Source organism: Aplidium turbinatum, chromosome 4 (genome assembly GCF_918807975.1).
Source record: "Aplidium turbinatum chromosome 4, kaAplTurb1.1, whole genome shotgun sequence".
In the NCBI taxonomy this organism is placed as follows: domain Eukaryota; kingdom Metazoa; phylum Chordata; class Ascidiacea; order Aplousobranchia; family Polyclinidae; genus Aplidium; species Aplidium turbinatum.
Window position 1 is genome coordinate 34,784,216 of NC_137475.1, and position 135,101 is coordinate 34,919,316.

Genomic DNA, 135,101 nt, shown 5'->3' on the forward strand with positions numbered 1-135,101 from the left:
GAATGCACTAAATTCAAAGTAATTTCTCAAGATTTTCCGGACGAGGCCCCCCAGACCCCATTCCGCTTGGTGTCGCCTTCGGCAAACACGCCGTCAGGCTTCGCCCGCCGGCCGTCAACCCCCCCTCCCCTTTCAAAATACTTAGCTACGCTACTGAATTGGATCATTGTCATTGGGGCCCGCAAAGCACATTCCGCACAGGGCCTGAAATACCCTAAAACCGGCACTGCACTGTGGCACTGACACAAGGCGGTTACTGGTTGACAGAGCGAAGTTTCCGCTTGTTGAAATGATGCAGTTTACATTATGGCTTTTGATGCAGCATAATTTGCCCAAATATTTGTAGGCTATATTTTTGCCCGAATGTGCGACGTTTTTTAGTGGGTGGCTGCCTCCTTTGTCCCTTGCTCGTACGACTTTGAGTGGACCATACAGTTTGCATTGCAGTGCCTTTTCGAAAATAAATGCTTTTAAAACATGTAGTGGTTCATTTGCTCAACGTCATTATTGTATAGCTAAATTTATGAGAAAATTAGCCTACTGTGAAAATTCCTATTTTGTAAACGCTGTCATATTTTGATGAATTAAAATCTAGAGATAACAATTGTTCCGTATTATTGTTCACTTGGCAGGTTACAGTAGGCTACGTAGCCTATTGCGAGATTATGGTAGGCTAGTTTTTATGACTTTAAACATATTAGGACTATTCACGAGCTAAATTTGCGAATTTTTATGATTAGTTGGTAGAAAGATTATGAATTTTACAACCACACGTAAAGTGCAGGTGACTACGGTGCAGTTAGCTACAGTAGCGCACCCAGAATAGGGGGGAGCTCATTCAAAAATGTCGGCCGAGTGATTTACGACAATAGTGACAGTGACAATAGGGCCCTTTGATTAATATATAAATGCACTCACGGCTCACAACCCACCGGTTGCCGATACATTAGGATTTGTTCTCTCAATCAGAGTAGAAGTTCGCCTAGTGAACCCAGTGCTACTAGCTAGCACAATCAGCATCCTTATTCCTCATCCCTACAATCACTCTCGCAATCTTCTATTGATCTCGACTTTTTCGTCATGTATGACAAAATAGAACTAGCTTTCTGTTTGCCAACACAAACAAGTGCGAAAACAACAACTAGCACGAAAACAGTTTGAAACAAAACACTAATTTTGCAAACAGTAAATTTGATGTGGACGTTTTTCCTACTTACAAGTAACAACGGCCCTGGTTGCTAACAACAAAACATTCAGTTCCAATTTTCCACTAAAGTCCCAGACGCCTTTGTCCTCTGCCCAAATGTTGTACGGTATACAGTTTACATACGTCCGTGTGATTCAGCATTGACCTACGGCAGTGTTTCTTAAACTTTTTTAGTTTTGTTCACCCCTAGCATCTATCTCCAGATTGCATTTACCCTTGTCTCATGATATCATAAAACTATCTCGTCTATATATAACAGCACTTAAAATGGCTTAGGTTGTTTCGATTTTTGTTAAGATCAACTCAAGCTAAGTTTTACCATTGCAAATCTACAATTTCTCAAATCGAGAGATATAAAGCTACAGAAGCACAAAACACAGTCACCAAATTTTTGTACTTATACAAACCAACTTCACTATTACAACAAACAAACAAAAAACAACAGTTCAGTAGTCGATTTACTGCAGAAAATTGGTTACTAGTGACTAGGATGCTCCTGAACTTTCGCAACTAGTTTTTCAAATCGTGGATGAATCAGTCCTTCTAATGCCACTCTCATCGATGAGTCCACACATTTCAGTGCATTTCTCTTTCTAGTTTTCAGTTCCACCAAAATCCTTTTTCTGACAAGTAAGTAGTAGGCATGAGTACCAATTTCTGCAAGGTTTTTAAAGCAATCGTCTTATACTCAGGGGATTCGAGCAAGCTGACCCAATAATCGCCATAACAGAGATGTGTTTTGAAGAACAATTTTTGAGAAAAATCATTCTGTAACTCCAACATTGTTTCCATCATGTCTCCAAGGTTTGCTCGGGACAAGTGATCAGTATGTCTAAGAAATTTATAAAAGAATCAAACAATAAAAAATATTAAAATTTATAAAAAATAACAATTAGTTTTAATTAAAAAATGAAAAACTTAGAATTGATTTTGTTTTTGAAAATGCTCACCTGTTCACTGAACAGGTTAAACACCCGGAATATCCGCCCTGCTCGCAAGCTATCATCCATTTCTGACGGTTCACCCTTATTCACCCCTTTTGGTTGCTTCACACCTGCAAAGTTTTTATTCACCCTGGGGTGAGCCATTTACCTGATTAAGAAGCACTGACCTACGGTATATCCACCAGACATTTGATCACGAGAGTACGGGAGCATTTGAACTTTAAGGAGTTAAAGAAAAGTGCCATCAAAGACCCTATCATGGAGTGTTCTTTTTGCACAGATCAAAAATTCTCTGCTGACTTATTTAAAATTTTACGCAAAGGCACCAATTTGACACCAAAATTCAGGAAGCAGTGTTAATCAAACGCTACAACCCAAATTTAAACAAACAATTACTTGCTGGAAGCGCGTCCATTCTCCTCAATTGCAATTTTTTTGTACCGTAGTTATTTATGTAGTTGCCTTTTCCTAATGTAATTTTATTATTATTGTAACTGTCTCCGCCGCCAGTGTGGCCAAATCGTTTGGCATCCGCTGGCTTCGATCAGTCTTTCAACAAGGTTGATAGGATCTCCATTCTGTTTTGTCCTTTGCGATGTTTTGCAATCGATGGAGATGTGGTGTGCTGAGCAAGGATCCCAGGCCAGCTTTTCTGATGTCAGATCTCAGCAGTTGTAATAAATTGGTACGGTGACGTCCGGTTCGGCCTTGGTACTTTTTGCTGCCAATTATTGCAAATTCAAGGGCTTTCTGAGGAGGTGAGTCCTGGTGAAGTCTCAGAATGTGTCCAAACATGTTCCATCTCATGGTGGAGATCTTGCAAGACAATGGTTCACTGTTGCATATTTTGTAGAGATTTTTGTTCGAGATAAGACTGTTTGGCCAAGTATGACCAGTTATGACACGTAAATGTCTTCGATGACAGGCATCCAATCTTTCAAGACTTGCTTTGGTAACAGACCAGCTATTACAGTTGTAGATCATAATTGGGATGCAGTACGCGTTGTACAATCTTAGTCGCAACTGTAATGGGATTCTCGATCTCTTGCTCCATAGTTTCCAGTGTGATCTGAAAGCGACATTGCCTAAATTGCAGCGGGATTTGACATCGGCAGTGCTGCACAATAATGATCCCAAAAGTTTGTGTGTACGCCATGTTTCGTTTCCTCGAATCGGTAGGCTATCAGTATCAGTTTCATTTGTGTCTGCAAGAAATATGTGGGTGAATTCAGTTTTAGTCTCATTCATGAAAAGATTGTAGTTTTTCAGGTTCTTTGTAGCAATAGATTGTAGCATATCAAGTGGCTGTCTTTCCTCATCCAGAAACTCAACATCGTCTGCATACTCCATTTCCAAAGGCATGCATGTGTCAGATATAGGGGGGTTTGGTCTGGAGGACTGCTCTCGCACTGAGCTCAATGCTGCAGATAGGTAGCAGGTGAAGAGTATTGGGGAGAGGCTGTCTCCTTGAGGGGAACCGATGGTAGTCTCAAAGTTTGCGGACATTTCGTTGTTAATGCGCACATACAGTTTCGTGCCAGCTAGCAGGGCGCGGGTTAGTCGCAGTTCATCTTCATCACAGCCAGCTTGGTCTAAAATTTGAAGGATTTTTTTGCGTTTGATGGTGTCAAAGGCTTTGGACATATCTATTCCCATTTTGTGGAAGTCCCATTTTCTAGCCATTACCACTGAAACGAGCATACGTTGTGCCCAGACAATGTCAGCACAGCTTCTGCCACGTTTGAAACCGCTTTGGAAGGGTCCAGTGAAGCTGTCAATTTTGTCTCTAATCCGATGCAAAATGATGATGGAGAGGATTTTTCTGATGCTATTGAGGAGCACAATGGGTCGAAGATTAGCTGGTGGTCCTTTTGGTTTCTTGGGTTTTGGTATAGCAATTAGTATGCCTTCGCCGATGGTGTCTACTGGTTTGTGTTGTTTGAAAGATTCATTAATAGTCTGTGATATTAAACCGGAGGTTATGTCTTTGGAGAATTTGAAGAGTTCGTTGTTGACGTTATCAGGGCCAGCAGCACGACGGTTTTTCAAAGAAGAAATTGCTGCAGACACTTCCTCAGTGGTTATTGGTGTTTGCAAGGGTCTTGCTTCTCCGGTGAATGGTTGTATTGGTTCATCATCTGAATCTGTAAATTGTTGCTGAAACCATTTTCTTACAATCTCTACTTTGCTTTTGTCTGAGAGCACAAAACTGCCATTGACATCTTGAATCATGATGGGGGTAGGAGGCTTTCTCGCTTTAAGTAGTTTTGCTGCTTGGAACATTTTACTGCTGTCTTCAGATGCGGATATTTCTTCTGCCAAAGAGTTGGCTTTTTCTATTGCAACCTCCTTTAATCTTTTAGATATGCTGTGTAGGATGTTTGTACGTTTCTTTCGGAGGTTAGAGCGTTCCATGTTGTTTGTGCTTTGATAAATTTGTAGCCTTAAGGCTTTTTGTTGTTTGGACAGATCTGCTACTTGTTGATCAAACGTATGTTGTGGTGGGTTGCTTCTTGTGATGCCGGCAGCTTTTATGGCTGAAACTTTCATGCAGTCAAGTAGATGGTTTATAGTTGTGTTTGGATCATTGTTGCGGTCTAATTCGCTCAACATATTCTTCAGAATTTTCCTATATGATTGCTGGGTCTTTCGATCATCTCTCAGACGATGGATGTTGATTCTCTGTTGCTTGGATTTCTTTGGATGGCGTTTGTGAATTAAATGAATTTTATCAATTCTTAGTTTCGTGGAAACAAGCTTGTGGTCAGAGTTTAGGTCCGTGCCTGCAAAAGACCTTGCGTTTTGTAGTAGAGGGCGTGCTTTCTGTTGACAGATGACGTAGTCAATTTGGTTGTAAATAGGCTTACTTAAGTTGGGGTTGTTTGGATCTTTAATAAATCCCGTCCAGGTAGTGCGGTGTCTGCTTGGGTGTTGAAAGGCAGTGTTGCTAGCAAAGTAACCATTGGCAGAAAGGAAATCCATGAGTGCATTACCGTTCAGATTGCGTTGGCCAGTGCCGTAACTGCCCAGGCATGCGTTTAGGCCCGTGTCAATGTCATCTTGGGTAAGCTTTCCGAGTTTGGAGTTCATGTCGCCACATATAAAAGTAAGCCAGTTAGCGGGGGTGGAGCTAGCAGTGTGAAGTTCTGCATAGAAATTTTCAAGATTTTCTGGTGTTTCTGCTGCTCTTTCAGAGGTTGGTCCATAGGCGTTGATCAGTCGCATTTTTGTTAGACTACCATTTCGAGTTGGAATAGCGAGGTCCATAGTTGCAATTCTATCGCTAACGTACTTATAGTTCACAACGTGGTTGATCAGTCTTTGGCCAATAATAAATCCCAAGCCATAATGAACTGATTTGTTTTGTTGCAGCAGGACAAGTTTGTGCCCTGTTTGTAAGTTGACTTCTTGGTGGTCCTTGATTTTGGTTTCTTGAATGCATAAGAGGTCAATATTGTAGCTTTGGCAGTCTTTGCCCAGAGTTTGCTTTTTGGTTTCAGCATTAAGGCCTCGTACATTCCATGTGCCGATGGTGATTTCCCATGGTATAGTGTTGGGCCTTGAAGGTGCTTGTTGAAAGTTAGACATCTTTCCGAGGTTGGGCCGAGGGTTTATCCTTTTACCACCCACTCGGTGTTTATGCGGCTGTCAGCCCGCAAGCCTAGACGATGATTAGCTTCCTGAAAAATCAGTACTGACAGGGTGAACCGCGAGAAGGTTATCGTCTTTCCCACCCTGATGTCCAATGTAATTTTACCTTCAAGAAGTTGAAGTTCATTGCATTTTTATAAATATTTTCAGGTTCCTGATGAGGACTTAAGTTAAGCCGAAAACGTTCGACTGTTAAAACTATTTGCAAATAATAAATATGTAAAATATATTGTTATAATGCTCAGCCCTGTTGTATTATTATGTCTTATCCATATCTAACCTGTATGCAAAAAGTATAAATAGAGAACATACAAAAACTTCACTTTTGGTGGCTAGTTTGGGGGGGGGGTGATCCTCCTTAGCCCCATGCTGGGTGCGCTACAGAGTACAGGTTGGCTAAACTCTTAGATTTCGAAGTCATTAGGAGTGTTACGTCCAACGACTTGGTTGCAAAAAACGTTTAGACAAACTTATTGTGCCAGCCAACACTCATGCGTTTTCAGTTGAATAAGGACAGCGGAAATCTATCATTTCATATCTCAAATCTGTGACATATAGGTTAGGTTTTCTTTTATGCTTTATTTCCAAACTGAAAAGACGATTGACACCACAATTATATCGCAATCTAACTTGAATTACTTAAATTGCACGACTCGATTTCCTGCTTCCTTCTAAACAACCAACATTTGGATAAAGGTGTATTCAAAAACATAATTTATTTACCTTCTCCTTTACTAATAGTCGTGCATAGGCTATGTCTGTGATTATAATATTGAGTCATGGCCTCATAGATAAGTCGCAGGTTTATCTTTTTAGAGGAGCTGAAAATTTAATACGCAAACTGGAGCTGGAAATTTAAAAGGTCTATCAATATCTATCAACTAGAATATGTGTGATTCGCCGGGATAACTTTCAGGAGCAACTTTTGAGAAATATTTCTCAGTTTCATAAATCAAAAACGTATTGTTGAATCCATTTTTCGCATTTCGGTTAATTTTTTGGTATCAACTTATAATGAAGTAGTTTGTCCCGTTAGCTCAGTGGTTACGCGCTTGATTCAAGGTCGAGCGGCGCTGGTTCGATTCGGCGTTTGAGCAACGCATTTTAGAACTGCTCTCCATTCAGCGGCAACTAGTGGATGAAATAATTTTCCACTAACAACACTTCAACAATCGGAAAACTTCACTTTGTCAATCTCAGTAACTAGCCCTGCGTCAAAAGTCTCTACAAGTATGCGAAACTACCAGAAATAACCTATCAACGCTTTGTCAGTCCGAGGATAACGATTCAAAACCAACCAACCGATGCACTACTGAACAGTAAACGCCTGAAAAATTCATTCCAAAAGGCCCATCAGCTCACAAATCCTGCAAAATTTTGTCAAGCGTGAGTAGGCTAGGTGCCTCATAGACATAAGAATACAATGAATTAATGGGTTCAATGCTTTGTCTAATAACTTAAATACAGTCGGCAGCCGTGGCCGAGTGGTTAGCGCCTTGGGCTCGCAGTCGAGAGCCGGCATGTTCGACTCCAGCCACCCGCACTTGCTGTTGTTTCTCTGGGCAAGAAACTTTACGATAATTGCCTCTACCTAGTGATCGATTTCGAGTAATGGGTAGTACCAAATTTAAGTCATAAGTAAAGTAGACAACCGGAAACAGACGTTGCAGTCGGCTGCAGCGTGGGTCAGGTGTATGTCGGAAGGCGTACACCGATGCATAGCGCTCAAGTCCGCTTTCCCGCAATGCAGGATAAAGATAAACAAACAAACAAACAAACTTCAACACCTTGCAAAACTGATAATATTCGTTTCAGTTCAATAATATAAGAAGTAGAAAATGTTCAGACAAGGTATACCACTTGATTTATATAGCTACATTTCATGGTCTTCATTGAATTATCATGTTTGATAATTTCGTAACACAAAAGCAGTTAACAGAATGGTTAAAGTTCATTATAAAACGTTTCTCTGAAATAAACAATTTATAATTTCGTAATTAGTTAAGTTTATTAGTAATATTTTCATCATTGAAGTTTATGTACAAAACTTTTTTATACTTGACTTTGGACCACGAAGCAAATAGAAAAGAGATTCAACCAGCCGAGTATGCTACCATAGCTTCAGTGTAGAGGCACAGTATTTCATTGACTTGCATATTATTTGTATTTGGTTATATGTAGGTAGTTTAATAAGGTCCTTCTGATGATCCTTGTTTAGATGAAACAGGCTGTTAAGGGTTCAGATAGTATAACAACTATAATTTATTCGCAATGCTTTGCTTTTTTGCTTAGCATTGAACACTTTTTGTAGTATTAATAGTTTTTATTGTTTTAGGTAGTTTATGATTATATTTTTTGGAATAAATTTAAATACAAAAAATTTAGGTAGCCTGCTGACACAATGAGGTTTAACGTCGGTGTTACAGTTTTGGTTGTTATCGCCATTGCGATATGCTTAGAGGCATGCCATCACAGGGGTCGTTGGTGGGGAAGGAGGAGACGAAGATGGTAAGTCAAGATACTTCTACTTAAGTCGTAAAAACATTTGGAATTGTTTTGCATTGTATCCGATATTTGTGTTTACTGTGTTTCGAAATACAACTTTTATTGGAGAAACTCTTTTTGTTTTAAGATTTTTCGTTAAAAGATATTTTGTTTCATTAAGCGTTTGAAACCAAACAAACATAGATGCCCTAAAAACATTTAAACTGAACAAATGTGGTGGCTTAAAAGTCACAAAATAATGGTAACCCGACGGAGAACTCCGCATTCAGACTGTAAATTTCTGATCGGTTCTTTTTGCTACTTCTGAAGCAATTGCTCTTGCGTTTTTAAATAGCTGGCTTGCTCAAAAATGTACTTACTGATTAGTTATGAAACATCACCTGAGATTGATAAACGCACTTTAGCTGTTGAATTGCTTAAACATTTGGCTACCTAAAGCAATGTAAAAGTGGTAACATTTATTTGCTGGGTAATCACCCCGATTATGTCATTTTCATTGACAACTGTTTGCACATTACAGGCACCACGATTCTTCAAGAGAAGTCGCTGCCGACACTGCGCGATTCAAAGAGTGGACACACAGACATGATGAACAGAAAGAAAACGACGTAAAAAATTTGGTAGAAAAGGTATAGCACAACGTTTATTAGGCAAAGGTAGCCGAAAACAAGCAATTAAAAAAATTACAAAAAACTAATAGTGCAAATGCAGTGGATTTCTTTAGCTAGTTGCAGTAATTATAAATTCCTTACCTAACCAAGCCACAAAAGTAGACAAAATAGTTTTATCTTGTAACTTATTAACGTTTATGTAGCCTAATCTTTTATGTAGACTATGAAAAACCGCACAGTCAAACAATTGTCATGCAAATGAAAAATTTGAAACCAAAATATTGTTTTGTTTATTAGTCTACATATCGAAGGAAAGGCGTATAGCCTATGTTTGTAGGCCTATTAGCCTACATACTCCAATACACATCATAGCACCTTGAAATACCCCATGACTAGCATTTACACTACAGTGTCATTATAATGTCTGAGATTAAAGTATCAAAGAAAGAAAGTTGGAGGAGATATAAATACGAAAGAGCTTTGTTTGTTGCAGGGTTCGGATAACATTAACGTCGCAAAGAACACCATTACTGAAGATTTTGATTTCATCCAAGATGCAATATCCCAAGCAAAAGCAGATGGTAATTGAATTATTAGAGCAATGCAATCGGTTGGCAATAATGCAAAATGATACAAAGCTTCGAAAAAGTTTAGACTTTTGTATTTGGGAATTAATTCACTAAGTCGCTAAGTGCCATTGTAAGTTGATGTGAACAATGAAAAAAAAAATGACTCTGCAGGAATGGAAGCAGCATGCAAGAAAAAAGGAACTAGGCTGGCTATACTAAGTTTTGCTACTTTTAAATTCATATTGTTATAGTAAAAATTAAATGTTCATTTTTTCCTCCGGTTTCAGAAATATTACAAAAAAACATCATGTACACTAAAGTTGGTAGTAGCCTACTTGTGCCCCTGCGTTGAGGCGTGCGAAGACAAGCGAAACCTATTAAAGGGGTTGTTGCATTTGAACAAAATTAATGCTTTGAATCTGATGTAAAACGCTTGATTGTGATGATTTTAATTGAATGCTTAAATAAAACACACAAAACAAATAAATGCAAATGCTACATTGAAACAATTGATTGAAAATTTAAGACTTTATTATGACAAGTGAATAAAAAAAATATCAGTAGGCTAATCTCTCAAGTACATCTAGCTCAACACAAAATGAAAATTATATGACTTTTAACTCTTTTTTTTATTTCTAAAGATATTGCCTGAAAAGACGTTGTTAACTGCGGACAGTTTGCAATGTTTCGATCTTCCAGATCTCTTCAGCGCAGTGAAATGAAAGTAGAGAATTGTCTTGAAATGTCGGATGAGATGATGTTTTGCGCTGTCCGCAGTTAACAATGTCTTTTTAGACATGGTGTTTAAAGAAATAAAAAAAACGTCAAAAGTCATGAAAATTTCACTTTGTGTGGAGCTACGTGTACTTAAGAGGTTAGGCCTAGTGTTATTTTTTCATTCACTTGTTGATTTATGCGCATCAATTTGTATCCACTGTGGATCATTTCCTTGTGTCATGGGGCAATCCTATAGATATTTACTAGTACACCCCCTTCATTTCCCTAAATTTTATTATGACTCCCTGCAAAGCGTGCTTTGCAAAGATTAATTAAATTTGACAAATAACAACAATTTGTTATGAAACAGAACTTTTAGAAAAAAAAATCGATGAAAGAAAATCCGAAGAATTTCTTGATGTTTAATTGGATCAAGCAGACAGCAAAGAATAAATGAAACTACTCGATACTATTGCTGAGTTACATTTCGGCAAACAATCACTGCCTGTTGCTTGCAAATTGTAATGTTGTCATTTTTGGATTTTTGTGTAAGCCTATCAACTCTTAGCCTATACTGCCTGTGTTATAACTATGAGACCACAGTAGTTGCCTTTGTTGCAAAAATATATTAATTATCGAAAAAGTGCATCTACAAGAAAACTTGTTTAAAACATTTGTGCCAATTCTTTTCCAAGGTTATCTTTCGATTGAGAAAAACACTTTTCGTATTTTGCTTCTACTGCCTACTAAGGTTTACAATTAAAATTTTGAAAAAACGCAATATTGTTTCGCCTGTTGAAAAGTAGTTTCGAGTTGAACTACTGTCCGAAGAAATAGCAGATTAACAGTCGAGTTGAGCTACTGTCCGAAGAAATAGCAGATTAACATAAATACATTTTGTGAACTAAATTTCATGCAAAAGCTATCTTTGTATTTCGTGATTTGGTAGTAGGCTACAAAGCAGTTTAAGTTATCAATCACCTTATTTACCCGAGGTTACAATGTTCATTTTCAGAATAAAATCTTGTGGTAAATATAAATCAAATTATATAAACGACGGATTAGTGACCCCATCTGAAACTACAGATGCTGATAGAGGTCGGTTGTCTAACGCTTGTCCTGGTAGTAGCACCAACTGTTGATTGTCGTGGGATGTTGATGGTGTCGCAGACGCTGGTTCAGTGAATCCATCTGGATTGGTCGTTGCGATTGAGTTGATGGGTTTGTTCGTTTGCAGTTGGTCGTAAGAAGGAGGTAAATCTTCAAAATTGGACAAACAGTTCTGAAAAAATGCAATTTGATTGCTTTTGGTGACTAAATAGCTTATAGTTTAAAATTCGTACCGTGCTGGGTTTTTTACATTACGCATGGTACCTCGTTAAAATACAAAGTTACAAAGTGGGAAGAACGCTGTTGATAACACGAGTCACGACACATAGGTCGTGAAAGATTTTAACTAGGCCTAGTACAGTTTACAAGGGAAGAGGGGCGTTCGGGGGTAGCTTTCTTTTGATCCGGGTCCAACGTAATATTAGGGTTCGTAACTTTAAAGCCATGAAAACGAAGAAACCACTGTAGTGTATAATGCCTGTTTTTTTAGAAGTGTATTGATTTGGGGATCGAGAATATCATTGGTACTGGGCCCAAATTATCCTCTCAACGACCTTGGTCTTAACCTTGTAGGTTTCCAGCGAAAAGCTAGTGGCTAATAAGGATGACCACAAGCGAACCGGATTCAGAGGTGAATTTTCAGTGTTTTTCCAAAAAAATGAAAGCCGAAGTTTGAATTTTTGCAGAAACAGAAGCGCGCCGGATTCGAAGTTTTTTTTGGGGATAGAGGTTGATACGCAAAAGTAAGTTGAAGACAGCTGTATACGCAATTGATATTTGTTACTTTTACAAACTCACAGGCTATAATATAGATCTTAATAATAAATTTTCAAATTTAGATTTGCAATTTTATTTTCTGAATCTTTTGAATTTATAAAACTGTGGTCCCAAATTTGAAATGTTGTTCAAAATTGAGGACATTTTACTCAAAAAATTTGGTAGTTTTGCTTTTTCTGCAGGCACTACGTAGATTAGATGTTATTGTGTTGAAACAATTTATTCAAATGGGTAGAATTGCCTCTAAGTCTACGCAAAGCTGTCTAGTTCTAGCATACATTGCTTCGTATTGTGCGATATGCTTATTATGTCGTGGTTGCTGTTCATTAACTTCAGGAAGGTAAACAAGTTTAATTATGATTCTTTTTTTTCTTAAACGCGTAAATTTTGTAGCCTACTTGAAAGCATAACAGGATTCGGGGTTGCATTTTGTGAAAATTTTGGTGTCGGATCGAAATCGAAGTCTATTGCTGGTAGGCTAAACAGGATTAAAGTTGGAGACAAAAATATATGATTTCGCTCATCCCTGCTAGCTAACTCTTTACAGTGGACAGTCTAATATATTCTTTTTTTACCTCAATGTCGGACATGCGAACTGCACCATCTGTTCCAGTAACTGAGACGTTGGGGTTTTGTGAAGAGCTCCTGTTTCGTTGTTTGTTCTTGTAAAAACTTATACAAAGGCTAATTCCACTCACTAGCAAGCAAAACCCAATAATAATTCCCAGCCAAAAATCTGCATGAAGTACAATTCAAAAATTAATAAAATGTTTCAGAAGAAAACAGTTTTCAAGACGGCCAGTAGCCTACCTAGCGCAAACAACTTTAAGCCTACAATCTTTTCACAAACAAAAGCTGAAAATCCCACATGATCAACAGATATGTTTTAAATGTGATATGGAAACATTTATCCACACATATCATCGGGTTAAAATACAAAGAATAGATTGACTGGAATTAATAACCATTCCCTAAATATCCACTTAATCTTGTGCAGATCTTTCCCAGATAAAGTGGTTTCCAGGGAAGGCTGAACACAGTTTGAGAGAAGTGATGCTATACTATTACTATTGTGAAAAGTAGATGAAGGAAACTCTTCTGGTGCAGTAAAAATCTAATAGTTCAATCATGATGTTTTTTTTCTTGTAGGCTATAAGCGGAAGTTTTAGAATAAAAAAGCTTGGCGCTGTTTACTTTTTAAGCCTAAATTAGAACTTGAAAACTTCATATTTTACCAAACCCAATATTGAAATAAGTTGAAGAAAAATCTTGCAAATATGCTATTTTGTGAATGCGCATAAAAATCGATCAAAGTATATAGAAACCTCATCATCACCTCCTTCAGTAGGCTACTTCGAATGTTAAAGGAAATAATGGGTAAACTGAAACATGTTTGTGTTCCTGACTGAGTTGTACCAAATATGAATACATAAACATATACGATAATTCATAGAACGTGATTAAAATGGCACGGAATAGCAAATGGTAGCCAATGGAAAGTTCTTTTCAGAATGCAAAACATGCCCAATAACTTGTGGTTGGAATGCCAGGTCAATGTTTGAAATATCAACGATGACGCAGGTCGCAAATGACGATTGAATGTAACTTACACCATAGCACCCATACTTGTGTGTAGTAACAGCATGTCAAACATTCCATGACGTCTTCTTGAGGATGACACCCTAGTTTGCTACAGCAATATGCAATAGTTCCATACGTATCTGTAAAACATCTTAGAATAAACTTTGAAGCATGGTTTTGTCTTAAGAAAATAAAAACGTTTAGCCTGAAATCGGGGATCATATCGAGTACTTCTTTAATTAAATGAATCATTAGAGTTATCGCTTTCGGGACAGGGATTTGAAGCATCTGATTCTGACAATACAATTAGTATTCTTCCCCATACAGTGAGCAATAATTTCACTTTGTGTTTATAGAATGATAGCAGTCTGGTGTAGCAGTTTCCACAAAAATGGTGTTGTTTTATTTTATGAAGTCTTAAACAGCTATGAAAACGTTTAGCAGCTTTATCAAAAAAAAATACGGAAAATACCATTAATTAAAACTCTAAATTTAGGCCAAAATAAAGTAAATTTCTTTACATATTTCTTACAACCATTTGTACGTGAATTTCTGTCATTAATTCATGTGTTGTTTTTATTTCGTCCACAAAATTAATTGAATAGAAACTGGACCATTGCTAGTTTTCATCGGTTATAGGTGAATTCTTCGTAAACAGTTGTTCGTAAACAATTGTTCGTAAAATCAATTGTTCGTAAAGCAATTCTTCGTAAAGCAATTCTTCGTATACATCAATTCTTCGTATAGGTGAATTGTTCGTAAATAGGTGATAGGTGAATTGTTCGTGAACAATTTTTCGCAACAGCAAGGTTTGTCTTGCAATTTCCGATGAAGGTGCATAATGCAAATTTTCCTGAATAACCAAGTTACGACGACACAAAGAAATAAGCACAATGAAAAAGCGCATTTTTTGTTATTTATTGGAATACAACAATTGTCTGTGTTTAGCAATTCTTTGCTTGCACTACCAATACTACTTTGAGTAACTTCGTACAAATTGTCCACGAGCCCAGTTTAGTATGAAGTATTGTATGCAATTCCACGCAAGTAATCACAAATTTCATCATCTTGAAAGTCTTGACGCCAAGTTCGGACGACTCTAGTTAGCCTTTCTGCACTGTCCTTGTACTTCTTCTTTGGAGGGGGTCCTGCCTGGCCACAGACATTTCTGTTCAATGCGAACCTCATTTAGGTTTTGCTCTCGCTTGATTGCAGATATGAACTTCCAAATATCTGGATGATTTGCAGATACCTGGAACATGAACCCTCTGTGCCATCCTTTAATGCTATTATTAGTTTTGGGAAGGCCACTGAGGACGCCATCATAGCAGTTCCACATTTGAATTGCCAACATTGGAGGACGGCGCCCTTGACGACGATCTGGGCGCCCAACCCAAGTGTCTTCAAAGTAGTCAATTACTGGCTGAGCAACACCTGGTAATACATTCCCATCAATGAGAATGTCAAAGGCCCGGCTGACTTCATCAATAGGCACAAAGGCCAGAGACGACAACATGCGCAGCCTCAGAGCAAACTCTGCACTTGTGTCGCACTGCTTCTTCAGGCCACTTGATTTCGTCTTTCTCCAAATGCACTGGCACAAATGGAAGAAACAGCCACGGTGAGTTGAAAGTGGGTACTCTCTGCTTACTGCATTAACCCATGGCCATCTCAAAGTCAGTCATGATTGTCTCTGGAACAGCAACAGCAGGTAACAACTCCTTGATCTTTTGCAGCAGATGAATGTATGTCCCTCTCCTTTTGTCCCCCAGCAGGGCATACACCAGAGGCGCTGAAGTGTTTTCCTTCAGTCCGTGTATTGTGTAAAGCTGTTCAAGCAGTGAAGGCACTGTCTTGAAGGTGCCGTCAGCATACCAGTGCTTTGAATGGGCAAGGAGCTGCAGATTTCTTTCAGTGGCAAAGAGGACCATACGGTTATCTCCAGGCCCAGAATCATTGCCAAGAATGTTACACCAGCAAACGTTTGCTTGTACTCTACTGGAAGCACAATGTCACGGAGAGAATGTGGGATTGCCGGGCCTGCATTTTCCTTCAATCGCACTTGGGTGACTGCCGTTTTCATGCTCTGCACACTTGGCAGTTTTGCTGCCGTGGCTTGACTGAGTCCAATAGTTTTTGCTGAAACGAGGTAACTTGGGGCATCACGACTGTCTTTTGCTGCACAACGAATATTTTCCATAACCTTTGCTGCTTCGACATGACCAGCATCTCCGGCATGATTGTGCTCACCTCTGGATTGTACAATGGCTGCCATAGCAGTTGTTACTCGTGCAGGACATTTCTTATGAAAATGCTCACATTTCCAATAAGTAGTTTCTTGCCCTTGTGCGTTAAGTGCACTATAATCTTTGTAATAAAGCTGGCCACTATACAAAAGTTTTGGCTTTCCTTTTTCGCTGCTCACAAACTGTAATGCCATTCTGAATCAGGGACTCTACACTCTGTCTGCTCGTCTACACTCTACACTCTACAGGTACAGCACGTCTTTAAGCACAATTAGCACATCTCTAGCATATAGGCTACCCTAATTGATTGTTCGTAAACAATTGTAACCGTTTTTTTTTTTAAAAGCTGTAGCTTAACTTTTATGAACATTTGTTTACGAACAATTAGTATGAGTACGGTCAATTGCATGCCCGAAGAATTGCTTTACGAAGAATTGCTTTACGAAGAATTGATTTTACGAACAATTGTTTTACGAAAAACTGTTTACGAAAAAAACGTCGGACACCTTTTCATCTATATCGTTTTATGCGCCACTATGTTTCTGCTTCACAACTGCAAGTTATAAATGACATTAACACTTTGTCAACGAATTTTGTTCTTAATGTTTATGAATGAATTTTTTCAAACTAATTTGGGATATTCTGATTTTTTTAAATTGCTACATTCTAAAAGCAAATCAAAATGAACACGTGTAAAATGTCTTTGTTTAAATATCACTTCGCATTCCAAACATTTTTTGATAAAGCAAGATTAAGTTAGGTCTCAATAAAAAAATCGCATCGAACAACCCTGCTATGAAACATTAACAAAAAATAATACCAACTTAAGTGCAGGCAGTGACGTACGCGCATACAAAAAATATTCACGTCGTCAGCGTAAACGCAAACGTTCGAAAAACCATACGCCGTATGCGTCAATAAAACTTGTAAAAAAAGTTGGCGGCGTCAGCGCCAGCGCATACACTAGCGTAAACTCATTTTGTTTGCTAGTTGCCAAACATTAACACGGTATAAACCACTCGAAACAAACAAGTTTTGTTTTGAATTTCCACGAAGAAACACAAGCATCTGAAAGTGTTCATCTGACACTTTGCTGTGTTTTGCTTCCAATATGTCTTTGCCCATTGAAAACATTCTTTCAACTGCAGTGCTGGAAGGTATTGGCGTGTTGTAGCGAAAAAAAGTACATTAAAAAGTATGCGTTGACGCTATGCGCTAAAAACGCGAAAACTTTACGGCGTAGCCTCAAGCGACAACTATCCAAAAAAATGTGGCCGTAAGCGTTAGCGTAAACAAAAAGTCTACGCCGCAAGTGTGCGGCGTAGAATTTGCGGCGTATACGTACATCTCTGAGTGCAGGTTGGCTTACTCAAGATCTATTGTTCTCATGGAAACATCACAACTAATATCACAAAACGACCAAACGTAAATTATTAATTTTTTTTAAATATTTGACAAGTCTAACATATTTTAAACGATGCGTTTATCTACAAATACCAAACATTTGCAATAACTTTATACTTTGTAACTTTTGTAACCAAAGCAAACGTCTCACCTGCATAGCAATGGTATGAGCCATATGGAGTGTTGCAGATCTGGTTAGCCTGGAACGACCAAACTAGATTACATCAACTATAGGCTACGTTGATTGTTAAAGGAATGTGAAAGGACAGAGATGCAAGGGAGGAATGAGAAAAACTTGAGGAGATAGTGTACAACAGTGGTTCTCAAACTTTTTTTTGTTGCGACGCCTCTGGAAAAGTTTTCTGGACTTGCGACGCACCAGCAAATAAAAGTTAATGAGGAAACTTATTATTAAAGTTTTGCTTGGTGATACAACAACAAAAAGCAATGCATATTATTTAATGTGACGTGTGGGCTTGGTTGTTTTTACAAAGTTCATTAAATCTTGGGAGAATTTTTGAAATTGCCACCCGCATTTTTCTTTCAGTGTTTATTGGTGATCGAAATTTGCTTTTTATCACCGCCAAGGCAGAAAATCCTGCTTCACATAAATATGACGTGACAAATGGGATAATAATTCGTAGTGCTTTCTTCACCAAAGCTGGATAATCGCCATTCATTGAAATCCAGAAATTTGCCGGATTTCCTGAATTAAACATCCTTTTCAGGGAATTGTCACAAGAAAGGTTAATGTAGGCTTCTTTTTCTTGTGCAGTAAAAGACAGTGGAGTAGGTTGGACGAAAGGATCACGAATCCATTCGTAGTTTGATAAATTTTTCGGAAAGTATTTTGCAAATTTCGACTCGAGCTTGGACAAATGTTGCCCAAATATGCTTCACAAATTTGAAGGCAGCGTCATACTTTTCTTTTCAAGCAAATTGGACAAGAAAGTGAAGTATCGAGAGCTTCCATACAGGTTTGTTATATCTTCCTTCCACAATAGCAGCTTTTTAACGAATGCTGCAATTTTATCTGAAATGTCATTTTTATTCGGCCCTTGCATAGAAATGTTCAGTTTGGCGAAGATATCACACAAGTAAAGTAAGCCAATTTCAATAAAAAATTGTTCTGAGCTAAACAATCTGCAAGTGGATTATTTTCTTGCTGCAAAAAAGCCTGAAGTTCATCCACCAATTCGTAAAAGCGTTCAAAGAATTTTCTAAGCGAAAGCCACCTGGATGAAAATTAAAAGAGCAAACTCCGATGCGCTGCATTCATTTCTCCACAAAGTTTTTTGAAAACTCTTGACTTCAGTGGGCGTGTTTTAATGAAGTTAACAACTTTGATGACAACTGAAACTGCTAATCAAAGGATTAACCTCATCTTTATAAGATAAACTGAATTCAGCTACGAAACGAAACTCTTCTGCGACGCCCTTGGAAAATTGCAACGACGCACCAGGGCGTCGCGACGCACAGTTTGAGAACTACTGGTGTACAACAACGGGCTGATTCGTGAACTATCGGAGAAACAATGGAGGCAAAGATTGTGATTTATGAAAACAGTTAGCATACCTACAGTCTTGTATGCTAACTGTGGGCTTTACGACCCAATATGTGGGCTTTACGACCTGAAACCATTGGTTTTTATACTGTTTATGTATTCCAAATTCCAATGTTCTATATGAATTGGCAATTCCAGAAACTTCCCAAGACAAGAAAACTGCACCATTTACCTCAACGTAGACCTAACTTAACTTTAGCAGTCGAAAACACTAAAGTTTGAGCTCTTAAAGTACGTTTTTAATTATACAGGTGTTTTGTCAGTCGAACTTTTCTTACCTGCAAAAGTGAAAAATATCCAAACAGAATCAGCAAGAAAACATATAATGAATAACAGCAGGTCATAGTTTTATCTAGCGTTCAACTATTTGTTTTAATAAATCGATGTTAAAGTTACTAATTACAATTTACTCCAAACCTGTTGAAAATATCAATAATAGTTTCGAGATTTTTGAAGGATGCAAATCATGAAATATCAGAAACCAGCGCTTGATTAAAGGGACATGGTCTACATATCACTTTTGACAGAAAAACATAAAACATTGCCACGTTGTTGAAAAAAGAAGGTGGAGGAAAATAGGCCTATGAAGCATTCTCAAATTAGAGATTGGCATGCAGTGGAGGGTCTACACCCAGTGGGAGGTTTTGAAGACCTCCTTCAGACAAATTTCAAAACCAAATTTTACTTTGCTTTACCAAACCTTCCATTTCCATTATTTTGCTTCCTAATCTCATAATTTCACATTCAGTTACTTCTTGATCAATTTTATTGGTATGCCTTAAGTTCTGTTTTACTTTGTTTAAAAACTGCATAGAGTACAATCGTTAAGCAGACGCTCTATGTAGAATAGACCTTTGCAGTAAGCAAATCATTGGAAATACTGTGGAATTTGTCTAATTCGTCAGTTCGCATTATTAGTCACATTTTTGTAGGTCCCAGGAGATTTTATTTTTTGTCTGTACATTTTAGTTTCTTTAATTCTTCATTGTGAAATTCGTAAATTTGCTCAATTCGCCACCTCTTTACATTCCTGAGAAACATTTTGTTTGGCTATTGCGTCATTCACAAATTCGATTTATGCGTTCAAGTATGTGCGATTGTGCATGCTTAGATTGTTTGTTTGACATTACTCTTTGCTTTGGTAACTTCGCTTTTGACAGTAAACCTGAATGAAACGCAGAAAACGCAACTCCAATTTGTACTGTCAACTGGGGAAGCTTTTTTAAAACTAAAATTGATTTCTTATTCTTTATGTTGTTCTATTTAAATTAACACTTCTAAAATCTATAGTGACATTACACATTTTCTTCTGTCTCACAGTAGGAATTTAGAACGCATTTCGTCCTTCTATGCATCCGAGTCGTTATAGTTTTGACCTGTTTGCATAATTCGTCACTTATTGGAATCTTGCAGTTCAAAACGGTATCTGTTTGTATTGCATCTTTGAATAAGACTTGTCATGCTTTTACTTGTTTATACAAAACAATCTCTCCTAACGAACGTCGCGCTTGAGAATCTCACGCAATTTGAAAACGACCTATTGACCGCACAGGCTTTACGTTACACTAGCTAAGAACATCTTGCTTTATCCATCCAGTTTTTTTTTCTGTACGGAAAATTTCTATACAATGTTCTGATTGCATGTAGGCTACGGATTGAATTGAGTCAAATTTTTATTAGTTTTCAAACGGAATATTGAACTTTGAATTGATCACGACTCTTTGAACACATAGAACTTATCCTTACTTCGGCATTAAGTCTTTTTAATCATACTCGCATCGATGATCTAACTCTTGGAGATTTATAATACTCGATTGCAGACTTTCAGAACAATGTCATCAAATGCGACTATGCCTGAGAACATCAGTTAATCGTTCAATAAATTTATGTTTGAAACTCAACCTCAAGACTAGCGGGAACATGTTTGCTTGCTCTTATCAAGCAATGTGAGTTTTGAAATTAATAGACTAGACTCTATGTATTTTGATCATGTGATAGATAGCCTATAGCCTAATTGACTGTTTGTAAATATAGGAAAATGTCCTACGTTAAAATCTATACTTGGTGTAATTTTAATGTCACTAAACGTTTGATCGATAGAAGTACATTAGATGCTCAGCAAGATGCTAGATGTCGGGCAACAGCACAGCTAGTTGAGCAATTTCTTGTCAGGAAGCCCTCATCTCATTGCTTGGAAACGTAATGTTCAAGATACTTCTTACACTGTTTACTTATTGTAAATAATCCACGCTCAGCCATTGATTTTTTTTATTGATTTTACACTTGACAACGTTAAAGTGACACAAGCTAAATGCTGTTCTCTGTTTCTAGCCAAGCAACGGTATCAGTCCTGGGTGACCGATTTTCAAATTGTGACGTCGTTCATTATATCAGATAAAACTGTATTTGTGTACATGGACAACAACATATGGAAACATAACATAGCATTTAGTTTGGCTAAAAACATTTTCATTACTTTATTAATACATTCTTGAAAACATTAATTTTGTGCATGGTATTTTTCTATCTCTTGTTATCTTTGTTATCCTAAAAAATAGTTTTAAAAGTACCTTGAGAATCAAATGAAGTTTACTGAAAGTAATATCTTTCTTCTGACAAGACATCATGATTTCATAAAACTTCAACTATCAAAAAAAATGTTTTACGGCAATTGAATAGTGAATTCAAACACCAACATTTTTATCTCGTTTTACAATATACATTATAGACGTTTATACGATAAGATTCGGTTTGCATTTTCCCAGTGACGCAGAAGTGATTAGAGTAGGCCAGTAGGGTATGTATACTGCTGAGTAAACTACAGTAGATAATGCTGTAAGTGTGTAAACTTTTACATACACTTTGACGTTGCACACTGTAAACTTGAGACCAACATGGTTGAAAATCAAATTTTAAGTGTAACAGTTGTAGGCAACAGCGTTGAAAGAGGAGCCCATGAGTACTTTTGACCCCGGGCCCAGGGCGATTTTATAGACTAGTAATCTTTTCAAGGGGCTCGAGAACAAATAGTTTTATTGGATTAGTGACTTTTTCTAAGAAATGTCTTGATTTGGGAGCCTGAAAATCTCATTGTTACCGGGTCCAGGCTATCATACTGATAAGCTACAAACGGATGTCACTTTGACCCTTTGAGAAATGTTGCATTTGGAAATCCTTAAGTGGCAGATTTTGCCAGGAAGTTTTCAAAGTAAATATCGTCGTATTCTTTGTGTATGAAAAATAAGACAAGTCTAGCTCGTGATTCTAATATGTAGTCCACGAAACTTTCAGCACCTATTCAAGTGTATAGAAGAATTACTAATATATTTTACAGTATATCAGAAACCAGCTCTCAGTAAAATGTATTGTATATGAGCAGTCGATTGCCAAAAAAATGTGATGAGAAAAATCTTTTTTGGCAGAGAAAATCTTATCTGTAAAACGCTAATTTCGAGCATAAGATTTGTGTAGCGGATAGGCCTACCAATACTAGCCTACAATGGTAAGTGATATCAATGAAATTAAAGTAACACAATACAGATTAATTGTAAATTTTGTAGCAACGGAACATATTGCGTGGGCCATAACGAAGTGCTTTGCCTTTTTTCAAGATGAGATTTAAGGTGACGTCATAGCTGTTGAATTTGTTGTGGGAGTCACTTGTGGTTGCTCTCCTGGACAAGAAGATGAATTATTATTAGTGCTGCCAAACATCGAGTACTCTGCAAATTGCGATGTGATTCCTTGTGCTTCCACTTGATCATATGAAGGAGGAGCATTTTCCAGTTTAGTTTGAAAAGAATCCTAAAAAAATAAAATTGAAATAAATTTAATTTAAAAAAAAATTATATCTACTTAACTCAAGTCTTTCAATCATGATCGTGGATGAGTTGCCGCATCCAGGTAGAAACTACCGTTGGGTTGTCAGTCCGATACTTTTGAAAGTTTTGCTTAGAAAGTAATTTTGTGACCAAACCTTAAACCAGTGGTTCTCAACCTCTTTGTCTTGGCGGACCCATTTTGGTGCTTTCGAAACAGTCGCCGACCCCTAAAAACTTGTATCTGGATTTTTTGGTACAGCCTATCTCGCCTTCTGATGGAAACAAATGTTTCAAATTGAGCTAATTTAATGTTTTTCTTGAATTTATAAAAAAAAATTAATGGAATGTTTGCGACCTTTACGAAGAAACTTTCCTTTTTTTATAATCATTATTTCGTTGTAATCGCTGTCATAGCAAAACTGTGAGTGCTGATAGACCAATGCTACTCAAACGCCGGTACGCGTACCGGCGCCGGTACGCGAGCACTTGGTTGCTGGTACGCGGTCAGTTAGGAGTAATTGTAAATTGAGTAGATTAATTTGTTTTATGTTGATCAGAACGTCTATATAATAATTTTTAGGCAACGATAATGTTCAATCTGCTTTCCCAGCTATAGACTGTTTGGTGGCCCGCTACTACGACGACTTCCAGTTTTCCACCTTCTACCTTCAAATTTAAAGAGACACTTACATTCAAAACATAAAGATTATAGTTCTAAGCCGAAAGAGTTTTTGAAAGGAAACGAAATGAATTAAAAAGTGCACAAAAACAGATGTACGGCGTGACTCATGTAAATACTAAAGCGTTACGTGCATCTTATAAAGTGGCGCTAAGAATTGCAAAAGCTCAAAAACCGTACAGTGTTAGTGAGACATTAGTACAAGGCTGCATTCAAGACGTTTGTTTACAAGTACTTGGTGAGGCAGCAGCTGCAAAGGCTGCAAAAGTTCCTCTTTCAAACGACACTATTGCTCGACGAACTGCTGATTTGGCTGATAATATGGAAATTCAACTAGTTGATCAAATTAAACTGGCCAAGTATTATTCTTTACAGCTAGATGAAAGCACAGACATTGGAAACATGGCAATTTTGATAGTGTATGTACGTTATGAATATGAAGGCAAATTAAAAGAAGAGTTTTTTTTCTCTACCGCTCTTCCACGTAGAACAACTGGTGCAGAAATATCAAAGACTATTATTGATTACATTGAAAACAAAGGATTAGATATGAAGAATTGCGTTGGAGTATGTTCCGATGGTGCTGCTGCAATGATAGGAGAAAAATCGGGAGTAATTACACGAATTAAGCAGTTGGCTCCAGAATGTGCTTCAACGCATTGCTTTATTCATAGGGAAAGTCTTGTAACCAACAAATTGTCAACGAAGTTAAATGATGTGCTTTGCGAGGTCGTAAAAATTGTTAATTATATCAAAGGAAGTGGAGTTAATTCAAGACTATTTGCCCTTTAATGCGACGATATGCAAGCAGATCACAGGCAACTATTATTTCATTCTAGTGTGCGTTGGCTGTCGAAGGGAAAAGTTTTATCACGCGTATATGAGCTCCGAAACGAACTGGCAGTATTTTTGCGTGACAGAAAGCCAGATTGGGCGAAGCTATTTCTAGATGAACAATGGCTTGCTTTGCTAGCTTACATAACTGACATTTTCGTTATTATGAATGGCCTTAACACTTCAATGCAAGGAAAAAAATGCTTCACTTTTTGCAACAGCAGATAAAATTGACGGCATGCAACGAAAGCTGAAAGCATGGAAGATTCGAGTCTCGCACAATTGTTACGACATGTTTCCTAAAGTTAGCTACTGTTATTGACGATGCTGGAGACAATTTGGACGTAAATGTGTTCAAGATACTGCCACAGAACATTTGTCAAATTTGGTGGAACGTATTCAACATTATTTTCCGGAACAAAAAGATCCACGAAGAGGAAATGAATGGATTCGAAACCCATTTGCACCAACTGTAAACGTTGAAGAGTTAAATATAAGTGTCGATTTAAAAGATAAGTTATTGGATCTATCTGTTGACGAAAGTTTGCGAAAATTTTTTGAATCAAACTCCCTTGCAAGCTTCTGGGTCAAAATGAAAGCAGAATATCCGAGACGTGTACCATGGCTATTAAAACACTGCTTCCATTTCCTTCTACATATCTATGTGAAGCCAGCTTTTCTACCATGAGCTGTTTAAAGGGAAAACACAGAAACGCGTTGGATATCCATGCTCCTCTTCGAGTAGCATTGTCTTCCATTGAACCGCAATTGGATAAGCTGGTTGCAAATAAGCAAGCGCACACTTCGCATCAAAATTCGAAAGACCATTAATAAAAGTGTTTTTTTACTTGTTTTTTTTGTGTATTTGTTACAAAACTAATAATGATATTGCTCTTGTCTTTTTTCGCAAATTGACCGGGACGCCAAGTGATAAGAAGGTGCTCTGCCGGTACACGGCATAAAAAAGTTTGAGTAGCACTGTGATAGACTGCTGATTAACGTTTGTATTTCTAAGTTAAGCATTGATCTACAATTTGCTGTTTAAAAAGAAGTAGAACATAGTATAGCCTGATCAACGATGTAATCAGGGGCGCCGGAAGCGGGGGGCAGGGGGGCGGCCGCCCCCCCTGCCCTCAATTTTTCTGCAGATGGAGGGGCAGGGGGGGCAATGGTGCCCTTTCAAATTTATGTAAGCTACTGCACATTTTGCAATATAGCAATTTCTGCTATTCGCTTTTAGCCTAATTATAATCTTTCATTTTTGCCTCAAAATAATATATAGGCAGCTAGGCCTACGGCACAAATTTTTGCAACACAGTACAGGCCTTAAAACTCGTTTTTTTTTCCGCAACTATCGTGGCCTACCGGGAGCTGCTTCTCGGCGGTCAAATCTGCGTGCTTGGAGGCCAAAATACAAAATAACGATAGCACAAGTAAATAGAATTAAACTTGAAACAATGCAAAAATGATCACTTAGCGTTGTTGAAGTCTGGGCCTGGGCGACGTCCTACAATAGAATCGTTGCACCACGCAATAACTGCTTTATCGAGATTGTAATCCAGTACTGCGGGACCATCTAACGACACTCGCACGAGTGTCTCCAATGTGGCTGATTTTAAAGAAGTACGCCACTCCCCTAGAATTCTGTTTAGCAACGAAAAATAACGTTCGACATGTGTTGACGATGACGGCAAGGTAATAAAATAAGTATTTCAATGATGTGAAGGACATTACTAAAAGAAGCATAAATTTTGCAAAATATGATCAAAAAATGTTTTCCCCTCGGATGTCAACTAACCTAGTTCTCCTTTTTAATGTCCGACATCGAATGGACATAAAAACGACAATATTGCCAGCTGATGTGATTAGCAGTTAGGATTAAGACTTTGTTAAAATAAACGTCGGGAATTACAAACAAGACTTACAGCGCTGGTGATCGCAGATGGATATATTCCATCAATAACAAATATTCCCGCACAATGCAACAGTGGCGATTATGACGCGCTGACCTAATTTTGAGTCACTCTTTGATACTACATATTTTCGACAGTTAATCCACGATCATTCTGTTGCGAAATTAAATAATTGACTAGAAGAGACCGGCGGCCAAACTTGGCCGATTGAGGAGGTAGCACCGGCGGTCATTCAAGCACTACTTAGCGGCCATGGCCGCCGGCTGCTTTAAGGCTTGACAGTAGGTTACATCATTACAACATAGCATGATGCCCTTCTTTGTATACCGGACACTTGTAGGCTATCATTACTCAATACATAGTGAGCTGATAGATTAGGATTGTCGCTATATCTTATCTTAAAACTTGAAAAAAAATTGGCCTTTTAGTAAACAAAAGTGCCCTTTTTTCGTAATCTTGCCCCCCCCCCAGTCAAAAATCGTTCCGGCGCCCCTGGATGTAACTCTTCTGTATGAAATTTATTTTAGTTAGGAAACCGAATCTTAGTAGCCTACATTAGTACAATGTTCTTTCAAATTTTAAACGATGCGCCGTGGTGTTGCGACGCACAATTTGAGAATCACTGTAATACACAAATTAATAAACCACAACCAATTTTTATATGACGTAATGTATCAATCATGCCACAAACTAGGAAACTTCAACGTACCGCTTAAAACGCTTTGAGACCCCCGGTTGAAAACCGCGGCCTTAAACTTTGCAGTTAGCAATGACTGTAAAATCAAAAATGAAAACGTATTCGTGTTCATGATCAAAACATAGTTCTTGTCAAACCCTTTGATCTTAAACAGCAGCTGCACACCGAACATACAAAAACGTCGCACTGAAATGGCGCATGTTTGTTTCCTTTTACCATTCATACCAGAAATTGTATTCCTGCTGGTGTGAATGCTAAAAGGAAACAAACACGCGCCATTTTTCGTGCGACGTTTTTGTATGCTGAAGACAGTTTGTATGTTCCATGTGAATCTCGCATAAGTTATAAATAAGTCGCGTAAACTAAAAAGGCTTAAAGAAAGTGTAATATCACCACTACTCACTTTAAAGGATGGACCGCAAATTGCACTTAAAGATGGATCAAAGATAAATGAAAAGTTGTGTTACAGTACAATTAAAAAAATTTCTAACAAGAAAATCCTATTTCGTGGATTGGATTTGTTTTACCTGCTGTTGCAAGTCACTAGCAGCAAGATTATCCATGCCGAGTTCAGGGTTTCTTGGGGCCTGCCGAACAGCTCTTGATGTTCTTCTTGAATTATTATGCATCCGATGACAGGCCCCAACAAGTGCAGAAACTATTATTAGGAAAACCACAATGGCAACCCAGAAATCTGTTTGTTCAAAAGTAATAAATCAGATTATCAGTCACATCAGTAACATACGCTAGTACCTTTGATATTTCACTACTAATGCAGGCCTGGTCACCCTAGTTGATAATGGAAACTTTTTCTTGCTGTTGAACTTAATGTAGTTGCCTGTTCCACCCAATAAGTGCTAATAAATGGAGAGTTGATGTGTCTTTGAAATGCTTTCGTCATGCGAACGCCAACTGAGTTTAACAATCGTTGCTGGATTCTGACTTTTTTGGTGATGTTACTAGAGGCCTACCTGCGTTTGAATTAGATTGCTGTCATTATATTTTCTTACCAACAGTGGATATTGAAAAAGTTTAATTTTAGTAACGAAGTTAAATTAGCAATTACATTACTGTTTCATATTTGGTTTGTTGAACCATAGGCATACGAAGCAGAGCAACGTTATCAAGTTTAACATATTAAAGTTTATTATATTTACAGAAACACAAAAAGTACCGTACGCAACAAATTAAATATCAAACGTTTTCGACATCACAAGATGTCCTCTTCAGAAATAACAGATATATACAATTTTACTACATCTGAACTATAAACAGGAAAAAACAAAAACTGCACAACACTTCTGACTAGCTCAAACTCAACGATATAGGCTCTGCGAGAATCAAAGGTATATTTATACATTTAGTTTGCTCTACTTTGAAAACTTACACCATAGCGCCCAGACCTGAGTGTAGTGACAGCAATTATAGCAAATTCTTCCGACACAATTGCAACAAAATCCGACACTGCTGTACGTATCTGAAATTCAATTGGTAAAACGTTTATCGAAGATCTCAAGCACTCCGCTTCAGAGAATGACACCTTGTCATGCAATCTGGAGAAAATTAATCTGCAGTATTGGTGGTAATTTGTATTGAAAAAACTAAAACCAAGTTTAGAAGGTGGAAACTTTGAAAAATAAAGGCCGTTAAGTGGTCTATGTAATTTGCCATTATTTTATTCCAGAAAAGACCGGCAGAAGACCCAGATCTTTAATCAGGCCGTTACATCAGAGAGCGAGGGCCTATCAATTTACATTGGACTACCAAGAATATGAAGTATAAGCATAACACACACTCCTCAATTTCATTAACATGAGTTTTACTAAGCAGTAAAAAATATCAAAAAGGGCTTCACCCCCTAGCTCCAAGTTGTTTACGACCCTTAGAAAGTGTAGACTCATACAATTTTATATTCTAATCGGGAAGTCAAGGTTTTTAAGAGATAATTAGCAGTTTTATCTACCTATCATATAAATACTGCTGAAAAAATTACCATCTTCCAAAGAGGTTTAAAAAGCAAAATAGCTGCACGAATAGACCTGCTCGTGTTATGATGTTGGTATAAGTAGTTATTCAACTAACCTTTGCAATCAGTGCGGTTGCCGTTCGTTTCCAAACATATATCATAAGCCTATAGAAAATAAAGTCACGATTGTAAAAAACGTAATGAAACAAAACGTTGAGTTATCTAAACTGTGTCCATGATTAGATATTCATTTATTACTTCACAATGTTGGACTCATGTTGTCAACTTCCTCGTTGTAAGTCCCGGTAACTGAAAATATCAAGATGACAACAAACAGAAACGCATCAGGAGATATCTGAGGTGGCAACAGGATAAACTCTCGGCCCCCGAGAACGAAGAAAGAAGCCAGTTCAGTTCAGTTTATTGTTTTGCTGGCGATAAACAAACAAAAAGTACATACAAATTGAGCGTCTATCAGTACAACAGGATGGCAACGAAAGACCTATAAGGTCATCTATGTCAGTGCCACCCTAGCCTGTTGCAGGTAACACAGTAATAAAAAAAATCAAAAAAAAAAATCATCACACTAAAAAAAAAAAAACGGACATATGAACACCAATACGGAAAAAAGAAAAGAAATATCAACAATCAACATTAAAGCAAATATGAATTAATTACCATATTGACCAAGAAAAAAACACTTGTACTTAGCTATGTAGACATTATATGTATTTTCTTTCAGCTCATTAGAAATGTCACTCCATAACTTCACACCAGTAAAACATAACATTTTTTCCCACTATTTGATTTAACAGGCGGTAAAAACAACGTACATTTTTTGTGATGGCGAGTGTTGTAACTATGGATATTATCTAAATTGGTGAAGTAAGCATCATACAATTTTGGCAACATATCATGTACAATTTTAAACATAAATTTTCCATATTCAAGTTTAATTAAGTCTTCAATCTTTAAAACGTTAAAAGCACGATAGAGCTCAGTTGTATGGGTTGTTTTTGGTAAAAATAAGCATGAACGAATAAATTTATTTTGAAGTACTTGAATTGAAGAAATAAGTGTTTGGTTAGACCTCCCCCAGTTCAAAACGGAATATTGAACCTTAGATTGAAAAAGAGCAAAGTACACAATTTTTAATACAGGTAATGGAGCACAGTATCGAAGCCTGTATGCAATACAGCACCCAGAAGCCCTAGCCCCAGGCCAGAAGCCCCAACATCCTACAACTTAACGTTGAAGCTCTTACGCAGCTAATATCGACATCGTACAAAGAATAGCTTAACAACAAAAGGCCCCCATCATTATCCTCCAGAAGACCCACTGCTACAGCGCAGATAGACTAGTGATCCCAAATTACTCACTATAGCTAGATCAATCCTAAGCAGGACACAAGGCCTAGCTACATTAGTCTATGAGAAGTTGAATTAGAGTCTGGTCGAACAAATCCCGCCAGACTCGGAGATGGAATAGCTAAGCGTGGACGTCATCGGCTACAAAATCGTAACATCTACAAGCCACTTCTTTTGCCATTCACTCCAATGTTCTTTCCAGTGTACCTCTACTCCTGCCTCTAAGCCTTCTATCCTGGTGATTTTAATTGCCCGCACGTCGACTGAGGCTACTGCATCACCAGCCTTGCTTGTGCATGTCTTGCTAACTGGGCAACAACAACTAATGCCCTATTGTACAACTCAAAGACGTAGCCAGCTTTACATCTGAGCAATGGGACAATGGAATAAATCCATTTATGGTCTTTACGAGCGCTGGTCACGATAATCAGCTTCTGCACAGACGTGTGCTACAGGCGACGTTCCCTTGGCCCCAACACCGACCTTCTCTCATTACTTCGATACCGCTCAAGACACCAATTCCAAGTAAACCAGTCAGCTGGGGGTTTCGTAAAGCCGACTGGAATCGCTTTAGCCTCCTTATTAACAAGTCCACAAACGAGTTACCTCCGCCTAACTCTCACAATATGGACGAGGCTTACCAGGACTTTTGCAACAATTATCTAATATGTACCAAACAAGCCATCCCTCGCTGTCGTAGAAACAGCTATACTTCATGTTGGGATGCAGAATGCAAGCGCTTCTACCAATCTTTTCTTAGCTTTACAGATGGTCAAACAACATCCTCAACTGCCAGGGCTCTTCTGGAAAGACTCGATACAATAAGAAAAGATCGCTAGGCAGAGACCGTCCTATCTATCGATCTCTCGCAATCAAGTCTTACAGCGTGGAGCACACTCAATAATCTCACGGGAGTCTAGAGTCTAGAGTAGACAATCACCACGACAATGTCTTATTCCTGCTAATACGATCGCATCGCAGATAATAAAACGGGACATATGAGCCATGTGATCGTGCCTCTGACAGGTTTGTGATCAAAGAAGCGTCAAAACTCCGGAAGATCAACACAACTGACGGAGAGTATTTCTAGCTCACTCTCACGGAGCGAATTCAACGCTGCCCTCAAGCACCTAAAGCCTGGGAAGGTTCCCGGTCCAGATAGAGTATGTCCAGAACTTATCACACACGGTGGTTATGCTTTAAAGTTCTGGATATGCGATTTCCTGTCGTCCTCAAGATTTCCAAAGTATTGAGAAGATCTCTAGTTGTCGCGATCCCCAAGCCGAATAAACCGTTAGATCAGTGGTTCTCAACCAGGGGTCCGCGGACCCCAAGAGGTCCGTGAAGCAATTTCAAGGGGTCCTTAAAAGTTGCCGAGTTTTCAGCATGATCAATAAATTGCGAAATTTAAAAATTGTTTGTAATTTGTTTATGTATTAGCCTACAGTGATTCTGAAACTGCATTTCGCAACTCACTGGTGCGTTGTTTGAAATTGCAAAGGACATAGCACAAAGGTTTGGTTTCTTAACTAAAAAATATCATATCAATGACTTAAACCTTTTACTAAGGCTATGTTGGCTATGTTCAACTTATTTCTTATGATTTACTTGGAAATACACACGTTAGTCAGCTGATTACAAATGAAAAAAGGGAGAAGTTCTTTGTAACGGTCGAAAAATTTCCACCGTATTTACTTATGATAAAACTTATAGAAAAACATCAAATGAGCATATAGATTACTGATGTTTGATTCTTAGTGCCAACATATAGCTCAGAACATAATTTCGTCAATGTCATCAATCGTCCAGTGCGTTGCGAATTTAGCAAATTCCTCTTAGTGTGCTGTTGCTTCGAAACTTATGTAACATATGATTTTATAAGGAGACGCGATATACCAACATTTCAACTATAAATTTTTAAGGGTCCGCGACCGCTTTGAAGGCACCAAAAGGGGTCCACAAGACAAAAAGGTTGAGAACCACTGTATTAGACGATCCAAAGAGCTATCGCTCCATCTCTTTGCTCTGCATCTCTTTTAAGGTCCTTAGAAACCGATCTACACTCGTGTCGAACCAATAATTGACCCGTTGCTTCCTAAAGAACCAGCTGGATTCCGACACGGGAGGTCAACCGTAGATCAAGTCACACTACTAACTCAGGACATGAAGGAGAGATTTTTGGCAAAAAAGAAAACGGGGGCTGTGTTTGTTGACCTAACAGCCGTTTGACACCGTTTGGCACCGTGGTCTACTTGCAGCCTACAAACTACTCCGCCTACTTCCTGACAATTTTGCACTTTTGAAAATATATACGCACAGAAAAAATTTGAGCAAATTTTGTTCGCCCCCCAAAATGTTTTACTCGCCTACGGCTATGCTGCACAATTTTAGTTTATTACTGCACAAAATGGTTATCACTGCACCTTAGAATTAACTATGGTGTACGACATGGGTTATCACAACGAAACTGACTGAAACATTATTTAGTGCAAAACATGTATCTACAGGTCGTTATTCCATAACGACTGTAGGCCACATATTACAAAATAGTGCTAATACAATAAAGTACTCACAAATCCTCCCGTCATCAAACACTCCAGAACGAAAGTCATAAGTGGCAAAATTTTCAAACATCCAGCTATGTCCTGATGCAAACCGGCCATTGTTCTTTCTTTTCTCTTTTTTAAAACGATTTAGTGGTGTTAGTAAAGTTAGAGCTGTGATGCAAAAAAAATTCAATTAATATCGCACTTTCGAAATTAAATTACTTTAAAATCAAAGAAAAATGAAAACCTTCTCTGAAGTAAGTTACAAAAGTAAGTTAAAAAAGTGAGAAAAGCGAGTTTCTGTTTCAAAACTTTTCTCCTAGTGGCAGCCTAACAGCAATTGTAGCCTTTTCATTTTAGTTTTTTTCTTGTGTTTCTTGGCAATTGGACCTCAGATGAAACTTCATCTCGAAATGTTTTTAACATTATCATCATTCCACCAATGGCTACCTAAAGATACGGCCTGATTTGTCACATTTTGCAGAAATTCTCAGATTTTGCTAACTTTTGGCGAATGTTCAAATAAATTGTTCTAAAAATTATATTTTTACGCTTTCTTTACTGTTTTCCCCAGATAACACAGTAAGTTTTAACATCCTCACATGTTAAAAACAAAGAAAATTTGATTTCGAAGTTTTAAGTCAGACTGTTAATTTTTGAATAACAGTCTGATTCAGCGTGTTTCAACTTACTTTTCTCATTTGCTAAGGCTTCCCCAAGGCAACAAAAAGCTGTTACATCATTAGGAGACAGCAAAAAGTAAAACAATCTCAAAAAATGTCAGTCAAAAACTAGCAGTAGCTGTAATCAAAATCTGCAAAATGTGACAAATCTGGCCGCATCTCCAAGTGGCCATGTTCCACCTTATTTGAAACTTCACCTGAGCGAGAAGTTTTTTTTGTAGAACTAAATGGCCATGTTATAATTCAACTTCTTATAAACGTCTGAAAACTGCTGAAAAATGAAAACTCAGCAACTGTAGCTTTCAGTGGCTTGTAACTTACATAGACTGAGAATCTGAGATGATTGTTTAGGCCGCTTTGAAATGTTAACTAACGTTAAAGACGAACTGTTTGAGTCAGAGCAAAGTAGCTTTCAGTTTAGAATATTTGTTAAATAGCAACGAGACCCTGGTAAACGTTTACCTCGACGCTTTCTTAACTTTCTTTTGTTTGTTTATGAACCGGTTTTATTTAAATTTTGTATCAAAAATAGTCTTGACCACTTTCACAACAGATTACCGGAACACAAGGAGTAATTATTACAGTTTTTGCTTGTATATCACATTTGAGAAACTTTTCTCAAGTTTAGCTTAATGTTGACTTTGATTTTCTAAACGTATACATAAATCAAATCAATTCTGTGGATCATGTAAGCCAGAATATAAGTGTTTAACTTCTAAACATTTATAAAGTTCTTTACGAAATAGCCGAAAAAGGATTTTGCTGAAAAAGAACCTGTTTGAGCTGATTGACACTTTAAGTTCGCCGCGAAAGCTCAGTTTGGTAAGCTCTCAATTTTGTGAACAAAAAAAGTCAAGATCAAGCGGCTCTGGTAGCTGGTAATGTAGCTCCCTGTTCAGTTCAATGCACAATAGCGTTTCACCCATTGTTAACGGCTAACGTACCCCGGGAAGAGGGACACGATTGTTTAGTGGCCCATTAATTTTAGTCTGTTTAAAGTTTTTTGGGTATTTATAAAGATAAAGGTACGGTATGGAAATTAGAGATACTGTAGCAGAAGCTCGATATTCAATAGCTTAGATCACGCAAGGCAGTATTTATCGCTCCCCACAACCCCGGTCAGAAGTCCACTTCCCTCTAGGTCAGTGTCAACATTTTTTACCACAGGGCGCACATGCAAACCTCCGAAAATGTGGTCGCTCACAAGGCGAGCAAAGCGAACGGGAATTTTGTAGGTGCACGAGTATTTCTCTTGAGTTGCTATCCTAGCAAGCTTTTGCTACATAGGTCTCACAAGTGTATTATTATCTTTAAAGTAAGTTACTGTGTGCTCAGTGAGATAAGCCAAAAAGAAAAAAAAAACATTATAAGAAGTAAGAGTTTAATATTGTAATAATTTCTAATTATAAAAAACACAACACACTTTGATTAAAAAAAAAAGGTTTTGATCAACAAAATATCACACCTTTTAATAAACTGGACTACCCAGTTCATCGCCTCAGATTCACAGAAAACGTACTTTCTTGGCTGTTTCTAATTCTAAAAGTAATGCACATGATTTTTGAATAATTTTTAAACTTTTCTGCAATGCACCTATAGCGACCTTTCATAGCGCATACCGGTTAAGAAGCGCTGGTCTATGGGTTCACCTACAGTATATTTAGTTGCATCAACGTTGTTTGGCTGTTTGAAGTAAAAAAGTGAAAGTAGGCTAAAACTGCTACAAAACTCGACATTTAATAGCTTAAATCAATTTGATTTTATATTTTAGGCTATACTGTCGGTCATCATTTGGTATATCCAATTGACTACTTGAAATCAGTAAATCAATGCTAGTTTGTTAAAGTTTATAGAAGAAGAATTAATACTAGGCTACCCTTCCTCTATTTTGAAAAAATATTCTTCAATAGTTGATATTACCGGACTTGTCGAACATTAAACACTTTCAAAATGATTAAGATATTGGATGCTGGCAGCCAGTAGCGTTGACAGGAAATGTGAACGATATGCAGTAAGTTGGTAGCCACTTTAACATGCAGATATCCAATCCAGCCACTAACCAATCAGATCAGATGCTACGTTGTCTGTTCAATTGTGACCATTCCAGCATTCAACCAGAGAATTAATTATCACTTCGAACTTTGTTTGGTAATTACAGAAGAAAAAAGAGTTATAGCAGGGGTGGAAGTCAAACCCACGTCAATGAAATGACTACCATCGCCCTAACCCTCTGCGCCAAGTCAACCGACGGCAAAGCGATGATTTGATTTAGCTAGAATTTGCGTTTTTCCTTGGTTCTTCCTTAACGCAACCTTGATGACGTCATGAACAGCGTAGCTTCTGATTGGTTAATAGTTCGTGGTTGGTTCGTGAAAAATTAGAAATCTGCTTGTTAAAGTGGCTACCCAGTAAGTTACTATACTGGACATGAAACAATTATTGACTCAAAATCTTTTTAGGGACGCCTGCATTTGAAAGGAAACTCTAGAACACCGACGTTCAGAGAACAATTTGTTATTTTAAAGTACTTTACATTCACCTCAGCGTTTCGTGATTTTTTTAAAATTTAAACGCAGCGTCATTTTTGTTTTCCCAGTTTTTAGCTTGTGCATTTCAAAAGTGATGCAATCGCAAGTTTTGGAGAAGGCTTCTTTCGTTGGTACCAGACCCAAATTATCTTCTAAAAACGCCCTGTTGACAACACCCTGCTGAAACCAAACGTAGAAGAAAAATAACTAATGAAGAAGGTAAAAGCACTACAAGGTATAGTCATATTTCTGAAGTGAGGAAATTTATGACAAAAGTTTTTTGCTGATTAGCCTACACACGTTAACAAAGCATAGTATAGACTTTGTAGCTAACATTTTTAAATGCCTTTTCCATTAATAAAACCGTTCTGAAGGTCAGAAAACATGATGTTTCAATAACCTGTCCGCCCCGTTAGCTCAGTGGTTACGCGCCCGGCTCAAGATCACGCGGCGCTGGTTTGACTCTCGGGGTGTGCGCTTGAGCAACGCATTTCAGGACAGCTCTCCATTCAGAGGGCATCAAGTGGATGGAATAATTCCCTGGCAACAACACTTCAACAATCGGAAAACTTCACTCTGCAAATCTCGGTAACCGGCCCTGTGTGAAGAGCCTCTACAAGTATGCGAAACTACCAGAAATAACCTATCAATAGGCTTTGTCAGTCCGAGAATAAAAGTTCAAAACCAACCAACCAACCTACCCGCTAAAAGCTCTGAGAAGATATTGAGAAAGGTAAGTCTGATATTTTTTACGGTATTTCTATGTTTCCAATCTCTAATTTCACAACTGAAGAAAATTTTACCTCTAGTAGATTAACGTTTTTTTAAAGTCATCTCCATAGCCGTTTGTACTGTTGTGGAGTCAAAGATTAGATGGACTTAAAGATTGTGGAGTCGAAGTCAAATGTTTTCGATCCGAATCCTCAACCCATGTTTCAAAGCACAACATAAGTGCCATGAATAAACCAAATCAATTTGAAGTATAAGCACTAACCACGAGAGCAAAGCAGATTATATGGTTGGCAGACTTTATTGCAAGTTACTGCATTTGCTCGCTCGTCTCGCTTTAAGTGAGCAAATGCAGTGACTCAGCTTATTTGGATGATCGAATTTCTGCAAGAAAGGTTAATTGTCAGAAAAATTAATTTTAACTCACATCGCTGACTAATCGTTCGATGTCACATGCCAGTATTTACAATGGATTTATTTTAGTAAATTTTTATAGTATGTTTCTTCCTATATAACTTTTCTTTAAAATTTAGGAGAAGTGCTGCTGTTGTCGTGGCCTTTATGCATCTCCGTCGATAACACATTAAAGTGTAATTTATGCGATGTCGTGTTTTAAGTTATCAACATTTTGCTTCTTTTTATACAAATAAATGTTTTAACGTAATTTTACTGCAATATTTCATAGTAGACGCCCAAACGTTTGTCAGTAGAAGTTTGGCGCAAGCTGAGTAACAAAGGGTTGATTGATTGCGGAAATCTTTATTCTCGGACTTAAACAGCATCTTTGAGAGCTTAATCCTGGCAGTTTCGCAAACTTGTAGAGGTTTGTATTGTCTACTTTTGTTTTCGAAGAGAAACTTTTTCTTTTGCCGTTGCAAAGTTAACAGTGGTAAAACTTTCTATGGTAAGTTGACCGGAAATAGATTATTAGTCGTGGGCTTAGGCTTATTTTCGTTGGTTGTTAATGCTGAGAAACCGCGTTCTTTCGAAAAATATAAACACATTCACCGAACTCGATGGCCTTATATTTCATCGAACAGCGTTTCAGGTTAGACGTTTACATTGCAGTTTATTCTTTTTCTTACAAGACATACAATTTTCTAACAAGCATTCGAAGTTTAAAAATACTTAATCAGCACTAGTCTTATATACGTAACCCACAACTTGTACATAGCCTATCATAGTCTCAAACAGAAAACATTGATACTGTCGAATTTTCTAAACTTGTTCTGTCCAATGTGACGTACAGCATGTTATTAAAAATCGTTCATCTGTCATGTTTCTGTCATGATGCTTGTTTCATATTTTTTCTTATTGCACGCTGTCTTTAGCAGTTCAAATTTCAAAATGCAGTGATATAATAAGTAATTTTAACTCGTAAATATAAACACAACGATTTTCATAACACACCGCTTAACAATTCGAAACGTTTATATCTTTTTTCAGGTTGCAGGGCGTTTTAATCAGACACGAGATAATCACTCAAGGGGAGGTTTATCGATAGAAGTCCCATATTTTGCATACTCCGTTTGCTGCGAACCCACCGCCTGAGTTTCCACTTGTTGGTAAGATGGAGGGGCGTCTATTGTCTGCACAACCTAAAATGGATATACTTTGAAGAGAACGAACGTGAAAAAGTTAAGAGACTAATGTTTCTTTTGATCATTTTGCACTCTTTGTTGGTTTTGTCACTGTACCGACTTAAGCCGAGCGGTTGTCAAAACCCGTCCCTAGTCAAACCATGTTTTGAAGGGGAGAAAATCACGTGGAGAAAAGCTGATTCTGCCCACCTTGTGGTCTTTCTTTTCCATCTCAGCGTTAGTAGTCAGAACCATTCTCAGCATAATGTTGTAATCTGTGTTATTTACGTGACTAGTGGGTTACTGTTGTTGCAATCGCCTCCACTCATTCAATAAATCGACTTATTTTAACTATTGTACAGAAAGCAGAGAAGCATGGTCAAAAGAAAGACAATCCGTTTAACCTCACCTGCCAACCTTAATTTCACAAACAGTTTATTAAAATATCTTTATCGTAAACAATAAAACAATTGCCACCTGCGCTGGAGGAGGCTGCTGTTGTTGTGTGACAAAGACAACTTGCTCTACTTCTGAAGTATGACTGCTTCCGTCATTGTTATTTCGATTTCGTATCTTCATGAAGCATCCCACACACCCTCCAATGACACACAGAAAAAGAAAGATCCCGGTCCAAAAATCTTTATAACAAAATAACAAAAACAAAACTACGTTGATTTTTTAAAATTAATTTTTGTATCAATAGCTTAGCTATGGGTTCATCTTTCAATTAATTATATTATCATTGTTTACGATTTTTATGAAAAACATCCTTTATCAGTCAAGTTATTAAATAGAGTAGCTTAAGCTTGCATTTCACTTACACCACAAGGCCCACACTTTGTCGTATAGGCAGCAATGCGTGTAATACCCATCTTCAAAATCACAGCAGTATCCAACTTTGTAGTAGGTATCTGCACAAGGGAAATAGGTTTTAGAACAACTTTACATGTCTCCAGTGATTTTCACATTTCTTTGGCCAAACGAGTTGCTGGTTTACGATTAATTTAATATAAAACGTCAGTAGCCAATGTCACAATGCTGTAGAAGTGCCAAGTTTTATGAAACAGCTTGTCTTATAAATTACAATAAACTAAAGTATTTAAATAATTTACAGCTTTTTTTTCTGTTTAAAAACATTCTGCCAAACTCAAAGCATTCAGTTCATAAAGTACCTAAACAGTAAACGCAATGCCAAGATATTTGTACCTGAAAAAGTGAACATGATATCTAAATACCTAAGTATTCAAAGGTACTTTTTCTGGAGTAGATATATTGCCAATGTGACCCTTTTAAGTACACTGGTACATGTAGGTACCACAAGTTAATTTTGCTCTTGCGCAAGCAGTATTTTACCTATCAAGTCAGTCCAAAGTTTTAAATCTAGCCCAAAGTGCGCACTTTAAAGTTAAATAAAAGTTCGGAAACTCTGCGCACGTGTTCGCTAGATTTTTTGTCAGCTGGTTGGCTTAGGGGTTAGGGTTAGGGCTAGAAAGTAGTCATTTCATTGACGCGGGTTCGATTCCCACCACTGCTATTGCTCTTTTTCTTCTGTAATTACCAAATAAAGTTCAAAACAAGCATTAACTCTCTGGATGAGTGCTAGAAAGGTCGCAATTCGACTTGTTAAAGTGGCTACCTCGCTAGATACCGGTGTCTGAGTTTTTGCTTTTTTAGCAGGTTGAAGTAACAGGCTTTTAGGCTATGCTGTGAAAAGGTTTGAGTGTTTTTGTTTACTAAAGTTGAACTAATCATCTTGCAAGGGTATCGAGATGATATTTCTAACTTACAAAAACGTTTTTTTGACATAGTCAGCAGTGAGAACGTTTTTTTTTGCTTGGTACCTATAGGTACCACTGTGCCTCAAGGGTAGCAATGGCCGTATTATGGTTGTTCAATTGAATGGCTGTTATATTTTTTAGTAATTGTTTCATAATGTAACTAGAAAGTATTTCTTTACACAAAGAGTGTCATTATTGTTGTTTATGGTGAATTAAGCGTTCTTTTCAGTTTTAGGAATTTATTTCAGGATGAAAATTAGGACTCAAATTGAACTCAGGCTATATTTTTGAGGGATTTGTTATGCCACAGTCAAGAGAGCAAAACAAAATGCTTAATTATTGCTTGTTTTGTTGTAGGCTATTTACCCTTTGTATTTGCATAATAGTAGGCTACATATATTTTCTATTACATTGTATGATGTCGTCACAAAGTAAAGTGTTCTATTTGAAAGAGGCAGAAATAGACAGAATAGGCTAATGTTTTGTGATGAAAGCGGCAACGAAGATGGTCTTGTTCTCGATGAAGAAGATTTAGAATTTTTGGAAAATGATGTCGTACAAGTTGAAAGCACTGGCTGTATTGACGAGCCGATTGAAGTTATTATTGACCCACCAGATGCACCACAACTAGAGGATGATGTACCATCTAACAGTCGAACAGAAGATGTGCCAATTACATCAAATAAAAATATTTTTCTCTGGAAAAAAAGTACCTCTGAACGAAGCAGCTGGCCTCTCCAGAGATGATGACCTATCTGATTATCAATATGGACAAGTTCTTGACAATGTGATGAATAATAATTCAACTCCATATGAAATTTTTGACTCCATTGCAAATTTTGAACAGTTTTAACAGAAATTGTAATCCCTCAGACTATGTTGTATAGTCAGCTGAAAGGCCATGTTCTTTCTGTAGGCTTGGAAGAAATGAAAGCGTTCTTTGGAATGCACATAGTCATGGGTTACCACGTTCATTCCTGTTTGCGAGACTATTGGTGCAGTGACGCTGACCTTGCTGTTCCCTATATTGCAAACATAATGCCACTGAGAAGATTTGAAGAGCTTCATGCGTATCTTCACTTCAATGACAATCAATTTATGACAAGTCGTGATGACCCCAAACATGACAGAGCTTATAAGCTAAGGCCTGTTTTAGATCACTTTAATTGTTCCTTTTTGGCAGCTCTATCACCAAGTGAGCATCAAGCAATCGATGAGCACATGATTAAATTCAAAGGGCACAATATCTTACGCCAATATGTGAAAGGAAAGCCTATAAAATGGGGCTTCAAAATGTGGTGTCGGTGCGATTCAAAATCAGGATATCTGTATGAATTTGACTTGTACACTGGCAAAAAGAAAGGCCAAGTTGAACATGGTCTGGGTAAAGGAGTTTTCTTGCAGCTCACTGAAAAAATCCGGGATCTTGGTTGTCAAGTCTATATAGACAACTTTTTTAATTCACCAGCTCTTCAACAGGAGTTGTTGAAACGAAAAATATATAGTGCAGGTACAGTACGAGTAAATCGTAAAAACCTGCCCAAAACCTTGGTTCCTACCAACAAAGAAATGACAAAAGGAAACATTGCTTGTTTTTCTAGTGGAAGTGTCAATTTTTTAAAATAGATGGATATAACAAAGGTGTGTTTTTGTTGTCCAAGTTTTTGTTTGCCCTGCCTTTGCATGTAGCCAACCACAAGAAGAAAGGTTCTAGTGACAGAGTTGCTATCTCTTGTCCTGCTGTTCGGAAAAGATACAATGAGTATATGGGAGGTGTAGACATTATGAATCAGAAAAAAGTGACCTACCAATTTGACCACCGCTCGAAAATCAAATACTACCTTCGCGTGGTATTTGATATGTTGGACATTGCTGTAAACAATGCTTTCATTGTTTACACCAAGTTGCAAAACGACAGCAGTGACCAACTTAATTTGAAGACATTTAGAAGGGTTGTTGCTAGAACTTTGATTGGGTACTATTCCAACAGAAAACGAGCATTTCCAGACAGTGCTATTCTTACTCAAAGAAAGGTCAAATACAGCAAGACCTCAAATGGCCCTGTCAAGCATGCCATGCAGAAAGGGGAGAAAAATAAGCAACGTTGCAAGCATTGTCGCAACGGCCGCACGAACAACATGTGTCTAGAATGTGGAATTTATTTGTGTTACGTGAATGGCCGCAACTGCTTCCAAGCTTTCCACCAGCAGTTGTAATGAACTTGTGTATTCTATGTCGATTTTCTGCATTTGTAACACGCATTCTAGTGTTTTTATACTTGAACGTGCTTTGTCAAGTTTGTTATTCAACTGCGATATTTCAAGTTGCTAAGTAGCAGTAGTTGCTTGTGATAGCGCATTTTGTCTGGTAATCCATCTTTGACAACCTAAATTGCGTGTTTTCAATTTTGATGCTGAATTAGCAACATTCTTGTGCTCAGTACAAACGGAACCACTGCAATTGTGCTTCGTTCTATTCGTTTCTACACGAGACTTAGAAAAACTCAAAATATAAATCGAAAATAAAAATTTACCTTTGAAGCACCGTGGTACCTCTAGGTACCACGTCATATTTCAACGATTAGGCCTACACCTGTTTCATGAAAAAATAATAAAAAATCCCTTTAAGTAACCTCAATGGACCCTAAAAATGTAAGATTTATGCAAAAAATCATCCCCCAACTGTAATGTGCAATAAAGGGTTAAGATTCATTGTACTGCTGTTTACAGTGCTCTGAAATTTTTTTTTTGTTCAATGTGACTTCAGTAGGTGCTTATCAAAATCAAATCTTCATTTTATCATTAAAAAACAAAAAAATGTCATTAAAAATAGATAGCCTGGTTCTGAAGAAAGCGTTGTCATCCACAAGTTTACCGATGCAAAGAAACGTATCTCCATCTTCTTGAGCGCACCATTGTTTTGCCTAAAAAAAGCGTAAACATAAGACCTTAGTTGAGGTACAAGTTGGACACGAGAGTAGTCTAGTTGGACCTAGTTAGTAGTTACAGGACCTAATAGTCGTTACAGTATATAACCTTTTTAAAAGCCATACATGCAGGTTACAAAAGATTATTAGTTAGCTGCAGTAACAGCTTGTTGTTTTTTACTGTTCGTAGACTGTTTGTCAATATTGCTATTTAAAAAGCTTTATTGATTAATATATTACGTCCAGTAATGTACTTAATTAAACATTTTCATGTAATTAGGACTTTTTGTAATTTTATTTGTAATTTCAAAAAAATATGGTCCAAATTACAAATACAATTCTACTTGTCTTTGATAAAATCAAACTGTAAAAATTATCAATGAACCAAAATACTGAAACGTTTAATTTTAGTAATTGAAACGTGTAATTAATTACATTTGGAAGTAACTGTAGTCATAAATATAATTTGAAAATTTCAGAGTAACGTAATTGTAACATAATTAAAATTTTTGATGGTGTAATTAAAATGTAATTGAACTGAAAAACATGTAATTAATCTAACTCTGGTGTAGTGAAAGTTAACTTACCGCTATAAGGGAAACTAACGTGCAGCATACAAATCCAAAAAAGGTAAGCCGAACATTGCTTTGCATTTCGCAAAAGTACAAAAAAACTATACCAACATAAACACTGTACGCCATGAAAAATATTGCAATAGTGTTAAAGTCACAGTAGATGTTGTAAATGCAGTGCATATGAAAAATGATCCTAGCATGTTTCAATTTATTTCTACGGCATCTTCCTTTGACAACAGGAAGTTTTTGTGTGGGGTGTAAGAAGAGACGTGTATGAAAATTGCCTTCTTGTTCTCTTTCGCTTCGGAGGGATCAGCGGCTAGGAACATTTTTCCTTTACACTTTCAAGATTTCTCTAAATCTTTTCTTTTCCTTTTTAAACACTTTCTCTTTGGTTTTCCTCTTTTTTGCTTCTACATTTCCAAACTAAGAATACATATTCCATCAATAAGACACATCAATGCTAAACTTTGCATCGAAGTAATGCCAATTTTCGAGCTACTCACGATATTGAGTGGCCCAAAAAAAAATTTTCGGTCCTCATGGTGATCGCTACCCAGACAACAAAATCTGTAATTTTTACAATAATTTGACGTCCGCAGACGTTGAATCAATGTAGAAATGACAGATTTTTCTGTCAGGAAAGTAAACAGCCATTGACGTCAATCATGAATTGCCGATAGCGGTAAGAGGTTGGAACTTTGGAAAAGGGGTGATTTCAAAATGTTTGCATAAGTTGGAATTTAGAAAATTTTGGATTTAGGAAAACCGAGAATAATAACAATAATAATTATGTTTTATTTTGCGCCTATTGCAGCAATATACTGTATAGTAACCTACCCTGCAATCACAGATGCAAAGCAGCAAAATGCAGGAAAGAGGCATTATAGTCTTCGAGTCAGCTGCTCCCCTTATTTTGACATACCATTAAGTGTCTTTGCCGAGATACAGCCGCGTGCACTGAAGCGGTGTCGAACCGGAGTCCTTTAAAAAGTCGTGTAGAGATTAGGAGGCAATGAAACTTTGAGTCATCTAATTGGTGAGTTGAGTAATTAAAGATTTTGAAAATTGGAATTTGAAAAAGTAAATAATAATTTACATCATTCATTGCCCAAGATTCCCTTCTCCCACCAACTTCTTCCAATCTCCCAAACATGTTTACTTTCCCAAATTGCAACCTCTTAAATCTCTAATTGTTCAAACTTCTATTCCTTCAACGATTACTCCAATCACTCAACTCCTCAAAGTTCTTCACTACCTCAATTCCAGGTCTCTAATGGTCTTAAAATTTCATTCCTACACTAAAATCTGTGATTCACTCCATTTACCAAAACTCTCCACTATCCTCAAACCCTAATTGGAATGTAAAAGCTTATACACGAGACTATATATTAATTAAAATGAAACGCGTTTTTCGATTGTATCGGTTAGTTTTTGCTGCTAAATAGAATGGGCAAATGCCATCAAGTTTAAAATAGCAATAAAAACACACTTGACTTCACTTTTTATGATTTGACGAAAACTTTGTGATCAACATCAAAAGCATTCAATTGGATATTTGAAATATCTCTCAGCTTCTTCGTCAGAGACGAACTCACCAACAAGTAGACAAGTCTTGGCTATCTCTGGCTAATACAAACATTAATCACCAGCATAGTTGGTTTACTGACATAGGGTTGACTTGCTTGTCGTATACAAGAACAGTAAAAATGTAGCTGACCTGCTTTTCTGAATGTATATAGTTTCTGAGCGCATCCTTTTTGCCTGCTTACCCTTTAATGGTTTCTCCTTGCTCAGGCTGTAGGAAACAAAAACGTTTCCAAAACATTTCGAAACAAAGGCAAGTTTATTTCGTTGAGAATTCGAAACGAAACTATTGCCTGATAATTACAATTGTTCAGCAGGAGATGTTTGGAAATATAGGCTAGCCTACTGCATTACAATTTAAAATGTTTCGTTTCGACACCACATTTATCGTCAAATCTTATTTCGAGAAAAATATTCGCTTTGAACAGCTCTACTTCTTACAGCGAAGAAGCAGAACAGATTGCAAATGCTTGAAAGAATACCTTAATCCAGTTTCTCATTGTCAACAACGCACAACTAATTTTATTGAATTCATTTAACTCGATTGCCACTGCTTCCTGAATAGTTATACTTCTAAATTAGGGCTATTTGAAATACGGTACAGCATGGCCATGGGTACAGCAACTATTTGATGATGATGAAAGATGTTGTTCACAAAACCCCACGCCCTATCGTCATAAAAAACATATTCTAGATACACAGTAAGTGAGCTAAGTCATTAAATATTAACTAACATGCTGTGTATCAGCATATACTGTAGTTGTAGGCAGTGGTGTAAGCAGTATTTTCGCCAAGGTGCGCTATTATATTCTTTTTCATTTTTTTTTTACAAATGTATATTTGTTAACATTGGCTGGTACAGAATTGCCATAACCTCTCCAGCCTACATTAACCATTCAATATTCGAAATTGAAACAGCTAAGCCACTTCGGATTGCTCTTAAATTGAATATTTTAAATATGATAACACATTGAGTAGAAAAACTCGGTAACTTTTTAACCGAGCGATTCTTATCTGCCACCAGCACACCGCAGAGAGTAGGCTACCAATCCTCACTTATGCATGGCGAAAGTTGGTGCAACAAACCTTTGGTAGTAAATAGTGCTGGAACTCAAAAGAACTGAGTAGCCTAAACCTTGAAGGCTTGATAGTGTACAGGTCGTCGTCGTTGTTGACGTGACAAGAGAAAGATACTGTAAACTATGAGGTCACAAAATGTGCTATTACTGTTACATCAATGCCCATTCTATAAGTGAGCGATCATTTGTTTTCTTGCATCACTAGAACGAAGGACTGGTGGATGAGTGTAGTAACGCAGTTGAATCTTAGATGGTACAAATAGGTGTCTTGATATTAGTTGAGGATAGTTAATGAGATAATGGGATACTTAGTTGTTAAAGGGATACCTAATTGTTAAATGAGGTGCGAAAATCTTTTTTTTTATAAGTATTGTTTCTAAAATTTTTAGTTCTACTCTATCTAAGACTTCCGTTTATTCAAAGTTGATCTTGTGGTCGGCATTGGTGCGTAGAAGGTCTGCAACTTCAAAGTTCTTAATATCTTGATTGGTGATTGTTGGGTTGGCGCCTCAATCTTCTTGTGCATAAATTGCGTTTGGTTTCACTTTGAAAGATCTGCGTAGTTTAACTTGCACCCGGCGTTTGTACCATTTTATTTATCTAATGATTAAACTGATATGCTGGAGAACTTATCATGCCTGTCTCGTCAAATCAGTGGATTGCGTGACACCTGTATGACACATGTATGACACCAACAGCTCAGCCACAGCTCTGCTGGCAAGGCTGGACTCAAAGAGAAAGGAGCGCTGGACAGAAGCCGTTGAATCAATCGACTTCACGCACTCCAGCCGCATAGCATGGAGTACACTGAACAACCTAACTGGCAGATCACGTGCCTCTCTTCAACAATGTCCCGTTTCAGCAAATTCCATCGCCTCACAACTTGTGGAGAACGGGAAATACAAATCGAGAGACCGTGAATCAGATAGATTCGTCTTGCAAGAAATGACGGACCTCTGGAGGGTAACAACCCCAGATGGGGACAACATCTCGGGTGAGTTCACCCCGGAAGAACTTTCCGCCGCCCTTCAGCACACAAAGCCAGGTAAAGCACCGGGCCCTGACCACCTTTGCCCGGAGCTGATACTCCATGCTGATGTCTCCTTAAAGTCCTGGTTAAAAAACTGCCTTTCCTGCTGTTTGTGCCACCTGAGAATTCCCAGAATCTGGAGAAGAGCCCTTGCGGTTGCAGTTCCTAAGCCGAATAAGCCTCCAGGGGACCCGAAGAGCTACCTTCCAATCTCACTGCTCTGCATCCCCTTCAAGATCCTCGAGAGACTCATCTACGCCCGTGTCGAACCAATAATAGATCCGCAGCTCCCCCGTGAACAAGCTGGTTTCCGACACGGACGATCAACCGTAGATCAGGTCACACTTTTGACCCAAGACATTGACGACAGCTTCTCGGCTAAGAAGAAGGCTGGCGCCGTGTTTGTTGATCTCACGGCTGCCTATGATACCGTATGGCATAGCGGCCTTACCTGCAAGTTACTCCGTCTGCTCCCTGACAGACACATAGTCCATATGATGATGGAACTTGTGCAAAACCGCAGTTTTACCCTCACAACCGGTAGCGGTCGTCAAAGCAGACTACGCCGACTTAAAAACGGCGTCCCACAGGGCTCAGTCTTGGCTCCTCTCCTGTTTAACATATACATCTACGACTTGCCCCCCCACCATCTCCAGGAAATATGCTTACGCAGACGACCTGGCACTCCTGCACTCAGCAGGAAACTGGCAGTCAGTGGAGAGGAACCTCAGCCAAGACATGCAAACACTATCAGCATACCTCCAGAAATGGAAGCTACAGCTCAGCAAGTCAAAGACAGTGTCGGCGGCCTTCCACCTTAACAATCGGGAGGCACAGCGTGAGATAAACATCAACATTGATGGGGAACGCCTACCATACTGTGCCGAACCTACATACCTCGGCATAACCCTGGACAGGTCACTCACGTACCGCCGGAACTTGAAGTCACTGCGCAAAAAACTATCTACACTCGTCGCACTTTTGAGGCGATTGGCGTGTTCCGGCTGGGGAGCTGGTGCTAAAACTCTTCGTACAGCTACCCTAGCCCTTGTGTCATTCCACCGCTGAGTACTGCTCGCCGGTCTGGTGTCGTAGTTCTCACACCCAGTGCCGGTCTTAGGGTATTTCGGGCCCTGTGCGGAATATGATTTGCGGGCCCCAATGACAATGATTCAACTCAGTAGCGTGGCTGGGGAGGCCTATTTTGAAAGGGGAGGGGGTGGTTTGACGGTCTGACACCCAGCAGCGGGGGGTCTGGGGGGCCTCCCCCAGAAAATTTTGAAATATTACTTTGAATTTGGGGCATTTTGAGAGCATGTTCAAAATTTGGGTATGAATATTATCCTACTGTAAAATGGTGCTGTCCAGTGGCATAGCAAAAGAATAAGATCATGCATTCTTGGGCGTTTTTTGGAAATAAAGCTATGTTGAGTCTAGATGCAACCTATTTCGTTCCCTGAAAAATTCGTACCCCGATTTCGTACCCTGAAATCGGAGTTAACAAAATCAAATTTCGTCCCCTGAAAAGATCGAGAGAAATTTGAAATGTTTGCGGCAACTCCGATCAGCAACTTCGGCCATGTTGTTTTTTTTTCTCGATCTTTTCAGGGGACGAAATAGGTTGCACCCATTGAGTCTTTCTTGTTGCTAATTCCTTTGTTGAATTCACTTGTTGAATTTTTCCATTGGAAATGACAAAATTACTGCATTTTCTGAGTAAATTGCGGGCCCCCTAATTTGCGGGCCCTGTGCGATCGCACGGTTTGCACACCTCAAAGACCGGCACTGCTCACACCCACCAGATTGATACCGCCATCAACGACGCACTGCGTACTGTGACTGGATGCCTGCGTCCCACTCCAACGGACTGCCTACCCATCCTAGCAAGCATCCAACCCGCTGAGCTACGTCGTAAAGGAGCCACGATTTCTCTCGCTCGCCGCGCTTTGGACCCCGACCATCTTCTCTATGCAACATTCAAGAGACCACCACCTATAAAGCAGCGGCTGAAATCAAGACGCCCCTTTGTGCCTGCCGCACAACAACTACTTAAGAACGCAGAAGAACTTGGTTTAAGTGCGGCACACTGGACGAACCATATGTGGAACACGGAGTGGCAAAATCACACGTCCACGCTCCGTGACTTCATACCCGACGCCGATCCCCGTCCACCAAGGATGTCTTTCGCAAGGCTTGCGTGGGTCAGGCTTAACCGCATGCGAACTGGCGTCGGCCGCTTTCGTTCGGACATGCACAAGTGGGGCCTGGCTTCTTCATCAGAATGCGAGTGTGGTGCCACTGAACAGACCGCAGACCATGTCATCCACCACTGCCTAACCCACCGGCCTCCACACGGTGCGCATGCTCTGAGGGTCCTGGACGACGAGACTGCTGAGTGGCTGAAGATTTCCTGCCCTCCAATCTAGCCTGGCAAGATCGCTCATACGCCATCATCATTGGATTGTAATTTTACTTTTCGTAAAATAAAGGATCTTTGCGAGGCGCTGAAGATTGTTTTAACATATGTTTTGATTCAAACGGAGTGAAACTGTTCACCAGGCATTTGATAAATAACTGACGAAACGTCGGTAATAAAAGCTAGGTATATCATCATCAGGAGGTAACCTAGTAGCCTATAGTCACCAGAACAACGCAAGTCACTTAATCTTTTTTAATTTCCAATCAGTTGCAACTTTCTGTAATTTCATTCTTCTGCATCACTATTGATTTAGACTCGTGTATGAATACTTTCAGGAGGAAGGGATAATTATAGGTTTCGTTTTTGCTTCAATAAATTGTTTCAAAAAATGTAAACAGCTTGCTTTCAATAACCTTACTATTGTTCACTGCCATTTTGATTTAAGTGCCAAATATCAAGTTGAAAAACTGCAAATTTCGACTTTTAATACATAGTTTATGTTATAATAAGCTGGTTGATTAACCCTTGCGAGGTCAGCGGTAATTGAATTTAAAACCTGGCGACATCAAGGATTGCTTTCATTCAATAGCACTGAAGATGAAAATAGTCTAGCTTTTTAAATGTTTGCTGAACATGAGTTTATTACCATCACTTCGGGTCTATTTTTCAAAATAGTCTTACGAGCTAACCAAACATGATAATGCTTCCCTCAGTATCAACTTGAAAACAAACCCCAATAACTAAAAGCCTATTAGGCCGTACTATAGTAAAAATTTTCCTGATCTTATCAAGTTCCTTCATCGTTGAAAACCATTGTCTTAAGTGGTAAAAAAACAAGAGTCTTATTTTGTCTGGAAATTGTTTGTATAAAATCTTTGAGGAATGTTAAAAGTAATAACGTAATCGCGTTGACTTTTTTCGAATAAAAGTTTAGCCACACTGGTGATTTGTAAGCTGCAATATCAAACGAGCCAATCTTCACCTCACCAACCTACTAAGTCTTGACCACTCTTCCATGCAAATAAATTCAAATGATTCCTAAGCTCATATTGTTATTCTGTTTCCGGTTTTTGCAAATTTAATAGATTTAATTCCAGTTTAGGCTACGTCATTTGGAAAAGCTGAAAACAATTTAATTGGCCAAGCAAGTGTAGGCTAAGTCTTTGCACAATAATCAATCGAGTCTTCAGAATTTTATTGGTAGTCATAAGCTTACTTATTCTTCCGTAACAGAGTTGTAAACTGAAATGTCGCGCTTGAGGCACTGAGTAAAATCGAAGCTAAATGAATTGGGTGCCTCAAAAAGTTGGTCCATTATTTGGGGATCAATCCCACACAAATATGTAATTGGGCCTGTCGAATTGAGCCTGGGGTTATCAAATGTACAAACATCACCCGGTTTTATCACTGCTAAGTTAAAAGTTAAAAAACATTACCAACGACTTAAGAAACAGTAGGCTACAAACAATGTTCTCATCTGGCTCCGACACTGGCGTGTCAACCTATGAATGAACGGTGATTTGACAAATAAGTGAGGCTTAAACTGTCAAGAACAGGACTTCTCAAAATTCTCGCGACCCCTTTTAATCTACTATAATTTTTCGAGGCCCCTTTCTAATGATAAGCAGTGCAAAATATACATTTGTGATATTTATTGAAAGGCTTAATTCGAACGAAAACTAAAAACAAGCTGCCAGTACTCGAAGCCTATTACTTTACGCCTAGCCTATTGGAAACAACACAAAAAAGCAAACACATTCATTCAGTATGATAGGTGCGACTTCTTTCTGCCATCACAAAGCTAGTCCAGCCGTGGCTTAATATTTATTAATGCTGGTCTCAAGGCGGTTACACTGTTGCTTAGGCTAAAACGGTGAGTTTATTTTGATTTGATTGCCGTCAATGTTGAAACCGCTGACTCGCACAGACAGCCTACATCGACACAAACGGCAGGAGTTACTGCTGAATCAGATCTTCGTCTACGTTTGAACCTTCTTCGCCACTCAAAGGATCGAGGGGCTCTTCCTTTTAGCACTCTTGAGCAGCGGCGGCGACTCGGTCTAGATATTTGGGCAGGTGTCCATAGCAGCCACTGAATTGATTCGTCATCCAGTTCACGCAGACCACGCACACCATTTGGCGCAGTTGCAGATGGTATAGTCTGCGATTTGTTTCTCCTTGTCACACTCACAGATCGCAGATGGAGCCATTTCCCTTTTGTGCGTGTTGGAGCGGAATGGTACCAGAAAGCCACTTTATCTGGCCCAGATGTGGTAAGGATCTAGTCAGATCCGTACTCGATCTGGTAAAGATCTGGACCAGAGAAAGTGGCTGTCTGGGGTCCGATCCCAGTGTGCAAGCGGTTAAGCCACACTCAAGCCTTCCTTGGTGAAAACATTCAGGTTGGGTGGGGGCCGGTGTCGGAGATAAAACTATGGAGTCTTGAAGAGTTCTTCCTGCTCCGAACTTCATTGGTGGTCCGCCCAGGTAGCCGCACTGATGGATTGGTCTTCAGCAGTTTCCATCAAGAGTTGTGCGGGGGCCTGTACAAATGCGTGTCTAGATTTTAGTCGCCGGGATTGCTCGCCTACAGACTCGTTGAGACTATCGGGTGGAGCAAGTGGCTAATGATAGATATTCAACTTTAATATTCAGTCAAAAAGCGTAAAACCTTTTTCCTAAAAATTTAAGCCGTAACTTATAGTGTTGCGGCTTGAAGTTGCAACGATGATAGATCTGCAAGTTTTTCCTGAAATTTAAGAAAAAGGTGCTTGGTAGGCTTACTTTGTTTTTGCATTGCAAATAAGTTTTGGATCCAATCTAATTTGATCTTGTTCCATTCTGGAAAAAAAATAGGCCTACTTCTGAAACTGTTTCAACAGATTTGACAGTGATGAATAGGCCAACCAGAGGGTTAATAACATTTCATTTCACATCATTATTAGCCGAAAACTTTTCAGTAAATGAGGACATTTTAAATAAATCATTTTAAACCTTTTGTTTCCAGATGTTTAATTTTTTGATGAACGCATTATTTTTAGATTTTAATGCAAAACATTGATGTTTTTTCCTAGGAGGGACAAACTAAACTCATCCAGTTTTTCAAGCAAATCTGACATTTGACATAATTTCAAAAGCCAGATGTCATTGTAAAAATTGTAGACTAAGTCTGAATTTTATTCCATTGGGAAAGTTACGACTTCATTTTTCAACATTGATGAGCTAACCTTTTTAAAGCTTTGACTTTAGAAAGCCACCTCACTTTACTATGCAATGAAAGGGATTTAAACTCAGATTCCACTTTACCACATAAATTTGTAAAAATACAGGCAGTCTATTGAGTAGGTAAAGGTGAGTCCCATACTTGATCCAAGCATCGGGGGATGAGAAGATAAGGTTCTCATTATACTAAGCCTTCGGCACTAACGAGAGTAGGGTGGCCAGTTCCTTACTCTCGCCGCCTTTACTTCAGCAACTACGCCCACCCAATTTATTACACCCTGGGTAGAGGTGAGCGGTGTTTGTCAACAACCAGCTTAAGCTGGGAGTCGAACCAGGATTGCATAATTGGAAAGCGAGCGCCTTATCCGCTGCGCCAGCCCACCGTCTATTGACTGCGCGACTCTTAATAAAGTTAATAACTTTCACAGCACCTTGCACAGAAGTGTTAATATGCAGTACTTTATGTAAAATTAGCATACTATCTGCGACTCCTGAAGTTCGTTATGCGACCCCTTGCGGGGTTGAGACCCCCCAGTTTGGAAAGCCCTGATCAAGAAGACACAGTAATGTGTTGAGTTTTACCGCACAAGCGCAACGATGGACGATCGCAAGTAGCCAACGGTTAACCCGATGTAGCTTTATGCTAACCATGTCCGCATATAGCTTCTTGATTGTGGCGTTTAGTAGTCAATCCATGCTGTATAATTGCTACACTGTATGCATATTTATTAGCAAAGCTGAAAGCTGGCGAAAAAAGATTTTTTGTTTAATTAATTTCAAATAGGTGTCTCATTCGATTTTGCACTCCTCATAATTTTCACTTTCTAGGCATTATTGACTGTAAAAATATTTACTAAACTATGCTACTCGTTTGAATCCAAACGAGTTATTGCTATTGCGCATGTGCGTTATTTTCTTCTGCTTCAAGATTCACTTTCTTTTTGATAGATTTATTTGTTGGCTGATCAAGAACGCATCGCATTGAAATCGCGTCATGTCACTGCAAACAATTCTCCTTGCAACGTCTTCACTTCCTTCTTCCTATTCTCGATGCTAAGTTTGTTTTCTGATATTTATATTATTTTTATGCTTTCTAAAATTTCTTCTGTTGCTTTTGTCATCGACAAACATGTCTACATGAAGCTTAGGTCTACTTTCCTTTTGTATGGGATACATATCCGATGGTGCAATGTTGCATTCACATACAAAAACACTTAGGCCCTATAATCAGGAACACGTTCACAAATAATATCTTTGGCAACTGTGCTTGAAAGAAAGACATTTTGAAAGAAATCAAAATTTTATTTTGGTTTCTTTGGCTTAGTTTTTGTTTTGTTTTAAATGAAGTTTTTTTGTTTTTTTTTGAAGAATTTTGCTTCATCTACAAAAAGTTCATTTTGAACACTTTTATTTTTTTAACAACGCAATTGGTAAGAAAACATCTTCATATCAGCAATAAATTAAACAAGTAAAAATACAAAGTTACAAAAAAAATTACTGCGTATACTTGCGGAAGCTATATAATAAAATGTTGCAAAATGCAATTTTGTATAAAAAAGAAAATACAAAAAACGAAAAAGTCATTTTTCAATCAAAAAAAAAAAAAAAATTACACTTGACGTATAGGCCTACAGTAGTATAAAACAAAAAGGGAGCCACTAGTTGTATTTAATAACAGCTTCCACGGTAGCTGCAGCCAGCCCAGAATGAATGACGGTCATTCTCGATGAAGATTCTCTGGGTGATGCTTCGTGCATGTCTTCACGGTTAATCTTTAACAAAATAAAAGTAAAGTTATAGGCTAATTGTGTTGGAAATGCCATCAGCAATTGTGCTAAATTTTATGCAAAGTCAAATCTACTAAATAGGTTTTTGTTCTTGCATTATTGGCATTACTAGATAAATATTTGTTGTTGCCACGGAAGATTCGTGTTTGAAATTCACACGTTTTTCTACAACTAACAAAGGGACAATTTGAAAACCTTGGTAACATCTGCAAATTATTGTGCGATAGGTTACATTTGCAGGCTACAAGCCATAATGCTTTATTTCTAACAAACCGTAGCTACAGAGAATGTGAGTAAATCGTTATAAGTTTCTAATCAGCCCTGTCAAATTCAAGGCTTGATAAGGAGAGTTGTTAACAGCAAGAAAATGTTTGGTCAGTACTTGTGTGAAAGTAGTGTATACAGTATTTAGCATCTACCACGAGATGTCAATTTGTTTTAATCTCATGAACGCTTCACATTCAGCACTTGGAAGCCAACATGCACTCATATTATATATCATGCCACTTTTAGTCGACCGTGGTCTTGCGCGATTAAAAAACATAGTAACAACTCACCATCAAACTCGTCCGATCTTCGTTCATTCTTCGAAGAGAGTTGGAAACATGTTTCACTTTCCTATGTCTGTAGCGGTAGATGATCCATACCGCAAGCAAGAAATGCAAAACGACAACTCCAACCCATATACCGGCATCTAAATATACAGGCCTGATTTAGGATAGCTCAGTTTAAAAGCAATTTTCTAACACATTTCCTTTATCACAAAATTACATAGCATTATACAGATAATATACTCACCACAGCCGCAGCAAATGTATATTTCAATGTGGCATAGTTGTAATTTAGCATTGAATACCATTACCGAACGAGGTTTTGAGTCAAAAAAATAAGGAAAAACAACTTGTGGACTCCGCACTTACACCATATTTTATATGATGACGATGATGATTTTTCAAGAGAGCAGCAGCTGTAAGCTTCTTTATTCGACTTCTTGCAGCAACGCAACCCTTCTAAAATAAAAAATATTTTTTTTAATGCGATAAAACTACTAGTATTTGCGGTAGACCTTTCAACGGTAAGTTTCACTGCTATTTCAAAAACTTTAAAAATAAATTAAAACTTACAGAGTTTACAGAAATCATGCTAAACTTGAAAACAAAACAGAAGAAAAAAATAATTTAACACTTTGCTAAGAGCCTGCTGGACTTGCCGTAAAAGCAACAAAACTTTTTAAATAAAAGCTTTATTCAATTTTTATAATGCTTAAAGGGCGAGGAAACCCAAATTAACTTTGCGAGTTTTTTGTTTCAGCGTGATGTCATTGTGTACAACATGCGTTTTAGCAATAAAAAAATCCAAATTCTGTTGCCCTCGTCTCGCTTAAGGCCGCTTTTGTTTGATATCCGTTTGCGAGGTCTCGTTGCGCATCAAGCTGTGATGCTGTTCGCTGTGACGTCACAAAATACATATAGTTGTGGCCAAAAGTTTAAGATTAGACTTGATTTATGACGGTTTTTGCATTACTTCAAAATACTGCATCAGATATAAGATGATGCATAAAGATGATGCAACTGAAACAATATCTGATGCATTATTTTGAGGTAATGCAAAAATGGTCATAAATCAAGTCTGGTCTTAAAATTTTGGCCACAACTATATGTACCTTGTGACGTCACAGCGAACAGCGTCACAGCTTGATGCGCAACGAGACCTCGCAAACGGGTATCAAACAAAAGCGGCCTTAGCGAGACAAGGGCAACAAAATTTGGATTTTTTTTTTGCTAAAACGCATGTTGTACACAATGACATCACGCTGAAACAAAAAACTCGCAAAAAGTTAATTTGGGTTTCTCCACCCTTTAAGTTCTCAGAATGTGCAAATGCACCTCAAGGACAGCTCTCCATTAACTGGCACCTATAGTGGATGAATTAACACTTCAAAAACAAGCGAAACTTCACTCTGTCAAACTCGGTGACCGGGCTTGGGTCAGTGGTTCAAAGCCTCTACAAGTATCCAAACGACAAGGATTAAACTCTCAAAAAAGCTTTTTCAGCCCAAGGATAAAGATTTCCACAATCACAAGGAGACTTTTATTTTTATTTTAAAAAGTTTAGTTAAATTGTGGAAGATGTTGGCCTATACCTACAATATATGAACAAAATCGCTTTTTACAACAACTTTTAAATTTATAAACATTTGAATACAAGTTTTAGTTTGGAAACTTTAAATGTATCTAAAGGTAAGAAACACCCAATTGTATTCTTACATAGCGATAAAATTGCAACCACGTTAGCTGCAACAAGTCTACCATCACTGCTAACATTTTTGTGACAGTTGCGACTATGCTCATGGCCCGTCTAGTTCGCTATGGTAATGCAAGAACGACATTGGCGAGTCGTGAAGGACCTTGAGATACACTTTTCAAAGTTTTGTTTTCGTTTTCCGAGTTTGTTATTTATCACACATAAAGGCAGATCTCAATTCATCATGTGTAGGTATGTTAACCACAATTTTTTCTAAAGAAAGACTTTTCAGAATCCAAAGCACTATTTTTTTTAGTGTTCTATATTCAGTTGCGTTTTTTAATAAAAATAATAAAATGAGATAAAAAAAAAAGATAAATAAAAGATTTAAAAGCGCTGTATGATTTTTGAAATTTTGTATGTTGAATTTTCGTTTCGAATTTATTGCAAAAAGAACTTGCTTAGATTAAAAATGTAGCGAGGAAATATTGAATAATAATAATTAATTAAAATAAATATATAAATAAATAACAAAGGAATTATTTGTGTTCTTGATCGCTCTATCGCTTACCAGCATACAATAAATGGATAAATAAATAAATTTAGTTCAAAAGTATATCTAGCCGATTCTTTTTTCGTTAACCTTGAAACCTTTAAAGTACAACTACTAGTTATTTGTAAATAGGCTATAGTGTAGGCCTATAGTCTATACAGACTTTGTATGTTTTACAACTTTTAGCCATAGTAGTCGATTGTATGGACTATGAGTTAAAACTTAAACTAATAGGCCTACTTAATTTCTGATTTGTAACTCACCTCCACAAGTATACGTTTTGAACAACAGCTTGCCGCAGATCTCTTGCGAAGTCTGTAACATTTTTATATAAACTTTGTAAGTTGAATAGTTTAGTGCAGCCGTCCCAGAAAAAAGAGCTCTATACGAACTTAGATTTTTAAAAAATATGTTAAACATAAAAGTTTTTAAACAAAATAATGTTTCTCGATATTAAACGATCTACGTAAGACATTATGCATTGCTACGATTTACATTAGCATATTTACACAAAATCAAATTGACTTTAAATCAATTTCACAACTTGGGTTGTCCTGACTAACCCGAATCAAAAACGGGTCCTAGACTAATCGAACCCTCTTCAGTCAATAACCTCGGTTCAAAGTTAAAAAAAAAACCAACACTGTTGAGGATATAAAACATATTTCAAATATTACTCAACACAATCTTGCTAAAAGTTGAGCCTATTTCACGGGAAGACATCCACCTATCTCAAAAAAGCGATGTGTTATTGGTAGGCTATTCAAAACATGCTTGCACAAGAACCACTGAGGATATCCAACCGAGTATCAATAAAAAGTAAAGACTCAAATTCATGCTATTCATGTCCTAATCCGTTTGATGAACTTTTGCCTAGGCCTACAGCTTTTCTAGATATTTTGACAAGGCTAATATCTGAGCAATAAAAAGTGCATTTCTGAATATCTAAAGGCAAACAAAATGTTACAAGTGAAATAGGCTAGCTCAAAAAGATAGTTTAAGAGTGACAAAAACTTTGTTATTTTCTAAATACGCAACTTTCAGGCGTGCATTTTGACTAATTTGTGACAACTCGCTTTAGAACAACTTTTTTCAAGGTCGTTTCTGTCATTTAAAAGCAAAAATATCTGCTTACTTTTACTTTAACATTATAGTAGCAGAGTAGCTTATGGTTTTGCATATTTTTTTTCATCAATGCTTGAAAAATGATCACTCTTATTTAAATAATCTAAGCCTTCTAAGGGATGATAGAACCGTTAAACTACAATTTTTCCTGGTTTGTTTGGTTTTGAAAACTGGTGTAAAATAGATTTCACACTGACAACAGATCTGCATTTTATAGTTTCAAAAATATTCGACTACCCACTTTATAACATTGCTATTGCATAAATAAAAAAAGAAAAAGCATTAAAACTTTAGGTGTTAGGGTAAAATCCCCGACTTGCTGCCGCTATTTAAAAACTTAAAACACATTCATACAGGAAGTAGCCGTAGAATCCCGATGGAATATTGACTGACGTACCAGAATTATTTTGCTGTATCTAAATACTCAATTAAATTTATGCACATCTAATCTATGCCCATTTAAATTATGCTAATTTAATTTCATGGTCATTTAATTTTTGACAACTGCTCTGGTATTTTTCCAATCTCAATGAATAGGAAAAGCTATTGCATAAACATTAAAACGTGTTACCAGATACTTCCGGCCATGATATTTGCAGAAAGCAAACTTGCCAAAACGGTCATAAAATAAAAAATTTCTAAAAAAAATGGAAATTTTAGTTTAAAAAATCGATTCATTATGCAAACTAAACGCGAAAAAAATCCACCAGAAAGTGAAATCGTATGCTAAAGTGCCGCAACGCAACCTGCAGAAATGACGTCAGGATTTTAGCTTTCATTGCAATATTAGCCCGCAGCCTAAGACCAAGTAAAGCCTCAAACACCACAACACAAAACCGAAAAAAAAAATTAGCAAATGTTTCAGTCATATGATGCAATACAACTAAAAATTTTAATTTTCTGTCTATTTTGAGTTCCATTTAACCGTGATTGTGATGAATTTTTCAACATGTTACAACATAGCCTACTTTCATCAGCAGACTAAAAGCTAGTCATATTTTCCTATGTATTTACAATTGTAAGAAGGACTTTGGTTGCAGCTTTCCCATCGCATAAAAGTATTTGTTACCATCATTGGTTAACTAGTAAGCCACCACTTAAAATTTCTCCAAATCATCCGATTATAGAACTTGTCAAAAGCCAATCCTATATCACTTTTTTAAAGTTTATATCAGAAATATTATGCGTAAATACATTTTAGAATATGGTTAGTAGAATTTTAAGATTGTACGTCTAATAAATAACCGAAAATATTCTGTTACAATTGAAACGCAAATTCATCCACAACCACTGAGAAGTTATTATTTAATTGAAAATAAACAATGTCAATGACTGCGCTAGTGCAAACCGAACGTCAAATTATGACTAAGTGAGAAAAAAAATATTGTTTAAATATAAGTTGGTGATCACTAAGGCAATGGAAACTGTGGGAGTGTGAATGGAGTGTGGCAACGATTTAAATGTTTTCTTTCATACATCACTTTATTCATATCTATATATATGCAAAAACAAAAAAAAAACAATGAGAGTCAGTCTTCACTTCTGAAAAGTTGAATTCGTGGCTACCTGGTATTTTAAGTTTGCAGAAACGTAAAGCGGGAGACTTTCGTGTCCATCTTCAAGCATGCTACCAAAGCGTTTTCCCAAGACACCGTCGCTTGTTTCCAATGAGTGTAAAGCCGTCGTTTTTTCAAGCATCAAACAAACTCTATCGCTACTCATCTCCTTCAAACATCTGATAAAAGTTTTGCCTGTTGTAGCATTAAACGCAGCCTACTATGGTACCAACACTACATTCTGACATAGGTCATATCATGGCTACCTAAAGATACGGCCTGATTTGTCACATTTTGCAAAAATTTCCAAATTTGACTAACTTTAGGCAAATGTTTAAATAAATTTTTCTAAAAATTATATTTTTACGGTTTTTTTAGTGTTTTCCCCAGATGACACAATAGGTTTTAACATCCTCAGTCTCACATGTTGAAAAACAAAGAAAATTTGATTTCGAAGATTTTAGTCAGATTGTTAATTTTTCAATGACAGTCTGATTCCGCGTTTTTCAACTTTCTTTTTCTCATTTGCTATTGCTTCCCCAAGGCAACAAAACGCTTTTATATCATTTGGAGCCAGCAAAAAGAAAAAAAATATCAGTCAAACATTAGCAGTAGCTGTAATCAAAATCTGCAAAATGTGACAAATCAGGCCACATCTCCAGATGGCCAAGCCATTTCTACAAACAACTTTGGATAAACATTAAATAACTCAGTCGATTGCATTGCTTGGTAATGTGAGCCCTCAGAAAGTACGTAGGACTGATGTAAACGCAGTGACGTTCGGTGGCTTAAACCATTGGGAAAGCAACTTGGAAATATGTTGCAGCAAGGTAGTAGGCACGAGGGGCGTAACCGTCGGGCGAAGCCCGAAGGCAACACTTCCAGCGGGGGGTCTGGGGGGCCTCCCCCAGAAAATTTTGAAAAACACTTCCAATTTGGTGCGCTCTGAGAGCATTTCCAAAACAAAATCTTCGGACTTTCCCAGTCCGAGGATAAAGATTCATTCAATCAATCAAACTGGGACTAGTCTAGAATGTTGGCTGCTTTTTTAGACTGAGCACAAAAACTTATTGTCAATGTCATCTGTAAGCATTTACAACATGCATTGGACTGGTGCATTAGTAAAGAGCAAATAATTAGCCTATAAATTAAGCTAGTCCATTCTTGAAGAACACAAGTATGTTTGCTCTGAACTTGTGATGTCAGTCTATTGACCCAAAGAATTTAAAAAACACTTGTGCTGTTTCAGTACTGGTTGGTTAATGTACCCTTTGGAATTGCATGTCTTATTGTAGAATCTATGTTTTTTTTGGTAAGAGAACCAGCTTTATTTTCAGCGTACTCAGTAGCCTATAGTTACAAGCCCGAAAATCACTCATGCGTAGAGGCTGTATTCCTTTCGCCTGAAACCTAAAGCAGCCGCTATGAGATGGTAAGCACTTTAATAGCAAAGTTTCAGTAATTGTCAAGAAAACCTGGAGCCAATCAGAAGCTACGTTGTCTGTGACGTAAGAACGTAAAAAACGACAAAATTTCAGTACCCTGTCGAGAGGTATGCAAATACAGACATATTATTGTAACTGTCTCCGCCGCCAGTGTAGCCAAATCGTTTGGCATCCGCTGGCTTCGATCAGTCTTTCAACAAGGTTGATAGGATCTCCATTCTGTTTTGTCCTTTGCGATGTTTTGCAATCGATGGAGATGTGGTGTGCTGAGCAAGGATCCCAGGCCAGCTTTTCTGATGTCAGATCTCAGCAGTTGTAATAAATTGGTACGGTGACGTCCGGTTCGGCCTTGGTACTTTTTGCTGCCAATTATTGCAAATTCAAGGGCTTTCTGAGGAAGTGAGTCTTGGTGAAGTCTCAGAATGTGTCCAAACATGTTCCATCTCATGGTGGAGATCTTGCAAGACAATGGTTCACTGTTGCATATTTTGTAGAGATTTTTGTTCGAGATAAGACTGTTTGGCCAAGTATGACCAGTTATGACACGTAAATGTCTTCGATGACAGGCATCCAATCTTTCAAGACTTGCTTTGGTAACAGACCAGCTATTACAGTTGTAGATCATAATTGGGATGCAGTACGCGTTGTACAATCTTAGTCGCAACTGTAATGGGATTCTCGATCTCTTGCTCCATAGTTTCCAGTGTGATCTGAAAGCGACATTGCCTAAATTGCAGCGGGATTTGACATCGGCAGTGCTGCACAATAATGATCCCAAAAGTTTGTGTGTACGCCATTTTTCGTTTCCTCGAATCGGTAGGCTATCAGTATCAGTTTCATTTGTGTCTGCAAGAAATATGTGGGTGAATTCAGTTTTAGTCTCATTCATGAAAAGATTGTAGTTTTTCAGGTTCTTTGTAGCAATAGATTGTAGCATATCAAGTGGCTGTCTTTCCTCATCCAGAAACTCAACATCGTCTGCATACTCCATTTCCAAAGGCATGCATGTGTCAGATATAGGGGGGTTTGGTCTGGAGGACTGCTCTCGCACTGAGCTCAATGCTGCAGATAGGTAGCAGGTGAAGAGTATTGGGGAGAGGCTGTCTCCTTGAGGGGAACCGATGGTAGTCTCAAAGTTTGCGGATATTTCGTTGTTAATGCGCACATACAGTTTCGTGCCAGCTAGCAGGGCGCGGGTTAGTCGCAGTTCATCTTCATCACAGCCAGCTTGGTCTAAAATTTGAAGGATTTTTTTGCGTTTGATGGTGTCAAAGGCTTTGGACATATCTATTCCCATTTTGTGGAAGTCCCATTTTCTAGCCATTACCACTGAAACGAGCATACGTTGTGCCCAGACAATGTCAGCACAGCTTCTGCCACGTTTAAAACCGCTTTGGAAGGGTCCAGTGAAGCTGTCAATTTTGTCTCTAATCCGATGCAAAATGATGATGGAGAGGATTTTTCTGATGCTATTGAGGAGCACAATGGGTCGAAGATTAGCTGGTGGTCCTTTTGGTTTCTTGGGTTTTGGTATAGCAATTAGTATGCCTTCGCCGATGGTGTCTACTGGTTTGTGTTGTTTGAAAGATTCATTAATAGTCTGTGATATTAAACCGGAGGTTATGTCTTTGGAGAATTTGAAGAGTTCGTTGTTGACGTTATCAGGGCCAGCAGCACGACGGTTTTTCAAAGAAGAAATTGCTGCAGACACTTCCTCAGTGGTTATTGGTGTTTGCAAGGGTCTTGCTTCTCCGGTGAATGGTTGTATTGGTTCATCATCTGAATCTGTAAATTGTTGCTGAAACCATTTTCTTACAATCTCTACTTTGCTTTTGTCTGAGAGCACAAAACTGCCATTGACATCTTGAATCATGATGGGGGTAGGAGGCTTTCTCGCTTTAAGTAGTTTTGCTGCTTGGAACATTTTACTGCTGTCTTCAGATGCGGATATTTCTTCTGCCAAAGAGTTGGCTTTTTCTATTGCAACCTCCTTTAATCTTTTAGATATGCTGTGTAGGATGTTTGTACGTTTCTTTCGGAGGTTAGAGCGTTCCATGTTGTTTGTGCTTTGATAAATTTGTAGCCTTAAGGCTTTTTGTTGTTTGGACAGATCTGCTACTTGTTGATCAAACGTATGTTGTGGTGGGTTGCTTCTTGTGATGCCGGCAGCTTTTATGGCTGAAACTTTCATGCAGTCAAGTAGATGGTTTATAGTTGTGTTTGGATCATCGTTGCGGTCTAATTCGCTCAACATATTCTTCAGAATTTTCCTATATGATTGCTGGGTCTTTCGATCATCTCTCAGACGATGGATGTTGATTCTCTGTTGCTTGGATTTCTTTGGATGGCGTTTGTGAATTAAATGAATTTTATCAATTCTTAGTTTCGTGGAAACAAGCTTGTGGTCAGAGTTTAGGTCCGTGCCTGCAAAAGACCTTGCGTTTTGTAGTAGAGGGCGTGCTTTCTGTTGACAGATGACGTAGTCAATTTGGTTGTAAATAGGCTTACTTAAGTTGGGGTTGTTTGGATCTTTAATAAATCCCGTCCAGGTAGTGCGGTGTCTGCTTGGGTGTTGAAAGGCAGTGTTGCTAGCAAAGTAACCATTGGCAGAAAGGAAATCCATGAGTGCATTACCGTTTAGATTGCGTTGGCCAGTGCCGTAACTGCCCAGGCATGCGTTTAGGCCCGTGTCAATGTCATCTTGGGTAAGCTTTCCGAGTTTGGAGTTCATGTCGCCACATATAAAAGTAAGCCAGTTAGCGGGGGTGGAGCTAGCAGTGTGAAGTTCTGCATAGAAATTTTCAAGATTTTCTGGTGTTTCTGCTGCTCTTTCAGAGGTTGGTCCATAGGCGTTGATCAGTCGCATTTTTGTTAGACTACCATTTCGAGTTGGAATAGCGAGGTCCATAGTTGCAATTCTGTCGCTAACGTACTTATAGTTCACAACGTGGTTGATCAGTCTTTGGCCAATAATAAATCCCAAGCCATAATGAACTGATTTGTTTTGTTGCAGCAGGACAAGTTTGTGCCCTGTTTGTAAGTTGACTTCTTGGTGGTCCTTGATTTTGGTTTCTTGAATGCATAAGAGGTCAATATTGTAGCTTTGGCAGTCTTTGCCCAGAATTTGCTTTTTGGTTTCAGCATTAAGGCCTCGTACATTCCATGTGCCGATGGTGATTTCCCATGGTATAGTGTTGGGCCTTGAAGGTGCTTGTTGAAAGTTAGACATCTTTCCGAGGTTGGGCCGAGGGTTTATCCTTTTACCACCCACTCGGTGTTTATGCGGCTGTCAGCCCGCAAGCCTAGACGATGATTAGCTTCCTGAAAAATCAGTACTGACAGGGTGAACCGCGAGAAGGTTATCGTCTTTCCCACCCCAGACATATACTGTACTGTATTACACCGACATATTGCGCAATGAAATCAACAACCTTAATCTGCCTGATGCATATCGTGACTATTGTGAAGAAAGCTTATTGCCGGACTTGGACTGTGCAGGGTATACAGCAATCCATTAACTGGAAACTCTCTACGAAGGCGCTTTTGAAGAACTTTTCTAGACCCTTGCTATGTTGACATGTATTGTTTTCGCTGTAATGGTCAGAAAAAAAAAATGAACTTATAAAAAAAGTGCTGGAGATGCGAATGAGGAGGTTATATTTTTTGCCACTACAAGACTTCTTACATGTTAGAAACAAAACAGCTAAACAATCGCATAAGCCGAAGAGTGCACTGTAGCACTGTGAAAAGTATAAACAATTCTAAAAGCAAACATTGAAGTAGGATTCCTGTTGTATTTTGTTATGCGTTTTTGATTTGTACAATAAACATCATAGCATACTTTCATCGTATGCTTTTCAAGCCGATTTCATAGCACATTACTTTGAAGAATAAAATAGGCTTTCTATTAACACCGTAACTTAAATAAAGCGCAGTATGCCGGAGTAGTTAGTCTAATGTTCACTCTCGACATTAGATCCCTTCACTGCAGAGTACTTCACCATATCTAAAGTTTTGGCGGTAGTGCTAAACATTCGAACTGTAGGCGCGGTATCCCGAGACTACAAAGAAGGGGACTTCTGACTCAAAAACGGCATGGGCCTTATGAAGGATACCACTCAAACGAAAATCAACAAAACATAACATCTAAACGTCTCTGTGTTTCATGTAACAACTTTTAAGTGTACTCAGCACAACATTGAGTACGCTGTGGCTATATTTACACTATATAGTGTAATAATTACCTCAATAATGTTGCCAGATAAGGAATTCTGGTCTAATTTGAGAAAAGTTTAAAGCTGTTGAAAACAAAAACATGAATTTTGTAAATTTTTTAGTCCTGGGCAAAAATGAAAACGCTAATCTTATTCCTAACTCTTACCTTAACCCTTCCTTACTTTAATCCTAACTCTTGAAACACCTGATTGTAACCACGGCATTAAGTGTGGAAAAATAGCCACTTCCAATTGAGTATATGGTGAGGAAAAATATGCAAACACTGATAAAATGTAACTTTAGTATTATAAACATTTCACTATAACATTTAAAATCATAAGGCTACATGGAATCGCCAATACTATAAGACCGTATATATTCATTTTTTTGGAAAATTAAACAAACATAATGAATACTGCTGCAACGCCAACATTGTTAGGCCTATGTGTTTCCGGTGGCTCCAGGTCCCCTGCTGCCATGGGCAAGCATATTAACCCTTGAAAGGGGGGTGTCACGACTGCCACGTCGCTCATTGTTGCCTGGTTTCGGAGGATGTTTGAAGTTCCTTGATTGGGGTAGGATCTCTACACAAACATATAGAAAATAATGTAGTGCAGTCGAGCATCTGTAGGAGCAGACAAACCTCCACGATCAGCTAACTCAAACAACTGGGCATATTCCTCTGGTACACAGTCTTGGATTTTATGTACATTTATAATCTCACACATGCAAAAGTACTCTACCACCACTTGAGGCGCTGTCTCAAATGCCAAGACACGGTAAGCACTTTAACAACAAAATCTCAGTACACTGTCGAGAAAACCTGGAGCCAATCAGAAGCTATGTTGTACATTTATATCTTGCACAAGCAGAGCACTTTATAGATACACTATATAGTGTAATGTGCAGATACACTATATAGTGTAAATATAGCCACAGCCTAATTATAAAGTGTAAAGACAGCATAACCTATTTAACCCACCTGTGTAAAATTCCTGTATCCAGTCTGTTAATAGGAACGAGACAAACAACATCCTTATAACTGCCATGTGCAGACTGGGACTGAGATCATGACATTCTGCTCTTTTGGTTGCCTTGCTGAGATGTTTAGACATACTCTTAGCCATGTGCCAAATATCATACTGCGATATCTGTGATATCTGCGGATATTCCTCTTTCATGATTTTGGTTATCTGAGGATGTCTGTCAGTTGCCAAGGTAGTGATGTCTATATTTGATTCTACAAATACACAAGAAGGAACTCATACAATGGTAAATTTTTACATACAAGTGCATAGGCTATTCCCTTTTGTTGTCCAAAGCAATAAATAAATTACATTTTAAATTATATAAATTAAAAAAAAAAAAATTGTAAAGTTCAAACATTCCCCAATGGAGATTTTTGAAGTGACCACTCAATGGATATCAAACGTACCAACTTTTTTTGGTTGTTGTTGTTGTGTGGCTGTGGCCTAAATACTGTTTATAACTGTGTAGAGGGTGGAGGCTGCTAGGAAAACATTTACCAGTGGGGTTTGATTCAAATTTCCAGTCAATAACATAACCAAAAGATTATATGTCACAAACCAGGTTCTCCAAATATGGAACAAGTTACGGTATCTGATTCTGCTGTATCTTCCTTCAGCCTAACTAGTTTTAAGTTAAATCTCAGGACTTAACCTTTGTGACATTGTTGCTTTAAATTACTGAACCTACATACTTACCGGTACTCAAATTTGTCTTGCTAATAATTATGCTCTTTGTTTATAAATTATTTTTGGGAGTGGCTATTTTGAGTATCACAGATTGAAACCTATCACCGTTTTGTTGTATCACTAAATAAAACAACTTTATAGACTTTTTTTTAAATAACTGTCAACTGAATTAGTCGATCAATCAATGTTTTTGGAAATGATGCTGGCTAAGTAGCATCTGCCAATTACGGTACTAATTTCAAGCCTACTTCAGCTTAAAGCTTCCACAAATATTTAGTAATTAAACCCTTCAATTATTAAGCTGCTGTAGCCTATATACTTGGTACATTGAAACTTATGAACTTTAAAGACCACTACTTCAAACTATAAACTAATCAAATCCTTAGTAATTTGAAAACTCACATCTTCTTTTAACTCCTTGTAGTCATGCTAACCTAAGCCTCAGAAATTTGTAGATCAAACTAACTGTAACTAACATCCTACATTAGTGAAAAACAGTCTGCAACCACAATAATATCATGCACAGTTTCACCGTTGATAGTAGACAATATGAATATGTCTGTATTTGCATACCTCTCGACAGGGTACTGAAATTTTGTCGTTTTTTACGTTCTTACGTCACAGACAACGTAGCTTCTGATTGGCTCCAGGTTTTCTTGACAATTACTGAAACTTTGCTATTAAAGTGCTTACCCTATGAGATACGCATTGACGTCACTGGGAAAGCAAGTTTAACCATAACACCAGATAACACATCTGATTGGCTAAGCAGCTGGTGTCGTTTTGCAAAACGATTGAGGATTGGATAAAACGAAGGCGTTTTTCAATGTAAGGTAAGCACTTTTGAAAGTTGATTTCCCTGGAGCTTCAGTGATGGTTTCTGACAAAAGCGTTTGCGTTAATTGGCATTTATAGGCAAGAAATGCGGTTTGGTGAGGACTTAGATACTCACAAGAGTTACGAGTAATTCTAGTCACGAACACAGTAATTCTCAAGTTAAAATAGACTTGATAAAAATAATAAGAAGTTAAACCTAGAATTCAGTCATTATATTTTGCATAGTTTTCGCTCAGGTAAGCACTGCTTTCCCTCACCGATCGTCACTGTGTAAACGTAATCTCGTGACGTGGTGATAAGCAATTTGTCATTACTCTACGTCATAATTAAAGAATAAAAGAATTATTGTTACTAATTAGTAATTACTAAACGTATTACACAGAATGAGGAGATTGAGTAATGAACAACTTTTTTTTATCCAAGATTTACGATTGCTACAGGGTACGAAATCATTCAAAGGACGAATCACTGTGGCACTTATCTTTGATAGCGTACTGTACGTAATGCATGCTACACTTTATATTTGATTTTGTTTACTTTTTGTCATACCGTCACAGACCACCAGTGGTACACAGACCACAATCTTGGAAACCCTTTATTAGGTAAAAGCATGTTACTGTTCCAAGAACGTGTTGTGCGTATGACGTTATCAACTTAGCCGGTTTTAGTAAATTCCAATAATAAAAATATCTATTTCCGAAAAGTGACAAACGTTATTTTAAAAAAATTGACTAATCGATTATATTTAAAAAATTCTGGTCACATTTTTGATCTCACAGCATTGCTTTTATGTTGTGAAAAGGATGTAACAAGTTTCTAATTTTAAATTTAATTTTTTTTTAAATAAAGAAATTGCTTGAGTCATCGATTGCATAACAAAAATGAAAATTCCACTGTTTCACCAGTCAAGTAATGTTGTTCACTTAAAAGCATTACAAAAGGCATGAAAATGCTCTGAAATGTCTTTTGGTCTATGCAAATTAATCATCGTTTACAAAAAATAATTTTTCAACAACTAATGAGACAGTAACGGAAATAGAAAAAAATTTGTGGGTTACCAGAATTTCAACAACGAAAACATTCTAACAAATTAAACAATATAAATATTGAGATTTAAAAAATAAACATGATAGAGGGAAGAGCTTGCTCCATCCCCAGAAAAGTTTGGCAATTTTTACGTTGTTTAAACCGCTTTTTCCGTGCTTTGTGCTCCTATATCAGGCTCATGTTTCTTCACTTTAAATGCAACTTTGTAATCGACTAAATTCATCCAATAAAAACTAGACTTCCATAGAAGTTACAGCTACAAGGTTTTGTTTAAATTCGAAAATCCTTCTGCGACATCTCCACCTTACCGTATGCGTACTTGAGCAGATGAGGTTTTATTATCCAATCCGAAAGCAAGGCTTAACCCTATTCGGACCAAGCTATTTTTGGCAGCTAATGGCCTGACGTGCAGACTTATTCCATCCACACTTTCATTTTCTAATAACTTTTGATATAACAACGTTACGAGGTTGCTTTTTCGCAAAGTTAGAGAAAAATTATTGACAAACTGGTTAAAATTTTAATTGGACACACATACTCCACCAGTTTTTTGCTATTGCTTTATTTCTAAAAGTAGCCAATTTTTTTAAAATTTGCCTGATGTCTCCCCCATAATCTCCTTGAAATCGCTAATCTCTTCGTTAAAGGCACGCACGGTCCAGTCATACTTTCTTGACATGACCTACTTTCATCCAACAACTGCTGACGCAAAATCAAGCGGTGGAGTTAATCCCTCAATCCCTATTTAATTTCACGCTGATTAATGTTTTACTAGTGTTTCAGACATTTTTTGGGAGTAAAATGTCAAAAACTGCTGATAACTAAAAAACTATACTACACAAAAATTTCATTTTATTACTAAACCAAAGATGAATAATTTTTAGGAAAAGTCATAAACTTCAGTTAATTTGAGCCTGTAGTTTTTATGTAATTGATGAAAGTTTTAGATATGGACGGAGCCCGTCCACCCACCAGTCCGAATAAGGTTAAATCAGTTGATTGCAGTAATACGTCCCAATCGTCCCATGGTATGGTTAGAAAGTAAATTAATTGAATGTTTCCTCGTCGTTAGCGTTGCCAAGAGGATTAGGGCTAGAGAAGAGTTATTTTGATGGCATGAGTTTGATTCCCACCTTTGCTATTACTTTTTTTTCTTCTGTAACTGTAAAACAACATTCAAAGCAAGAATTAACTCTCTGGCTTAGTGCTAGAAGGGTCACAATGACTGCAGTTACCTGGTTCATAGGGAAAACTGTTCTATGTTAAAGTGTCTACCGGTCAAAATACACCATGTGCTCCAGCGACCTACAGATTACAAATACGCTTACCGTATAGTAGGACGTAGGTGTACAGGGCACACTACAGCTCATACTTCCATTAAAACTACAATAGGTTATTTAAATTGTTGATTGATTAGTAGAGTGAGCAATGTTCTCTACTTTGTAATTTTGCAATATTATTTTTTCAGTTATTAAAAGGCACAATAATTTCCACCCAGTATATCCACTTCTGAAAGCACGCGTTTCCTATGTCTTAATTAAATCAATGAAATGTGATTGATCAATGAAAACTACACAAAAACAGAGAAAACCTTTTAAGTTTGATCATCTGTTTCAAAACAAGCAGATTGTCAAACTTTCAAGTGCAATTTCCAACTAACCAACTTCCATTTAGTTTTTTTTTTTCAGAAATAGAAAGAAATTTCAAGTTGCTTTTTTAAGATTCAAAGAAAATGAAGGGGTGTACCAGCAAACTTCTATAGGATTGGCCCATGATACAAGAGAAGGATCCACAGAGGATACAAACTGATATGCATGAATCAACAAGTGAATAAAAAGAAAAAATGTATCATGGGCCAATCCTATAGATGTTTGCTGGTACACCCCTTCATTTTCTTTGAATCTTAATAGTTATACGTGCCGCTAGTATCTAATAATTTCTTGTATTTTAGATTCATTTTATTCTGAGAAGATTGTTATATCCTAGCTTAGTGACAAATTCCTGTCTTTTTCTCAAGTTTTTTATTTTAACAAATTTCATTCATCACTTAGCACAACTTTTCCCAAATAAAATCACACTTTCTAATTGGCGGTAAAATTACTTTTCGCTGGAGTCCGAAATTAAAAATTAAATCAGTTCTCATTGGCTTTTTAAAATCACTCTAAGAAACCATCATCTCAAAACTTCAAAACAACGTTCCACTTTGATTTTACTACGCTGAAGAGATCGGAAGATCGAAACACTAGCCACTGTACGTATAATTACTTTTAATAATGTCTTTTTAGACATTCCTTTTAAAGAAATAAAAAAGAGTCAAAAGCGTGGCCGGTCAAAAGTCATGCAAATTTCACTTTGTGTGGAGCTACATGTAGTTGAGAGGTTACTGTTATCCTTTAAGATTTGAATGTGGTAACTGAGACTTTGTTCTGCTCGAACTTTGCGTGCTAGCTTTTCAAGTAAGAACTCCCATGGCATGATTTTTGAAATTGATTAACATAAACACAACATGAACATTCAAAAACTACTAAAAATATGATAGTAGGATGGACAGAGATCAATGTGAAAAGTGGTTCATAAAGTTATACAGAGTCGGGTTCGGTTATAAACAGGGTCTGAGTACAGAAGCCGATCCAGGGAGAAGACTTGCTCAGGGGCCTATCCAAATGCGAAAAAAGATGAGGTTTTGTCAGCCGTATCTTTATAATGGTTATAGGCAAATTGTTCGTAAACAGTTGTTCGTAAAACAATTGTTCGTAAACAGTTGTTCGTAAAACAATTGTTCGTAAACTGTTGTTCGTAAAACAATTGTTCGTAAACAGTTGTTCGTAAAACAATTGTTCGTAAACAGTTGTTCGTAAAATGAAATCCGTAAAACAATTCTTCGTAAAGCATTTCTTCGTATACATTGAATCTCAACTGCATGCACGAAGAAATGCTTTAGAAAGAATTGTTTTACGAAGAATTAATTTTACGAATAATTATTTATGAACAATTGTTTACGAACAATTGTTTTACGAACAACTGTTTACGAAAAAAACGTCGGACACCCTTTATAATGACCTGAAAGATTAAATTTCTTCATTGCTGTCAACGTCTGTATAGGTAATTACAAATAATGGATTCCGAACAATTTAAAAAAATGTCATATCCCTTTTTTTTTGCAACAACAGTAACATCATATTTTTGCGACTTATGATAATTTTTTCAAGTAAAATATCTTAGTTGACGACCTTTATTCATAAATTGTATAAAAGCCTGTTTATGGTTAAAAATAAATATTCAATAAAATAAACACGCTTTGTTTAGTTTTTATGTACAGCATAGACTTTTATTGTTTTGTTATTGCCAAAAGCTTGATGGACATCGGAAAAATTGTAGTTTCAAGATGTATGGTCAAGTCCGGAAATTTAAACCTTTAAACCTTTTAAGATTTAAAACCAACAAACCAACAATTGCGAGGCGTAAAGTGACATACAAAATGAGCGAAACAAAAAATTAACCGTTGAATTATATTGAACACTTGTGACATCACGATTTTAAAATTTTTCGTTTATTGGCAATGCATTCAAGTGAGCACACTTGCTGTAAAATATCCAGTTCATCAGACAAAGTGTTATGTATGTAAACACCAAAGTATTTAACCGACACATTTCGATGCGAATGATAAATTTACAAAAAGGTTATTTTTCTTGAAAAGAAGTTATATTGGTCGCGAAAAAACACCACCAGCGTAACCTGACAAAATGACGAACTTGATTACCAGTGATCCGAAAAGCAAAGTCACTGAACTAGAACGACACATCTAAAATAAAGTCATATGCAGTACAATGTTTTGGTGATTCCAGGCATCATTCCGTGACTTCTTAATTTTATTTTGCAAATTGCGTCAATTGAAAAAAATACCGGACCAGCTTAGACTTTAGAACAGTGGTTCCCAACCTGGGGTTCGCGGACCCCTTGGGGGTCCGTGAGAAAGCATTTGGGGGTCCGTGATTACCTTGATGAATTTTGGAAAAAAAAAACTTTGTTTTATATGCACGGATTGAGCACCAGCTATGCTCGGGAACAAATCCGGATTTGCTGCTTTAGTAAAAAACGAAGTTCCTCGCGTGGTTTGTTACCCATTGCTTCTTGCACAGGTACGCCTTAGCAGCAAAAACTTTACTAGCGATTCTCAAAGAAATTCTGACGAATTGCGTAAAACTAAAAGTTGTTAATTTCATCAATAGCAGAGCTGTAAACCACCGTACTTTTAAAGCGCTCTGTCAAGAAGTAGGGTTAGATGACGGAGTAGGCCTTGTATCATTCTGAGGTACGTTGGTTATCTAGAGAAGTTTTAAAACGACTGCAGCAGCTAAAACATGAGGTATCAACTCTTTTGAAAGCAAAAGGAAGTCCCCTCTTAAAATTGTTCGAGAGTCAAAGTTTTCTATACGCATGGCCTACTTATCTGATATTTTCGGTCATATTAACAATGTTAATCGTGGCATTCAAGGACCAGGTGTGACAAAAATTGATGCAGCTGAAAAACTGAAAGCGTTTTTAGCCAAGTTGCCGGTTTAGAAACGCAAATTGGAAGCAGGTAATTACGCTTACTTTCCAATGTTAGAAGATCTTATCTTGATGGATGAAACTCAAAGAGAATGTACTCATTTGATCTCTATGAGAGAAAAATATTGCGCACACTTGAAACCCTGCAAATCTCATTTCAACGTTATTTTAATTTATAACACCTGCCGAACGAATTTGAAAAATGGATTCGAAATATTTTTATTTTTGACGTGAACAACATTAGCGATGACGATCTCAGTAAAGATGACCTAATTGATTTGAGATCAAAAGAGTTATTACGCATTGAATTTCATTCAAAAACTGTGGAAGAATTTTGGTGCTCACAACTGCAAACCTACCCATTCTTGGCAAAGCAAGCGATTATTGTTTTGTTACCATTCATGGCCACTTAACCTTTGTGGGGCAGGATTCTCAGCTCTTGTTACAATAAAAACAACACCGAAATCGCCTGGACAGTGGAAGTTGAAGATGACATGCGTGTTGCATTGTCAAAAACTCAACCGCAGTTCAGTCGTTTAGTTCAGGAAAGGCAACAACAACCATCTCATTAAATTTGCTTACGTTGAAAAAGTTTCGGCATGACACTTTGGATCACCTTAATATTCAAATAGGCTACTGCTGACATTTCTTGAACAATTCATTCATTTTCTTATTTGAGCAACTGTTTAACCGGATATTTGCCGCAGGAGTCATAACGGCAATGCAATATGACACAGTACAGTAGTTGAGTAGCATAATTATTACAATAGTCAATAGTAGCCTACTGTGATTGAACTGACTCGTGTGAAAATAAATTTCTTTGCAATAGTCAGTAGTATGTTAATTGAGTTTTAGGCAAAATGTAGGTAGGGGTCCGCAGAATTAATAATTTGTCTAAAGGGGTCTGTGACAACAAAAAGGTTGGGAACCACTGCTTTAGAGTGTTTCTCAATGGCAAAGCCATCCAGCAGATTTGTAGATGGAAAAACTTGAGTCACAATTTCAACAAAACAGCCACAGGGTCTACACTTGAATAGAAACGAGCAAACAATTTAATTTTAAAGAGTTTACAAAAACATTCACTGTCCAAAAACATCGCTTTCTAAGTGTTTCACAGGTCGAAGCTCCTGTAACAGTTGTGAAACATTACATGATGTTGAAACGATAAAAACTTACATCGATTGTGCAGTGAGTTGTAAAATTGGCACTGTTCAGCAGTAGCCTAACGTTTGAAAATTGGAATATGGGGATTTTTGTTCATTTTTGACGCTTCCAATTGGGTTAAATTACCTTCGGAAACAGCCACAGACTATTGAATTACTGCCAGTTCTTGTAGTGATCCATGATTAAAGCACCCATCCTGATTGATTGTCAGTGTACACATTTGGCACGGACAGTGAAGCGTGGGCAAGGCTGGACAGTAAATAAAGATAAGTTTGCACGATTATCAAAACTACTATAATAATTGCTGCTTCTAACTTTTGACAAAATTTTGACAATGTGGATTCAGTTTGACAATTTTAACAATTTAATGCACTGGCATCTTAAACTTACCGGTAACGCGAGAATAACCCAAGTCAAAAATTTAAGTAATCTACTTTAAACACTACACAATCCAACGCCATGGTTGCAAATTGTCATCAGGAAATCAGAGTTGTAAAATCGTGACGTACAAAGTAATGAAGTGCCAGATATTGTCAAAACTCTTTCTTGTGTGACGCACGTGGCATACGCTTTTGAATTTCATTTAGATTTAAATAAGCTTTAATGAAATCATCAGTGATCAAACCAAAACGATTTTTTATGACATTTAATTGATGCAAGAACTTTAAAAACAGAGGCAGGGGTAGGTATCAATGTTCTTCTGCATGATAGTTGTCAAAGTGCAGTTCTTCATAATGACAGTTGCAGCAACTTAAGGTTTCCAACAGGTAGCCCACTTATCAAGAAAATAATACAAGAAAATACTGGTTGAACTTGAAACACCAAAAAGACGCATGCGAAATATGCACACCATACGATTCTACTCCACTGCTACAAATCAACCTGTGCCCCGATATATAGGAAAAACGTGAGTTTTCATACAGCGTTGTATCATTGTAAGTTTGCTTTGCTCACAGCTCTTCATAAGGTAGTCGCTTAATGGACAATAGGAAAGTTGCTTATTTATTTAACTTATTAGCCGTAAACAGGTGTCATTTGTAAATTTCAAGAAAGAAGTTTTTTACACTCAAGGAAATATTTTTGTTTTCCTTTTCAAAATTTTCTTGTGTTACAGTTTAAACTTTAAAGACTTTCTTTTTAGCACATTTAAAACCTTTTAAAATCCAACGTCAAAAACCGTTACATGATTGCAACGTACTGAGTGTGAAAAATATTTTCAAGAAATATTTACATACAACACTGTATACCAAGAGTGTTGTTGATCAAAAATATCTATAAACTTGAATGAGATCGAATTTCATGTGCCTTCTTTTCTGGTAAGAGAGTACATGCATTTTCTCCTTACGTTTTCAAGAAACACTTCATTGAATTTATCTTTAGTGAGACCAAGTTCAGAAAGGGATCAGGGAATGAAAAGTCATTCAGGCATAAGAAATAAGGTTATAATGTCAGCACTGTCAGCACTGTCAGCATTAACTTTCTTGATTTCTGTATTTAACGCAGATAAAGATGTAAGCAAGCCTGTATTTAAAAACTTTTGATGAAGTTACAAAGTTTCTTATTGTTCAAGCAACGACGTGTGTTGAAGAAGTTGAGAGAAGAAGAATCTAGAAGATTATACAATGTCACTATGTCTTGTTCCTTGACTCCGAGAAATGTAAGATTTATATGATGTAGGATTGTTTACGATTTCTGTATCGTATTTACATTTTTTTAGTGTTTTGGAACTGGCAAATTGCATGCTGAGTAACAGGGCTTGAATTCGAATTTTTTACCAGAGATGTTTCTACCCGTTGCTTGATTAAATTATCACCTTTAGATAAAAGGTGTTTATTTGAACTCGGGACTTTAGTAAAAGTCCCGGATTCGAACTCACAAAATGCAAGCCTTCGCTCATGTGATGTCATTATGCTTGGCAAGTAAAACTTGATTTGATAAATTAATTGTGTGAAGCTTTAGCTTGGAACAAAGAAAGCTTCTTTGAAAGCTAGGGGAGAGGGGATTTTAATTTCAACATTAGCTCTGATTTTAGGATGCAACAGTGTCTTTTATCTAAGACCTCTAGTATAATTTCTTTAAAGTCTTCGTCCCTCGGCTACTATCGGATCGTAAATAATTTTTCGTACAGCAACGCCGGATTTTGTATAGAAATATTTACCTGGAAATTTCTTTAAAAGCAACAGCCGTTTAATCATGTTATATGCTGTATCATAAAATTAATTTTTAGAGATTGTGAAAAGTTTAATAACAAAATCCGTTGTAAGCTATGTCCAGGAGTAGGCCTAACGTATGTAAATTAGTGATGATTGCTATTATTGCTAAAACAGTTAGTGATGGAAATCGCCTACTTGTAATTATAAAACAAGTCAAATGTGTATCTGTGGATATAGGGTCAAGGTAGTCCATATCCATTGCTGGCCTGGTTATAAATATAGGGTCAAGCTGGCTGGTCTTTCACCGGTGTAGTCTACAGGTCAGCCAAAAACCGTGGTGCCAATGCTCGCCATGCTTGGCTTGTGGGTCAAAAACCAATCGGAGGAATACAGCAGTTTTCAAGAAAAAACAGTTCATTCATTAATGTTGCCTTATTTCTTACCTGGAGTGCAATACGGTACCTTGTAAGGGAATTTAAGAAAGGGCCTTCTGAAAATTTACTTCACAGTATCACCGCATTGTTTTGTGTCCTTTCGGTGGAGTTTTCTCAACAACTATCCATTACAACAACTTGCTGTTGAAAAAAATCGTGAGGAGTAATTGTTAGCCTGAGGTTTTCAATTTGGTTGTTTCAGCAGAAGCATACCAAAGGCAAGTTAATCTACGTCACGCTTTTGCGCATGCGCATAGTAATGGGCACAAGTTGAAATGACCACTTTTTCGTGTTTTACGATGACACCAAAACTAGAAAAATGTTTACGGCAATCTTGCAACATTTTCGATGTGTTTTAGTCATTTAGTACAGTAGCAAATAATAGTTAAACTTTAAATGACTTAACCAAAAAGTAACGTTCTTGCAATGTAAAGCAATTCTATGCAAAAAGTAATTCTCAGCGGAGGGGGGTTTTTGAACGGAAATTTCATTTTTTTATCAGTGGTCTTAAAATGTACTGTTGTATCCTCTGGGCTAAAATTGGATTCGAAAAAAAACCGATTAACCCCTTCCCCCTATTTAATCCTGCCATTATTTTTAGCCACAAGCTGGGTGTGGTGCGCATTTCACACTCGTATGCTTTTGAACAAAAGCAGGCTGACGCTTGTTACAAATGCATCGTTTTTTCACTTTAATATTTTCAAATGTTTCTGTTCGAAAAAGCACCTGTGATTTTCATATTACAAAGTTTTTGTTTACATACAGTAAATTTTCTATTATAACCATCCATTGGCCAGCGTAGAGAACAGCTTTTGCGTAGCCTAGAGAATAAAGACAATGCTCTAACAGTTTATTTTAAAATCTAGATCAGGGGTCACCAAATGGCGGCCCGCGGGCCGCATGCGGCCCGCCACGCTGTATCGCTGCGGCCCGCGGAAGGTATCAGCGTACAAGTATAACCAAAATATACTTTTCTTGAGGAGTTAAAGAACACGAAGGCAAAAAATACTTTCCAGGGAGCATATTTTCGCTTTGCATACGATTCCACAAGCCGACCAATCAGATTATAGTTCTAGGTGGGGGAGTGTTTAAAGTTATTCCAATGCGATGTCCAGCCACATTGTCCCAGTGGTTGATTAAAACGTCTGTTTTCGAATTTCGAAATTGTCTGTGAGCATAGGGTTACTTATTTTAAGTTTGCAAATGTCATGTTATCACTAGTGTGCGTTTCACCATTATTGGATTTCACGAGCAGTGTTCCTTTATGCAAGTTTGTGTTGGCAAAATAGGTCGGTGTGCCAACTCAATTTATAATAAATTGGCAAAATATTATATATATATAAATTTAAAGACTTTTTCTGATTGTAGCCTATTATGAAAATATTTAGCTTAGTACTGCAAAATGTTTTTTTTTTAAAAGAAATATGGAACGCTTCACGATTTTGCGTGTCATTCTTGTGCAGGGGTCATGCTAATTTTCTTTGTATCGTTTCAATTTTAGTGTATGTACTGCCGAAGCAAGTACTGCAAAATGTTGTTAATCAACAAATTCTTGCCACGCTAATAAGCACCGCAAGTGACAGTTGTGTATAATAAAAGAAAGACGGTTTTATAGACTCTCACAAAAAGGATGAAAAACCAACTCATTGCTTATTTAGAGGGAAGACTGTTCATGAATTAGGCTACGATAGAATTACGATTTTTTCGGTGATTTCCACAAGCGTTTGTTTCATGGTGCCTGGTTTCTTTTTCCCTGTCATTGGAGCCTATTTTTCGCTGATAGGCCTATGTTTGCAGGTCACTATTGTTGCCTGTATTGCAATGTGTCAAACATTTCCTTGTTTACTGAAACTGTTAATTGCAAGATATCTTTTGTGAAGCGAAGTGACAACGCCACTCTTGCTTGGCGATGAATATTCTGATGAAACCGCTCGCCTCGCTATAAGTGCGCAAAACAAGTGGCCTCGTTTATTAGGCATTGTTAAAAAAGTCAAAAGTGTTGTAAAAGGAGCTTGGCCTGGCAGTAGCGTTGTTCGATTAATTTTGTTGCTGCGGTATTCTAACATAAATATGAACAACATGTAACGTTGGATACTGGGTACGAAATGCGTTCTTTTCTAGCATAAGAGTCAACCTACCTAACATTTTATTAGTGCGGCCCGCCACAGCTCTCCTTAGTGTCAAAGTGGCTCGCATGCAAAAAAGGTTGGTGACCCCTGATCTAGATGTTTATCATTCGATTTTTTGTTTATCATTTATCAGCCGATTTGGTGCGACAGGCTACTGATGAGCCCAGCTTAATGGGCGAAACATGTGTTCACTGTTCAGCCTATCTCTGTCAATTGTTGCTATGATCGGCTGCCCAGAAACATATTGTTGATTGGGTGGTCTTAATGACAACCGTGGAGGTCCCACCGAATCGCAATTGCTCGCTGTTTTGGTGAGTATACCCAGTCTTGTGCTGACTGCTTGTAAATACTACTTCTTTCTACATGCAGTAGCTTATTTTTAATGTAATCAGCACAAAACTGAGTGTTTATAAACATCAATGTGTCCAAACTTATCTTGTTTCACGCGATTTAGGCTCGTCTCAACAACAAAGCGATGTTTGCTTCTTTACCGCAAGCGACACAGAATGAAGATGAAAATAGACCAAGAAAACCATCTTTATCCTACAACGATGAACCTCCGGACTATTACTCCCTATTTGGAGAACCACTTGATAAAGACAAAGAGGAAGAAGAAGAATCAATGATTAATCTGCCTAATTCCGACTCACTAAAAAACAACAAACCTAGTGATCAGATTTTATAACAAAACTTAGAAGGGAACTGTCGTTTCTAGTTAGCGCATACTCAAACAGAACTTATAACTGTTTCTATTTTTTTATATATATTGCCGATAGAATCATTATAAAGCTATTCCTGATGAAGACACAACAATGAGTTGGAAATGTTTAAAAGTTGTTTACTCGTTTAGTTATGTTATATCCGTATATTTTTTCGCGTGAAACAAACTAAAAAAAAATGCAATAAACCCATTGATGTTGCTCGGTTTCATACGTCTGTGGTACAATAAAGTGAAATCTCCGCCAAAACTCTAAACTTTAATATGTTGGTGATGAAATCATTCTTTATTCAAATCCATAGGAGCGGATCTAAAAACTATTGGGAGGCAACACAGCTTGAGTTTCCGAATAAGAATTGTTAGAAAACAAAAGAAGGCAAAGAGAGTCTGAGAAATAAAGGTTTGAACTTAGGCGGTTTGAAGAACGAGCCTTCCATAAATTTTGACACGTTTTTCTTATTCATAGATTCAGTAGAGAATTTGTTGTGTACCACAAGCACACTACCGAGCAACGTAGTAGATGTTAGTCGGTTTTTCTTATTTTGTCGCAAACTTTTCATTTTTTCTAAACTTTAAAAAGCAATTATTTCTGAATTTTCATTACATCGTGATCACATTTGAGCAACCAGGTACAAAAAAATAGCTTCTGCCGAACCGCGATAAAAACTGCTACAAAAACAAAAAAACATTTTGAATTAGAAAACACTTCTCCGCCAGGTGGCGTATAAAAGTAAAAAAATAAACATCCGATTATCTTCTTCGTCCCATAAAGCATTCTTTCATCGAGTGCTAGGAATGTAGTTAAAGGTTTGAACAGTCTGTTAGTCCGTTTGCCCTTGTCAGTGAATAAACAAACGGCTTTGTTAATTGCAAAGCTTTCGGTTTTGCAATCACATCTGCGTTTCTGGCTGCTTACGGTGGACATAACTTCATACTTAGGATACTGGAGGTACAAGCAAAAAAACAAAAATCTTTTGACCTCCTAACAAATTCAAAAACAAAAGACATATTGAAAGACAAAATAGTTGTTTTGAGCCTGTCACTTTGGTAAACAATTTTCTTCAACAATTACATAATATATTTCAAAGAAAAAGTTTCTGTGGAACAGACTATTGTATTTAAAATGATTTCAACAAAGTGAAAAAATGACTTGAATCAAACAATATAAAGGGTAAATTCAATGTGAATCTAAATGTCGCAAGAAAACTAACGGTAGTTTTAGGCTGCTATTGTAAAGATTTAATAAATATTTCTGCATTTAAGAATCAATACAACACATCACAGTAACTGTATTTTAGCCTAAAAACAATGACTGGTGACATTTTTCATCGTCGGCGCCATGTTGAAATCACCAAGTAGCCTAGTTCTTGTGCTTCTTTATCGAAAAGGTGAACAGTAATTATCACTTCTTATGCAGAATGTGACTTCGAAGCCCAGTAAACAAGTAACAGCTCATAATTTTATATCCAACCCGAATGATTCAACGTACGTGTATCCCTTAAGGATGAGCAGTCCCGAGCCCTTAAATAAAAACTACGGGCTTAAAAGAACGCGAAAGAAAACAGTGAAAAGCTTTTGCAAACAAAACAAACTGTTGATTTCGATTCCCGGATGCCATGAAAGCTACGAACAAAAACACACGTGACTCGCGTGACCAATGGAGCAGGAATATTAAGTACACATATCGCAAATTTCGTTCTTCAGACCTTTTCTGAATAGGCAAGAAATGTCATTACAGAGCCTATATTATAAGAATATTATAGGCTATCCTATTCAATTCTTTACAGTCATCGAGTGAACTCTTTTTGCCAACTCATGCTTTACATTCTAAAACTACGTCACGCCTTTTTTTCTATTCTTAGCTGTTCACATGACTACAGTGTCACAAACGAGAAACTATGTCATAAAATATAGATGAAACATTTAATGTCCATAGAAAACAGAAGTATACAATAGGCTACGTACAGGGCAGATAGGTAATAAACCACAACTTAGGCCTACTGCTTACGACACGATATAGTCAAACAAAATGAGATTCTGAAGGGGTTGAGTAATCATAAAAATAGAGTATGTTTGTTGCATTGCATGTGTATGACTGTAACAGAGTAAGCTGCAGAGAAACAAGCTAAAACCTCTTGTATGTTGACCATTGTTTTCGCTGTGATGGTCAGAAATAAAAACAACTGAACTGAAATAAGAAAGCATATGAATGAAACAAAACCTTATCTTATGCACGTTATGCTGCAGCGTTATCGCTTGACATTACAAAGTAAAAAAAAAAACTACAAGTAGATAAAGTCAAGAAAGTTACTATTTACCGCATACACAGGACGAAAACATAACAAGACACTAGAGTTAGAGTTAGACCCACGGTGGGCAAACTGTGGCTCGCATGACGTATGCGGCTCGCCAACATATTTTTGTGGCTCTTCTAACTGAATAGCAATATCCTAACTTGAGAAACTGTTACATCATAACTCAAAAGTTAATATCTGACTCAGCTCCAAAACAAAGTCAAAGGTTTTCAAAGTAACATAATGTTGAAAACATTCTATTGTCTTCTCTATGACAGAATGAGAACTAACGCTCTCCTAAAGAGGCAAGTTCAAACTACAAATTAAAAGAATATAAAATAAATTTCAAGGAGTTCTAAGCCAGATTTGCAGGAGCTAAAATCATGTTTTATCCTTATAAACCCATTTAATGTTATTGTCGTCAGTGATATGCTTCGCCAACCGTTTGTTACAAACATGTCTTCTGTGGAAACGAAACTGATTGAGATGCAAGACATGGCTCTGAAAAATTTTAGTTGATGTCACTCTACAATTGAGTTTTGGAGAAAGGTTCCAGAGAGTATGTTGTGCTACATTTGTGGTCCAACATATTGTCCGTTTGGTACCTGGATGGACCTCAGCTGTCTTTGCTGGCTGGGCAGTGTACGACATTTTTGTATTCAACAGAAAATATTGTTGTAAATCGTAATTTTCTAAAATGAAGATTGTAAAATCAAAACATCGTGCAATCCTAACAAATGAACACTTGAGGGAATTAATTCGTTCAGCTTTTACAACACATCGTCCTCAATCCTCGTTGTCAAAGACCCGTAAATCAAACAAAACCTAATACTGTGTTTTTTGTTTTTGTTTCTGTTAAGTTTTTTCTTGTAAAGCTTGCATTGACATTATATTTTACTGACGCTATACAATTTTAAGCTCGCGGGTGTTTGTAATTTTCGGTAAGTGGCTCGTTTATTGAAGAAGTTTGTCCACCCCTGCACTAGACAGTAGGCCTGCACGCAAAAGGTGTATCTGTATTACAGTTTTGTTGTTACTGCTTTTTTCAGTGGTGATAAAATACGGCTAAATGTAAAATTTACGCTTCTGAAGCAGTTGCGTTGCGTAGGTCTTTGTCTATGGCTAACAAGTTGTCACTTAACAAAGTCGAGCTTATTGTAAACTGTAACCTTTGTAGGCTGCTGGTGTGATGTGTTGTGAATATACTGTATCTACAATCGAACTGTCCAATCTAATTTTGCGGAAGTGCTTTACAACCTTTTGTAAGAGCGTGCCTTTTTGCGTTTTTGCAACGATACAAGTAAGTTACAACATGGAGTACATTAGTTCAAGCTAGTTCAAGTTTAGGCCTTTTGTAGTGTATACAGTACTTTGCTCACGCACGCTACTTTACACCAACACTACTGTTATATACTGTAATATTTTGAAAATGTGAGGCATAATTGTGTTGGAATAATATTCTTGTGGTTGAAGTCCAACTTTCAATCACAAAATTCTACCTCATGGTCAAAAAACTGATGATCAACGTTGTACATATGGGTTGCTGGTTGCGGCATTCACGTCTGTTAGTTTAGTCTGCTCGAAAATTAAATGTGTGATAAGCTAACCGCAGCAGCAGATGTGGGAGACACTTCGACATGTGTCTGGTTCCTTTAACATGAGAAAATAGTAGGCTACCTTTTGTCCAATTGTTATTTTTCTGCTTGCTTCTTCTGCTTTAACCTGACCGATGGTTTAAAAACAAGTGTCCTTACGTGGAGTTGTAAGTGTATGTCCGCTCCGAAAGCTCAGTTAGTTATCGCGTGACTTCGTGAAGGAAGAAGCTTTAAGATCAAGCGGAGCTGGTTCGACTCTCGAGGTGTGTGCTTGAGAAACGCGCGTTAAGACTGCTCTCCATTCAGCGGTACCTAATGGATGTAATAATTTTCGGCAACAAGCTTCAACAATTGGAAACTTCATTCTGTCAAACTCGGTGACCTGGCCTGCGTCAGTGGTTCAAAGCCTACTACAACTATGCGAAACTGCCAAGATTAAGCTCTCAAAGAAGCTTTCCCAGTCTGAGGATAAAGATTCAATGAATCAAGTGAATAATACAATTAAAGAGATAGAAAGGAGCCGAGTCATGTAACCTTCAAAGACAGAGAAAAATATGTCATTCAAAAACATTAGATACCTTAGCAGTGAATTTCACATATTCTGGAGAGATTTAAAAGACATGAGACTATGGATGTCTTGCAAACTATTATTGGCAAGAAAGTTATTCAGAACCAGGGATACATGGTCTATACCAGAACTTTGTCAAAAAAACAACTCGTTATGAATAGTTTGGGTGTTGCAACTTGTGTTGTGCACTGTGTTGCAACTTGACGCAGAACTTGCAGAAGAGCCCACAGGCCTACTTGCCTTGTCGACGTGTCAATTTACAATTGTTGGCAAACTGTCACAGGTTGCCTTCAACCAACTCTGATTACTGTTGTTTATCTGTCGTTGCAGACATTAAGTCAGCTGACGTAGGTCCGGTCACAGCGTATGATAGTGAAGTTTCCGATTGTTGCTGAAGCCATGTTGTCTGTATTATTCCACCTCCAGCGGAGTGCTGTACCATTCCACTGAACCGCTGCGCCACTCAATGTGATTTGACTTTTCAAAGAACTAAACCAGCGATTGAAGTTGAAGTTCTTTTATTTTATTTGCATCAACAGCACATGTGGAAAAAACAATACAAGATTACAATGTGAACTAGGTTGTTTTAATGTTTGCTGACGATGATGGGAGTGGCAGAAGGACCGAACTGGTCATCAAGTCTGCCACACCCGTGTGGTGTCATAGCTTATTTGACATGAAACGGTGTCGGAGTTGAACGCAAATATATATTGTATACATTACAAAATAAAAAACAATACACACACGAAATTTAACAGTACAATATAAAACAGGAATACAAGAAGCGATGCAGAAATACAAAATGGCATAGGCTATACATACAACACAGCATAGGCTACTGGTAAGGAAAAAGCGAATATACAGTAATTAGCGAGATACGGTGAGAATAAGTAAAAACAGTTTGATGGCACTATATCAGTTACTTAATTTATACCTTAGTCTCAGTACCTTAGATTATAAGCTTAGTCTCAAACATGGAAGCCTATTCTACTCTAGACCAGCAAGTATAAATTGTAAAACTTGAATGAAGATCAAGTATTCTAAAATGACACAAGTTACATTACTTGATTTATGCGGAAGTTACAGCTTGCCTGCCACTGACCGCTCTAAACCGTCGGAAGAAACCATAAAAGGGCAGTCGTTCATAAAGATTTTAGCCAACTTCATTATTTGAGAGAACTGAAACTTTTCTCTCGGCACGTTCATAACTTTCAGCTTAAAAACTTACAGTTTTTTTAAACTTTGATTTGTTCTTGTGTAGAGGTCGTTGGCCTGGACAATGTAGCTTAAAGCAATCTTGTGAAATGTCACGTGCAGTTGAAACGTGGCCACAGGCACCTACAGTATGTTGATCTTTTTTTAACAAAACAAAGAAGCTTGCTTTTGTTATCAAGCGGCGTAGTATGTGTTTAAGTTTGTCGCGAATCATGAAATTCCTTAATGCAACAACACTCGCGTGATGGTTAAGCAAACCAATAAGCTAGAAATACAAAGAGAACAATATAAATTTTTAGCACATGAAAGAAAACCGATTGAAAATTAATTGCATCAAGCAAAGCTATCTATCTCTAGGATTGAAAAACTACGTTATAGAATAGATGACAGACAGGGTTACTGGTGTTTGTGCTTTGTCATGACTTGTCTAAACTACTCTGCTTAAAATTAGCTTGAGAGAATGAAAACCAATGGATGCAAAGCTGCCAGGCAAAATAATGCATAGCCTAAACTTTACAAGCTTACATAATAAAAGTCAGCAGACAATAAAAGAGGCAGAGGCGATTTAGCCGTCTTTTCAAGCACAATAAGAGGCACGTAACAACTGCTTATATAATTTGGTGGACAATTTAGCATGGATGCGAGTGTGGAGCTTAAACATTTAGTGTAAAATCATAAGTATTTTGTATTGTTTTTGGGCGTGTCAGCATTTAAACTTGTTTTTCTTTTATGCAATTTGTAATTTCAATAACAATAACCTTACTAATAGCAATAGGCTACTGAGTACTGATGCACAGCACTCATTTGAGTTTCCAATTCCAAAGTTGTAGATATTCCTTGATATATTAGTAAATTTATGTGCAAAAAACCTTCTAGCTTAACAATTAGTGTCATAGCCAATAAAGGAGTTCCGAGTGGACTATGTTAAAAAGGAAGTCAGATAGCTACGTAATAAAGGCAAGCGTGTTGGTTCTTCCAACTTCAGCAGAATATTTACAAGCCCGCGCGTCTGCTTAGTCAATACTTATTACGACTTCGTGACTTAAAGAGGTTGCTTTCAAAATATTGAGTTATTACTAAGTATCAACTGAACGTAGCAACTAACGCAAAGACGGAAGTAACTGAAACTAGAAGTATAGGCCTAATTCTAAACACTTGAGAAAACTTACATAGGGTTTAAACAAAACAAGTCTGTTCAAAGATTTAACAATTAACTTGAAAGGTAAGTTGGCTTGAAAAACCAAAACCAAAAGACATGTACGGTCAGGGCCCGATTAACCATGAGGCACACGAGGCACAGGCCTCAGGCCCCCTGGTTTTGGGGGCCCCCAATGTTTTTACATTAGTATCGTAGGCGTAGGTGGTGAAAGTTGTTGTGCCAATGTGTGTACAGTTGTTATTTTTGAGTAACGATTTCAAATTGTGTAACGATTGCCAAATAGAATAACGATTCCAAATCGTCACGCTTCAGCGAATTTCGCTATGCTTCAGTTGAGCATTGCTGCTCTGCATCGAAAGCGATTGCCAATAGGGGCCTCTAAACTTTGCTGTGCCTCGGGCCTCCGTGAGCCTTAATCAGGCCCTGTGTACGGTAGAATAGCCACATACGTAAGTCAGTTCAACATTTTCAAACGGCGTTCTTGGAATGACAATAGGAATATCAATTATCTTAGACCACAATGTTGGAATGATGGCAGTGAATATGTTAATGTTTGGTAAAGTAAAGACTCGTAAGTAAAGAACTTAAGAAAGTAAGGAAAGGTAAAGGTGTCATAGCACATGACTAGGAAACTGTGTTCCGAAAGCTAGTACAATCCGTTATTACCACAGCGAACTCGCAGCATCAAGCTAAAACAGGTCGTTAAAATCTGCATTGTGTAGAAAGTAAAGGCTAATGTCCAATTAGATGTGAAAGCTATGTAGATAGCCTAAAGACCGCACGTCGTCAGTAAGGATATTCGATGACACGTCGAAATCAACCGTAATCTTACAATTTTAGAAACAGTTGTTAAAATTGCATAAAATATAGAGCAGTACTTTTCAGCATGGAAGGGCCGTAAAAAGCTTTAAAGAAACAGATTTCAGAGTTGTACAATTTTTCAAAAAGTTGTTCGGTGACTATAAAAAAAAGTTAAAAATCATTGAATCAAAAAAAAAGCGCAGAGAACACACTGTTTGTAGCTTCTTAAACAAATTTTTTCAAAAAGGGAACAGCTGCAAAAAAATAATTCTAAGAATGTTTGAATAACCAAAATCAAAAACCTTTTTTTGGCACATGCCACGCAAAACAGTTGCTTTCTGGACAAAAAATGTAAAAATAAAATTTGCTATATATTGTTAGCTGTTATCATTTTTTAATAAGCTGAGAGAATGTAGGGACGTTTCGTCACATAGTTTCTTGCTTGTTCTTGCAACAAAGCCTGCCTTCTGCATACGATGGTAAAAAACATGAAAAGTGACGCAAACATGTTATCCCATTTTCACGTCACAATGACTCATGCATCACGCGCCACGAGAAGTGCTATTATTAAGTCACATGATTCCAATGATGGTTCAAGCGCCTAAAGCGCGATTATTGAATATTGCAGTCTTTAGCCTGATAGCATCACTAGCCTACAGAACGTGCAGAAGAAGAAAAAAAACTATCGGTTGGAAGGTTTGACTTAGAAAAAGTTTATACACTTCGTGTAAGCATGGTGGTGATACTTGAAATAACTTAGCGTCCAATTCAAGTTTTTACAGAGATGGTAGTTTCGACTATTTTAGACCACCAGTGACAAGTTTACTGCTACGGTACCTCTCTTATACGAGTGGCAACTTCAGCATGTGAGTTAGTGTGTAATTCGTTAAGAGATTTTTTAATGCAGTACTAGAATAACTTAGCATGGCAATTGCTGGCAGTGGGGCTTCTGGCTGACGGTAGCAATTGGTCCAGAGTCTTCCTCTTAAATTAAGCCTAGTGTAGTCAAATCCTATAAAAACTGCAAAACTGGCGGACCCTTGCTAATGACCACTAGGGGAGTTTGCAGTGTCACGTTTTGTTAATTGGATATCTGTCTCTAAGTAAAACCGATGCTGCAAAATCTAATAGAAGATAGTTGCAATGACTTGTGGAAATGCGTAAGTCCGTGAAGAAGCAATTGCGATACTGTAGCCTTTCATAAATAACAATCAGAGCCGCCACTGCACCCCATACATATTGATCCATACGAAATAATTCAAAATATCAATAAATTTCTTGTATATTGATGACATATTTGCTTTAATCATTGGCATTGCTATTTCAGCGACAATAATTTTCTAGTTTGACAAAATCTTGCTTCATACAGCAACGATACCCACGTGCCCATAATATTGCAATTACAATTTCTTCTTAAAAGAAAACAAGGTCTCACATTAATTCCGAGGTAAATATGTGAAATAACGGTAGATAAATACTTCAGAAATGGTTTTAAATGATTAAAATAAAACTTGTAACGTTCGTGAAGTTACCAATGATGTAAAATGTTTTTTACTCGTATATGTGTAATATATAATTATTTCAGACGTCGCGATTTAGCGATTAACAGAGGCCAGAAAGTTTTAAGCTAGGGAACTGAAAATTGCATTATGCTGAAGTAACATTTTCTTGTTGCCTTACTGTACTGTTGTAATGTCCAAAATTGTAGCGTTGTTCTTGAACCAATAGCGTATGAATAAGTTTCTAGTTCCCTATTTCCAAAGGGCTATTTCTTTTTTAAAAGTTGTTTATGCAACAGGGCTGTAGGGTGTAGGTATATTCTGCAAAGTAGGGCACTGTTCTAGCACCTATCGAACGGCGCCCCATAGAACGTCGTACCAGGGCTCTCACCACTTGACTATGCATATAAACAAAAACGAACGATTCTATTTGAATTAGCTGAAGATGCCCTGCTGAGTGACATCATTTTTACATCATAATGTTAAAGGATTAGAATATTAAGTTGATGTGCAAACACATTTAGAATAAAACAGTATCGTATCACACACCTTAAATATGAGGTAATGTTTCAAGCAGGGCCGTGTGAGCACCATTTGGGGCCCCCGAAATGTAGTGGGCCCAGTGGCGCCGGCAGACCTTCAACAATGGGGGGGCAAAATATTGGCAGTGCAAGACAGCAGCGTAGTCAGGACTTTTTTAAGGGGGGTGTTTACGGCCGGCGGGCGAAGCCCGATGGCGTGTTCGCCGAAGGCGACACCTAGCAGCGGGGGGTCTGGGGGGCCTCCCCCAGAAAATTTTGAAAAATTACTTTCAGTTTAGTGCATTCTGAGAGCATTTTCAAGAAAATTGTGGGTATGAATATTCCTGTAAAATGATGCTGTCCGGTGGCATAGCAAAAGGATAAGATCATGTTTTCTTCGGCATTTTTCGGAAATAAAGCTAAGTCTCTATGTTTTCTTGTTGCTAATTCCAGGCTGAGATATTTGAATGTTTGGTATTGGCAAAACTCACTCTTTTAATGCAGTTTCCTTTAAAATTAGGCAAACTTTGTTTTAGAGACATATATGTCTCTAAAACAAAGGTTGATTGCTTTTTTTTGCGAGATTATTACAGTTTTATTATTTATCAATTTTCTCCTTGGTTGATCCAAAAAGCGATCTTATTCCTGTAAGTCACTAACTTTTATGCTTTAAAGTCAACCCAAAGTTTAGAAAAAGTAACGTCATAGACGTCATACATCTTGATGAGTGTCAAACAAAAAGTTTTGAGACAATGAAGTTACTTTATTTCTGATATATTTAAGTTTTGTATAACGAATAGCTGTTTAGACGTTAATCTAGATCGAACAAGCGATCTCAACAGTTACAGATGGCTTGCATCCTTGCACAGTTTGATGTGAAATTACATCATAGGCTGAAGCTTTTCTTGCAAACAATGTATTAACATCCGTAAATTCAATTTGAAAGGTTGAAACCCCCAAACTCCCCTCCCTTGGCTACGCAACTGGTGCAAGACAGTGATATATTATTTAATTTCTCTTGTTTTCTACTGCTATTGTCTATTGCAATATAGCCTACCAAAAGTCCCACATTTTTGACATGTCTGATCTGTTAAAAAAAATAAAATTCAAAATAAATCACAGTTGGATTCCGTATGGGACTTGCAACTGCCATGGCTAGCGAAATTCTGCGTTGCTTTTTTCCAGATTGAAAAACCATTTTTACAAATGCTTTACTGAAAGTAAAAATAATCAATTAAAACGCCAACCCCAGCCAGCTAAATCTGTTGATTTTACATCGATTCAACGTTGTAGGGCGTTGAATCGATGTAAAAGATGCACAAGCTTGCTCGCGGGGACGCAAGTCTTCCAATTTAAAGGCAATAAGCAACGCAATATCCTCAGAATGAGGAAAGAATTTTATTACAAGTGAAACGTATTTTAACGTCTAATAAACGTAGGAACATGTTGACTTTAGTTGCATTATTTCGTCATATATACAGCATACTGCATTTTTTGCATCTTAATACGTATATAATATAATTGTTCGCTCATTGTGTGTTTTAAACTTTATCGTCATTATATTGCGCATGAAATCTTCGTGGATAGGATAAAAAAACATAAAGACTAAAAAATCATTTAACACCGGTGGAGCAAAATTGCAGTTTAATAGAATAAACTTTAACTAATATTAACAGGACTATAACATACCAAGCTGTTAAAAACTCGACAGGGAAAGCAAAATGTGGCATCCTTAGCTTCTGGATACTCCAGCCAGAGATAGTCATCAAACCACTGGTTACTTACTGTATTACTTTAGTAGACTTCTTTGAGTTCAATCTACATTATATCCTTGAAACATGGAATGACCCACTGCTGTATGCACTGCCACCACTCAAGAACCAAGCAAGAGCCAATCTGCTGAACAGCCGGTTACGTGACAGACAGCAGGCAAAGTACACGTGAATAGAATCACAAAATCGTAATAATAACAGCAGCAAGAAGAGTAAGTTTAAAATAAAAGAGAAAGCTTTTACCCCCTCCCCCCCCTTGCAACTTGAGTTGGGATCCAAATATTAAAAAAAAAACAATATGTAAGAATATAAAAAAAAATTAAAAAGATGATGCCCAAAACATTGGGGGGGCAGCTGCCCCGCCTGCCCCCCCTCTGCCGGCGCCACTGAGTGGGCCCATATGTTTAGTGATAGTTCTTAAAAATAGGATGAGATAGCGTTAGGTTATGACTGCAAACTCGTTTAATGTTGGGAAAAAATTCACATTCATCCTTTTAGCAAAGAGTAAACAACTTTATGATTTTTTTTTAGAAAAACAAAAGTAAATCTGCCAACTATGCAGTGGCGGAGTTGGAGAAGGATCAGAGTTTTAACAAAGCAAAATTTGTAAGATAAATGGACAATTGCAAAACTTAATGATCCGAAAAAGCAAAGCTGGACAGGGAGTGTGGGGGCTTGTTCTCCCGGAAAATTTTGACAAACATAATCTTGTTTTGGTCACTTTTTAGGCATTTTTGGAGCAATAATGTTTTGACTCCTGTATAATCAGCTTCTGAAACTATACATGCCCAAGGTGGCTGGTTAAGTGAATAAAATGTGGTTGAGCGAGCATAGCGAGGGATTTTAAAAAAATGTAAAAAAATACTTACGCCGATTGAGCACTTTACTGGAGGCACCTTGCTATGCATTGGGCAAAGCTCACTGCTAGCAGTTTGAGCACTTGGGCAAGGTTGGGAGTACCCAATCCTGCTTAACCTACTGTTCCAAGACTTGTTTTCTGCTTGTGTTAAACAAACTGGAATCCAGCTGAGAGCTAAAGTTATTGTTGTGGTAGCTAGGCATGCAAACTATCTGCACGCTGGCCAACAAGCAAAGCAACTGCAAGGAAGAACTAGTTTATTTATAAGTTTCATCGATAAGTTGATTTTTCGTTGTGGGTATCCACAAAAGATTTTGTGAAGACCAAAGCTTAAAGTAAATATGCAACGCATGTTTCTGCTACAGGGCAACCTTTTATAATTTGCGTCATTCTGAGCATTGCTGTATCTTCCGCTAATGCGCTATTGGGGAAAAATTTATTTCTGTTACTGTATATTGCAACACGTTTATCGTGACAATTAACATATCGCTCTTGCATCGTCATAACAACAACGCTTCCCTTTATTTCAGGAAATGTTTTAATCAGCAAAAGTTGTATTTTAGTTTTCTCACCGTTGCCAGACGTTGAAACGATGATAAACAACTTTTGCTGTCTAGGCTTGATACATTAAAGAGCTTTAAAGCCTTTCAAATCCTTACATGCATCTGAAGCTGTATCTTTTAGCAAAAAAAAAACTAAGAAAGAGGATAGTATAGGCAAGTAGACGAAAACATGATCTGAAAAATCTTCAACCATTAGCAGAGTACTTCAGTTATGATGTACAATTAAGTTCAAAGTATTTCAAAAGCTTCACCTTCGGCCATGAGCGTTTAATACTGTTAGATGTTTTAAAATTGAATCTAGTTTTAAGTTTTTTAAAAAGCAGTACAATTTAGAACTTTTCTAATTTAAAAAAAAACTTTACGTTTAAGTTTAAAAATGGTGATAATTTTTAAACTGTTGTCAAAAAACTCACCAAAGAAAGATGGAAACGAACCAAAACGTTAGAAACTACAGGGATACAAAATTATTATCTCGACCAAAAAACGCAAAATTACCCCTTACAAGGTAATTACTGTCCGATTAAAGAACCACTAACATACACTAAGCCAAGCGCATCCACCAAGTGTAATCCCAGTCAACAAAACAAGTCATTTTTGAACTGATTCAACGTTTGCAGACGTTGAATCGATGCGAAAAAGCCTGAATTGCAGTTTGGGGAAATGTGAATAGCAAACCCTAAGCCTATTTCTTTTTTTCAACGAGTTGGTTGAGTTGAAGACCAGCGCTGTCGCAAACGAATTTTTTCCAACAAGTTCATTTAAAGCGAAATCAAAACAACAAATTCTGTATCCAAGAAAAATGTAAGCGTTTTGGTTTGAATTCATCTGTAGCCTGCAGTATAATTGGCAAATTGTTTCAAATTTACAACAAACAAAACTGCATTCTTTTTGAAACGAAACGACAACAATTCAGTGCTGGAACGAAGCAAATTAGCCTACTTTAATTTTGAATAGCCCTAAAAGAGACATAGGTAGCTTAAGGTAGAAAAAGTTAAAAAACTTAGTTTGCACATTTTTTCTGAATGTTGCTACCTATTTATTTTGTAGAATAAAAGTTTTACTTTTACTTTTCAGATATATAGCCTAAAGTTATTGACTTTTGTATTTTGCTGTGTTAAAGATGGGTGCACCTTTATCAAATTATTTGTTCTTGTTCGCAGTTCTTCAGTTTGTCGTTCAACTATCTTTGGTAAGTAGGCTCTGCTAGAATGTAATTGCTCAATTGAGTTCATTTCAAAATATCTAAGAAGCGTTGTTTTTATAGCTCATAATCATTTATAAAGAAAAAATGCAATTGTAAAAGTTTAAAAAAGTTGTTAATCAATCTATCAGCCTCAGTCTGTTGAAGCGGTACTTAAGTTCAACATATAGATTAGCTAAAAGGAGAGCTACACCTCAAGTTTTTTGTTTTTTTGGCAATTCTGTTTATTTTTCTTCAGCGGCAAGCTAGCCAATAGGTGTTCATCAAGAGTTAGGCTTATGTTTTAGTATGTTGAAAAATATTATTTTATTTTGCAGTTGGATTGTATTTTTGCATATAAAGTGTGAACCATAAAATAATTTCAGTCTTCCGAGTCTGTATTCAGTTGCTCGAATAGCATTTCTAATGGATCAATCATTAAAAAAACTAGTGCGTACAAAAACTGCTTCCGAAAAGTAGGCATGTGTTCACTGTTATCATTTCTCACAACCCTAAATCTAATTATTATTTACTTACAGGCAGCGGAAACTTGTAGGACCAGCCGTCGCACTACCTTTACCTGCCTCAGTAAGTTTAAGATTTTGTTGCATCATAGCAAGTAAGCATGTTTAAACTTAGAACTTTTCGAAACAAATGTAGGCTACTGCATTTGTAACAAATAAAATATAATGCTCAAACCTGTTGTGGTGTTGTAACTTGTTTGTGGTACAAAAAAGCGAACTCTTTTTTTCCGAAACTGTAAATATTTAAACTCTAGCAAAATTTTGTGAATTGATTTTATTTGTTTTCGTTTTCGAATTCTGCTTTCAAATAAAAATAGTGTAGTCTTGCTGTAAAAGGGGGGGGGGGAGCAATCACCCCCCTCCTCCCACACACATACAAAGAACGCTTGTTATTCCCAAACAACAAGTGGATTTTTGAAACTGTTACAACGTTTTAATAACATTGTATAACATGTTAAATAACGCTTCATAAATGCTTGGCTCATTTAGCCTAGTAGCTATATTTTTAAACAAACATTTTATTTGAAATTAAAATATTTGCCCCTAAACTTTTTTTCTTGCTACGTCACTGAAATGTAGTGTCGTTAATGAAAACATAACTACAAAACAAAAACTCAAGTTTTAATTTTAGTGAACAAAAATATTAGCAATGCGATATGACGCATGTCAAAATCCAGTTTTGCTAGCAGCAAGAAAATACCCAAATTATAAATAGCAATTAGTCGAGCTTGTCTGACGTAATTTGTTATTCATACACAGCAACACTCTTCAGTAAAATCGATCTAGATAATTTCATACGGGCAGGTTAAAAAAAGAGATATTAAAACAAAAAAATTATGTCATCATTTATATGTAATGCAATAGATTGAGTTTCGCTTTTAGCAGCATGATTGTTGCTTATTTCACAATGTAGATATTAAATCGTCATAGCACATGATCAGGAAACTGTGTTCCGAAAGCTAGTGCAATTCGCTATTACCATAGCGAACTAGCAGCATCAGGCTAAAACAGGTCGTTAATATCTACATTGTGATTTAGCTGCAGACAGTGCACACCGTTTCGGCTTTTTTTTTCGGCCTTCCGGCCTTTTCAGTGCAGTAGGTAGTACACTGGGTGGGTATGGCCACGGAGATATACCTCCGTGTGACGCTTTCCCATTTGTGGAACCCAACCTCCAAAAATGGTACCGCCGACCTTGCCAAAATGCTTCAACTGCAAGCAGTGAGCTTTGCGCAATGCACAGCGAGGTGCTTTCTGTAAAGTGCTCAATCGGCATAAGCCAAGAGCATCTATAACTGCAGACAGTGCACAGTGCACACGCCTTCCTGTAAGCCAAATTAAACATATGCTTTATAAACAATAACTGCTAGGGCCGCTAGCGCCAGTCAGTCAAAAATGTTCATGTAAATTTAATTACAGAACAGCAAATTGTTGATGTCATTCGTTCAGTACGTTTTACAAATATTGTGAATATTCTATTGTATATAATTATAAAGATAGTCTCGGCTTGAATGATATAAAAATAGTGCATATAATCATTACTGCATAAAGTAAAAATTATTTATCCAACATGGAAATATGTCTCTGTGTGCACAAAGGTAACTTTAAAATCTTCATTAGGAATGTCATGGCCATGGGAGTGCATGGATAGAGAAATGATTGTTGTACTACGAAATAATTTTCTTTATAGAACTGGTGACTGCGAAATGTGAAAAGGAGCTTCTCATATAAACTTATGTGAGCTGCTTCATCTGAAGCATTAACCCAAACTGGATAATTAAAACATGAAATATTGAAAAAAATATAGTTAAAACAAAACAGCCCATCAAACAATACTTCAGGTCGAAATAAGCACCCTAGTTATTATTTCGAGTCGCAGGTAGCTAGGGTGGGTATAAGCCGATACGAAATTTCAAAGTTGATGGCAGCAACATTATCCAATGGCTGTGTTCCGGAACTTTACCGCAAAACGGCAACCCATATTCAGTATATTGCAATTAATATCTTTACTTTCTGCAATGTCACCACCTTCGTTCTGTAAATCATAAACACATAGCTCGGTGGTGCAAAGTAGCATGGCATTTCTCAACTCTGAAATGCTATCTTGCCCCCCCCCCATTATATTATGTTTTAAACAGCCAAAATTTGACAACATTTGTTAGAAATTTAGGGATCATCCAGGCGGTGGCGTCTACTGTGATGCCTGAAGTTCTGTTGAAGCTGGTTAAAGATTACCTTAATGTGAGCTCTCGTTTGCGCGCGCTTTGTCTCCCATTTCTTAGCCTATCAACAAACTTTGAGACAAGGTTTGCACAACGGTTTAGGAGATAAATCTTTAATAGAAAAGGGCCCCAATGTCCTTTTTTAGAAGACACCGCACCACCTAGCACTACTATTGCTCCAAACACACACACAAATGCTACGTAGTTTACTTACTGACGCAACGACCTATCTCCACAACAAATTATTTTTTAAAGATTTTTAAAATTTGTTTTTATTATATTTCAGATAGGCCACACCAGTCAGCGTACTGTTGCGGTACATACTCCTTCCCTGCATGCTGTTATCGAACAACTTTTTACAGTTTATGGTGTAAGTATCTCTGTCTTTTATCGTAATTGACTAATTACACACTTTATCACGGGTATCTTTACTTTGAAATAAGAAATCTTCTATAAAGACTTAATTCTGCCCGCTGTGCATATCAAAAGAGTCCTTAAACCACCGAGGCATGCCAGTTTCCGATGTTGACAGGGTAAAGCCTTTGGTTGTTGTTAAAGTGTTGTTTGGTTGCAAATTATTCTACCACTATAGATTCACTTTATAGACAACCGTCTCAAACTGTATTTCTTCAGCTCACACTTTGAGAGTTGCACCACTAACAAGGCCGTTTAGATAATTTGGCCCTGGTACCAATAAGATCCTTGGGCGCCTAAACCAAGACACTTCCAAGAAAAATGCACTATATCCAAACCAAAGAATACGTGGTGGTTTCAAGTACCCGGGCCTCTTGGAAAAGTTACGGGACCCCTGAAATCATCCCGGGTGCAAAAGCACCCCTGGGCCCCACTTGTTAACGCTACCGAATCCACCAATACTTGATCTATACTCTTAATCGAGTAGATATATTTATATACTAGTAGCCTATAATTAAGTTTATTGATAATACTGGGCGGCTTTTTAGTTATGTGCAATTACTTTATCATAGCGTAGGCTACATACTACAAAAAAAATTATTTCTAGAGAAGTGGAACTGAAGATGTAAAATTTCCTGCAACCACAATTGCAAAATTTAATCGCACAGCGAGCAATATTGTGCTAATTCTAGAAGGATAGCAGATAACTAAATTTTGTTAACATCAGCTAGCTAATAAACTTCTAAATGTTTTACAGATTTTTGGTTTGCCATTGTCCTATTTTTTGTCATCTTATCGAGTTGTATTGCCGGTTTCAAACGACGCCAAAACAGACTTCGTCTTCAGCAGGTTCCCGCAAGATCAACTGTAATAACCACAACTACAACGACCCAACAACAACTACCTGTAGCCAGTCCAATAAACCAACAGGTATTCCGCGCAATCACATGGAAAACTAGACGCTTCTGTCAGTTGCAACTCGCAAGCTCAACAGAAATGCGCCCACTAGTACTTTTCTTTTGCTAGTGGCATATTTTTGACATATAAGATAAATACCATGAAAATAAAATAACATTAAGTTTGTATCCTACAGCTACAGGTAGCTTTCCAGAAAGGGGACTTCCTTAGTTATATTGATGCTTGTGCGGCGAAACATTAAACTGCTTCTGTAAATTCATAAAAATACTGACTTGCTCTATGAGGTTTTATGATATTAAAAATGAACAAATAAATCTTGTTCCAAAGCATATGTGGTTCGAACTTAAGTTTCATATTAGCCTATCTCTCCATATACAGTAGCCTACCTACACAAACAACAAATCAAGTTAGAATTGGTTGGATTGTACTTACAGGTGGGCCCGGCCATAAAGAGCGACTTGCCTCCATCCTATGACCAAATTCAGCAGCAAGGTGGAATCCACTCGAAACCCAGCCAGCCCTTACAGCCCGCCGGAGGACTTGCATACCCGCCACAAAACTACAACACAATATATTCAAGCCCTCCCAGCGCAAATGATCCCCCAGTACCTCCTTATCCGGGAAGTTAAATTATGAACAAACCGACTTTTTTTTGTATTGTAATAAAGGCAATTTCTTAGCTCGTGTGGTTGTTTATGTTCGGTTTAATTGTTTGTTTACAGGTTATCAAATTTGTTATCACGTGTTCAATAATGCGGGAATTTTACACATTGTGAAACTTTAAAAGTATTTTCTTGTATGTTTATACAAATCAAAAAAGTTTCTATGGTAGGCTATGTCACCCACCCTACTTGTAGAGAGGCTGATGGATTTGATCTAAGTCCAAAAAGCTGTCTTAAATGGGCCTGGTCAGAACAGATTTAGGGCAAACTGTAAATTGAAGGCCAAGTTATGCATTTTTACTGGTTATTAGTGATTGTAAAACATTTTGTGAGATTAAACATTTGTTATTGGCTTGTTTACACTGTCACTTTACATGTGTGAATTTCTCTTTCAAGACGTAAGCAGTCCGAGCTAGCATTCGGTCAGCACTGAAACAATAGGTGTGTGTCAGCTCTTCATCATACAAAAATGAAAAGCTATCCGTGTAGTTGATTTGTCGTTCGCTTGGATAAAATTATTCGCTGCTCATGTTATTGTGTGTGACACAACTTACAAAAAAATTGATTCAGTTTGTTTTGTTTCTATTACAAGAGTACAACAATGCCCAGTTTTGTTACTGTTACAATTATGTCTAACAAAGTTACATCGAGATGTATACTTGCTTGGTTTTATGTAGTGAAGTGAAAGCAAGTGCGTTGATTTCTTTTTAACTCATTTCGTCATTGGCAGGTTATTTCAAGGCTCTTGGTGTTTATCTGTTTCACTATGCACAAATTAAATTTTGAAACTTGCGTTTCTATAAATGTACAGTTGATGCAGGTATCTCTCTTTCAACTGGTTTAAAGCATAGCTTGCACCAAAATTGTCTGAGTGATAAGTGATCAAAAATTGATTTTTTTTGACATAAATTTTATCTTTAGACGAAGTTTCCGAAGGCTTATTTTTTGTTGAAAATCTTATAATAACCGACAAGGATGTAGGCCTAGGCTTAATTGGTTATGCAACTAACAATCATTGTATATCTACTCTATTCAATTGAATCGCGTGATAAAAATGAATTGAAGAAAAAAAAATGTAAGTTGGTCTCAAGGATTATAATTGTTTGCAAAGATGCTTCATTCGAAGCTCTAAAATTGCATTGTTTGCAGTGTCAACGCGTTGCGCACGTTTCGGTTGGAATGTCGCCAATTAGGCTGTAGCCTTATTGGCTGATATGACTATAATATTCCCAATTGCAACTTACGGATGCGAAACATGGACAATGAACAAAACTGACAGAAGAAAGATTGACGCATTTGAATTGTGGTGTTGGAGAAGGTTACTGCGTGTTCCTTGGACAGCCAAAATAACAAACGAGAAAATTCTTGAACAAATTAAACCGGACATATCCCTAGAAGCTAGAATCGTCAGGCAGAAACTTTCATATTTTGGCCACATAATGAGAAGCAAATCAATGGAAAAAGACATCATGCTTGGTTTGGTGAGCGGAGGAAGAGGAAGGGGGCGCCCGAAAACAAGATGGCTTGACACGATTGTAAATGACAGTGGCATAGGAGTGCATGAATTGAAGGAGGCTGCGTGGGATCGAGAGATGTGGAGAAAGATGACGTATAGAGTGACCGAGAGTCGTAAACGACTGAACGGATGATGATGATGATGATTTGTTTCCAATTTTTTGTTAAGGCACCAGCAATGTGTGGCCTACCGATTTCGCAGCCTTTGGTTTGTTTTTTTAAATGTGTTAAGGTAAAAAGCACAGACTCGCTGAAGTATGTTGACTTCAATATTGACAGTAACTTAAGTGCACCCCGTTGACATTGGAGTATTTTTGCATTGGCACATTTTAATGGTCCCTTCTCTTAAAACAGGTTTCCGCTGATCTTTTTCTCAAAGATTAATCATGTCCAACTCAGTCGTAGGCTAACCCATCTGAGACCAGCGAAGCTTTCAAACAGTCCGTCACAGCATCAGAACAGGTCAAACGAGGAACGAAATTTGTGGCCTTTTCTGATGTATAAAGCGTTCTTGAGGGGTTTCAAGCAGTGTTGCATATGCAACACTTTGCTTATTCAGGGCGATGTTAGTACTTTTTCGCTGGTTTTTAGCAGAGAGATAAATCTCCATTTTGCATATGCGCGCTTAAACAGCTTCAGTTTATTGACAAACACAAAACACGCTTTGCACTAGATCAGATAGCATTTTAAATTTATCCTGAAAATCCAGGTAGATCAAAAGGCCAGATCTATATTCAATCAAGGATTCCGAGTGCTCAGGAGAGTTCTTGTTTTCTGGGTAAACAGTTTCTCTCAAAGTTAAAAGAAGCGAAAGAGTAATCTTCATGACTTAAACACCCAGCTTGAAGCACACTGCAGCGGTAGATCACCTGACAGCTTTTGGTCCAGCTCATTGATGAGATTCTTAAATTTCCGGTGATAAAGCGCATGAGTGCGAACGTAATTGACGATTTCCATCACAGGTTTCATGACGTTGTCCAAATTCAATATTTTAGACAAAAGTTAGGTCTATTTGTTGTGGAGTTTCAGGAAGTCGACTTAGGCGATATATACTATGCGTGAGAGCCACATAAAATCGGGAAAAGAGCCGCTGGTTGGCCAGGCCTGGTAGGATAGTGCTTAGCGCATGATCCGAAGTGCAGAGAAAAAATCGAATAAGCTATCAGAGCGTTCATAGGTCTCAAAACTTTACGCTACAATTATAAAGGCGAACTAAAACGACAAAGTAAAAATAATTCGGTATTTGTATCACCCAACGCCGGAAATCGCTGCTATAAGTTAAGCTAAGAGCCCGGAAAGCAAAGGCCAGGCAAAACAGTTCTTTTATCCTGGTAACAGAAATTAACTTTCAGAAATGAACCATGAGGCTAAATTCAAGACAATACCTGAGAAGAGTTGAGAGCTTTTCGCATTCACTTGTTAGCTAATTTTCTTAAAAGTAAAAATAAAAATCCACCACAATATAATAGGTTGCTTTTGTTTTTTGTTTGCAGCAAGCAATTGACGAGCACAGGCCCATAAAACATAAAATGTTTAAAAACAATTTGTGTTTAGTCAATCAGATTCGTCCTAGATGCAGTTAAACTGATTATTCGCCAAACTATAGGCTAGGCAAGTGGTTTCGTTTTGTTCACAATAATTAGGCAAGGAACAAGAAGCAAAACTGCTAAAGTTGTGTTTCTCGGCAGCTGATTGTAGTAAAAATTGACAGCAATGGACACGTGTTTCGGCAATAAGGCTGTGCTCATCAGTACCGAACCACTAATTCATGAGTAGCCTAATCAGCCTTTTGCTGACTTAGGCAGATCGCTCATTCGACACACTGTAAATGTTATTCCTCACTGATGAGACAAACGCCGACACAAATAAAAAAAAAACTCAAAGTAGCAAAGTCAGTTTAAAATTTGTTTCATATTTTCTTCTGAACGAGCTCAGTGGCCGAATGGTTTCGCCTTCGGCTCTGGTGCTGATAGATCTAAGATTGATTCCAGGCCGAGTTAAACCGAAGACTATAAATCGGTAGGCCTACTGACTGTGTTCTTTCTTGCATGAAACAGTGAGAATGAATCAGGTAATAATGTGATGACATCGTAAACCTGATATAAAATTAAAAATGAGCCCTGTCGCTAAAATACCTTTGCGGTTGTAGAGCGACAAGAAATACAAATATTATTATATTTGCTTTCAGAATCGAATATGTAAACTTAGCAAAGAAATGTCTACAAGAGATGTTAGATTTACTTCAGATTTAAATACATGAAAAACGAAAGATGTTATCTTTCCTGTTAACAAACATATCCAATTTCGTTTTTGTATTCTTTTTTTTATACTTGACGGATTTACCTGCAGTTTTGGTAAGTATGATGTTCTTTTTTTTATATTATTGCATATAATATAGACAGGGCCGTAGCCAGGCCGCAGAGCAAGGGGGACCAACTTTTTTTTAGGGGGGGCCGAAAAAATTGAATCATTATAATTGTAGCTGTTGCTCGAGAATGTTGGGATTTTGCCAGGGGCAAAATTTTTTTCAGGGGAGGGCGAGCCCCCCCTGGCCCCCGGTTGGCTACGGGCTTGAATATACACCAAGACTTACATTAAGACTAATTAATTGTTTATAACATATCAAACATAGTTATAAGTTTGTAGCCTAGTTGTATTCCATTAGAACAGTCATTTTCAACTGGTTTTCATGGAAGACAGTCAGAGGTTGCCCCAAAAAGTCTTGACTCACACGTGATAACTTACATTAGTGATATCATGGCTTGTGGTGGAGCTCTTGTCCTCAATAATGTCACCAAGAAGTCTCCATACTTGCTAGTTCTGATACAATAACTTTGTGAAAATTTGGCTTAGCTGATTGCAGACTAATAGTTCACAGTGTGTATTTCACAGCAACAGCAAAACAGTCAAAACTTTTCCATTAAAAAAACAGAAAATCAGTAATAATAAATCTATGTTTGAATTTATTAATTTTTTTGCACAAAAATAGATTTTTGTTCAGTTTACTTCGATATTCCGAAAGACTTTTTTTCAATACGAAACGTGTTTCATGTCACTGAAAAGTTGAAAAGCACTGCACCAGTGTTCCATTCCGCGCCAATAAAAGCTTTAAATCTAGAAAGAAATTGCAAATTCAAAAAAAGGAAAATTCATTTTTTTTTTGAATTTGCTAACATTTAACTATTTGTTTGTTAACATTTTTGAACAAAGTGGTTTTCGGCAAAATGGGTTTCGGCAAAATGTCCGGGTACCGTTTTTTCAGCAGCTAGGCTACTGTTTTCATTTGGCAGCCCCAAAACTAAAAACATCCGATTTCTCTCATTTATAGCCTAACTAACCGGAAAGCGTTTTTTTTGTTAGGCCTACTCCCGTTTGCGACTTTGTTATCATAATCAGCTATTGAAAAATGTGAGTTAAAGTTGACTAGGTATTTAAAACAGGTTTAAGTTTATTTAAGCATTTTGTAATTTGTAATCATCTCTGGCCTGGATAATTGTATTTAATTTTACTTAGGCTATATTAGTAGCAAGAGTGTTCGAAACTAAAATATTTTAAACTATTTCATTTCGACGTAGAAGCTTCTTTTTTTGGGTTTCTTTCGAAGTTAAATAATTATTTCGGTTGTTAACTCGAAGCGAAAACGAAACACACAAAAACTCCGAACATTGAATGGCCACTTGTCGTGTTCTTCGATGAATTATTCAATATTCAGGCTTATGAGCATTTCAAACAAAAAACTGAAAACTTGGTATAGTAGTCCCCGCTTATTAAGCTTATTAAGTATAGTAGTCCCCGCTCTCGGGACCGGACGTCGGACGATTTTGGGCTTATTAAAGCCGGAAACGAATTTCCTCCACTCCTATACGCATAATTGACTATGGCCGACTGTACTATGGCTAAAAGTTGCTAAATCTCTTAAACAGCAACAACAACAAAAGCCTACACAACAATCGGTATTGGTTGTTAAAAGCCATACATTTTTGCGGCCTGCCGAAAATTCCGTTTTTTGTTAGTTGTGTCAGCAACAAGCCGTGTTTTGTACAACCCAACAATTACAGAACAGTAAGAATTGAGTTAGCAGGTTAATAAATAAAAATATTGTCGAAAGCAAGACGAAAAATAGCAGCCTAATTGTGACGCCTTTTTACACAATTTCAAACTAATGCAATCGAAAATTAGGCTTATTAAGCTGGATAATGGAGTCATTAAGCGGGGTTTTGGGATTATTAAGCGGGCTTTTTTATTACAGAAATGAATAGGAGTAATTCCAGACCGGGCCAAATTGGGCCTAATAATTAGAAAGTGGACCTGTTAACCGTAGGATAAATATGCGGGCACTACCGTATACAGTTATTCCTGTAATAAATCCTTTTCGTTTTATCTCAATCCATCTTTAATAAAGCAAAAATTTCTTTTATTTCGGCAAAAAAGAATTTTAGGTTTATTGTATATTTTCGGGTTTAAATAGGCCCATGGGTGATTGGGTATGCTTGGTAGGCTAAGCGTTTTGTGGTTAAAATTACACACCTTTGAAATGTGGTACGCTGGAGCCAACTGCCAAACTATAAATAATTTAGCGAAAAAATACCTCAGGAATATTTTAAAGAAACTTAATCATCATTCTACTGATTTTTATTTTATTTAGAGCTATCAAGCCTGTGGAAATGGACTTATTTGCTACGGTAAAGCTATAGAAATCATTTTATCAAATTAAATATTTTTTGCAAGTTCTAGTCTAACTCACTTTTCTATATTTGTATTTTTGTGTTATATGACGTTATTGGTAAATATGGCTCTTTTACTGTAGAGCAGAGGCTTTGATAGCAGTCACCGTTTGTTGTCATTGGCCTGGTTCTACTTAAATATAAACGTAAGTAAAATGAATCGGAGCCTACATGGCGGAACTGGATGAAGACTCGTATGAAAGAAGAAGGGGTGTTAATCTTTTTCAGTTAGCACAATGCACAATAGCCTGTAGTATACTGTTTTGCTGAGAATTGGAAAGTTTTGTGCGTGCTCAAGAGAACGCTTATGAAAGGCAACATGGCAGAGTAGGCTACTTCAACCGGGAAAAGCAATGGAAATTGAACCTTGAGACCACTGCAATAAGGGTTAATGACAAGGACAAATCCCAGGCTAATGATTATGTGTAGGCCTAATGGGAACCAACGCAAACAAAAGTTATTTTTGTGTTTTAGATGACGGTGTCGACATCGGTTATTGCTGTACAAATAATCTCAACAGATGTTGCTCCTATGTTGGTGTATGGAAGCTATGGTGTAAGTGGGGTAGACTATTTGTCGGTATGGTTCAGTGACATAGCCATGGGAGCACAGAGGGCAATTACGTCTACTTCCAAAATGTAATCTTGCACCAAAAGTAATCTGGGTTTTAATATTAAATTCAAGTTTCTTTAGTTTAACTTAGTGAACAACTGCAGTGGGAATTGTGGGAGGGGGCAAAATTTTTAAACAATAATTTTTTTTAAATAATTAAATTTGATGTGCTCATTATAGTAGTAGTCTATGCCTACGTAATCTGTTTATTTAGGATCTGCCTATAGTAGCCTACATATCATACGATATCATTCAGGAAACTCAGAAAATGTAAGCTACCAGTAAGCTATAGCCGATCCGGTACCATACTCATGTTTTAATATACGTACTTTGCTTTAGCCATTAAAAAATTTGCTTCTTTGCTACTAGCCTAAAATATTTAATCTGGCTACACCACTGCTTTGTTGTTAAAGTGCCCCTGACAGGTTGGATCCAAGTATAGTAACTTTTTAAAGCATTTCCTAGCGCAGAATTACACTTAGCTAGGGCTACCATATGTCCTCTTTTAAGAGGATTTGTCCTCTTATTTCAAGAAAAATGAATTGTCCTCCGAGGACACTAAAAAATGCTCAAATGTCCTCTTTTTTGAGAGTTTGGGTTTCCATGTTTAATATATTTTCAACGGGATTATATTGCTTGATGACGTTTCAGCGACGGCTTGTAGGCTATTTGTTTTCTTAGCATTTTGTATAGGCCTACAATTTTTTTTTGTAGGCCTACCAATGTAGCATGCTGATTTATAAATTATACAAGAAATTGGCGCATTTTATGGAGCTGTTGTTGAACGTTCATTGCCTGGTTCAGTGTAAGATATTAAACGACATTTTAAAGGCCATGCTCAGTTGCTCACACTTTCACAAAAATTAATCTTTTACCTACATACGTTTTATATTGATACAACGCTTGTAGACGTTATTGATTACCAACTCAGTTTGGTTCGTTTGTTACTTGAAACAAATCGAAAGACAGCAGTGGCATGGATAGGGTAGAGATTTGCAAGGAAAGGAACAGCTTTTTAGTTCACGCCGTTTTAGCATCGTAACGGTTATGTGCAGCCCAGTGGCGTAGCCATAAAAAAATTTGGGGGTAGAGGGCAAATATTTGATGAGTTGCAAAGCGTTTGTTTTAATACACCACCACCTGATGTATTGTAGAAGCCTATAGACACAAAACTTATAAGGTTATTAGTTGGCAAAGTAAGCTGCAAGCTTTTGCAATTAATTGGTTATTCAATTCAGACGCACAGTCCACATAAAAAGAATTCGATTATTGAAAAAAAATGCAAACCAAATTAGGTACCGCTACCGCATTTTAGAATCCCCAGCACAAACACCAATACATATTACGTTAAACGCGCAGAAAAAAAAACTCGACCGGTGAAACCTATCAACATTTTGATAAAAACCATCCAAACATACAGCAAAAGAAAAATGGTTTAAAATTATTCCTTGACCTTGTTAATATAAAATCGACTTTCTGAGAAATTCAAAAAGTATTCTTAAACATAAAGCAAAATCAAGTTATTGCATGATCAGAAAATGACAACATCGCGATTAAAAGTCTATTCGTCGCCTCTCGCCAGCCATGTTCGTAACAACTCAATTGATCTTCTCCTCACTGATACTTTCGTAATGGCAATGAAGCACACACAAATCTGAGAGGCGATCGAAAATCATTGTTGAGAGTAGCCAGGTCTTGACCCTATTCATGCATGAAAAAGACCTTTCAGCCTCAACTGTTGTTGCTGGCAAGGCCAGGGTGATTTGGATTGCACTGTGCACGCTTGGATAATATTTAGCACTCTAAAGAAGTTCTTGTAAACTTTCCTGGTTGACTCGAGAAGTCAGAGAAGACCTCCAGAGAATTACTTCTCTGTCAAGGTCATCCAAAGAATACAAATGTTCATTCTCATCTATCTTGGTTGGTTTGTTTGGTGGAAGGATGGATAGCAACGCAAAAAACCAAGGTTGTCACTGAATCGTTCCCGAAGAGAGTTACTCAATCCGTCCATGTATTGGACATATACCGAACGTTGGAAATCGATTCAGCACAGACGTTGGCACTGTGAACCTCCACTATTCTGGGCATTGTCAGCTTGGTTGGTTTGGTTTTTAATCTATATTCTCGGACTGACAAAGCCTTGGTAGGTTATTCCTGGTAGTTTCGCATACTTGTAGAGGCTCTTAACGCAAGGCCGGTTACCGAGATTGTCAGAGTGAAGTTTTCCGATTGTTGAAGTGTTTGTTGCTGGGGAATTATTCGTTCACTCGGTGCCGCTGAATGGAGAGCACTCCTGAAATGCGTTTTTCAAGCTCACACCCGGAGAGTCGAACCAGCGCCACCTGATCTTGAGCCCGGCGCGCAACCACTGAGCTAACGGGGCGTCAGCTCTTGTACTCCGAGTGCTTCACATGGTTCTCTGTAGCCTATATGCTTCAGCAAAACGTTCAGGTCGTTGCGGTCATGGTCGAGAACGCTTTGTAGAGAAGTAATAAGGATTTTCACGCAAAGCCGGAATGTGACTTAAAAATACTTCGTTCATTTGTTTTTACAAAATTTATGGGTGTCTTTCTGTGTGTCTAAAACAAGTTCTGGGGGGTGTTAATTGCTAGATGTCTTAAAAAACGATATGATTTTCTACAAATTTCAATATATTTTCAACAAAAGGCTCAACTTCGGAATCCAAACTTTGAAATTTTGGGAGGGGCCATGGCCCCTTTCCGACCTGGCTACGCCTATGAACTGCAGCCTACTGTTTTAATCATATTTCTTGTCAATAATTTAACACTTTCGAAGGCTTGGCTACCTGGAGATCATGCCTGATTTGTCACATTTTGCAGATTTTTGCGATCACTTCTGTGACTGAAACTATCTAAAAAATAGGTCTTTTTTCACTTTTTTGCTGACTTTTAATAATATAAAATTATTTGTTGTCTTAAGGAAGCACTAAAAATGAGAAAGAATTAGTTAAACGTTCTGTCAATCTGTTTTCTTGTTTTTTTGGTATCTTTTGCTGCGTAGGCTACTGTAATGATCTAAAACGATGTAGGGCCTAAAGGATTTTTCCAGCTTAAAATTCTACTTGCTGGCGAAACGTGTCCTCTTTTTAGGCGATGAAAATATGGTAGGCCTAACTTAGCGAACTTTTTAATCTTAACCTCGTAGCTCGACTGGTTAGGGCGTAATTTAATAAAACGACTGCTCCGCAGCGCCACCACAGGCGAAACTCCATATTTCACTGCTCTGGGACGAATTTGGTGGTATTACGTCATCCTAAGTGGACGTCGTTAGCAACGGATGAAACAAACGCTTCTTAGATGTAATTGGTGGATCACAGTTTGGTCGGAGTTGGTACAAGCGGTTGCTTTTTTCGAAGATTTATTGTTTTTTGCAGTTTAATAAAACTGTACTGGATACGTTCCTACAAAACCTAAAATATACTTGAAGTGAAAAATGAAGAAATCGTACGAATCATCATTCATATTTAATTCATCATCACTATTCAAAAATAAATAAAAGTTCTCTTTCTCTCTCTCTCTCATAATGTGCCTTCAGTTGGCCATTGAAACCCTGTGTAACGGCCATCTGGATCTGGAAAATTGTTTCGAATTCGCCAAACAATGCATGACGGCATCACAATCCGATTGTTGCTTCCGAGAGCATCACCTTGTAGTATACACTCCAACACATGCCTGTAGGCATTTTTACTTGAGTGGTAGGCCTATTAACAAAATCATCTTCAGTGAAGTGAACATATACGACTAGTTTTGTATGGCCCATCCCACTTTCGAACACTTGAAGAAAACTTTGACCATTTTCTTCTCAGTACCTTGTTTTGTGGGAAAATGGGAAAAGAAAGCACACGGTCTTTGTCACTGACAATGTCACATAAACAGCAATTTGTAGGCATTACCTCAATCATAAATTAAAGGTACTGTTTGTGAGATACTGTTGTTACACTGCAAATGGCTATAGCCAGATTAGGACAAATAAAAAAGTATGAAAATTGTAGCCCTATGAAACTGCAATTTCAATTGAATTGAGATGCTGTTTGATAAAAGTAAACTCAACCTATTTGATCGAAACCTGATAGCAATAATAAGTTCACTTTTTCATTTCGGTAATTCTTAATTTGCACATGCTTTAGACCGACAGAGCCCCACACATTCACGTTTTGCAGTAGCCGTACCATACTTTACCAAGTCATCACAGAGAAAGAATGTATCCTTCCCGCTTACTGTGACGTCACAGCGGTGTTGCCGTTTTTATTTTTGCAATTGAATGAGTGCCAGATTCGCCGATGTCAAGGAAAGTTTGCAAGCGTGTAACTTAGTAGCTTGTTGATATTTTTTACGATTTGTTGGTCAGGGAAGTTTGTTAGTGTCATCTTTTTGGTATCTTAGGTAAATTTACCGAATTTATTTACCTGTCAGAGGCACTTTAAAACAATCAGATGCAGCTGTAATCCTTAAAAGACACGTTTAATACTGTTCAATAAGGAATGTGGAGCCACGAGGCATTTCCAAGTAGGCCTAGCACGGCTAGCAGTTTTCTTAAAGTATTATTTATGATCCAAATTTTTGACCATTTAGCTTAACGGACATGTTTTCAGATTTTTGGCTCGGAATGGTGATACTTTTAGGGCTCTTTTTTGTTTGCGTTGCTTGTACCCGGCGTCTCTTGGCCAGACTAGACGAGCAGCGCTTGGATGAAGACGACAGAGGAACTGAGGTGACAAAAACGATAGGTTTGGAATTTATATTAAAGAAGCTAATATTAACAAAAGTAGAAAGCCAATTTGACTGTAGTTATGGTAGCCGACTGTAGCCTATTTGCAAAGTTTTGATTCCACTAACAACTTTTTATACTACAAATAGGCTATAACATTTACAGGTTGCTTTGTACTACCGTAAGCTACGTGTAAAAGTGGCTACTAAAAATGTATGTCAAGTTGAGCTATCCGATCCTCGTCACTAATGTAGACTTGCCTTCTGCAAAACATTACTGCTCAGCAGACCTCGCTTCGATTTCAATTGGAAAGCTAATCGTGTTTTTAAAAGTCATTCACTTCTTTTCGAATTTGTTTTATTTCTTTGTCTTAACTCCAAACAGTTCAGACATCACGACTCCATTTTTTAATCAAGCCAAAAGATGTTTGTTGCCAGCCAAAGCCATTATACAATATGAAGGTTTTAACATCTCCTATCGTCAAGGACATCATGGGATATTTGAACTGCTCTCCGGATTCAAGATCACGCGGCGTTGGTTTGGCTCTTGGAGTGTGCGCCTGAGCAACGCATTTTCATGGACTGCTCTCCATTCAGCGGCATCTAATGGATAGAATAATTTCCCTGCAACAAGACTTCAACAATCGGAAACTTCACTCTGTCAATCTCGATAATCAACCCTGCGTTCTCTACAAGTACGCGAAACTACCAGGAATAAACAATCAAGGCTTTGTCAGAGGATAAAGATTCAAAACTAATCCAAATCTTTGCCTGTTGACGTTTCTAAGAATTCTGATTTCGTTGCAGAATCACAACTTTATAGGCGACGACTTTCCGCCCTCATATCAGCAAGTCGAAATGGACAGGTTAAGACAATCTAATCTTCAGCCGTCTTCAGACACTCCGCCAAGCCGGCCTATAATTCAAGATACCGATACACGAACACATGAAAGTCAAGGGCAATAAATTCTCATAGGTTGCATTTAAGAGCATTGGAAAAAGGTCGCTCTGAAAACTCAACAGATGACGACAGTGAACTGGCTAATGCAATCTAGCCTGATATGCCATTTGCTTCGCACGCAACTCGCACAGGCTCGGCAAATGCAGAAAAGAATTTTGATTTGGCGACAAACTGCAGTATACAGAGCACAAAGAGATATTTATTTTAATTTATTTTTTACAAGAGACACTCAGCGATTGGACTATGATTGACTCACGAAACTGAACAGCAGAGGCCAAAAAGCGATTAGAAACCCATGACATATGTCCACGATGGTGTCAGCGGAAAAACGAAATATGTCACACACTGCAATTACGAAATGTCGGTGATTGTTCAAATATAATAATGACGTCCTCAACGAATAGGGGAAACCCCGACATATCGATGTCAATATAAGCAGAAGACAAAGGTCTAAATGGCGTTTATATAAGCAATGAGTGATAAAAAAAAAATAATAGTGTCATATGGTGTTAGACTAGTCTTGTTTTCAGTAGTCTGCTGGACGACTTCTGATTGATACCGAAATCAGCCAACATCCTTGTAGCCATTGACTGACTTAACCTGGCTTTTCAGGGAGGCAATTTCAAGCCAACATTGACGACATGGCTTTGCACCAGTGTCAAATAAACAAGTTTCCAAACATGATTTTAAATCGACTTGAAGTTTTGCCTTTTAAATGTATGAATATTATTTCTAGTTGAAAGAACTTTCCAAAGACACGAATAAGGGTGAAACAGGCCGTTAAACATTTCAAAAGATTAGTAACTGTACGTATTTGATATAAATATTGCGTAGAGCAAACATTGAAAACAAGCTCAGTTTAAACTGATCTTCAATATTGTCTAATTAAATTTTGAAAGTTACAGAATTGGAGATACAAGTGTTTACATAGGGACGCAAATACTTCATCGCAGTTAATGAAAAAGAATTTGAATAGAGAATTACAAAAACACAATTGTTCAGTTACAAAATAAAAAAAATTCATACAACAACAGCACTGTGAGATTATGAAAATCAGCTATAGAAATGAGATGCAGATATATGATTTATGTGATTGAACAACTGTACTACGGTCTCAGGCATTGTAGGCCTACAGTGGATATAGTGAAAAATATGCAGTTTGTTATTATTTACGTAGAAACCTCCAGGGTATTCTTTATCTTGACAAAGCTGTCTTCCCCCAGCACGAGAGCTGTAATCGTCAGGGGTTACAATTACATCAACACAGAATTAAAATACATTTGAATTAGGAACGCCATGGAGATATGTGGATAGGAAAAGGCTTCAACGAATGCGACTTTCTTTCGACCACATGTCAGGTTCTTCGCCAAATCGCTCTTTAAGCTCTTGCGTTGCGGCGTCAAAAGCGTCGACGGTTTCCTAAAAACGGATAATGTAAAAATCCAGAAGCTGATAGTTGTAATAGAGTAAACTAGAAAATAGAGCCTATAATGCTTCAAAAATCAGCCTACAAAGTGTCTAATTTAAGGCATAATAGCAGCATTTAAAGAATCAATCATCCAAAATCAAATAGTTTCAGAGTACAATGTGGAATCGTCTCATGCCATCGTCTCTGGAAACACATAACAATTCATTAAATACGGAAACAAGCGGAAGCAAAAACGCAATACCTTTTCTAATTTTAAAATATTGTAGTTTTCAACAATTTGTTCCGGTCGACTGGCGCCAGTGATCACTGAAGCGACGCGTGGTTTCGCAACCAACCAAGAGACGGCAGCGGTGGCCATGCTTGGAATGCCTTTGCTTTTGCAAACCTCTGCAATGGCGGATATAGTTTTGAAGGTCTCGTCTTCTGCTCCCGACTGCCCGTGGCGAGAATAAGCGGAACTGTAATAGCACAAAGCATAATTTGTTTCACTTTGTCTTGAAGCTGAAAGATAAAAAGAACGAGAACATGTTTTGGCCTACCCGGACCCCATGAGCACACAAGCAATAACATGGCTGCAATATGAAACAGCACCAAGTTATTTTGAAAAAAGGTTTTATCAGAGAAAAAAATCATATCTTCAACTTAAGGAAAGAGAAAATTAAAAACCTTCAAAAAATAAGTGAAACCATGACCTAATGAGACAAAATAAGAAAAAAAGCGAAATTCTGCACACACAATCACATCTGAACCCATACAGTAATTACCGATCTGGTTGAAAATGTTTGGTCCTTCTCCTTCCTTCAGGCACGCTTTCTGCATTACGGAACTTGCCAGTGAGCAAACCTTGCTGCAGTGGGGAATATGCCAAAATGTCAATATTATGGCGGTCACAAGAATCCACTAGATTGTACTCAATTGCCCTCCAAAGCATGTTGTATGGAAGCTGAAATAGAATAGTAAATAAATGTTTTCAAGCAGTGTTGTAAGCTACCTATTATATTTGTAATACGGAGAGATATTTGGAGAGGGGAAAAGATTGGGGAATGGTTTTACCGAAATACTGCATGCAAATAGCATTTTAATTCTATGCCCTATAGCAGAACCTAATAGACGGATCAATGTTAAACTGAGTAAATGCACTTTATTGTTTTGCATTAGAAGTTGCAGCGCCAGAAAATTTGACATTAATAGTATGACCCTTTCTGCGGTTCCAATGTGAAGCAGGTTCGGCCATCTCTTGTGCTGAATAGATCTCTAAGTGAAAGAAACAAGTCTTAAACGCAATGTGTTATTATCTTGAAGGAAGCCAGTGGCTTAACCACGTAAAACAGGACACGTAGTGTTGAAGATACCTGATTGGTCACAGCAACTCCACCAGCATCGCTAAATTCCTTCATGGTCTCAACACCAAAATTGGACACGGCATAGTAACGTATTCGTCCTAGCGCTTGCTGACGTTTTAGTTCGGTTACAGTTTCTTCCATGTCGTCCACGAAAGTAGAGCCATGGATCTGCAATCGCGTTTGCAAAACGTGAGTCAAAAGTGAATGAAGCGCACACAAAACATTTAAGTTGCCATTGCTGTATATCAACAAGAAATCATAATATGTCGGTTTTTGAATTTTTAAGTTAGCTTAGCCTAACTTGTAGTAGGATGGGGTAAGACTCTCGCTTTCAAATCATGCCATCTTGGTTCGACTCCAGACTTAAGCTGGCTATTGAAAAACACAGCTCACCTCTACCCACGGTGTAATAAATTAGGTGAGTTGTTCAAAGTAAAGCAGCCGAGAGAAAGGAACTGGCCACGTAGTGTGATGAGAACCTTGTCGCCTAATCACCCAACGTTTGGAATCGAGTAAGAGACGGCCCTTTAGACTTAGAGGATGCCTAAACGACAAAGGCACGTCTCTTCACAACTCATGGTTCCATTTGGACAAAGTAAGCTGGCTACGCAGTAGATTGTGCTTCGCTTTTAGCAGCATGATCGTTGATTATTTCACAAATGTACAGTAGACACAAACGATCTGTTTAGCCTGACGCTGCGGGTTAGCTGTGGCAGTAGAGATTTGCACTAGTTTTCGGGACACAGTTCCCTAGTCATGTGCAATGACAATTGCACATTAGCAACATCAAGCTAAATCGTCGTTTGTATCTTCTACGTTTGTGAATTGAGCTGGCTATCATTATCGCGTCAAACCTGGTAAAGATCTATGTAGTCGGTCTTCAAAGCTTCAAGGCTTGCGGTTAGCGAACGCTCGATGTCTTCTGCCTTGTAAATTTTTGGCTGAAAATCAAGTTTCGTCGTGAGTAAAATTGAGATATATCTCAACTCACAGCATGCACAGCATGGACATCCATTAGAATATAGTGTTTTTTGCTTGTAAAGTGATCATACTTATAAAAAGAATTAAGAAATCGGGCTGACTTTGTTGAATGAAAGATTTTTGAAGCCTTGATAATCAGAAAATACTTAAAATTTCTTTCAAAATCTGTAAGAGGTTGCTCGCGTTATCTCAAAGGTTGCACACTAAAAACATTGCAATATCACAAAACAAGCACAAGAAAATACTGCACCAATTACCACAAAGGTATAAGATTAGTGGATTTCGAACTATATTCATTGTACAAGTACAATCAAACCATACCTTTATGCTTCCATATTTGCTCGCCACAATTGCATCCCTTCGCCTCCCCTGTAGTGCTTTGCCAAGCACAGCTTCGGACACATGGTCGTTGTAAGCCTCTGCTGTGTCAAAAAAATTAACTCCAATCTCTAAGCATTTGTCCACAATGGCAAGAGATACCTGAAGCACATATGACACACTGACATATTGCATTGCGCACCATTGATAAAAATGCTTACCTATCAAGGGAAACTTACAACAGTGGAACGTGTAGGTATATTTTGGGGTCCACGTCTTTTAGGCGCAGACAGTTAGGCGTCGGTCAAATAGGCGCGCACACTGTGGCGTCAGGATATTTAGGTGCGGAGCACTGTGGCGCCCGTTCATTTAGGTGCTATTCCTAGTAAAGTCTGCAAATTGTATCAGCTGAGCTTTGGCAAAACCTAGTCGGAGTTTTAACGGAAAACTAAGTTTCTCTTCACTCAAGCCTACCACCCGCTTGAATATAGGTTACGGTATATTTTTAATGATGTTTAGTGCGGTTATTATTTGACTTATTATAATTAAAAGTGAACTCAGTCATGTTCGGAAACTTGAATAATTTATTGATAAAGCTTACATTTTGTGTGAAAAGCATTGCCGGTTAAAGCAGTTTTCACTCACGGAAGCCATGACATATTTTTCTGTTTATAACATTTCGTGTGAAACGCATTGCCGGATAAAGCAGCTTCACTTACTGAAGCCATGACTAACAACAAATAAATGCACGCGTATTAACAAAACAACATATTTTTCAGTTTATTATAACATTTTTTGTGAAAAGCATTGCCTTACCTGCCAAGCTGATACAATCTGCAGACTTTACTAGGAATAGCACCTAAATGAACGGGCGCCACAGTGCTCCGCACCTAAATATCCTGACGCCACAGTGTGTGCGCCTATTTGACCGACGCCTAACTGTCTGCGCCTAAAAGACTTGCTCCCATATTTCGTTGTTGTCATTTTTTACAAAGCAAGAGTGATATCTTACTTTATAAATATACTTGGCAATTGCGTAAGAATCTATTTGTTTGCAAAGAAGACTTGTAGTGCGAGGTATGCTATTTCATCGCATTGCTATGCTAAATCCAGGTAGACCACGATAGATTTATTAATTTCCGCTAAAAACCATGTCTGGTAATTGCAAGACACTGAAGTTGGGAACTAAGTTTTTTTCTATCAGGTTTCTGATTTTGGTAGCAAAATATCTCAGTGTTTCCATGAAAACAGAAACTTCAACTGAACTGCTAATGAGATTTCTTTTCAAAACATCTTTGAAACGCAAATAAGCTTAAAAAGGAAAAGCAATCCAATCTCGTATTTTAACAAAAGAAATATCACCATACGTTGCCGTTTTCACATAGTTTGCAAAAAAAAAAAAAACGATGTAAAAGACACCTTTCAGACGGGAAATTATAGCTCATTTAACTCAAATACGTTTGCATATTCTGGAGTTTTCGAATTTTAAACAACAATCTACCCACCTTTTCTTCCTGACTTTCCCATGTTATGTCACGTTTGCCTGCGTTGAATTGCCAGCATCCGAGACACAGTGGAGATACTTCCAAGTCGCTGTTGGCGAGTTTATTCCGTTGCATGGTTATTACTTAAATAAACACGATTTTTAAAATCTAAGGAGAAAAAAAACAAGTGAGCAAATCAGGATTAAAATAAAGCAGAAAATTTTGCACTTTTGCAAGACTTGGTTTGTACATACATTAACCTTTCAACGTACGGCACAGTCTTAAATTTAAATCACAAAATTAATCATGCAAACTGCCTCGTTTCTAACTAGGCTACTACTAGAAACGATAATATTTCAGATGAACAGCCAAACTATTCAGTATTTATCAAACTGACTCGTTAATCAGAAAAACACAAAGAGCAAAATCTTAAAAACAAATCGGGGCTAGTTGACTATCATACAACGCTTTTGCTTGCTTTTCTTCACCTGACACACAAGCCGCGTGTCATCAGCCTATACACCAAAATATGACGATTCTGACGTCATCCTTACGATCATCATATATTATATATACTATTTAAAAAGCCTTTTTATCAAAATGGGTTTCCATTGTAGGATATCTTCGATAGTGTTGACTATGCAAAATAAATCGCAAGTCACGCAAAGCATTACAGAGCTCGATAGTAGCAGTGTCACTTGAACTCACAAGCTTGCTTCCAAAGTCCAAATGTCATTCGTTTTCATACCACGCTGTTGCGAGACTAATCGACACAGAATGATAAATTGCGCAGAAATCAACCATAGCTAACCAACCATACATTTCACATTTGAAAACGGTTTGGCAGAATTGACATCAAAATACTTCTTTAAAGTTGATTATGTCTTACAAGTTACAACGTAAAAAGCTGTGTCCACACTCCACAGCCACACCAAACCGGCAATTGCCATGCGACGCCCGACAAATTATATTGACAATAGAATTTTCCGCCATCACTACACAAGAATACACATTACACACATAGTATTCCAATAGTCAATCGACGCAGTTTTGAGTACAAAAACAGCAAAAAATGGATACGAAAACCTGACCAAATTTCTTGCGCCATACATTAAATGGAAGCTTAAAGACCTTCATAAAATCTGAAGCATGAATGGCCAAATCAATCGTATTTCTATTCATTTCACCTCGTTTCAACCTCATGAGAATACGGTAGTTTCATGTTTCTTGCTCTGTGACATGCTAGAACGGTAAACAACATAATGTAGCTGCACGTTAATGGTTGCTTGGCCCATGTACGTGCAATGCTTGGGAAGGTGACCGAACACAACAAGCGGAAATTCAACGTGACGCAGTGTACAAAAATAATTCAAAAAAATTTTTACTCGGTGCTTCAGCCGCAAACGTACTTCGCGAAAAACATCACCACAGTTATTTTTTCGGCCAGTCCTTGAGCATGGTATCCCACGTCACCGGTTCGCCAGGCTCTAACCACTTCTTGCGGTATTTTGTTGGGACCAGATGCTCCATGTCTGCGCTCCTTAACCTTCTCACGTATTGCTGCATTTCTACCATGTACCTCTCTTTGTCTTTCTGAGATTCTTCAATCAGGGCCTGCACAAAAATTAAAACCGTATCTCACTTATTTCGATTTTGTGGCACTAACTAACCATCAGGCATGCAAGACCTTAACTTTCTTTTCAAGCATTTCTGAGTGGTATAACTGCTTTGTCATTGGACAATATAAACGACGTAATTAAGAAAAAAGAGAAATATAGAAGTATGTCAAAGGTATAAGAGACCACCAGCATCGAAAAAATATCTTCCTAAAATATTTGATTTGAAAAGTCAATATTTGAATTTGTTTCATGATCAGGCATGGTACAAGCGATCATGACAAAGCACCAAACACTGAAAACGCTGACAGATGCCAGGTTCTACGGTGTTGCCAGTCAACTCTTCTGTCTGTCAGACTTCGGTGGAGCTTTGTCATTCTTGGGCGACACTCAACTGCACAAGCCGAGATTTGAACCGTAATTATTTGATTTTCAAGTCTCGGTTTAGACAACCAGGTGTTACAGATTCAACTGTCGATGAACTGCATATCCTCACTAAGTCACCAAATCCATCTTTTGTACAGTACAATGATATAATGTCTGCAAATGTCGTATCGATGTAACAAGCAGGGCTGTGGAATAGGGCGAAAAATGTACGATTCCGATTCTTCGGTTTATAACTGGCCGACTCCGATTTTAGTGTTGCCAGATTTTTTCAATTGTTGTCCTATTTCATTTTTTACAATTTAATTTCACTTAAGTTGTGATCGAAATTGAAACTTTCACAAAAGCAATTCTACTTTTTGGTTAAGTTTTAGAGCGCGATATGGAAAAACAAGACATAATATTTTGAAAAAAGATTTCAAACAAATTTTTTAATGTTTATTGTTTTCAAGCCGGAGTTGGTTCCACAGCCCTGGTAATAAGAACAGTTTTAGTTAATGAGATTGTGCAAAGATAACGAGCATTTTTTACATGTGCTCATTTTATGGCGGTTAAAACTAGAACAAACCAGTTTTTTCGAGTCCGACAGGGCATTCCATTTTATGTGAATATCATTCCACAGACCGCTTGACATTTTCCCATTGAAATTAATGTCTTTGTTCAAAAACAGTAGTTTCACAAAGAGGTTGTATGCTGAAACAGGTCTCTTCGGAACTCCCATCGATACCTTCACCTGCGCATGGAAAATCAGGTCAGAATCCAGGAAGGGTGTCTTAGCGATGGCATGGATTCATTGTAATTAATGTTTTGAGGAATTTTTGCCGTTATAGTTGATGGTTGTGAATAACTTTAAGATATAAACAAAACCAACCTACAAAAGGTTTAGTGGTTTTGGTAAGAAATTGTAAGTTATAGGCTAGACCAGGGCTTCTCAAACTATGGGTCGCGACCCCAAATGGGGTCGCGTAAGGAAATTTTGGGGTCGTAATGAAATAGTTTAATTTAGTCTAGTGCCGGTAGGTTGTAGTCTTGCCATGATGTCAATTGACCGCAACCGTCGGTATGAAATGTCGAACGATAAAATATAACCAATCGTAACAATTGATGCATTGTTACGCTATCATTGCTGTAACTTGCTGACCAAAAGTAACCTTACCGCTCGCAGTATGATTTCAAAGTAGTCTAGCAACTAGTTTCTGAAGGAACCTAGACTAAACTTTAAAGCAGTTACAAGATTAATTGACTATGGATCAGTGGTTAGGTTCCGTAGATTAACCGATCCTCTCTGGAAACTGTTGAAGATGCTCTTCGCTCTTTCTCGTTCTGCTTTGTCTTGTATTATTATTTCACGAATGGATCACTTATGCAAGAAACATCAAGCGCATCCATTCCATTAAATCAGGGGTCACCAAATGGCGGCCCGTCACGCTGTATCGCTGCGACCGCGGAAGGTATCAGCGTACAAGTGTAATCAAAAATACTTTCCGGGAAGCATATTTTTGCTTTGCATACGATTCCACCGACCGACCATTCAGATTGTATAGTTCTAAGTGGGGGGTCGCTTAACGTTATTCCAATGCGATGTCCAGCCACATTGTCCCAGTGGTTGACTAAAACGTCCGTTTTCGAATTTCGAAATTGTCTGTGAGCATAGGGTTGCTTATTTTAAGTTTGTAAGTGTCATGTAAACACTAGTGTGCGTTTCACCGTTATTGTGTTTCACGAGCAGAGTTCCCTTCAAGCAAGTTTTTGTTAGCAAAATAGGCCGGTGTGCCAACTCAATTTATAATAAATTGGCAAAATATTTTATATAAATTTAAAGACATTTTCTGGTTGTATCAAGAAAATGAAATATCTTCTGACAGGTGTTGGTTGAATTACTTCTGGTTGTATTATGGTTGTATTTTCATGAGACAACTTCTGGTTGTATTATGAAAATATTTAGTTTGTACTGCAAAATGTTGTTAATCAACAATTCTTGCCATGCTGATAAGCACCGCAAGTGACAGTTGTCTAATAATCAAGAAATATGGTTTTATAGACTCTCACAAAAAGATGAAAAACCAACTCATTGCTTTTTTTAGAAGGAACACCGTTCATGAGTTACGATAGAAACGTTTTTTTCGATGATTTCTACAAGCGCTTGTTTCATGGTGCCTAGTTTGTTTCTCTCTGTTATTGGAGCCTATTTTTCGCTGATATGTTAGCAGCATAGCAGGTCACTGTTGTTGCCTGTATTGCGATGTGTCAAACATTTCTTTGGTTACTGAAACTGTTAATTGCAACTTGCAAGATATCTTTTGCGAAGCAAAGTGACAACATCACTCTTGCTTGGCGATGAATATTCTAATAAAACCGTTCGCCTCGCTACAAGTGCGCAAAACAAGTAGCCTCGTTTATTAGACATTGTTAAAAGAAGTCAAAAGTGTTGTTAAAGGAGCTTGGCCTGGCAGTAGCGTTGTTCGACTAATTTTGTTGCTGCGGTATTCTAAGATAAATAGTAACAACATGTCACGCTGGATACTGGGTACGAAATGCGTCCATTTCTAGCATAAGAGTCAACCTACCTAAAATTTTATTAGTGCGGCCCGCCACAGCTCTCCTTAGTGCCAAAGTGGCCCGCATGCAAAAAAAGTTGGTGACCCCTGCATTAAATGATTTGTTTTTGTTCACTTTTCATCATGTTAGCGGATTTTTTTGTGATTCGTGAATTGGGTGCATTTGTATTGTTTTGTTATAGTCTTAATTAGGGTCGGATTATTCGTTTGTTATTTCTTGTTTTCATTCGTTGCTTTTTTTCATGTTTCATTGTTGTTGTTTTCATGCTCCTTTCGATATTGTTTTACTACTTCAGTAAGAGAATTATAAAGTAAGCCAAAAAGAACCGAAACAAATTGAGACAAAAGAACTAACCCCGTTTTAATGTCATTAACGTGGATGTCCCCATAATGGGGTCGCATAGAAATATATTTTTCAAAATGGGGTCGCCGAACAAAAAAGTTTGAGAAGCCCTGGGCTAGACTACACCAGGGCTACTCAACTGGCGAACCACGGTCCGAATGCGAACCTTTTCAGTGTTGAATTCGGACCTTATCTGTCTCAGTATTTAGTTTTTTAACAAAACCAAATCCGTTATCGTTGATTTGCAAAAAATGGGGTAGGCAATTTAACGTATTAGAGAACAACTACACGCCCAGTCAAGCTGGTGCAAGAGAGAAGCCCAATTACGGATCAAAAGATACGATGCCTGGAAATTCAATATTCAAAATCAATTCTCCAAAATTTTCTTTGTACAAAAACAATGCAATTTATACAGATTTACTTGCGCACAATAATATAAGATGGTTAAGTACGGGAAGAGTTTTGGAGAGATTATGGTTGATTAGGGAAGACTTATCGGGTTTTCTCAAAGGTCAAAACAATGTGAAGGCAGTGGCATTTTCGGCATTTTTAAGAGATGGTGAAAAAATGGAGATTGTTGGATTTTTGACTGACATGATGTCACACCTCAACGACTTAAATTTAAAACTGCAAGGAGAAAAACACAGTATTTTTGATTTGATCACAGCAATTCGTGTATTTCAGAAAAAATTAGAAATTTTCAACATGATATGCAGAGCCAACTTGTCCATTTTCCAAGACTTTTGGAACAGAGCAAAGGTAAAAATGATTCTGGTATCAGATATGTTCAATTTGTTGAAAAGTTGATCACCAACTTTGCAATGTGATTAGATGACTTTTCTCTTGGCAAACAATAATTGTTGCTATTCATTGCAAACCCCTTTCTAGTAAAAGACATTAGCCTACAGAATTCTCAGTTAGCATAATGCATAGTTAGCATAATGCATAGCATAGTTAGTGATTAGATGACTTTTCTCTTGGCAAACAATAATTGTTGCTATTCATTGCAAACCCCTTTCTAGTAAAAGACATTAGCCTACAGAATTCTCAGTTGAAGCGAAGGACATTATTATGTACCAGTAAATGGGTAGACGCAGCAAAAATTCAACTGGAGCTTATTGAATTCCAGGAGAACATAGCAGTGAAAAAATCATTGTGATAATACACCAGAGAAGTTTTGGTCAAAGGAAGAATTCCAAAATAATTTTCCTGCTCTTCGCAAATTAGCAGTGCAAATTCTCACTATGTTTGGGTCAACTTACAGCTGCGAGTTAGCGTTTTCAAACATGAACTTTATAAAGAATTGAATTCGCATCTGTATGACCAGTGAAAACCTTCACCACTGCCTTCGACTCGCTCTCACCACTTTAGAATCAAGATTTAAAGAACTAGCAAGAAATAAAAAATGCCAATTCTCCCACTAGCTGTGACTAACAGAACTATAAATACATTTCGCTTAAAATTGCTTTTGCTAATACCGCTTTACCGGATTTTGTATACATATAGTTATACCGTATTACATTTGTATGACTGTAAATTATTTCATGAGAGTTATAACGGACCTAAGCAATTGTTAAACTTTTGTAACTGGACCTTTGCTAAAAAGTAGTTGAGTAGCCCTGGACTACACTCACAAAGTCTTTGCCTTTTTTGTCATATTGCCATTTGTACTTCAACTGTGACATTACATGCGAGAGTGGGAGCTCCGAATACATTGCAACACTAATTCTGCCACAAAGATTTGAATCATCACCAGCACAAGTCAAATGTTGTAAGAAAATAATGAATCCAGTAGGCCATGGCCCTAAGCCTAAGGGCCATAGACATTTCTCTCTAGAGGAGCGTACTGTTCATAATCATTAAAGAAGTCATGGGATATAGTCGAACGGGCGTCATTTCCCAGTCGACGGCACGCCTTAAGTGTCTTGCCAAAGACACAGCCACATGCTCTTGAGCGGTTTCGAACCAGTGGCCTGTAGAATGTCAAATCATGGCTCTCATTGCTTAGCTATGTGGCTGACAAGAAAACAATCACAGCTGTAACCAGTTACTTAAACAGTATACAGTGGTGTATTCTCCATGCATGCAAGGCATGCACTGACCATTCTGATGAAATCAGCATTAAAATTGTAGTTAATAGCAGAACCTCCTCGCTCTCTTTTTCAATATTCGAAACCACTGTTTGTTTTCACAGTTTGGCAACCAACCTTGCTGAGGATTGCATAGGAGAGCTCAGCATGCGTTAATAATATTATTTGCCGATTTTTTACAACACTGTGGCGTAAATGGAACAAAGGCGTGCGGATTTAAAATTGCATGCAAAACAAAAATCCCTATCTGGAGATATTCCCATTGTGAAAGTTGAAAGTTATTACTGACACTATAATAACGTATTTGTTCCTTTTTTAGACAATGAATTTTTTAGACTATTCCAGTATTAGGGTATAGATAAAAATCAGATGAAGGTGGCATTAACTACAAATGGTTAAATGTAGCAAAGACAGAGTCAGAAAGCAGAAAAATGCCGTCGGCTGCAGCGGTTCAGGTATATGCCGAAGGGCATAGGCTACACCGCTGGCGCTGCATAGTGCTTCAAGTTCGCTTTCTTGCAACGCAGGATAAAGATATAAAATCAAGACATTGGTTTGATGGTGTGTTCCAAGCCTCATTTTTCGCAACAGAGCTCAAACAATTATCAGCTAAGTAAGGCTCAGGTTGCAAGAAAAGCTCTAAAACCTAAGGTAAATTTGCAAAATTTTCCTGTGGGAGTATGCCCTAACACCCCCCTAGAATGGCTATGACCCTCTCTCCATTGCATGCCTATAAAAATCAACCAGGATAGCCCACTGACAGTATGTCAAATGAAGCGTCGAGTTTTGTTAGCAGTAATAATACAGTAGTAAGCAATTTATCATCTTTCTACGCATGTATTGATCAAATGATCACTTTAAAGTTTAAAGCATCAAATTGATCGTTTTGCAGTCACCTTTTTGTCTTTTCTTTTAGTTTTTGCAATTTTCTTTTGTTTTCTTTCCTTTTTTATTTCAGCTCGTTCAAAATTTGTCAATGCTTGAAGACCTTCTTTGTATTGGACCATTGCAGAATGGGATTTGTCAATGTATTTCTAAATCATTGACAAAAATCAATATATTTCTGCACACAGAACACACTGCTCGTCACGGAATTTAACGTCACCAACCTTTGGATATTAAATGATTTCTTTAAAGGATTTTTTTAATTGCATATGTTGTGCAATGTAGACCACTAGACCTCTACTCAGAACATCTTTAAACAAGTAAGTTAGATGGGTACACCGGTACAGCAGTGAGGGTTAATTAGCTATCAACTAAGTGCCGAATCATAAAATTCCACAAACCAAACAAACTAATTTTTAAAGATATTTCAAGGAGCATTAGCCTACCTGTTTTTCAGCTGCTGGCAATTCTTTCCAATCTTTTGCAACCACTTTCATGTAGTTTCCGCCAATAACTTTCAGTTCTAATCAAACAAAGAGTATATATATTATAACCTTTAGTCGCAAACATTTTGGCAAAGACTATAATTAGAGTTTACTATCCATTTTCACAACCAATCGAAATAAAAAAACTACATTGTTTTCAAAGAAACTGTGAATATTCAACTTTATTCTCCAGTAAAATAACTATTTTCAACCTTATGCCTCCTGATATGCTGGCCCAAATACTGTATGCACCCTAATTATGCATGGTGGTTGAAGCTTTCATTGAATGTGCAGACAGACAAAAAAACTAATATAAACAAAATTGGTTAATCACATTATTACTGCATAACATTCCTAAATCTCAACTTTTTAAACCACAACTTAGCAGATCATCATACACATCAGTTAAATGCACAAAAGCGCTATAGAAATTAACCCTTTACAGGCGGCGAAGACTATCTCTCGTTATTTGTTAGTGATTTTTTTGTATGTTGTGGTTTTTAGTCCAACTAAAAATATTTTATGAAAAAATTTTAAAATTTTTATTTCTTTGTTTGTTTTTTATTATGTTCCCAAAATGGGAACGTTGGCATGTAAAGGTACCAAAACATATCGTAACGTGTTTTGTATTTGAATACGACGTAAGCTTGGGTAGCCTACTTTATTCGATACAATAGCATTGAAAAAGACAATAAACAAAAGTACACACGTTTAAGAGATCCACAAACAACAAATGTACTTTCTACCACTGTACTTTCTACCATGCAACTGTACTTTCTACAACTATATACCCTGTCACTAACTTTATTTTTGGTGGTATACGTCACTGCATAACGTATGCATCCGTTTTTCGCGTTTTGTGCATTGCAACCTTGTATTTTTTTGTACAATACACATCTTCCTTGTGACGATGATACAAGAAAATGATTCAACGAGTCGAATCGCACTGTTGCAGACGGAGATGCAGTAGGTTCCCTAAGTCGACGGCTTAGTTTCTCCACTTTCACCAATGACCGAGCAATCTCGCGCCTGAACTTAAGGAATTTTCAGAACATTGTTTTCCGTGATAATTAAAACGGAAGGCAGCTACAATTGAAAGGTTGACAATATGGGCAAAAAGATTCCACCACCATTTTTTCAATTGAAGTCATAAGAAGATAGCAACCTGTCACATACATCCACACCCCCCATTCCCTGATTGTACATAGCAATCATAAATGGTTGTATCACTGATTTTCCCTTATGTTTTACTTTTTGTTGAATTGTTTGAGTTGGTGCTACACCGCAGTAATTGCTTGCAACAGCGACAGCACAATTATTGTTCCATCTGGCACAAATTACAATGCCGTCTGATCAGTAATCAAATTCTCCTCTAGGCTATTTCTGGAAGGTTTTCTCACTGGAGAGAGGACAGGAACCGGTCCTGTTCTCTCCAATTGTACCACATGCTCTGATGCGTTCTCCAGCAAGATCAGTAAGTACAGTAGTTGATGGCTTGTGAAAAAATTGTCAAAGAGAGTAATATGTTGGTCTTTGTCGGCAACACATGACAGCATTGTCTCAACTACGTGTGCTCCCAAAGGTTCAGCTCTTCTTTCGTCTTTACCGCAGTAGATTTCGAAGTTGTAGGGATAACCATCGGAGCTACACAACATCCGTAACTTGTAACCAAAATTTACTGGCTTTCCTTTTATATATTGTTTTGCACTGTGTAGTCCTCGATAAGGAACCATCGATTCGTCAATGGTTAGTAACTACCTAAGTGGTGAAATGTACCAAATTGTTGACAATTTGACCTTAGCAGATCTAACAGTGGCAGTACCTTGGCCATTTTAGACTGAGCTAGATTGTGATTGCCAGCCAGGTGCAAGTACGCTTTTATATTACGAAAACGGTCTCTGCTTATGGTCTTAGAAAATATTGGTGCCTCCATGCCATCTGCTCTGCACCAATAGTCATTTTCTGATAGAAGACTGTGGTAACCACTGACAGTAATTAGTAAGCCAATAAGTTTTCTCATATCAACCTCATCAACTTTGAAGTTTATCCTATTCTTGTCTCTCCTTGTCATCAGTATGTCATCGGTAAAGAACAGAGAAAATATCTCAAACATGCTTTTCCCTCCATGAGCTTGAACCTTATCAGATGGATGCAGTTCTTTCGGGTCGCTTAGTGATGCTTTGTCTTTTTTTCGCCATCTGCAAGCTCTTTCCGTTCCTTCGATAGAAGTCATAGAAGTGTTTTCTGCTTAAGATCAAGCTGTGAAAACATCAAGCTGTGACAGCATCAAGCTGTGAAAATGTTCTCTTGGTAAAAGTAGTGAGAACTTTTTTGAGATAAACTCCGTTATTTGTGTATCACATGTTGCCAACGTTCCCATTTTGGGAACATCGTATAAATTTAATTATGAGAAGAAAAATGCTAAACATAACGAAACAAATGGTAGGGGAAACAAGTTATCAGTAATATTCTCACATAAAAAACGCAAATATTTCGAAAAAAAGTTTGATTTGTGTTTTCGAGAAGCACTTTTTTTCGAAAGATGAAAAATGTGATTTTTGACTAAATCCATCGCTTTCATAAAGGAAAAATTTTGCAAATATTATTTTTTCAACAAATGCATCTGAAACAATAAGCATTCAACAACAATATCCAAAACAGAACATTTTTAAATGAGGTCTGTGTAAAGCTGTGGGCGACTTCAACCCCATGTTCCCATTTTGGGAACGTTGGCGTGTAAAGGGTTAACTACCATATATGCAATTATCTACTTTCAACCAAATTTATATCAACAGTCAGTCTACCATGCCTTTTAACTTTAAAGTTTCTTTCCAAGACAAAGCTATGGAGATTCGGAATGGCCCGATTCGGTGAGTCCGATTCGGTGAGTCCGATTCGGTGAGTCCGATTCGGTGAGTCCGATCCCTTAACGGGGGATTTTTTCAATTTTTTTTTTAATTATCGGGTACTGTGGCCTAATTATCATTGCCGTTTTAGGGTTAGGGGTTAGGAGTTAGGGTTAGAGGTTAGGAACTCACCGAATCAGACTCACCGAATCGGACACACCGAATCGGACTCACCGAATAGTAGCAGACCCATGGAGATTAACCTGAAATTAAACACTATAAACAGGCATTCTTTCAAATATTACTCAAATTATCTTGATTGTAAGGCAAACCGGGGCATGTTGTCACAGCAATTTTTTTTGTACTTGCACTTACTGCTTCGAGTCAATATGTGTAGCACGTGCTTTGTTAAGAGTCATCTTCATTTTGAGGTTAGCAAAGTCAAGAAAAGACAGCAGGTTTAGCTTAAATTAAATTATTATCAAAAACTTGGTCATCGATGTAAATTTCACTAACTTTTCAAAATTGTGTGACGCTTTCGTAAGAGCAGTTTGACCGCAAGTATGAAATCAATTTTATAGCTTATATATTATGTTAGGTGTTTAGCTGACACTTTAGAAGTTAAGAGAGTGCCTTTTCTAGCCGCCATTAAAACTTTTGTCTGACTGCGTACGTCGGGGCGAGTTGTCACAGCTGTGATGATGGTCACAGCTTATGAGAAGCAGAAGCAAAATTTGGCATAAACTACCGAACCCTTGGTCGATATGTGAAAGCAAGGAAACAAGACCCAAAGCAGTTGTTGAATTAATTTCAACTTGTTTACTGTATAAATGTGTAAATTCCACGTAATAAAATTTGATTTTGTAAGGCCAACCGGGGCGTGTTGTCACAGGTTTGGGGTTTTTTCATTTGTGCTTTTGCTATATACAGCCCTCGAAATTAGCTTCCATCTACGACGGCAAAAACATTGCCGTCGCCAAATCAGCAAACCTTGGATTGCGGCGGCAATTGCCGTATGCTTTAAAGTTTAAACAAACGAAATTTTAATCGTTTATTCTTCGTGTTTCATACGGCGGTAGCGGAGAGCATCACGCAAGCTATTTTACGCGCTGACAATGCTCTTGTAAACTGTAAAAAGTTTGCAACCTTGTAAATACTGGCTTAATTGTTACGAAAAAGTTATTGTTACATCGAATGCTTATTGTTTACCGGTGTCGTTGCGAATATAAATCATGGTGAAGGATACAGTTGAAAAGTAGAATTTACCTGCTATAGGTTATCAAACAGAGGGAACAGAAGGAAAAAGTTAGTGTGGTATTTTACAAAATTTATAAAGAATTTTATGACGGAAACAAATCGGAATTAGAAAAGCTAAGGGGTCAAGTTAAAAAAGTAGAACAAAATTGGATAAATGGTTCTTCGGCAGTAAAATAATGCTTCCGATCATATGGCATTGCGCGTTCACGAACGGGCAGTTTTGCGTCTTCAAGTATTCCAGTGACGACGCGACAACCTCATCCTCCGATACAGCATCTGATGATTTCGATTTATATATGATATCCGACTAGTTCTTTATCCAACAGACTTTGTGTTGCTCGCACGCAGTATCCCAATTGTGCCGAAATTATGTTAGGATAAACATAAATCGAGCCAATCTTCTCGCAGGGAGCTATTAATTTGTTACCGGCACCTGTTTGAGCAATTAACGTTATTTTATAATGGTTCAACGTCGCTAGATGTCGAAAAACAAACGTAAATTTCTTATTGGGCATTGTTGTTACCCAGGCAGCATAATTCGTTATTTTTGCATTGATTTTGCGTCTGTAGACGTTGAATCGATGTAGAAATGATGGTTCTGCTGTCTGGGTGCGCAATATAACCCGCCGGGAAAATTGTAAATCGATTTGTGCGGACTCGAACGTTGAATCAACCCAAAATTAACTTACTTTTCCCCTGAGCTATTTTACGTGAATTAACGTAACAGCGTGCGTATTGCGTTGCTCGCTTTATCGCTACTTTAAGTATTATTACATCACAACAAATCAAACGATGCGGTCGTGATAGACTACTCTAGTATACTTTTCCCTTCTCGTTTCACATGTTTTGGTACAATTGTTTCGTAATAAACGTTCAGAGCAATTGCCGACGCAATTTCAACTTTTGCCGTTTGGCCTCGGCAAAGTTCTTGCCAAGTAAAAATATGCTATAAAATATAATATTTTCGAAAACTGCGTGAGTGTTCACAGCAACTAAAATAGTCCGAGGTGAGGTCTTGGTGCGATGTTTCTGCTGATTAAACTCCCGCTGCGAGTAAATAACACAGGAAGAAATTTTGAACAAGTTTTGTTCTAATTAAGTGCTCATTTTGCGGCGGCATTTTTATTGCCGTAGCAGAATGGCCATTATGACGTTTACGGCGGCATTTACCACGGCAATTGCCGAGTGCCGCCGCTAATTTCGAGGACTGTATATATAATACAATGTAAGTGATTTGGTTATATCATTCGTACACTGTCCACTTACACTTCCTTTTGCCACTAGTTATACTTTTTAATCGCAAAAGGATTTCAAGAAAATCAAATTTTTGTAAAAAAAAAAATTGTGACAACACGCCCCAATTTTTTTTTTTTACAAAAATTTGATTTTCTTAAAATCCTTTTGCGGTTAAAACGTTTAACTAGTGGCAAAAGGAAGTGTAAGTGGACAGTGTACGAATGATATAACTAAATCACTTGCATTGTATATATAATATATAGCAAAAGCACAAATCGAAAAACCCCAAACCTGTGACAACACGCCCCTGTTTGCCTTACTACACACAGACAGCCTACACTATGACCAGGCGTTGTACTTTGGGATGTAACACTTGTAACAGGTATGCAGTTGAGAACTTGTACATAAACAATAAGAGCATACCATGTGGATAATTGTCCTTTCTGTCTTTCAAAAATAAAGCAAAACTTGTACATGGTCGTGGTGGTCTTTGTTGAGTTGAAAATGAAACTTTAGATAGATATATTGGATTGATCAAATTTGCACCTCCAAACCTAAAGAATAATATAACCTATAGTTAGTATGTATGGTTGTGTTTAGAAAGAAACTAAAAAAGTAGCTACAATAAAATAAATGTATGCTGTACTAACAATTCAATGAAAGAAGACAATCTATGCAACAATTCTTTACAACATTGTTGTCCAAAATTTAAAAAAAAATACCTCACCTGTTACTGATATAGGATATGCGCTGAAACCCCACTTTTGCAATTTTTCGTAAAGATTCCATCCAAGAAGTACAATATGTTACCTACACAATACTAATCACTAGCCTTCCTAACAAGTACCTGTTAATGTTAGGCGGCCATGCAGCAGCTTTCAAGACAGCCTGCATGTTGCAAGCAAACCATAGGCCCAATTGCAAATCTTTATTTTGGTTTCCTTTTAGCACAGGCCATAGTAACCACAGCCCCTGAGGCTATGGTCAATAAAGATACATAAGTACAAATAACGCAAAAAACAAAAATACAGTCAATCAACAAGAATTCTGGGAGCTGTAGTATAGTGGGATACCGGTACCGTAAATCTGTATTCCAGAACTTATATGATCTGTTAAACATCTGCACATAATTGCAGTAAAATATCCATCAAATCCTCTTGTGTGAACTTCCTTCGTGTCACCAAAAGACCAACTAAGACTATCAAGATGCAACAATTGAACAATAACGAAGTGAAGGGTACTGTAACAGACAGTAGAGTAGCCTACAGTTCAGAGTTGTTTTGATAACTATCTCTGTGTTGCCAGACTCCCTCAAATAAATTTCCCAAGTCGCTTCGCAGACTCCCCAATCGCAACTCTATTTTATCAACACTTTGAAGGAAATTGGTTTCAAATGTATTTTTATCTACTTCATAAAAAGAATTTTGTTTGTGTCCCATAACCTTCTAAATCTTTCCACATCTTGGGAAAAAAACTTTGAGAGCAAAAACCACGAAACTGGCAACTTGGGACATTGTCAGCATTCTCATTTTCACGAAAAAAAGGATTCCACGTCCCCTGCAAGAGGTCAAACCATAACCTCAACTTTAAATGGAACTGACAATGCCCGGCAATAGGTAGAGATGTCCAATGCTATCACGTAACGCGTAACGCAGGGGCTGCCTACTTATGTTAAACCATCGATAAATAAAACCTATAACAACCACACAACAAAATGACACGAAAATAAACTAAAAAATTACAAACGTTTTCGGCCATACTCGTGTTAGCCCTTTTCAAGTAACCAACTGACCAATTTTCTACACAAATTGAAATTACAAAACTGATGTACATACACAAAAATCGAAAAAAAAAAGAAACGCATAAGAATGAAACGGTAAGACAAATCACATGACACTTAATTGCGCAAGGAAAAACATCAAACAAAAAACTAAAACAACATCATTTCTTTTTTTTTCGATTTTTGTGGATGTAAATCAGTTCTGTAATTTCAATTTATGTTGAACATCAGTCAGTTAATTGGTTACTTGACTTGAAAAGGGCTAACATGAGTAGCCTAAGGCCAAAAACGTTTGCAAAATGCAATTGTTTAGTTATTTTTCATGTCATTCTATTAAATGCCGTGTGGTTGTTAGGTTTTATTTGTTTATGGTTCTAGAACAGGGGTCACCAACCTTTTTTGCATGCGGGCCACTTTGGCACTAAGGAGAGCTGTGGCAGGCCGCACTGATAAAATTTTAGGTAGGTTGACTCTTACACTAGAAAAGAACGCATTACGTACCGTAGGCTACCCAGTATCCAGCGTTACATGTTGTTAACATTTATCTTAGAATACCGCAGCAACAAAATTAGTCGAACAACGCTACTGCCAGGCCAAGCTCCTTTAACAACACTTTTGACTTCTTTAACAATGCCTAATAAACGAGGCCACTTGTTTTGCGTAATTGCGCACATAAAGCGAGGCGAGCGATTTCATCAGAATATTCATTGCCAAACAAAAGTGGTGTTGTCACTTCGCTTCACAAAAGATATCTTGCAATTAACAGTTTCATTCATAGCCGTACGAGCCAGGGGGGCAGGGGGGGCAGCTGCCCTCCCTGTTGTTTCAAAACGTCGCGAATTCGGGCAAAATCATGCAATTATTAGGGCAGAAACTGCTATATGAAAAGCTTCAAAATTGCATGAATTAAGAAAAACTACAAATTAATATCTTTTACCTATCAAACTAAGTACAGCCTCTTATTTGCACAAGAAATGTGCCGCAAAATTTTCATTTGGCACACCCGTAGGCTATTGATGTATTGTATGGTGACCAAACTGTAGTGCGAAATGCATTTAACCAACTGCATCATGCCAATTTGGGCAGCCACCAAAATATGTCTCTAATACTTTTGTGAAACTGCCCAAATCAAAGCACAAAATTTGCTTTTAGCTAATTTTATTAATTTTCACAAATGCATCGTGTTGATTTGGGCAACTGAAAACATGACATTATCTGATGAAACTGATTAGTCTGTTTATGCAACTGCCCAAATTAGTGTGAGGAAGTTTCCCCAAAATGAACAAATTCATTAATTTTTCCCATTTACATAACTGTATCGTTTAGATTTGGGCAACAAAAAAATATGAAATTATCTGATCATAGTCTATTTATAAAACTGCCCAAATTGGCATGATGCAGTGGCCTCGGCATCAAAATTTACAAAGTCTTTAATTTTTTTCATAATGTCCATAAATGCATCATCTTGATTTGAGCAACTACAAAATATGAATTTATATGAATCTGGTGAATACTTTTATAAAACAATTCGGGTGGAGAGGTTACAGCACTTTTTCAACCATAAACGGACTTAGCTAAGCAACACCACAACATTTAACAAAAAAATGTTATACTGTACCTGTTAAATGTAATGTTAATGTTGTGGTGTTGCTTAGCTTTGTTTGGTTACTTTCATAAAACTACCCAAATTAAAATGATGCAGTTGCGTCTCAAAATAAATATTTAGTTTGTATAGCCTATGCAACTGTGTCATGTTAATTTCACCAACATTTAAAATGCTACTGCTGAAATATATAATACTCCTAAATGTTACTCCTACCTACCATGCTAAAGTGCAGAAGCATCGAGCAATGCACAAGCAAGGTATATTCAAAGATGAATTCAGTTGTTCTATCTTGATTACTTTGGTAAGAAATTCTAGCTAGCTGGTGATCTTGTTATGTTAGTTTTTCACTGTTATCATGCACCGCATAGGCCTACATTATATTTGGGCAATTTCTATAAAAGCGGGCAGATTTGGGCAAATTTACGTTCTGCCCCCCCAAAATGGTGTGGTCTCGTACGGCTATGGTTTCAGTAAACAAGGATATGTTTGACACATCGCAATACAGGCAACAATAGTGACCTGCAAACATATCAGCAAAAAAATAGGCTCCAATAACAGGGAAAAAGAAATCAGGCACCATGAAACAAACGCTTGTGGAAACGTTTCTATCGTAACTCATGAACAGTGTTCCCTCTAA

The 135,101-nt window shown here is 37.5% G+C and overlaps 10 protein-coding genes and 1 non-coding gene across 11 annotated transcripts; 4 read left to right on the forward strand and 7 right to left on the reverse strand.

The window, feature by feature from the left end:
- The first annotated feature begins 8,158 nt into the window (after positions 1–8,158).
- Positions 8,159–10,860, forward strand: LOC145769355 (uncharacterized). The gene is made up of 4 exons (XM_082580966.1): positions 8,159–8,310; positions 8,828–8,936; positions 9,412–9,499; positions 10,575–10,860. Exons 1-4 carry the CDS (start codon positions 8,204–8,206, stop codon positions 10,628–10,630), a joined length of 360 nt encoding a protein of 119 aa, XP_082437092.1. The 5' UTR covers positions 8,159–8,203; the 3' UTR covers positions 10,631–10,860.
- Positions 10,861–11,008: 148 nt separating this feature from the next.
- Positions 11,009–17,498, reverse strand: LOC145769354 (uncharacterized). Its single transcript, XM_082580965.1, has 4 exons — positions 17,474–17,498; positions 13,702–13,812; positions 12,667–12,827; positions 11,009–11,486 (listed from the first exon to the last, which is right to left on the reverse strand). The coding sequence occupies exons 2-4, from the start codon at positions 13,748–13,750 to the stop codon at positions 11,250–11,252; spliced, it is 447 nt and encodes a 148-aa protein (XP_082437091.1). The 5' UTR covers positions 13,751–13,812; positions 17,474–17,498; the 3' UTR covers positions 11,009–11,249.
- A 3,639-nt stretch (positions 17,499–21,137) lies between these two features.
- Positions 21,138–32,864, reverse strand: LOC145768252 (uncharacterized). Its single transcript, XM_082579734.1, has 5 exons — positions 32,737–32,864; positions 28,913–28,961; positions 28,218–28,307; positions 27,358–27,524; positions 21,138–22,690 (listed from the first exon to the last, which is right to left on the reverse strand). The coding sequence occupies exons 1-5, from the start codon at positions 32,824–32,826 to the stop codon at positions 22,505–22,507; spliced, it is 582 nt and encodes a 193-aa protein (XP_082435860.1). The 5' UTR covers positions 32,827–32,864; the 3' UTR covers positions 21,138–22,504.
- A 4,812-nt stretch (positions 32,865–37,676) lies between these two features.
- On the reverse strand, positions 37,677–43,619 carry LOC145769484 (uncharacterized). The gene is made up of 5 exons (XM_082581130.1): positions 43,521–43,619; positions 42,882–42,930; positions 39,051–39,140; positions 38,707–38,867; positions 37,677–38,247 (listed from the first exon to the last, which is right to left on the reverse strand). Exons 1-5 carry the CDS (start codon positions 43,584–43,586, stop codon positions 38,128–38,130), a joined length of 486 nt encoding a protein of 161 aa, XP_082437256.1. The 5' UTR covers positions 43,587–43,619; the 3' UTR covers positions 37,677–38,127.
- Positions 43,620–54,503: 10,884 nt separating this feature from the next.
- Positions 54,504–64,784, reverse strand: LOC145769101 (uncharacterized). The gene is made up of 3 exons (XM_082580695.1): positions 62,542–64,784; positions 55,190–55,340; positions 54,504–54,617 (listed from the first exon to the last, which is right to left on the reverse strand). The coding sequence occupies exons 1-3, from the start codon at positions 64,782–64,784 to the stop codon at positions 54,504–54,506; spliced, it is 2,508 nt and encodes an 835-aa protein (XP_082436821.1).
- Positions 64,785–76,594: 11,810 nt separating this feature from the next.
- Positions 76,595–81,060, forward strand: LOC145769695 (uncharacterized). Its single transcript, XM_082581374.1, has 2 exons — positions 76,595–76,741; positions 80,255–81,060. The coding sequence occupies exons 1-2, from the start codon at positions 76,625–76,627 to the stop codon at positions 80,483–80,485; spliced, it is 348 nt and encodes a 115-aa protein (XP_082437500.1). The 5' UTR covers positions 76,595–76,624; the 3' UTR covers positions 80,486–81,060.
- On the reverse strand, positions 79,090–79,196 carry LOC145769763 (U6 spliceosomal RNA). Its single transcript, XR_014289079.1, has one exon. It is a non-coding gene; the product is annotated as a U6 spliceosomal RNA (small nuclear RNA).
- Positions 81,061–94,436: 13,376 nt separating the features above from the next.
- Positions 94,437–99,940, forward strand: LOC145768830 (uncharacterized). Its single transcript, XM_082580429.1, has 5 exons — positions 94,437–94,553; positions 95,084–95,132; positions 97,577–97,660; positions 98,462–98,634; positions 99,057–99,940. The coding sequence occupies exons 1-5, from the start codon at positions 94,485–94,487 to the stop codon at positions 99,249–99,251; spliced, it is 570 nt and encodes a 189-aa protein (XP_082436555.1). The 5' UTR covers positions 94,437–94,484; the 3' UTR covers positions 99,252–99,940.
- A 3,062-nt stretch (positions 99,941–103,002) lies between these two features.
- On the forward strand, positions 103,003–112,037 carry LOC145768599 (uncharacterized). The gene is made up of 5 exons (XM_082580132.1): positions 103,003–103,153; positions 105,445–105,481; positions 105,998–106,078; positions 110,748–110,866; positions 111,670–112,037. The coding sequence occupies exons 1-5, from the start codon at positions 103,070–103,072 to the stop codon at positions 111,826–111,828; spliced, it is 480 nt and encodes a 159-aa protein (XP_082436258.1). The 5' UTR covers positions 103,003–103,069; the 3' UTR covers positions 111,829–112,037.
- On the reverse strand, positions 111,965–117,531 carry LOC145768596 (putative oxidoreductase YqkF). Its single transcript, XM_082580130.1, has 7 exons — positions 117,400–117,531; positions 115,898–116,056; positions 115,450–115,536; positions 114,605–114,763; positions 114,017–114,195; positions 113,494–113,710; positions 111,965–113,242 (listed from the first exon to the last, which is right to left on the reverse strand). Exons 1-7 carry the CDS (start codon positions 117,511–117,513, stop codon positions 113,147–113,149), a joined length of 1,011 nt encoding a protein of 336 aa, XP_082436256.1. The 5' UTR covers positions 117,514–117,531; the 3' UTR covers positions 111,965–113,146.
- Positions 117,532–117,545: 14 nt separating this feature from the next.
- Positions 117,546–132,158, reverse strand: LOC145768597 (transcription factor A, mitochondrial-like). The gene is made up of 6 exons (XM_082580131.1): positions 131,806–132,158; positions 131,502–131,632; positions 125,701–125,777; positions 125,266–125,403; positions 119,947–120,111; positions 117,546–118,992 (listed from the first exon to the last, which is right to left on the reverse strand). Exons 1-6 carry the CDS (start codon positions 131,865–131,867, stop codon positions 118,810–118,812), a joined length of 756 nt encoding a protein of 251 aa, XP_082436257.1. The 5' UTR covers positions 131,868–132,158; the 3' UTR covers positions 117,546–118,809.
- Positions 132,159–135,101: the final 2,943 nt, after the last annotated feature.

Coding starts and splice junctions, on each gene's coding strand:
- LOC145769354 (XM_082580965.1), bottom strand. CDS start 13,750: ATGGAATGTTTGACATGCTGTTACTACACACAAGTATGGGTGCTATGG. Junction 12,828..13,701: donor ACAAGTATGGGTGCTATGGT/GTAAGTTACATT, acceptor TACTTCATGCAG/ATTTTTGGCTGGGAATTATT. Junction 11,487..12,666: donor TTCGCATGTCCGACATTGAG/GTAAAAAAAGAA, acceptor GCATTTTTTCAG/AACTGTTTGTCCAATTTTGA.
- LOC145768252 (XM_082579734.1), bottom strand. CDS start 32,826: ATGGCCGGTTTGCATCAGGACATAGCTGGATGTTTGAAAATTTTGCCA. Junction 28,962..32,736: donor GTTTGATGACGGGAGGATTT/GTGAGTACTTTA, acceptor TATTTTCTATAG/GCTTATGATATATGTTTGGA. Junction 28,308..28,912: donor CAACCGCACTGATTGCAAAG/GTTAGTTGAATA, acceptor ATTGAATTTCAG/ATACGTACAGCAGTGTCGGA.
- LOC145768599 (XM_082580132.1), top strand. CDS start 103,070: ATGTTATCTTTCCTGTTAACAAACATATCCAATTTCGTTTTTGTATTC. Junction 106,079..110,747: donor TGGTGTATGGAAGCTATGGT/GTAAGTGGGGTA, acceptor ACATGTTTTCAG/ATTTTTGGCTCGGAATGGTG. Junction 110,867..111,669: donor AAGACGACAGAGGAACTGAG/GTGACAAAAACG, acceptor ATTTCGTTGCAG/AATCACAACTTTATAGGCGA.
- LOC145768597 (XM_082580131.1), bottom strand. CDS start 131,867: ATGGAATCTTTACGAAAAATTGCAAAAGTGGGGTTTCAGCGCATATCC. Junction 131,633..131,805: donor ATATCCTATATCAGTAACAG/GTGAGGTATTTT, acceptor ATTATTCTTTAG/GTTTGGAGGTGCAAATTTGA. Junction 125,404..125,700: donor TGCCAGCAGCTGAAAAACAG/GTAGGCTAATGC, acceptor TCAATGATTTAG/AAATACATTGACAAATCCCA.
- LOC145769355 (XM_082580966.1), top strand. CDS start 8,204: ATGAGGTTTAACGTCGGTGTTACAGTTTTGGTTGTTATCGCCATTGCG. Junction 8,311..8,827: donor GGAAGGAGGAGACGAAGATG/GTAAGTCAAGAT, acceptor TGCACATTACAG/GCACCACGATTCTTCAAGAG. Junction 8,937..9,411: donor TAAAAAATTTGGTAGAAAAG/GTATAGCACAAC, acceptor TGTTTGTTGCAG/GGTTCGGATAACATTAACGT.
- LOC145769484 (XM_082581130.1), bottom strand. CDS start 43,586: ATGCAAAGCAATGTTCGGCTTACCTTTTTTGGATTTGTATGCTGCACG. Junction 42,931..43,520: donor CGTTAGTTTCCCTTATAGCG/GTAAGTTAACTT, acceptor CGCTTTTTTTAG/GCAAAACAATGGTGCGCTCA. Junction 38,868..39,050: donor CAAAGTGTGGGCCTTGTGGT/GTAAGTGAAATG, acceptor TTTGTTATAAAG/ATTTTTGGACCGGGATCTTT.
- LOC145768596 (XM_082580130.1), bottom strand. CDS start 117,513: ATGCAACGGAATAAACTCGCCAACAGCGACTTGGAAGTATCTCCACTG. Junction 116,057..117,399: donor GGGAAAGTCAGGAAGAAAAG/GTGGGTAGATTG, acceptor TATGTGCTTCAG/GTATCTCTTGCCATTGTGGA. Junction 114,196..114,604: donor GAGTTGCTGTGACCAATCAG/GTATCTTCAACA, acceptor ATTCTATTTCAG/CTTCCATACAACATGCTTTG.
- LOC145768830 (XM_082580429.1), top strand. CDS start 94,485: ATGGGTGCACCTTTATCAAATTATTTGTTCTTGTTCGCAGTTCTTCAG. Junction 95,133..97,576: donor CACTACCTTTACCTGCCTCA/GTAAGTTTAAGA, acceptor ATTATATTTCAG/ATAGGCCACACCAGTCAGCG. Junction 98,635..99,056: donor CCAGTCCAATAAACCAACAG/GTATTCCGCGCA, acceptor TTGTACTTACAG/GTGGGCCCGGCCATAAAGAG.
- LOC145769695 (XM_082581374.1), top strand. CDS start 76,625: ATGAAGTTACAAAGTTTCTTATTGTTCAAGCAACGACGTGTGTTGAAG. Junction 76,742..80,254: donor GTTCCTTGACTCCGAGAAAT/GTAAGATTTATA, acceptor CACGCGATTTAG/GCTCGTCTCAACAACAAAGC.
- LOC145769101 (XM_082580695.1), bottom strand. CDS start 64,784: ATGTCTAACTTTCAACAAGCACCTTCAAGGCCCAACACTATACCATGG. Junction 55,341..62,541: donor TGCATGCCTTTGGAAATGGA/GTATGCAGACGA, acceptor ATCCTAAATCAG/GCCTGTATATTTAGATGCCG. Junction 54,618..55,189: donor AAGATCGGACGAGTTTGATG/GTGAGTTGTTAC, acceptor ATTTTGTTAAAG/ATTAACCGTGAAGACATGCA.